This window comes from Callospermophilus lateralis, chromosome 8 (assembly GCF_048772815.1).
Source record: "Callospermophilus lateralis isolate mCalLat2 chromosome 8, mCalLat2.hap1, whole genome shotgun sequence".
Taxonomy (NCBI): domain Eukaryota; kingdom Metazoa; phylum Chordata; class Mammalia; order Rodentia; family Sciuridae; genus Callospermophilus; species Callospermophilus lateralis.
In genome coordinates, this window is record NC_135312.1 from 18,278,099 (window position 1) to 18,422,277 (window position 144,179).

At 41.1% G+C, this 144,179-nt stretch overlaps 1 protein-coding gene across 1 annotated transcript; it reads right to left on the reverse strand.

Annotated features, from left to right (window-relative positions):
• Window positions 1-44,607: 44,607 nt before the first annotated feature.
• Window positions 44,608-92,490, reverse strand: Dhx15 (DEAH-box helicase 15). Its single transcript, XM_076863868.2, has 14 exons — window positions 92,266-92,490; window positions 86,012-86,447; window positions 81,851-82,044; window positions 69,355-69,514; window positions 67,797-68,015; window positions 62,860-63,027; window positions 57,140-57,226; window positions 56,098-56,247; window positions 55,609-55,717; window positions 54,658-54,849; window positions 51,748-51,870; window positions 48,263-48,453; window positions 46,190-46,359; window positions 44,608-45,173 (listed from the first exon to the last, which is right to left on the reverse strand). The coding sequence occupies exons 1-14, from the start codon at window positions 92,334-92,336 to the stop codon at window positions 45,056-45,058; spliced, it is 2,388 nt and encodes a 795-aa protein (XP_076719983.1). The 5' UTR covers window positions 92,337-92,490; the 3' UTR covers window positions 44,608-45,055.
• Between the last annotated feature and the right edge of the window lie 51,689 nt (window positions 92,491-144,179).

The following is a 144,179-nucleotide window of genomic DNA, read 5'->3' on the forward strand; positions in this document are numbered from 1 at the left end:
GCCACACATTCACTTTGGCCCTTAGCTGGCCTGCAGTGCCTTATTTCAAATGTGCAAGATGTGCTCAGAAAGCAGCCAGGCGTGCAAGCTCTAGAACCACACACCTGCTCTTCCCCAGTTCCCCAAGTCTCCACACCTACATTGCCCTTGACCCCAGCCACTGTCCCCTCCTTGCCTGTTTAAAGGATCCCTCCACAGCCTCTTCTGTGAAAGGGAGGCTTCCCCGGTGACAAACTCCCCCCCTCTTTGGCAAATACGCTAAATAATAAATAAATAAATGCACACAGGCTTAGTTGCTTTCAATAAATCAGGTCGATTCTTATAAACCAAAAAAGGAGGGAAGATCTGGTCCCCCTTTTCCAGACACCCTGCTTTGTTTGAATAACTCCCTTTCAAGTGAAAAGGCTGTGACATCACCTAATGGCGATTTTTCCCTCCTTGATTCTTTTTTTTAAAACACATAATCCAAAAGAAAAGAAATATTTAAATATAATTATTAAATCAAAAATGTGAATGCTTTGAAGAGACCAAAAAGTCACACTGCCTGGGCGAGTCTGTCATTTTCGGCTGCCCTTTTATTTAATGCCATCTGTGGTACACATTTACCTCTTCGCTGGCAAAGTGCGATCATTGATTTCCTATGGTCTCTCTGGAAGGAAGTTCTGCTTCCTTGATGATGACTACAAAAGGGAGGTGACCCCGTTCTCATTCCAATGCAAACCCTGCACTTTTACATTTCCGCTCGGGCCACAGGAACGTGAAACCGGAGAGACACTCTGCCCTCTTCCTAGAGCCCGGCTTGCCGTAGCTACTGACATTTAATGTTTCCCTCCCCTTCCCACCACGATGCCGTGGAAGATCACAATATCAGGGCTACTCCACTAAAAGGCATTAGTTCATGATGGACGTAAATGTTAGGTACATGATTTGGTACAGAAGATACCTGTTACAACATGGCCGTGATAAGAAAGGGAAATTTCGGACTGAACTCAAACATAACTCACTCTATATATAGTGCAGGCCCAAAATGATATGGGTTGTTTTACGAAATGAAAGCTGGTGTATACCAAAAATTGATACGGATGTATGGATAGATATGATAGGGTTTTGATGCATCTGAATAATTATTTATAAAATGATTAATGTTATCTTAAAATTATATGTCTTCTCTACAGTGTTATTTCATTGACACTCATATACATTTGAAACGAAGCCCACGCTAATTCATGGTCATTCAGGGATGGAAGGTGGCAACCTGAAGACCCCATCAGTTTCTCCAGTTGGATCAACTATTCAAACCAAAAAGAATGGCAAGCTCAAACATCTAGTCCATGTCACCACGAGCATTTAAAGAGCTTTACATAGTTACGGTTGATAACTTCACCTCATTCACCAAAGAGAGTTCTATTTGGTTTCACAAAAGAAAGAAAAAATGGGCAAATGTGGACAAGCAACAGGGATCTCTACTATTTCACGAAGCTGGCAAATGTACAACACCATCGCAAATTTGCTAGAAACGTACATGTGGCCACACAACATCTGTATGTTGTCCTGGAGAATGAACAGAGTAGTGCAACTGGCCCCAGGCTTCCTGGTGGACCCCAGCTGTGCCCTAACTAGCACCAGGGCTTCATCTGTAAAACAGAAACAATAGTAAAAGTACCTTGTTATGAAGAGAAATGAGCCACTTATGTATAAAGAACTAGAACAGCATTAATAGACGGTAGCTACTGTCACAACTCTTCAATTCCCAAGTTTTAGGTTTGCAGAAATTTACAAAAAGTGAAGAATGTTTTCAAGTGGATATTATAAGGAAGCTAGGCTTTTTGAAGACCCCCCCCCAAAAAAAAAATCTGTCATTCCTAGTCTCTTTCACTTTTCTTTCTACCCAGGAGAAAAGTTAGAAAAAGCAGAATAATATAAGCTGGATTTATGGATGGGTTTCTAAAATAGATTTAGGGTAAATCTGTAGAGATGCAATTTGAAACTATTTTGCAAGTCAGGGTTGTAGTTCAGTTTAGTAGAATACATACTTAGCCCATGCCAGTCTCTGGGTTCAATTTCCAGGGAAAAAAAAAAAATACTATGCAATCACATACACACATCTTCAGGAAAATAAAATCAAAATGTTTAAAGTATACAGATTCCCAGTTTATGTTTTTTGAGCTTTGAGACACTGACTTTCTAACAACTTTGTCAATAGAAGGTATACTCAAGTCTTGACCCGTCTCTGCACTTTTTCATTTCCATTAGGGCCACAGGAATGGTAAAAAGAGAAACTCCACCTTCTTCCTAGCATTTGTCTTTTTGTAGCTACTAACATGGTTGCCACTTTAAGAATTATTGTATATGGAGAAAGGAAGAAAAAAAATTGAATTCCTTATGGTACTTGGGCTGGATGGTAAAGCAGCACTCCTCAGTGGGCAGCTTCCTGCTTTGGCTATTTTCCATGTTCATGGAAGTAGTGCCAAGCTAAAAATAAATAAATTCGTCAATTAATTAATTAATTAGAAAGCTTTCAGAACAAGCTTTCAACAACTTACCTACATCCATTAATGATTCTGCATTGAAACTTCTACCCTGCTTGAAAAGATGGAGTACAAATAATCACAGGTACTGGCGAACCCAAGTCCAGGGCTGAATTCAAAGCAGTCATGGCTCATTCTGAGAAGATACATAGAGGAGGCTCCTACAAGGATGCCATTTTATATTTCAAGCCTGGACAATATTGATGGGGTGGCAGACGCAGGAGATAGAAATAAGAAAAGTTAAAAAAGCACAGTCAAGTGTGGTCCTCGGGTCTTATTTTAACACACTTGGGGTAAGCTACCCAGGGAACCAAAAGCTGGCCAATCAGCTGTGCAAAGTAAGATGTCTGGTCCCACGAACACCCAAGCAGTCAGCGAATTAGTTCCATTTTTCACTTTCGATTGATGAATTCTGTATCATACAAGCCTGGCCTGCTTCGAACTGGACTTACACAGTGACGATGAAGAAGGTGACCTGGGTCCAAAATGCAAGTAGTAACGACCACTCCACAGTCAGCTTCACAGAAAGCTTAGGCAACTACAGGGGAGAATCCCAGGTTGAAAAGCACAACATGAAAAGATGAGGCTCCGTTTTGAAGCTTGCACTACTGCCATCCCTAGGCGTGAAACTGTAAATTAAAGAATGGTCTGTTGTCTGCTGCACGGAGCCAAATCAGAGACATTTCACACACACACTTTAATCCAGGGTTCTTTCTAATTGAAGAAATAAATTCCACCTAAGCAGATGCCGCCCCCACCCCCACACATACACTTGCTATGGTATGTTTTGCATATTGGCAAGTGGGTGAGAAAGCTCTGCAACATGGTCTGCTCAGATATAGGATGGAATTTCCCAGTTTTTAAATGGTAACAGATGTAGTTTCGGCTGTAATACACATTGGGCTCTCTCCAAAAAAACCGCACACCCCAAGCTTTAATAATAAAATGTCACAGAATAACTACAAACCTTACAGTCAGCAATGATTTGTGGCTGGTTGGTTTGTTTGCTTGTTTTTGTTTGCATGTTTTAGGGCTGAGTAAATGCCCCAATCCAGTTGTTTCCAGATTTCCAGGTCTATCTATCAAGAACTTCCATCTTCATTATTTTTTTTCCCTTGCTTGTTTATAAAGAGAGATGTCATAATCATGTTTCTTGTGAAAATGAAAGTAATCAAAATGCCTTGTGGTTCCAGGAAAAGAGCTTCTTAGGGAGGCCTGGCTGCTATTGATGTTGTAAAAAGGCTCCTTTTACATGGTATTAGATGTTGAGAGCACATCATATTGATCTAGAAATAAAAAGCTTGATTTTTTTTTTTTTAGTACAGTCAACTCTTACCTTCATAAGCACTTTATAACACTAGGAAGAAGGTTTTATTTTTAATTGAGGTAGAGTAAACAAATTACATTTGAAGAACATTGCTATTTTTAGGGAATGGAGGATTTGTAAGCTTTCTGGCAGCAATTCAGGTAGAATTATGAATAACTCTCACTCTTTCAAATTTGGCCCGGGGCCTCCCACAGCAGCTCTGCCCGAGTCCGAAATGGGATTTAAACTATGGCCTTTGTTTTCTCCTTTTTCTTCGCAGGAACAGTTAGGAGCAGTTTTCTCAGTCCTTTGCCCATGCTTGACGCCGAAACGCACCCTGGAGATCAGTAAGGGCCTCCTGCACACTCTGTACCTTCTTCATCCCTGAAAATGGTGATGGTGGCTGCCCTGGAAGCCGCAACGCCTGGTGAGACGCACTGCCCTGGCTGCATTTGCCAACAGACAGCAAAGCTTCGGTTGCATTTGATGGCACCTTCCCCTAATGATGTACGCCTCTCATTTGTTTCTGTACTTTATCTTAAAGTTCATACCGCACCACTGGAAGAAGAAATCAATACTTCAAATAATCTCCCTTTCCCCACCATACGATTCCGCTGCACTAAGAGTAGCAAGCTACCCAATACCAGCCTGTGAGCTAATCATCCTCCCATAGAGCAGAGCCAGCTGCCTTATCAGAAATTCTTTCGATTTTCTTAGCAACATGAGGCTCCCTTTCTAGAAGAAAGATGTTGCCTTTTGGGGAAATGCTTTCCCAAATCAAGTTAAACTAACTTTACCCGAAGAAACCGATAGTTGTTTTTTTTTTCCTCTTTTCAACCCCCCCCCCCATTGCTTCCGTCCTTCCTTTACCCCAAACCTGCCCCGCACCCCTCCCTTTCGCCCACCTCCTCTGGTTTCCAAGGAGTTTGCACGTGATTGCCTGTCTTGCGAAATCGGGCCGCGGCCCTTCGCTTGCAAATGCTCTTAAATGACTTGTTTCCTATCTCATTAAAGATGCTGCGAAACCTCCCATCGCTGTAAAACGGTATCACCGCGTGCCAGCTCACATCGGATCTCCCTTCTCTCTTCCTAGGGAGGAATACTAAGTGGCCGAGTTTCGCGGCCCCGAGGTGCAGGTCGAAGATACGCGCCTGGAAACTTATCCTAAAGCATCTGATTTCAGAACTGGGGGGCGCGGCGCTGCCGAGGAATCCCGAATGCAGGCCCGGCCAGTGCCGGGTGTGTGGTTCAAGCCTTTCGTACCGGCTCCGGTCCTCAGAGGCGAGCTGGCTTTGCTTTCTGACTCACAAACACACACACATGTATATGCACACGCGCGCGCACACACACACAAACACACACACACACACACACACACACGCACGCACACACACAAGCACGCGGACGCCCGCTCCTGGACAGCTGGAGTTTGCCAAGCTGGAGGGGTCGTTGGCTCTCAGCATCCCGAACAGGCGCGGGAAGGGTGGGGAGCCCCCGGGTTGGTCTGGAAAAGGAGCCCAGCGCCGGCTGTGGGCAGCCAGGGCGCTCCGCTGGCCCTATTCGTGCCTCTCCAGGGTCCCCAACTCCAGCGCCAGCCAGACCACCTCGGCAGCTCCGGCAAGTTTCCATTCGCAGCGGGGTTTCCCTCCCCTCTGCCGGCTGGCTCGCCGCGAACCCCCTCTTCACGCAGCAGGGCGGCCTTCCCTCCCCGCAGGGGCCCTACGCCAGGCCACCGACCGGCGCGATTCCCGGGGGCGGCTCAGACGCCCCCACGCGTGGCAGCGGCCCGGCGGTCTGGCCGGAGCTCGCGCCGCCTCTCGCCGCTGCTGCCGCGGCGGCGGGAGCCTCTCCAAGGCAGCCCTTATGTATTATTCACTCGGGTGGCCACGGCGCTTTCTGGAGAGCCCACGCCGGAGAGGCGAGGTCTTCACCTGGCAACTACTAGTTTGGCAATTTGTTTCTTGGAAACTTGGGGTGACACCGGGGCGGCGGAAAACATTTGTCGGTTGTTTTGCTTTGGGCTTTAGCTCTCTCTCCCCTTCTCTCTGCTTTCTCTCTGTGTGTGTTTCTCTATCGCTCTCGCTCTCTCCTCGCTCCCTCTCTCTCTTCTTATTTTTTATTTTTTTCCTTTGCCGCGAGCTCACAGGAGCGCGCTGCGCCCAGGGCCCGGGAGAGAGCGCGCCAGCGCCGGCAAGCGCGGCATGCAGCCTCGTGAGCGGCCCAGGCTGCCGGGCGGGCTCCGGAGAGAGGCGCCGCGGCGGCCGGGCGAGCCGGGCCCAGCCGGGCGCTTTTCCTCGACACCCCACCCCCCGCGGCGCGCGCTCCACCGGGCCGGGAATCCCCGGCGCCCCGGTCGGACCACCGAGTTGCTGCTGCCTTTCACCATTGCTCCTCCACCTAGCCTCTGGCCCCAACTTTCTCCAGCCCCGACACGCGCGCGCGCACACACACGCACACACGCACACACACACTCCTCCCCTCCTTCGACCCCAGCTCCACTTCCCCATGTAGTTTGGAGATGACAGATGCCTGTAGACTTTCACCAAACAAGCGGTGGGGGCAGCAGACGACAACATTTATTTAATTAAAAGGCATTTTTCCCCTAATTCTCGCTCTGGCTCCCAGAATAGCTTTTTCATCCCTAGACCCTGGGCACATGCCTGTCTCTCCAGGATACCAGTGGCCCGCTGACATCCATCTCCTCCCATGCCCCCCTCCGGCATCTACCCCCATCTTTCCCCAGGTCCCCCATGTCACACCGATACGCACACCTACAGGCCGGCGGCCGGGAGCGTCTAGGGCACGATGCAGCCGGACTGCATTGCACAGTCATCAAAGTTAAGTGTGTGTGTTTGTGGGGTGCTTGTGCGCGCTGGGGGAGGCGCGGGGTCAGGAGGAGTGGAGCCTCCACTCGCCTCCCCCCACCACCACCTCCGCGGGTCAGGGGACGCCTCTACTTGAGATTGCAGCCATTTTAGGGAAAGAGGTGGCTCGGGGCCCGGGGAGGGGGAAGTGGAGGGGGTAACAGCACGTCGCGGGGGGCTCGCGGCTCCGCAGCCCCTCGGCGCAACTGGAGGGCGGGCAGGCGCCGGGCGCACAGGGGCGCGGCGCCCGCGGCGACTTGGGGAAGGTTGCGCTCGAGTTCCCTGGTTTTTGCCTGGAGTTGTTCGGGGTAACGCGCCAGCTCCTGCCTCTTTCTCCGGTTCCCCCTGGGCTGGGAGGTGGTGGGGGGAGGTGTCGATGGCAGAATGGGCATGGGAGGGACGCGACAGACCCTGTACACTGGAGATCTGGTGCTGGGGGAAGGGGGGACACCTCCTCTCGCCGGTTGGCGCTGACCCAGACAGTGCGACCCACTTGGCCCCCCATCCTCCCCACCCCCTCCCGAGCCTCTGCCTCCCCGCCGAGCGCCAAGTGAGCGAGCGGCTGGGGGCACGGGGCGCGACGCCGCCCGGCACCGAGCCACCCCTTACCTGGTTGGAAGGGGTTTCCCAGGAGGAGCCGTAGTTGTAAAAGAAGGAAGAGAAGAAGGTGTCTTCCGACAGCCCGCAGCCCGCCATGCTCTGGATGCAAATAAAATGAGGAAAGAAAAAAAAGCACACACACACAAAAGCAACCAAAAATGTTCAAAATCAAATTAAACCAATAAGCCAAGAAGAAATTCTCTCGCAAATAAAGAAAAGGAGGGGGAAGGGAATGGCCAAGGGAACGGAAACTCTCGGCTGTGCTCCCTCTCCGGGTGAGGAGGGATGCTCGGGCTGCCGCCGCCGCCGCCGCCGCCGCCGCCGCCGCCGCCGCCGCTGCCGCCTTCTCAAGACGGTACCTAGAGAGGTTCGTCCTGACTTGGGCAGCCGCCGCCGCCGCCGCCGCCGCCTGTGCCGGCTGCGTGTGTGCGCGCGTGTGTGTGCGTGTGCGTGTGTGTGGTGTGTGCGCGCAGAGCGAGAGACCGCAGGGGAAGCAAGAGGGCGAGAGAATGAGCGAGCCGGGATGGAGGGCGCAGAGGCAGAGCCGGCGGGCGGGCGTGTGCGCGCGGGGGTGCGTGCGTATGTGTGTATGTGTGTGTGTGTGTGTGTGTGCGTGTGTGTATGTGTGTGCGCGCGCGCGCCCGTGTGGCTGAGTGTGCGTCTGTTTGGGGAGCTCACCGGAGAGCCGGGGCCGTCACGTGGGCTCCCTGACTCCGCCGGCTGCCGGGGACAGCCTGTACTACAGCCCCGGCCACTAAATCAGCCCGCGCCGCCAGACCTTTGCAGCCCCCGCGGCCAGCCCGAGCGCCTGGCGGTCCCCGCCCGGCTGTGCGCTCCCTGGGACGACAGGGGGCGCGGGTGAGGCTTCGGGCAGGTGGGTGGATGGAGAGGGGGCAGCCCTAAGCCCGGGAAGGGAAAAGAAGGATGTCCGGGAAGGCACCCAGGCCCCCGTTACGCCCTGCACTTCTTGGCAAGCCTTCCTCCATCCTGTTTGAAGGCTTTTTTTTTTTTTTTTTTTTTTTTTAAATTCCTAACATTGCTTTCCCGTGCACAGACCCTTTTTTTCCAGCCACGAGGAAATTATTCTCACACAGTTGCTCTGTCTCGATTTTCTTTCTTTCCCAGTCCCCCCGCCCCAACATACCACCCGGCGCGCTCACAAGCAGGCACACACACACCCGTGGCCGCCTCCTCTCATCCCAAATGCAAAACCACTTCCTTTTGCCGGTTGCTGTAGTTAGGCTAAGTCGATGCTATATCAAACTAGGCTAGGCTGAGAGGACTGGAAAGTGGATTTAGGGGACAATACTGCCCCAGCAGGAAGAAAGGATCCAGTTTGGCGTTCTGTTGATTTAACAGTTTAAAACGAAAAAGGATTTTGTAGCTTCTGTACTAAAACCCAGAACCCTTCAGTCAAAAATTTTTAAGGGAGATATTCTCTTAAGTCCATTATATGTTATAAAAATGTAAATAGACATATAATTTCCTTCTCGGCCCCCATGGTATCTCAGGACCAAACCTTTCTCTTAATAATTCAGTAGCTAAAAGTTGTTTTATTTTCTGGAAAAAAAAAAAAAAAAAAAGACATTCTTTACTTGCTTCCCCTGACTCTTTAGATGGATATTTATGGAAAGTAAAATTCATATAAAAACGGGCCTATCTGTGTAAGATGCTCTTCCAAGGACTTGTATCCTCGCAGGACAACTTGAAACAATCCTGAATGGCAGCTTGTGTTGTTTTCTTTCTGAATCTTTCCTTCAAACCAATTTTGTTTTTCCAGGAGTTCACACTTCCTCTTGTAAATTCCCCACTTGAGGTCGAAATCCTCTGTGAAATAAACATTTCCACAGCAACCCAGTGATGTCACAAGCATCGGCTGGTGATTTCAGGAGGGAAATAAAGGAAAAAGAAAGGATCCCTCCAGAAAGACGCTCCTTTTTTTTTTTTTTTTTTTTTTCCCCCTAGCAAACAGCATGGCTCCTGGGTTTCTGAGCAGAAACTCCGAAAACAGATTTCTGGCTAAATACCTGTTTTCTTTTTCTGAGATTGACTTGTTTTTCAATGACATGTCCAATGACCTTTTTTAAAAAATAGGTCACCATCCTGTTTTCCAGATCCAGTGAAAAATGGTGTTACAGATCAGTGGTCCCCAACCCCACCAGCCACTATAGGGAGGAAAGAGATTTTTTTTTTTTCCTAAAAAGTGCCATTGGAGAGAACATTGCAAGATGTCATTTAATGTATTAACTTCAGACCCAAATAATGCTCACTGACTTGACTTCAGAAATGATAGTTTTTAGAAAATATTAGACCCCTGGAAATTCTATTCAGTTATCAAAATTGGTGCTGATCTCAACCAACATTGAATAGGGGCTGCTCCTCCATGGTCCCTCCTGTTGTTTCCTGTGTCCTCTGGCTAGGAGGAAGAAGAGAAGCCTTCCTCCTGGTGCCCCCATTTCTATCTCCCTGCAGTTCCACCCCTATAAAACATTACATGTAAAGAGACTGGAAAATAGAAAATGAGGCCCAACGCCTGGGGTTTCTTGGGCTTCCTGTCTAGATGAAGTCCTTTAGATAATATTTCTACAGAGCACTATAGAAATTTTACTGTTTGCAAAGCGCTTCTCCTATGTGCATTACCCAAATGAGATGTTTCTGTCCCTGCATCCAATCATTTCTTCCCTGATTTCAGCCCAGGTCCCCTCTCCTCACTTCTGTCTCTGTTGATCCCTCTCCTATTTGTTGAATGAAAATATTTATTCATTTAAAAAAAAATCCTCGGGCTGGGGTTGTGGCTCAGCGGTAGAGCGCTCGCCTTGGCGTGTGAGGCCCTGGGTTTGATCCTCACGCACCACATAAAAATAAATAAATAAAGGTATTAAAAAAAAAAAAAAAACTGTGAGAAATAATTAAAAAAAAATCCTGGGAGAAGCCGGACTCTTCATCCCCATCCTATTGACAGGAAAGTAGGCTCATACTAAGTAACCTGGCCCTGGTCCCCCAGCTACAAAGTGGCAGGAATCGAACTCAAGCTACCTCTCCCATCCAGGTCAAAATGCCCCAACATTTCACCGTTCTTACATGACCAGGGGTTCCAAATGGACATACAAAATGGTCTACAAAAGGATCAGTGGTTCCAAACCTCAATGCCCCAAACTGATAAGTGCACTTCTGTCCTGGTCCCTGTTAGGCAACAACTATCACTTCTGTCTTGCACATGAAGAAATTGAGACTCAAAGAAAGACCTCCAACTCCCACTCCTACCTACAGCTTGTAAGAGGCAGAGCTGTTTCTTAAACCAAACACTTCTGGTTCAAGATTCTCTTTCCCTGGAAGTTAGTCTCTCCTATTGACAAACACAGGGAAGTGAGAACAGGCCCAGGGCCTGCAGAGGTACCCGGGAGGCAGTGGGAAAGGAACCGGCCTGGCGCATACCCAGGGGAACGTTTGTATAAATGAAGTCTGGCCTCTGGCCATCAGCATTTGGCTCCCCTCAAATCTCCAGCTCATTCTTTTTTAAAACAGGGAAGCCCCAAAGAAGGCTGCCTGGGCACATTTCTGAGAAAATGCCTTCTTCTCTGTCCTGCTAGATGCCCCCTCCCAGGGCAGTCTTGCCACTCCAAAAGAATTCTGCCTTTCTCAGGAGGTTGACTCACCTGGCATTAGCACAGCAACATGGAGGTTTGTTTGCTAGTTCCCAACAACATAAAAACCAGCCATCCTCCCCTGTACCCCCACTGGGGCCAGAACAGATGGAGACGGCCCCTTAGGGAGCACAGAGAGCCGTAAGCTCATTGAGAAAAGATCACTCCAGCCACCTTGCCAACTCCTTGCTGTGCGGTAGGCAGAAGTCTGAAGATGGAAACCCAACACAGAAAGCCTTTCATTTCCAAATCCTCTGTGGTTGGTTCTCCCAAGACAAACCAAACTTTCTTCTGCATGCATTCCTGTGTCACTTTGCCAAGTCACCATTTGTTGGGCTGAAATGCATGTTTTGTTGAATTGATAGTGTCCCATTAATGAGCAATCCATATTTATTCATAAACACTTCCCCCTCCCAAGGTATAAGTTTTGCATTAATCTCATATTAGAAATAACTGGTTAACAGTCCAGATGATGCTGGGGTGGATTCCTGTGTCTAAATGAGGTGCATTAACACTCTGGTACCACTAGGGTGTCATTCAGCGACTGGATGCCCGGCTCTGCAGACACAAGAGGCCAAATTCTTGTGCATGTGGATAAAAAATGATCATTTGGGCTAAAACTGCAGATGGGAAGCAGATGTAATGTACAGAGGAAGTAGATTTCATTCAATCTCCTTTCTTTATTAAAAGAAAGTCTGCTAATTTGTCTTAGTTTGGAAAAAATAAAACTCTGAAAACAAACACATGTGTTAACTCCAGGCAGAGTGAAAACCAACATTAGTCCTGCTTTCAAGAAAGTTCCAGTCTCAGCAAATATCGTCAGGTCTATCTGGTTTTTTAGTTGCCGATTTTTCTTTGTAATGGTTTAAATAGTGACATCCTCTCATCAAACTTATAATTATCCTGGGGAAAGAGTAAAATTAAGAAGTGGTGAGACAAGGTCAAGGAAAGAGGGAAGGGGGATTGTTGTGACCAAAGAGGGAGAGATCCAGGACAGGAAGAAGGTCATGGCAGTTACCATGGGGAGAAACGAAGGCAGAAGTGAACCTAGAAACCTAGAAGTGAACCTATGACCACAACAGCAAACACTTGTTGAACACTCATGATATGTGCTACAGCTCAGAGATGCTAAATAACTTGCCGTGGTCACTCAGCTACAAAATGGCAGGAATCAAATCCACTTGGTGACTCATGTCAGAGCTGGAGTTTAATCCCCTCTTCAAGGCCAACAGGGAGGACCTTAATCTAATTATGGTGTTTAGAGATGAGACTTTGGGGAAGTGATTAGGTATAGACAGAGTCACCATGGTTGAATACTGGGGTCTTTCTAAGTATGGAGAAAGAAACACACACACATACTTCCCATCTCTTGCCATGTGATGTCCTGGGCCACCTCGGAAGGTGTCCGACTTCTCAGCAGAAGGCTCTGCCAAGGGCTTTTGGTTCCCAACACACCCAGCCTGCAGCCGGCATGGGCAAAGTGGGCACCAGCAGCCAGAGAAAGTCCCCCCAGCAAGGAGAGGCAGCTGCAGATGCCAGGGCCTGGGGCCATGTACGTGGAAGGGCTGCAGGCATGTGGGCGGGGTAAGCACAGCATCTGTGGCCCAAGCCTTAACTCGTTTAACTTTGCACACACCTGCTGCAGTGGGGACTATTGCATTTCCGGTTTTCCCAGGAGAACACGGCGGGCGAGCATGCGGAGTGGCATCTGCTGTTTTTGCCCACCTAACATTGGTTCTCTCTTCCAAGAACAGCCCCCTGCACTTCCTTGGAGAAAGATCCCCTCTCCTGTCTCTGCACTCAGACCTAACTATCTCACTTCAGGAGGATGCAGGGACCCAAGGTGACCCTGCGAATCCTTGCCTCGGATTATCACTGGAGCCACAGAGAGACAGGATTGTTCCTTCTGTCAGGAAAGCAAAGCTGGAAGAATGTAAGCCAGGAGCTCTTCCAGGCCAAGTGACTCCCACAAGAATGGACCCGAGTGCTTGAGAATGAGGCCCGCCCAGAGGAAAGAGCCTGAGCGGAAACATCATAAATTGCTGTCATCACTTAAGAGCAGCTGGATCCAGCTTAACCTGAAGCTAAACACCTCCATAAACTCTCCATAAGCCAATTTGAGCCAATTTTTATTTGTAGAAATTAAGCAGCCTTCCCAAGATCACACATCTGAGTGTGCAGTAATATTCAAACCCACATAACCTTCGGGGTTATGTGGGCTTAAATATGTCCATAACCATGCCCATAATCACCCTGCTCTACAGTGCATCCACAGCCAGACACAGCTTAGAGCCACATCACACTTCTCATTGTGTGGCCCTCACCTGGAGCCCCTTTCTTCCCAGAAGTAGTTATCAGGGTACATCTCAGCTTTATTTCAATTGTTCATTTCATTCAGTCATTAAAAGGGTGGCCATGTCCTGACCCTGTGGAGAAAGGCTGGAGAGGAGGTGATAGAAAGTGTTTATTGTTATTGCTATTATTGTTGTTGTTGTTACCAACAATATCACTTATTTATTTATCATTATTTATTTATTTGTAACCAAGCATTGAACCCAGGGGCACTTAACCACTGAGCCATATCCCCAGCCCTGTGCCAAGCAGGTATATATATATATATATATATATATATATATATATATATATATATATATATATATATATTTTTTTTTTTTTTTTTTTTTTGAGACATGGTCTCACTAAGTTCCTGAGGCTGGCCTCCAATTTGCAATCCTCCTGTCTCAGTCTCCCGAGCCACTGGGATTACCAGTATATGCCATGGTGCCCAACTGTTTTGTTTTTGTTTTTGTTTTAAATAGGAAGTTAAGACCTTCAACTCTTGGCTATTTGCAGACCAGCTAGTGAGAAGATATTTGTGGACAGCTTCTGTATTTGTCAGGACTCTTGGCTACAAGTGACAAAAAACCCCAACTCCCTTGGCTAAAGCGAAAAAAAAATTAAGAGCTCTATTGGCTCACCCTAACCGAATAGTCCAGGAGTGGGACTATTTTCGGACAAAGCAAATCTATGCACGTCTCAAACCATGCCAGCAAGAAAATTTGTTGGTTTTGTTGCCTTGGAGTGGACTTCCTTCTCAATTCCACATGGAACCTCCCACAGCAGCTGCTCTCCCTGCCTTTGAATCAAGGGTCCTAACAGAGAGAGTGGACAGAGGAGAGCCTCCCCTTCCCCGCAGAAATGTCGAGATTCCAAATAATCGGCTCTGTTTGGGCTGTCTGCGCACCTTTACAGTAATCACAGCAGCCAGGAGCACGGGTTGGCCAACCTGGACTCACGCGCACATCCAGGCTCTAGAAGTGAGGTCAGCACCATCACCCAAATGAAATGAGACTTGAGAGGACGTGGGTCCCGGGGGAATCTATCTCCAGAAGAAAAATGGCTGCCTATCAGGCAGGCAAAGATGTCAGCAATCCTCATCACACCTACTGGGTGCTGCTCGGCCCTGTGGTTGACATTACAGAGGACAAAGGACCTCTTTCCTGTCCTCACGGAGCTCGGGCTGTGCAGTAATGGATGGAGTTGGCTGGTGTGTGTGCTGCAGGCTCTGATTTGCAGGGACAGAATTCACTTCAGATGCTTGAGCAGGGAGACTCCATCAGCCACATCGCCCCTGGGAAGGCCGAATGATGGGGTTTGGATGCCACAGATAGGAACCAACCTGCCAGAGGAAAAAGCTGTGTGACAGGAGGGACCAGACACCAGGAGCTCCGCCATCTTCCGTCCCTGGAGAAAAGGAAGCTTTGTCCCCTTGCCCACCAGGACTTTGGGTCTCCCTGAACCCAGCAGCCAGGACACTTGCTTACTTCTGCCTGTAAGTTTGGAGAAGGCGGATTCTCTGGGTGACACCTTGGTCACGTGACCTCACCTGTAAAGGAGTCTGGGAAATGTAGTTTTTAGCTGTCTGGCTGCACCGTACCCAAGGGTCCAGAGGGAGAGTGTTCCAGCTGACACCAAGTGAGCTCGGTGTCATCTCTGCCACACAGAAGACTGGAGTCAGGAGGAGAGGAGAAGGCGGAGGCGACACTCAGGATCCGGTCTTCCTGACTGACCCCCACGTTTGCTGAAAACTGGGAGGACCTGATGCCATCCACAGGACGTCCACAGAAGCCACCTCTGGACACACCTGGAAGACCAGGGGTGCACTTACAGAAGGACGACGGTGAGTGCGACTGTCCCCAGGAAGGTGTCAGGAGCAAGTCTGGGCTGTGCTGCAGGAACAGTCTGGACCCCACTGTCCCCGTGGACACCTGACCCAGGGTCTCTCCTTGAATGCTCCCGCTTCCCTTCCCCTTGGTCACCCAGACCGGGCCACCTTGCTCTCTTGCCCTGACCTTAGGCAGATGCCTCTTGCCCATCACCCACCCTTCCGCCCTCGGACAGAATGCGCGTCTCAGCGTGAATTTAACCCTGGTTTCCCCTCAGCGGCTTCCACTGCCCTTTGCATCAGAACCCAAAGCACAGAATTCCTCCAGTTGGGTTGCCCGCCCTCGGAGCTGGCGTGACTTCTGCTCGTCCCACGTGGCCTTGGAAGGAGCCACAGGTCCCTGAGGACCAGAATCCTACCCCACGCTCTCTAGCCTCATCTTCAGGAACTTTCTTCTCGGCTCCTTCTTCTCTCGGGTCTCCCGGCCCACACTTGGCTGAAACGCCTGGGGACATCCTTCCCATTCGGGGCCGCTCTGCCCTGCTAGTCCCTGTGCCTGCAGCACCGTTCCTGCCTGGCGAACACCTTCTCAAGATCTAGCCTGCAGTCACATTTTGTGAGGGACAGTCCTGTGTCAGAGCCGCAGAGGACATCCCTTGCATGTCCCTTCTCTTTGTCTTTACCACTCCCCGTGAGCTGGCCTTATTCTCTACCTGGGTTTTCCAAACCTACTCAGGACCATGTTCAATAAAAGTTGACTGAAAAAGACGGAATAAACTTTGAAAAGAAGAAGAGGAAGAAAGCAGTCGCCCTACACAGGAAGAAGCAATAAAGACAACGTGTTCTACCACCACCTTGAGACCTCAATTAATGTGCTTTTCTCCCTGCAAGTCCTTGCTTCAAACAAACAGAATCTGACAGACCGCATTAAATCATTTATCTTTCTAGTTCCCTGCCTTGGCTTCAACACTAGTGAAAAAGCCCTGATATCTCATAAGAAACTGGCAAAGCCAACCGAGAGGTCCGGGGCCTGGACTTGATCTAGTTAGGCAGCCCTTGTACACGCACATCCAGAAGAAAGGGTGCGTTTCAATGCTTTTGCCCAGGAGGAACTGAACAGCACATTAGCAGATCTGATCATCTTGGTTTCTCACGTACACCGTAAGCAGCCTGTGTGTGTGTGTGTGTGTGTGTGCACGCACCTGCGTACGTACCAACCATGTTATCCAGCTCCGTGCCTGGCCGCCCGTGAATCAGACTGCAAACAGGCTTGCTGAGGAGGAATACAGCCAGAAATGCAGAAAACTTATGCTAACTGTTGTGTTCCGGTTCCTCCTTATACATTTTAATGCCTTTTGATTTGGAGTGACCTACGTAGGGGCTTCCAACCCTGGGCAAGCGAGGACACAAAGCCTATTTCCACTCAGCCCTGTATAATTAAATACCTAGATGAAGTTTTCTCTGCTTCTGCTTTCCGAGCCAAACAACGCTTGTTTGCATTCCATCATCATATACAAACACCCCGGCTGGGAGAATTCACCCTTGCCGTTCTACCGCTAGACCCTTAAATCAGGGCGCCTGAGCCGCATTGGAGCGCAGCACAGAGGCCTCTGATTATGAAGACCGCAGTGTTTAGTTTTCCTTAAATAACAAACATCCTATTTACAGTCCACTATTTGGAAGAGGATAAAAATGGATATCGATGCTCCAGAGATAATCCATGTCAGGTCCACAGATTCCAACATCTCTTTTCTTCCAACCTTTGTCTCAGAACTGCAGAGTGGTTACTAGAGAGACTGGCGTGGATGCCCTTGCCGCTCAGTTCTGCTGGATCTGGAGAGGAGACCTCAGGGAGCTGGCAACAGAGAAGGAAGCCGACGGTGCAGGTCTAGGATGAGTTGGGGGCTCCGCCCAGCGGGACCCAGGAGACACGGAGGTGCAGAGGGGCTTCTCCAGCGGGGCTGGGTGCAATGGGGTGCCAGCCCTGGTGCAGATGCTGTCCTGGCAGAGCTGGGCTGGGGCCTGAGGTTCTGTTTTCTAGAAAACTCCCGGGTGACATGCTTCTGCTGTTCTGTGGCCCAGAGTTTGTTCGGAGAAGCTTCAGACCCCAGGCTTGCAGTCGGACAAGTCACCTACAAATGGCTTCCTGAGAAGCTGGGCATCTCTGGACGAATTACTTGAGTCTCTGTGCTCCTTGCCTGTGTAATAACAATCGTAGCACCTGTCGTGCAGGTTTGCCATGGAGATTGACTTGGGGGATGCAGGAGGGGCTTAGCGTAAGGTCCGAGAGCCTTTTGGTGAGGGTTGCTTATTGTTCCCAGGTTCGGATGCCTCTTGGACTGAAGCGCGGTCCATAGGGATGCAAGGGACCGAGCTCCTCCCCGGTCCCCGGGACGTGTGCCTGGCCTGGTTCACTATTTTATTATTTTTAATATTTGGACTTTGCTTGGTCTTATTTCCTCACTACACAAAGTAATCCACGTTTGTGAAAAGAAAGAAAGGGAGGGATGCACAGAGGAAGAATGAAATGAAATAAGGAAAGGCGTTTGGCCAGAGGGCTCCTGTGCCATTCGGGTGCACGCACTCCATCCTGCAGTCCTGTACCCACAAGCTCCCACCCTGCCCCCTCTTGCACTCATGTTTTCACTGGACACATGGCAATAACAGCCGCGGGGACAGTCACAACTGCTGCGGTGTCAGTAGCAAGGTGGCGCCAACACCCCTCCCCCACCATCAGTTCGCCAAGTCGTGAATTGCCCCGAACTCATCATCCTCGTTTTATAGATAAGGAAACTGAGGCACAGAAACCAGAACATGGGGAATGCGGGGTGGGAACCAGGTAGGTTTCTCGACATAACCAGGCGGGCAGGAAGCTCAGACCCCGAGCCATCTCCAGGTGCCGCGGGACAGCCTGGTGCTTTCCCACTACTCATCATGAATATCCTCCTCGCTCCTCGGTGTTTTGTCCTATTTCCGGTGTTTGCAGACCTGTTTTGTCTACCATCATCTCCGCTTTGCACACAAGGAAAGAGAGGCCTCAATGCTCAACGCGAGAGTCAGATCGAGTTAAGTCTCTCGACCTAAAACACCGGCTTAATGGGGACCCCAGGGAACGGCGATCAGAAGCATCTTTTACCTGCAACAGTGGAAAATACGTGAGGGATGGTGGAAGACGGAAATAACCAGAATCCCGGGCCAGAGCTGGGGGCTGATGCTGGCTCTGTCCTGTGTGGCCTTCCACAGTCACCTTGTGTGCAAAAGGGGCTGTGGCACTCACCTCATGGCAGGGCCGCAGTGAACAGGGAGTGAGCCCGTGAGGTCTCCTGCAATGGTTGCCATGACGCTCTGAGGGCTGTGGTTGGAATAGGGTTCAGGTGTGGCCTCCAAGGACAGGTGTTTTGGAGACTCCATCTTTGGAGTGGCAAGGTGAGAGGTGGCAGGACCTTTTAAGAGACAGGGCCCAGTGACATGTAATGAGGTCCCTGGGGGCGCTGCCCTGAAAAGGATTGGTACAGTTCTCCTGAGTGGACTCTTACAAAAGAGTGAACATGATCCCTGGATCACTGTCTTTCTATCTCACATGCGACCCCTCACTATCACAGATGCTCCCACAAACTGCGATGCCATCACCATGAGACCTCATCAGAATGGAGCAGAAACCAGTGCCATGCCCTTGAACTTCCAGAACTGTGAGCTAACTAAACCTCTTTTCTCTGTTAAGTAGCCAGCCTTGGGAATTTCATTATAGTAACTGCCTAATATATCATGTTGGATTGGCTTTTCTTTTGAAAAGGCAAATCCGGGGTATGAAGACATCAGCAGTAATCACTAGTAGAATAGAGAGATATGAATTCACACAAAACACTCCTGTGAGCCTGCTGGGCACCATCATAATATCATGACTATGACCCAGATACTCCTTTGCACACCATTTGCTAAGTTTCACCACTGGGGAACTTGAACTTCCAGAGTAAGTCTCTTCCATTTCTCATTTCATCTGTGTACTCTGATAAGCTGAGGGAACTAGAACCTATCTGTGACCACTTCTGATCTTTCTCAGCTCTCAGGTGGTGCTATTGTTGAGACAAATGCCTTAGGAGAAAAAATTCTTTCGGGTTCATCTCTACTCATGGGGATAAATAATAGTAACGAGGGCTCAGACCACGTGCCAGGCACCGGGCTAGGCACATCCGTCAAGGAACTTCACCCTCCAGCCTCCTGCTCTGTGTGCAGGTGAGGGGGCATGTTCTGAGTGGTCCCAGAGCCAGCCAAGGACCCGCGACCAGGTAATCAGCGGCTGCAGACCCCCCCTGCTCTACTTCCCCTGCTCAACTCCCACCTCCACTCAGATCAGTCTGCGTCACTTCCTCATGACATGCACCTAGGACAGTCACCAACTCTGCCTTCCTCTTCTCCTTCCTCTCCCCCAACCCTCCTGGGAGTGGAACCCAGGGCCTGGCACAGGCCAGGCAAGCGCTCTCCCATGAGCTTCATCCCCAGCCCTTTTTAGTTTTTCCCCTGAGACCGGGTCCCACGAAGTTGCCCAGGCTGCCCGTGGACTTGCGCCCCTCCTCCTCAGCCCCCACAGAGCTGGGGTCACAGGCGTGTGCCACCAGGCCCCTCTGCGCTCTTCTCCATCCCTCCAGTCACGGCTGCAATTGCCAGCCAACCACGGGAGAGCCTGGACCCACGTCCAAAGGCGGGGGTTAAGGGCAGAGGCTCAGAATTCGGGCATAAGGGCTTGGGAGCGAGCCCACCTCTTCTCGGAGTGACTTCAGGCCCCTCATTTTCCTGGTCAATAAAATGAGAATTAAACTCCTAACTACCTCGTAGGGCGGCAGTGATAATAAAGCTCATGTCACTAAAGGGCTTGGGAAAATGCTCTGCAAATAGCACTCTAGACATGTCTGGGCCACCTGATGGAGTCCCACAGAGATTTGGGGGGGCCTGAGCCAAGCCCGACACAGTCCTCCCACCCTTGTGGAGGTTGCTGTGTGGGGGACGGCCTTCATTCTCATTTACCGGCTGGCGGCTGTGTCGTGTGTCTGCGGTCACCCAGCTAGCTCAGAGCTGAGCAGGGGCCGGCCTGGACCCTGGGCTCATCTGCTCTTAGCTCTTCTGTCGGCCTCGGGGTCACGGTGGTGCCCATCCGTGGTCCAGGTGGGAGAGGGAGCAGGAGTCACAGCAGCGTGCGGAGTGCTGTAGTCTGGGTCTCCAGTGTGCCCACGTTAAAGACCTGGTCCCAGGCTTGGCACTATTGGGAGGCGGTGGACCTTCAAGAGGCGGGCCAGGTGGAAGGTCTTCAGGTCAGTGGGGGCCTGCCCTGTAAGTGGGCTGTGGGTCTCTGCTCTTCTCCTTTCCTGCTTGGTCTTCTGGACCTTGAGGAGAGCAGCTCTGCCCCGTCATTCACTGCCACCTTAATATGCCACCGCAAGCCCAAAGGGCAGGCCTCGCTGGCCATGGACTGGAACCTCCAAAACCGTGAGCCCAGACAGAGCTCTTGTCCCCCTAGCTGACCGTCCCGGGGGCTGGTTAGAGAGCCCGCTCACCCGGGGACCCATGTCTAAGGTAGGTGCGTCTCCACGCCCTCTCCTAAGCCCTGTGCCCAAAGAGCAGCCCTGGACCTGCCCCCCTGAGCAGGCTGCGCCAGCCAGAAACAGAAGGGCCCCCTGGGGCCCAGATCTCCCTGTCCTGGGCACTGGGGCATCCCACTGGGCCTCCGTCTCCCGCCCAGGATGGGGACTGGGACCTGCCACTCTCCAGGGTCCCGGCTGTCAGCTTGCTCGTCCTTTCCTTGGGGGCCTGGCGTCCTACCCTGAGCCTCAGGAGTTTCTGTGACAGTCCCATCAGGGGTTCTCCTGCATCTCCAGAGGAGGGACCCACCCGGCCAGGCCGCTCCCTCCCCTCCCCTTCCCTGACTTGGACCCGACCAGCCTGGCCTTTTTTTTTTTCCTCTTGAATTGAGGAGGCTTTGCCGACGTAAAGATCCTTTTAGCTTTTAGCATATTTAATAATTTATTATTTATCTGGTATTTTTGTAAATGTGTCCCTCTGATCGTGCCTTTGCGTCTCCGGTTTCCAATTTGCACCTACCTGACACAGTTGATTCTGCAGTCCCTGGGCTCTGAAGGCAGGGCTACCCCTTTCAACTCTTTGTGATAGTTCTAATGAACCTCCATGCTTCATTTACTCAAGGAGACGTCTCTCTCCCCCTTTTACATTTTCCTGCTCACAGGCATACAAATCATATGTGTCACTAATACAGTGTTGATTTTCCCTGGGTTGGTTCTTTTTTTAAACATGTTTGCCCTTCAGCCTGCTATTAACCAGTTTCTTCCTACTTTGAAAACCTCGCTCTTTTAAATTTCATCATTCAGTGTTTCCTCGGGGATTTTACCCTTTATTAAGAAGTCAAAACCAATTTTGGAGCAATCATAGATACCAAATAGTCTCATGAATCTTTTGTATCCTCTACAGCTCAGCAGATGAGTGGTCACACGGCAGGGGCATTGAAAGTACTTGTTGGTTAATCCAGTAGTCAACAAGTGGTTTTTAGGGAGACTGGCAAGTTGGTGTACTGGTTAAGCACAGGGGTGTGAAATCAGACCGCATAGGTTTGAATGTTGGTTTTATCTTACGTTAGCTGTGTGACCTCAAGCAAGTTACTCAAGTGCTCTGTGCTTCAGTTTCCACTGTAAAGAAGGAGAATCATGTGTACCATCTTCCAAAGCTTGGTATGAGGATTAAATATGTAAAACACAAAAGACAGTACCTGGAAGAGCAAGCTCTCAGTAAACACTCTTGTTATCACTGATCGCTTACCATTTGCAAGGCATTTAGACATTAGAGATGACCTTGAATCACAGACAAGATGAGGTGACTCATACTTCTCCTGAACCCTCAAAATGAAGAATGACACACGATTTTGTTCCTGGGTGTCCACACAAGCATTCGGATGTGTGGAAATGACCCATCCCTCAATCCCAGTATCATGTGGACACTTCTGAGTGACCTCAAGGCCACCATCTGCAAAATGGGGATGGAAGCCAAAGTCTCTGTCCCCAAAGTCCCTGTCACTTCATTGAAACAATTTCTTGCCTTTTTAGTCTAAGACAATTGCCCACGCACCTCCTGGGGACAGTAAGTAACAAGCCAGCCAGGGACAATCCAGTCTTCCCTGCTATTGTCTCAGGAGGCAGAGGCAGAAATGGCCACCAGGGGGCGAGCACGTTCACTCATTGCTCCCCCAGAACCAGACACTGACGGGCTCAGGGCACCGCCTGGGTCCAGCTCTGTGTCCACGTCCACATAGAAGCCCCCCCACCCCCCACCGTGCCCAGATGTTCTCTCCATATTCAACCTGAGAAATCAGAGGCTCCAGGGAATTAGTTATTTGCCCAGAATCCCTGACCAAACAGGAGAAACCCTTCATGGAAGCCAGACGTCTCTGGCTCTACCAGGCACCTCCAGGATGCCCGGGACGGACAGCACTCACCTGCGCCCTTGGGAAGGGAAGGTTTGCAGACACCAGAAATGGAAACGCTGACCAGTGCTGGGTCACTGCATCTTCTCCTCGTGTCCAGTGAGGCGTAAGTCCTGGGAGCCGCCTCTTAGAGAGGGATCCGGGGTCCTGCCAGTCTGGTCCTGCCAGAGCAGGGTTCTCCGCTCTCTGTGAAAGGCCAAGTACACATCGGTTTGTTAAGTTCCAAGACAGTCCTGCAGGAAAGGAACCGGTTTGCTTGACTCTGTTTCAGCAGTCAGCATTTCCTTGGCCAGTCGTTATAGACACGTGGGATCTAGGAATGGTCACTCTGAGAAACGCTGATTTTGGAAAGCAAGGAGCATAGTGAGTAGAGAAGTGGACTTTCCCACGGGAACAGTGTGTCAGAGTCAACACCTCAAGGACGGAGGCGAGTGTGCCCCAGCACGATGCTCGTGCAAAACCCGAGTTATGAAACAAAAACACTCAGAACCACAAAGAAACCCAAAGTATTGACGATACGCAGGACCATTTCAGCCCTGGGATGACCCCAGGAAGGAATCCAGGAGACACACTATCATGGCAGCCAAGATGTTTCCTCCACACCATTGAGAATAAAAGCTGTACTTTGTAAGTTCTGGATCTTAAAAGTAGGCTCAGAGTTAATCTTAGTATAGAGTGGAAGTGTATTCGCAAGTTTCCTGCGTTCACCAACACACACACACACACACACACACACACACAAACACACGAAAAAAAAAAAAAAAGAACACACAAAATCAGTTTTGCTACGTCTGCACCGAATGGCTTGGAAGACAGAGTGCACAGAGCAGAGAGTCAGACCCTGGCCGGTTCCCAAAGCTGCATCGTCCAGTTCGGTGAGAGGCCAGCAGAGACAAGTAAAGAGCCAGCTGCTGCTCCACAGCTGGGGCAGCTGGAGGGACTGGGCCCCCACAGCACAGCAGCCAGCAACTCGAGCTGACCACAGGCCTCAGAACGGCACGCAGTGAATCCATCCGGCAGCTCCTGGTGGGTTAAAGATGGTGGCACACCCTCACAGCCCTCCTCTCAGCAGGTGGAGACTGACTCTGTCCCCTGGAACCTGAGCTGGCCCTAGTGACTAGCTTGACCATGGAAATGAATAGCAAATGGCTTTGGGGGTATTTGAAGGTAGGTCACAAGAAGCACTGCTGCGTCTGTCATGGCTCTTGGAACCCACCACTCCCGTGACAGAGGCCAAGCAGCCCTGAGGAGAGGCCGTGGGGGGCTCAGGCTGAGCCCCAGGGGACAGCCAGCACCATCTTGTCAGTGAGCTGTCTTGGATGGGCCAGCCCCTGAGGAGCCACCTCAGCCACTGAGGATCACAAGCCATCGGCCCTCCCCTCCAATACCCAGGCGCTTACCTCATGAAATACGGGAAAATGATATTTTCAGCCACTGGAGATCATGGGTTAAACAGCAGACAGTGGGAACACTACTTTGTTGAGCAGCTACTCTGTGACAGGCACGCGTCTTTCACTGCCTAAATGTGACAATTAAGACTAAGCCCTGGACAAATTAAGAGACTTACCCAAATCCACACTGGACCCTGCTTTGTCTGTCTCCAGGATCTTTAATAGCCAGAAAAATCTTTAGGAAGAAAAAAAAACTACAAAATGTGTTAAAGATAAATTAGGTGGTAGAAAAGTAGAACAAAAGGTGAATTTGTGTGGGTGCAAAAGAATGCACCTCAAGTTCTGCCATGAAACAAAGTCAGTTGCAGGCCCTTGAGACTTCCTGTGGAAATATGCTCCTCCTCTGGCCTCAGTTCAGTCACTGCTGGGCTGACTAGGAAACAGGAGGCAGGAAGTGCCTTCACAGCACTGGCTTCTCCCCTTAACGAGCAAGGCCAGTGCGCCAGCTGGACCCCTGCTTATCTTTGCTGGCAGCACTCAGAGGCAGCACCTACTATGTGTCAGGTGTGGCTGCAGGTGGTCACCTGTCAGGGGGTCCAGTTCACCACATTTGCAAGGGCTTTCAGGTTTACAGAGTACGTTTACCCACAGGCTCTCAGTTCATCTTTGAGAGCAGATATGTTTCCTGGGGAGCAAACGGAGCCCAATTAATCAAAAAGTGACTAATATTCTCAAGCACCTATGTTTCCCTCAGGAGTCTACATGCTACCAAGAGCCTAGTGCAGTACTTGAGGCAGAACAGGCAAGTGTTGCTGGTGAGATGGGTGGGTGGGTGGTTGGGTGGATGGAGGGATGGGTGGGTGGGTGAGTGGGAGGATAGATGGAGAGGTGTATGAATGAGTAGAAAATGGGTGGATGGATGGGTGGGTGGGAAGATGGAGGGATGGAGAGGTGTATGAATGGGTAAAAGGCGGGTGGGTGGATGGGGAGGAGGGTGGGTATATGGATGTATGGTAGAAATTGGGTGGATGGATGGATGGATGGATAGATGGGTGGATGGATGGATGGATGAATGGATGGGTGAATGGATGGATGGATAGATGGGTGGATGGATGGATGGATGAATGGATGGATGGATGGATGGATGGATTGATGGATGATGGATGGATGAATGGATGGATGGATGGGTAGAAAGTGGGTAGATGGATGGCTGAATGGATGGATAGATGGGTGGGTGGATGGATGAATGGATAGGTGAATGGGTGGATGGATAGATGGGTTGATAGATGGATAGGTAGATGAATGTGTGGATGGATGGGAAGAAAGTGGGTAGATAGATGGATGAGTAGTTGGGTGAGTCAGTAGATGGATGGGTGAATGGGTGGGTAGGTGGATTGATGGACAGATTGATGGATGAAAGGATGGATGAATAGTTAAGTGGTTAAGAGGGATTAGTCCTCTGGAATCATTAGCCCTTGACTCTGTGTTTCTGGCCCAGGTACATCACCGTCTGGGCAGGGATTGTGTTAACTTACTTCCACAGGGCTGTTGGGGATTAAATGAGCCGGTGCAGGTAGCGAGTCTCTCACAGTGGCTGACATACTGTTGACTTCCATGAGTGAAGGTCGGGAAGAGGAAGAAGGGGAGGCGGATGCTGAAAAGAGTGAAGGGCCAGAGGTGGAGACCCCACAGGAAGGGAAGGGAGACCCCACAGGAAGGGAGACCCCACAGGAAGTCATCCAAACAGACACGCCTAAGGAAAGAGGTGCCTTTAAGATCTGGTCCTCGAGGGGCCCACAGCCTGTCACAGGAGAAATGAAAGACGACAGTCTAGCAGTCCTTAAGCTTCAAGTGTCAAGGGTCTGCGCAGACACCAGCAGAACAGAAACAGGGAGGTTTCAAGATGGAGCTAGTGGGAAGGAGGGGAGCAGGGCCTGGGTGGGGAAGTCAGAGGGAAGGAGGGACCAGCACGTAAGGGCACCTAGTGAGAAGGCCTGGCCCACAGAGGGTCAAAAGGAGGGAGAAGACAGAGATGGGCTGGACGGGCCTCAGAGGGGATGGACCCCATGTTCACTTGAACAAGGAGGTGCTGGGGCCTGAGGTGGCACAGGGACAGGACGGCAGGGGCCATGGAGTTCCTGAATGGTGCTGTGTGCAGAAGGGTTAGGGCTCATCCCCTGGTAACCGTGTTCCCAGCCTGGTCCTCCCTAAGGCCTCATTCACTCCTTGTCCCCGACTCGCCTGGCAGGTGCCATTCCCCCGTTTCCCAGGCGAGGAACCTCGCATGGCTGCCTGCCCTGGAGCAATACAAGCAGGTGACTGGCGGCCAAGCACCACCCGTCAGAGTGCGTTTTGGACACTTGTCCTGTTTCCTTGCTCACCAGCCCTGTTGAACGCCCCCCCGGTGCCAGGCGACACCATACTCAGCCCTCCCCTCCACGCCAACGCCTGGGGTCTCGCTTTCCCAGCCTCCCGGGCAGAGGCGCTCAGGCATGAGACCCAGAGTCCACTGCTCAGGGCGTCCACAGACTTTGACTCGGAGCAGAGTAACATGGAGTCCGTGCTGCCAAGAAGGCTGGCGTCTGAGGGCGGTGGTGGCCACAGCTGGCCTTCTGGCAAGGAGTTGGCATCTGTGCTGGCAACAGGGGCCTCTCTGCTGAAGCCAGGTTCCTGTTAGAGAAGTCCGCTTGTCTCTTGGTGGCAGTGTGTCTGTGGCCCCTTCCTCTTCAGCCGGACCCATGCCTTCGGGCGAGGCTCGTGGACTCTGAGCACCGTCCCCAGCACCTCAACAACTCCTCAGGCTCCCAACACGCCCTCCATAACCACCTCTTCAGCCCAGTGAGCCCACGTCCACTCCTGCCGTTCACCATGCAGAACACTGACCAAGACAAGTGCTTGGTCCCATCCAGGAGCAGTGAGACACAAATGTCACTTGTCCCTACTGGTGATTCCTGAGTCTACAGAAGTTCTGCCAATCAGCTGGACAGGGAGCATCTAAGGTCATTTTGAGAGAGACAGAGACAGAGACCTTAAGGAACTGGCTCACAAGATTTGGGAGTCTGGTACTCGAAACCTGTGGGGTAGACCAGCAGGCTGGAGATGCAGGGAGGAGCTACAGTTTAAGTCCAGAGGTGGTTGGTCTGCTGGCAGAATTCTATCTTCTTCCATGAAGACCAGTCTTTTTCTCTTGAAGTCTTCAACTGACTGAGTGAGGCCCACCCCACATTACAGAGGGCAATGTGCTTTACCCAGTCCACTGTGTGGAAAGGCTGGGCCTGTGTTGTAGAGCACTTGCTGAGCATGTGCAAGACCCTGGGCTTTATCTCTAGTAGAAAAACAAACAAACAAACAAACAGTTGAACATCTTTTCATATCTGTTGGCCATTTGTATGTCTTTTTGGAGAAGTGTCTGTTTAATTCACATTCCCATTTATTAATTGGGTTATTTGTGGGGGTTTGGGGGTGTTAAAGTTTTTTGAGTTCTTTACATGTTCTAGGTATCAATCCTCTGTCAGAAGAAAAGCTAGCAAAGATTTCTCTCCCTTTCTGTGGGTTCTATCTTCATATTCCTGATTGTTTCCTTTGCTATGGGAAGGCTTTTGATTTTGATACTACCCCATTTATTAATTTTTGGCATTATTTCCTGAATTTGGGGGACCTGTTGAGAAAGTCACTACCTGTACCTAAAAGCTGGAGTGTAGACCTTGTATTTTCTTCCAAGAGTTGCATGTTTTCTGATCTAATTCCAAGGTCTTTGATCCACTTTGAGTTGGCTTTTTGCAGAGTGAGAGCTGTTTCATTGTTCTACGTATGAATGACCAGTGTTCCCAGCACTGCTTGTTAAGAAGACCGTCTTTTCTCCAATGTATGTTTTTGGCTCCATTATCAAGGATCCTGGCTGTAGATGTGTAGGTCTGTCTTCTTTCTTCTGTACAATCGGTCTATGAGTCTGTTTTATGTCAGTACCATGCAGCTTTTGCTACAATAGCTCTGCAATATAGTTTGAAGTCAGGTACTATGATGCCTTCAGAATTGCTTTTTTTTTTTGGCGGGGGTGGGGGCGCTTGGAATCACTTTGGCTATTCTGGGTCTTTTAACTCTTCTAAATGAACTTTAGGACCAGGAATTTCACGTGGAAGGAAACATTAATTGAGGACATTCCACAGGGCAGGCAATGTTCTGAGGCACTGAGTTAACTCTCTGCTATGGTCTGAATGTGCTTGTCCCTACCCCCAAATTCTAATGTTGAGATTGTAACACCTAAGACGATGGTATTAGGAGGTGGGCCCTCAGGAGGTGATGAGGACTGAGGGTACAACTTTCATGCTTGGGATGAGTGCACTTATTAAAGAGGCCCCGAGACCTGGCCTCTCACTCTGTGAGGACACATTGAGAAGGCACCACCTGTGCACCAGAGAGCAGCCCTCACCAGACAGTGAGTCTGACAGGGCTGTGACCTGGACTTCCCAGCCTCCAGAACTGGGGGAAATAAACTTCTGTTCTTGGCTTGGCAACATGGCGCATGCCTGTAATCCCAGTTGCTCGGGAGGCTGAGGCAGGAAGATCATGAACTCAAAGCCAGCCTCAGCAACAGCAAGGCCCTAAGCAATTCAGTGAGACCCTGTCTCTAAATAAAATACAGAATAGGGCTGGAGGTGTGGCCCAGTGGTCAAATGCCCCTGAGTTCAATCCCCAGTACTCTACCCCTCCCCCCAAAACTTCTGTTCTTTATAAACCACTTAGCCTATGGCACATTATTATAGCAGCATGAAAGCACTAAGGCACAACACCCCCAGCCCCATGACAGCAGAGCTCCATGTTTCCCTGAGGAACCCCTCGTCCCATGAGTCCCATGGGGCTCCATGCCCCATCGTCCACCACCTCACTCCTGTCCAGGGTGAAGTGAGGACCCACCCTGGCAGCCAGTAGGGCTCCAGCTTCCCAGCCACGATTGGCTCAGCGGTGTGTGGCTGGCAGCTGTCTCCCAGGAAGAGCCGCGTCTCCCCTGAGACAACTGGCAATGAAGTTGGTGAGCTACCCTTGGTGCCAGGCTGCTTCTGGGGCCATCAACTCTTCAGGCCTGCCCTGGGGACACAGGAAGAGCCTCAGGCAGGGGCATAAACCTGGCAGGTGTCTTGCTAGAGCTTAGAAAGTATGGGTCCCAACCCGGCAATGGAAAGAGCTGGCTGTTCAGGGAGTGGGGTGCTTTCTTAAGCTCAGAGCCCAGGGGAACGTTTCAAGTCACATTTCAAAGACAAGGAGGGAATCCAAATGACCTCCTCGGCGCTCCCGGGTCAGCTGACCTTGGCTGGTGCGTTAAGATTGGGCTTCACCGCTCGGGGCCCAGGTGAGCCATTTGCTCAGCGCCACCATTCACCTCTGCCCTTGGCCCAGCACAGTGGCTCAAAACCTACAATTATGGTTTTAAAAAGCTGCTGGCCCTGGACCAGGCGCTCATTTGCAGTATTGGGTGGATGCTGATTTCTTGTTGGCAACATGCCGCACGCTTGAAGCACCCCGGGATTAAGCAGTGTCCCTGCTTCATTGAAAGATCAAGGAAGTATGTAAACAACAGGTAAGGTGAGACTGTCGTTTAGGAAGCCCCAAGGTCAGAGTCACGGCGAGCACCCTGCTTTCTTCAGAGTTCCTGCTTGGTGCCAAGAGAAGCGGGCACCGCGAGCGAGGCCCTGCCCTCACTTCCGTTGCATGTCAGGTGGTAAGCATTGCTGGCAAGAAAAGTATGGCCTATGGCGATGGGGTGTGTCCCCCTGGAAGCGGACTCCTCTGAGTGGGGGGCATCCGAGCAGGGACTCGGTGAAAGAGGCCCAGGGGCTTCAAGGGCAGAGGGTGCTTCTGGACAGGGACAAAGAAGACACGAGCATCCTGATTTGCAGTTTTTGCACAAAGCACACACAGGTTGCAGGAGCTCCCATTGCTGCCGTAGCCAGCAACACAAACAATGACCAAGACGACACGCATTCATTGTCACAGTTCTGGAAGATCCTGAATGGGCCTCAGAGGCTGAGCCCCGGTGTCAACAGACCCATATTCTTCCTCTTGTGCTCAAGGAAAAGGTCTGCCTCCCCTTCTCTGGCTTCTGCATTCCTTGGCGCTTGGTCCCTACCTCAGGTGACTCTAACCTCTGCTCTGGCCTCATGTCTCCTGCTCTGTGACACTCTTGCTCCCTCATATGAGGATGTTTTGATCACACTGGGGCCGCCGAATAATCCAGGACTGTATTTTCATTTTAAGATCCTTAATTAGTTACCCCTGCCAAGCCCCCTTTGGAATGGAAAACAATCTATCCAAAGGTTCTGTGGATTTGGACAGGATCAATGTTGGGGACAATGTTGGGCCCACCACATTGGTGTACAGCCAACATTTGATTAGTTATAAGGCTGGGACCCTTAGTCTTCATGGCCTGGCCTGGGTCAGGTGGCCAGAGAGGACCCAGGAGTAGGTGACTGGCAGGCAGAGAACGGGGAACACTAATAGAAAAGCAGCCACGAGCTGGGCAACCTTCATCCACCAGGTGGGCTCCCACAGGAAGGAAGGCCGCAGATGCATAAGACAGAGGAACAAGCTAGGTGACACCTTAAGGGAAAAGGGTGCCTGCTGGGATAGTGGCAGGTGTGTAAAAACGCCCTGCTCAGGCTGAGCTGCAAACTACTTATGAGTGAGATGACATGTGGCCTGGGATTGGCTTTAACTTTGCCTTTGGCTGGCTCCATGGTAATGCATTTGCCTAGCAAGTGTGAGGCCCTGGAAGCCATCCCCCAGCAACCCCCGCTCCAATAATAAAAACTTAACTAATACACCTAAAAAAGTGTGGGGGAAGGCTGTATGAGGTTGGCAAAATGTTAACTGTTGATGTGTTTGGAGAGGTACAGGGAGTTCACTGTGAAATAACTATCCTTTGGGGCATGTCTGAAAAATCTCCTCAAAAAATCTGAAGTCTTTTGAGAAGAACCAACTGAAGAAGGAAAGAAAACTTCACTATGCAAATGAACCATGTTCAAATTGATTAACAACCAGAGAAATGGAAATTAGAACAATAAGACACTAACTTGGCCAAAGTGAGAAGTGGACTGATACCATCTGCAGGCAGTGATACAGGTGATAGTGTGCACTGGGCCACCATCGGAAGAGCAATATGGCGCTCCATGCTTGCATAAGTCCTCTATGGTCTGGAGTATGACACAGAACATGTGCAAGAAAGTTCCCACTATAGCTTCACATTTGGCAGGGAGAGTTGGAGACAACCTGTGTGTCAATAGTTGAGTGGGTGGGTAAGAGGTGGTGGTAGTACTCACCAATAGTATGGAGTAGTCAGAAGCCATCATCTAGAAGCACCCTTAACAAGAATGGTCCTTAAGGATCAAGTGGAGGGCAAACAAAAGGAAAAAAATTAAGAGACAAAATGATACACACAATGTAAATACAAAACACAGCCCCAGAAAACAAAATATTCATCTGGAAGGACACACATAAACAAGAAAATTCACATGAAATGGAACAGTTATCTGAGAGCAGAGATCAGCAAATCATGGCTCTTGGGTCAAAACCACCCTTAGCCCATTTCTAAAAATAACAATTTATTGGAACACAGCCATGCCCATTCATTTATGTACCATCAGAGGAACTTTATTTGAACAAATGATGACAAAGTGTCATTTACTAAAGAGTGTGCATGATTAACTCAATTCTTTGAACCTGAAGTTACAAAAAAAAAAAAATAGGCTTTGTCTTCAATAACTAAGAGAGCACTGGAAATCACTTCTGTTTGAGCATCAGTTTTTACTAAAGCAAAAATTGGGTAATAAGGTTCAGATCAGGGACAACAGACCCGCAAGTGCCTTGTGAACTACAGCTTCTCAAATGTGAAGGGGTGACAGAAAGGTAGGAATTCAGAGGGGACATGTGTCCTACTTCCCTTCCCCATTCTGGGCAGAGATACTAATAAGGAGGTAGCCAGAGGGAAGGCAGAGAAGGGAAACTGCAGACCACCAGGACCCACAGTGGGAAGCGCGCTGGGAAAACCTGAGATGGTCCCAGAATAGCAAGGGGAGGAGGGAAAGTATTTTCCACAATAGTACGCGTGGCGTTGTGACCACTGTCCATCAGTCCTCTGAAGCGGGGGCAGCCTTTGCAGTAATGTCCCCTCATCCCATCCGATGAGGAGGGATGGAAACTGGCCATTTCCTGTAACAAGGTACAACTAAGGTAGCCCCATCAGCTGGGTGTGGAGTCTTCACAAGTACCCTATGAGGCTGGTACCAGTGTCATTGTCCTGCTTCGCAGATGACATTACCATGGTCTCAGTACTTAATGACCAACATCACACAACTGGGAAATGGCAGTCAGTAATATTCAGTCCCACTCACAGCCCTAAAAATGTAGGCATAATCGCCAATGAACCCATACAGAAGCTGACCCTCAATTGGGAAGGCTCTGGGCTGGCAGTGTGAAGCCAGGGCCAACTCCAGTATCCCATCATTTCACTTGGGCATCTTACCGAGGCCCATGTCACCATTCCCTAAAAAAGGCCCTTGGCTTCCCCAGCTCCTGAGGGCTGTCACCAACAATGAGAAGTGGGGATCAGGAGCAACGGGGAGGCAGAACTGGGTGGGTGCTCAGGTACTTAGGGCTGACGTTCCTCTTGGAAAGATGCTGGACTCACTTCCCTTGGAATGCTACTGATGCAACTGAGAAGGTGAAATTCAGAGTGGGCATGGTGTGGAAAGATGACAAAGAGATCTAGTTTGGAGGAAGAAAATAGGATCCTAAGCCTAGATACGCAAACTTGGGCAAGTCACTTCTCAAACATGGTCCAGTTGGGTTTGCATCATTGAAAACAGACATTCTTTCCAGCTCTGACCCATGGTGTATACTTCCCACAAACCACAATAACTTACTTGATTGTGGCTAGGGACTTTGCTATTTAACAGCTATTAGACTTAATACACTTAACCTATGATGGCAGATGCTCTCCCCATTTAACAGACAACAACACTTGAGAGGTTAAGTGACTTCCTCAATGCACCCAAATTGAATGCAAGTCTGACAGGGGATTTCAATCCCATGTTTCTCAACCCTGGATTCGCGTTAGAATCACACAGGCCTTATCCCAACACATGGGCCCTACACTTTTGATTTAATTGGTTTGATGTGAGGTGTTGAACTGAGAACCATTGTTTTAACAATATTATAAAGCAGTCCCCCAAATACTAGTGAATTGCTGATCCCCCTTTCTTTGTGTGTGCATAGAAATGCATAAAAGTTTCTTTTGATAAGAAGCTTTTTAGTTTGAATCCATCCCATGTATTGACTCTTGGTTTCAATTCTTGCGCTATAGGAAGTTGGGGCCTAATCCGACATGATGGGAGATTTGAGCCTACTTTTTCTTCTATTAGGCACAAGTTCTCTGTTTAATTCCTAGGTTCTTGATCCACTTTGAGTTTTGTGCATGGTGAGAGATAGGGGCTTAATTTCATTTTGTTACATGTAGGTTTCCAGTTTTCCCAGCACCATTTGTTGAAGAGGTTATCTTTTCTCCAATATATGTTTTTGGCATCCTTGTCTAATATGAGATAACTGTAATTATGTGAGTTTGTCCTGTGTCCTCTATTCTGTACCATTGGTCTACAGGTCTATTTTGGTGACAGTACCACGCTGTTTTTGTTACTATTGCTCTGTAGTACTGTTTAAGGTCTGGACTAGTAATGCCATCAGCTTCACTCTTCTTGTTAAGGTTTGCTTCGACTATTTTGGATCTCTTATTTTTCCAAATTAATTTCATGATTGCTTTTTCTATTTCTATGAGGAATGTCATTGGGATTTTGATTGGAATTGCATTGAATCTGTACAGTGAGGTGAATACAAGCCTACAGAATGGGAGCAAATCTTTACCACAAGCACATCAGATGGAGCACTAATCTCTAGGATACATAAAGCACTCAAAAATCTTAACACCAGAAAAACAAATAACCCAATTAATAAATAGGGCAAGGAACAGACACTTCTCAGAAGAGGCTATACAATTAAGCAACAAACATGAAAAAATGTTCAACATTTCTAGCAATTACAGAAATGCAAACCAGAGCTGATTTCCTCTCACTTCAGTCAGAATGGCAGCTATCAAGAATACGAACAACAATAAATGTTGGCAAGGAGGTGGGAGGAAAGGCACACTCATACATTGCTGGTGGGACTGCAAATTTGTGCAGCCAATATGGACAGCAATATGGAGATTCCTTGGAAAACTTGGAATGGAACCATCATTTGACCCAGCTATCCCCATCCTCAGTTTATACACAAAGGACTTAAAAACAGCATACTACAGGGACACAGCCACAATATTTATAGGAGTTCAATTCACAATACAGTGAATTGTACTGCTATAAATATCTATATATTTGAGGAATACAGCTATACATCTATATCTATATATCTGTGGAACCCAGATGCCCTTCAGTAGATGAATGGATAGGAAAACTTTGGTATTTACACACAATGGAACATTACTCAGCATTAAAAGAGAATAAAATAATGCCATTTGCAGGTAAATATGGATAGAGTTAGAGAATATAATGCTAAGTAAGTTAATCCCCCCAAACCAAAGGCTGAATGTTTTCTTTGATATGAGCATGCTGACTCATAATGGCAATGTGGGGAGGGGGGTGTGGGAGGAATAGAGGAACTTTTTAGATAGAGTGAAGAGGAGGGAGAGAAAGGGAGAGGGCATGGGGATAGGAATGATGGTGGAATAAGTTAGACATCATTACCCTAAGTACATGTATGGAGACATGAATGTGTGAAAATACTTTGTGTATAACCAGTGACTTGAAAAATTATGCTCTATATGTGCAATATGAAATGAATTGCATTCTGCCGTCATATACAATTTAGAATAATTTAATAAAAAAGAAATGCATAAAAGTGAATAAAGCTACATAATAAACCAAGATGGATTTATAATGTGTGGTAAATGATATTCTGAAGCAATTAAATGTCACAAACTCAGCAATTCATAGTAACTTGTAGTAAATGTAAATGAATATATTTGGCTTTGCAATTTTTTAAAAAACCTGAATTTGAAAGGTGTAGCACTCTGATAACTCACCTCACATTTGGTTTTTGAGGGCTTTCTCTTTTCAAGACAAGACATAACACAAATCAGAAAAATAAATCAAAGGGCTCTGGTAAAGTTGAGTCCAGCAAACACTGCCCACACAAGAGCTAGTTAACATCCAATAGCAAAGGACAGGTTCACCCGCCAGTTAGGGATTTATGTTGTTTAGCTCAGGGTGACATTTGTCTTTTTTGGATAATAGACTGAACCCAAGGACGCTTAACCACTGAGTCACATCTCCAGCCCTCCTTATTTTTTGAGACAGGGTCTCACTAAGTTGCTGAGGTTGGTCTTGAACTTGTGATCTTTCTGTCCCAGTCTCCGGAGTTGCTGGGATATCAGGAGTGCACCACCATGCCTGACTTCAGGATGACTTTTTGCAAGGTCAATAACAGCGAGAAAAGTGAAGAGACCTGAATGTTCCACTTTCAATCCAGAATAACCCTTAAACTGACCTACTAAACTTCAGCAAGTAGGTAGTCTTATCAAATATCTAGGTTTAAACTGAAACTAGCCTTGTGATGTTAAAGTACCAATCTGCAGCACCTTGCAGTGCTCTGGGTTGACATTAGGACTGACTGATCTCACTGTGCAAACAGGTCCAGCAGAGTCAGGGCCAGAAAAGGCGATCACAAGAGAGAGCAAACCTCCACTGCTGTTCATGTGGGGCTAGTGAAAGAGGTTGGCTCAAACGCATTGCTGGAGAATCTTCCACTAAGAATTCAGAAGACAGTTTTAAATACAATTCACAACTGTACTTTCACTATAAACCTCACTGACTACAAAACTGAATAGCACAAGACTGCATTAGACAAAGTGTTATATATTCAGTGAGGGTGGCTGTGCTAAGTCTTATGGTAAGTAAAAATCCCCATATCAGCATGACTTCTGCTTTTAAGAATTGGCCTAAAGTTTGACGCCTGGTTATGAGGTGAGATGCCACTGCATTCTCCAGATGAAGAGGAATGGTGTCTTAGCAGTTAAGTGGCTCAAAATCTCCACCGCTTTAAGGTTAAAGAGTCAGATGAAACTCAAAACTGCGTGGCTCTCCCCTGTCTATTCCACAATGGAGATGCAGTAAGAAACAGGTAGCTAGTTAACCCCCACAGGAGTGATCTACTTTCAAAGTCTAAACACTGGGTATTATCAGGCTTCAGGGGAAGGAAAAGAAATAAAGGTCTATCAACCCCACTTCATTATGCCAACTGAACTCAAGTGATACCTGCTAAAGGAGTGAAAACGAGCTGGCCCAGTGTGTCAATGTGTCAGGGAAAGCTTACTGAACGTTCATCTGCATACATCAGTAAGTATCTTTCCTACATCCATACAAATAGCTCATTAGATAACACGCATGATCTCGTTCCTTTCCTCTGGTGTAGAGATTATGAGTGGTCCACTTCTTTACAAATTCCAAAAACCACCAGAAAGTTTCCTGCAAAAAAAACATCCAGAGACAAAGGGAAGTAAATAAAACACCTTTCCTGAGCTTATGAGGAAAATAGGGAAAAGTCCTGGGATCAGGCGAAAGGAAGAATTGCAAATTCTAACAGGATGATGTGACTTAGTATGCTTTGACATACAGGGACAGGACATACAATGGGACTGAGGTTTTTACATGGACCTTCAAAGGGCAAGGCCCAAAGGGCACAGGGCAATATACTGGCAGTATGTTTGTGTATTATAGTGGGGGGAAGGTCGAATGGGGTAGACTAAGTGGAAATTAAGCAGATAGGCAAATGTTCCCAAGATCAAAAACCCAGTTCTTTTTTACTAGTCCCAGGCCTTGGTCCTGTCACATAACCTCAGTTTTTTGTTTCTCATTTGTCTTGCTAGGATATTATAAAGAAAGCATAAATAGCACATTTTATGTGCTCAACACAGTACCTGATTCATAACATCAAGTGTTCAAAGAAATGGTAGGGGTAAATCAAAACCAGAAATGTTTTATCCCAGAATTGAACGAACTTTTCCTTTAAAAGTCGGGATATGGTTATCAGTTACCTGCAAATCCCCCCTCCCCCATGGTGCTGGGGATTGAACCCAAGGCCTTGCATGCAAGGCAAACACTCTATCAACTGAGCTATACCCCCAGCCCAGTTACCTGCAAACTGAATGAAAAGGAAATAACCATAATCTTTAGTTAAAATAACAAGGATTTCATGGCATTATCAGAAGCGAATCAAATCTTTAGGAGGAAAAAAAAAAACTGTCAGAAATTAGCAAAGATTTAAAACATCCTCCATAGTTAATCAGTAAAATAACGGGGAAAAGACGTTCTTTTGTAACTACCATCAAGTTTCACATCCCATTATCTTAATGACACCACCATAGTTCAAAAAGTTTATTTAGGGAAAGCAGAAAAACAAAAACAAAAAATCCCATCAGAAATACACCACACACAGAAGAAAAGCCCTCACTTGGGATGAGGAGAAAAACAACAAGTAGAATGACCTTGAGCATAACAGAACTTGGCTATCTGGGCTTTGGTTTTCTTTGAAAATGAGGGTTTAAATCAATGACTCCTGAGGTCCCTTCCAACATTTTCTGATGACAGTTATTCCAATTGCAGAAGCAACTAACTACCCATTTGGACCTCCCAATCCACAGAAACAAAACACACAGTATTATTTTAAGAGCCAAGAAGTCAGATTCTTGTTTTGAATTTAAAAGTGCTACATGACTGCAAAGGTTAAAACTGTTCTCTTTCAAAAATCAAAAAGGTTGACTCATCAGAGGATAAAACCCATCACCACTGCAAACCAAAGTGGATTTTCACCCTAGTAGAAAATTTGAATTGACAAAGCATGCAAAAATTAGCTCAAATGGCTGCAACCTTCCTCTATGAGTATCCTGATAAATGCTCAGTGGTTTGAGTGTTTGTTGTTTATGCTGCAAGAAGCAATGAGGCTGGGCATGAATGTGATATGCTCAGAACGAAGAATCTTCACCCAACAGCAAAGTCTTCTCCTTTAAGTAGAAATAACAGCTAAAAATTTACAGAATTCTTAATCTAAATTGTTTAATAGTGTTGTTTAATAACAATTTGGGGGTTATATGGAGATAGGTCACCAACTGTCAATTAAGTGTGTGCAAGTTTCCAATTTTTTTTTACTATCACTGGATTTCCATACAACCGAATGCTGAATTTCTCCATGAACATATATGCTGTGAGAGACATTTTCCAAATAACTTTTGATGTAAAGTGGAACTTAAGGGGGGAAAAAATCACTTAAGAAATCAAATTTATATACTGTAACTACTGCATTCACACATTTGGGGATTCCAAACGCTTATCATAAACAGAAGCAATGCAATTAAACTGCCTTCACTCAAAATGGTGTCAGAAGGCAACTACCCTAGCCCTGATAAGGTATGACAACACTATTTCATAGCCTGTCGCTGTATTTCTTTTAACCCCTCAGCACCAGGTCGAAGATTTACTCAATGCCAAGGGCTTACCTATTGCAAATGAAGAGATCAGGTCGCAATGCCACAGTCAGACTTCTATTTTTCTTATCTCCTCTTTCTAACTAAGAGTAAAACTTTAAACATGCACTACAAAAATAAATCTAATAGACCTAGGAATTATATAGGAAACCCAACAACTATAGGAAACTTATAGATCACGACTAGAATTTTTATACTCTTTGGATATGATGACATAATATGAAAATGGGACTGGTGCAATTTATACTAACTAGATAATATTTTGGGGGAAAAAAGAACTTAATACTTGTGAAAAATTATTTTTGAATAAATTACTCTCTTGATCTCACACCTATAAAAAGCTATTATTTTTACTTTAGTACAAAGTACATAACAAGCTAATTATCTTATTTATACTATTTCAATATTACTTTTCTACATTTATTTTTTCATTAAAAAAAATTTTAGTTGCTGATAGACCTTTATTTTATTTATTTATATGTGGTTCTGAGAATTGAACCCAGTGCCTCACGCATGCCAGGCAAGTGCGCTGCCATAGAGGTCCAGCCCCAGCCTCTCTGCCTTTATTTAACTAGGAAAAAAGAGACTACAGAAGAAAAGCCTGTATGCAGAATTCAAAATCTTCTCTAGGCCTAAACATGCTCCTGGTCTGGCTGTGCCAAAACCCTCTCAGGAATTGGAAGGTCAAAACAAATACAGCCTCTCCTGCAACTGATTCTTAGAATTCAATGTTCCGGGTTCCCCTTAGAGACACATTTTGGTTATAGATTCATAATCAGATACTGACTTCAGCAGATTGCAGTATCTATATACATTGTCACCGATATACCACTTTCTGCTCACAAATACATGTGGATTATCTAGCAAGAGCTCTGACTCCTTTCCATACATCCTTTCTGGACATTCCCCTTCAAGCACCACCTCACATGAGGAAAAGGGAAGTGTTCAGGAGAAACCCTCTAGTTAGTATCACAACAGTATCAACACTTACACACAGGATCTCTTTCCAGATTAAAAATAAGAATCCTGCATTAAACCCTGAAGGTCACAATATAGGCCTTATCAACTATCTACTTAATACTATCTGTAAAAGGAGGAGAGCTGCTCATGTATTACTTCATTTAGTGAATACAACCACTTTAGTAACTATTATCATCAATCTTTCTTTTAAGAAATGAGCAAAAGGCTTAGCAAAGTCACTAATCCACTACACTGCTAGGTGAGGGCAGAGCTAGGATTGAGAAATCCCACCAGTCTACTTTCAAGGTGCATGCTCTAACCATCACAGTACACTCCACACCACACACTTCGACAATCCAGTTTCTAGGCTAATGGGTTAGATAAAGGTGGGCAGGAGTGTGTGTGTGTGTGTGCAGGAGATCTATGAGGTAAGAAGTCCTATCACCACCAGTAAAAAGGTGACCAGCACTATACAAAGCAAACACAAGAAAGCCACAGCAGTCATATTTTATAATAGATTTGTTAAAAAGTTATCACGTACTGGACCTGGTACTAGGGACATAGTGCAAGGCACTAACCCTTAAGGAACTCAACAGTCTGACAGAAGAAAACAGCCTTGAATACTCGAATACTTTATTCCAAGTACAGATAAAAAGACAATGATCACCATGGTGGCTCTAAGTCATTGGGAAAAGCAATTTGGTGTAAACAGCAGGAGAGAATGTATGACCACTTTGAAAATATTTCCAACCAAAATGAGCAAATTACTTTTGGATTGATTATGTTCCCTTCAATTAGCCGCATCACTCCTCCATTTAAAAAACACAATCAGCTGGGCATGGTGGAGCACACCTGTAATCCTAGTGGACTGGAGGCTGAGGCAAGAGAATCTTGAGTTCAAAGCCAGCCTCAGCAAAATTGAGGTGCTAAGCAACTCAGTGAGACCCTGTCTCTAAATAAAATACAAAACGGGGCTGGGGATGTGGCTCAGTGATCAGCATGCCCATGTTCAGTCCCCAGTACCCCCCCTAAAAAAAAAAAAAAAAAGAATGAGTATACTGAAATCCTGTAGAGCAAATGCTTACAAGCGCAGGTGCTGGCATACTGAAGAAGACGCATGCCTACTAAGGGCAATAAGACCCCAATGTGTCGAATTATTGCATGATGCTCATGTAGTGTTGTTTTTTTGTTTTTGTTTTTGAAGTGGCTTCAGTGTCTGTCTCCTCCTCTGGCAATCCACCCTTTATACTGAATCCACCCACTTAAAGGTCCTTCACAGCTCAAGCCTAACCTAAGCTCACAACCTCATCTGTCCTTACTCTTTTGACACAGGATATATGATGCTGTAGGCCAACTGCACCCGTGGCTACCTTTTCTACACACCCCGACACAAAAAGCACAAATCATTTAAGACAACACACACAAAAACCAGATAAACTGGACTTCATCAGTATTTAAAAGTTCTGCTCTTCAGAAGACACTCTTGGAAAAAAAAGACATGGCAACAGCCAGCAAAACATTTATTTCATGAAGGTGTAGAATCTAAAGTGCACTCTCTGAACAATAAAACAAACTAATAATTAAAAGGGCAAAAACTGTGACCAGTCACTTAACCTAAGACACATATGATTGCATTTATGACCTTCTGAAAAAGGAAAAACCATAAGAACAGAAAGTTCAGAAGTTGCCAAGCACTTTGGAGTAAGGGGAAATTATTAGCTACAAAAAGATGGGGGGAATTTCTGGGGTGATGAAAATTTTACTTGACTGTGGTTACACAGCAGAATTAAGCGGTCAAATTTTATCAAACTGTCCATCTAACAAGGTATAGCTTATACATGTTAATTGTACCCTAATAGAACAGAACTCTTTAAAAAAGCATCTTAAAGATGCTGCTAGAAATGCAGAGAATACTGTTGAAATCCTAGTAATTGCTCAAGGTCCAACCAAAACATTTTTCTTCTCCATAAAATTTTACCTCATTACTGAACCCAGAAATTGCAAATAGTGGCCCTAAATCCAGCTTTTCATTTTTTTTTTTTTTTAGTTTTAAATTTCTAGTAGGGAGACCCTACATATATATAAAATTTGGGTTTCTAGCTTCATTATATGAAATACCACTAGTGCTATGATGTGGCTACAATGGCTAGAGCCAGGAAAGTGCTGATCTGCCTCTGCCTGCCAGGCGTCCGCAACTTCCAGCAGCTCACACTTGACCAGTTAACTTAAAGGGCGGCTCATATTCATTCCCAGCAGCTCTGAGGATGTCAATTCTTAAGACTTGTTTAATCTTAACCAATCTTTCCTTTTTTTGATTTTTGACAGCTCTTTCCTTAATACTGCATTCGTCTCACACTTGGCTTTAAGTTAGTTCTTTTTGGACAGGTTTTAAACTCCACTAGACCATAACTAGAGAAGGCCTCTATCAATTTATCTTTATAGCTAGCCTCATACAAACGCCTCTGAGTTGGTGCTTAATAAAGTGAAACAACGGTCACTAATCAAATTATAAATCCTACAAAGGAATACCACTAAGAAGTAAAATAAAACTAAATAGTTTTTAAAAACAATTATTAAGTTATATTTATGACCTAAGTTCTCAGTTCCAATTTACAAGACATTAATTACAAATGAAGAAATATAACCATGAAACTCCCAGGTTTGAGCTAACCTTTGCAACGTAACTAATGAGAGCTGGCAAGCAAGTGCTGCCTTTATTAGGTTAAGAGCAAATGTCCTAAAAATGAGCAATTATCCAGAATCCAAGTTAGAGAATCATAGTAAGTAAAATACATCCATTGACACACCAACAGAAGTAGTTAAAAGGCTTTAATTTTTTAAATGTTGTTGTTTTTAGAGTTTAAAGATGCATTTAAACATTACCCAAGTTCTGTGAAGGACCATTCTCAGCCCTGAGCCACAAAGATTAAAACTCTCATGTAATAATTAGGTGCCTTAAATTCAAAGTAAGATTAATATGAGCCAAAAGTATGCTGTGGTTGCTTGGAAGGTTAATGTAATCTTAAGTTGCATTAACAGAAGTGATGGCAGGCGTGGTCTTCTGGGAAATATAAATTCAATTGAAGTCTGCTAGTTGAGACCATACCAATCTAGAGACAGCAATCCAGAGCCACCTGGCAGAGGTTAGCCAGCAATGTTCAGGATATCTAGAAACCATGTTAGAGGAAGAATGACAGGAAAAGGAAACGGGGAGGATGACAAATATCTTCAAATAGCTAAATGATCACCAAATAGCTTTATGTACAGAAAAAAATTAGAAATATTTTTAGCTCAGCCTTTCTAGTGAAACTACTAAGTAGCCTTAAGGTAATTAAATATATCTAAGCAAAGGGGAAATCATTAAAATTAAAATTATTCCCAAGTACTATAAACCTAGGAAGGACTCAGATGACTCTAGGAAGGAGTCAAATGCTGTATGAAAAGCTGAGGGTAGAATGCTATCCTATATAGGGTTTAAGTTAGGTTATACTTTATATTGTCTACCATCTTACAAGTTGTCTTTCTTTATAACTGTCTAATTTCCTTAACTTCTACAGGGCCAAGGGTTCTGTTTGCTGATGACAACTCTCCTTAGATCACATTCACAACAAAATGGAGCTCACCTGGGGCTATACCTCAGTGGCAAAGAACAAGCCTTGCATGTGAGGACCTGGGTTTGGTCCCCAACATGCATGCACATACACAAAAAAAGAAAGGAAAAAAGGCATTGTATAAGCTGAGAGCCAAGGAAGAAAACCTCTTAGCATAATCTTCAAAAAGGATTTCCAAATATCAGTGTTGACGTAATTTTAAAACTTATTTATTTTTTTGGTTCTATACCAAAGTTACTGACAGTGTAAATCTGTACAACGTAGAAAACTGTGACACCTTTGTTGTCTAGTTGCCAAGTCTGTAAGATTAAGGTTAAAGACCATAATTTTAGAAGTCATACCTCAGTCAACAATATGTAAGAAACTCCCAGGTTTGGTTGTATGTGGCCAGTTTAGCAAAACCAGAGGCTGTGGGGCAGATACCACAATGGGGAATGAAGTTCAGCTTGCACTGCTGTCTCCATGTGGTTATTTCCAATGCAGGCTCATAGCTTACAAAATGGACAATGCATTCATAATTCCTGGAAACTCATACCAGTATTTAAATGTAATCTAAAACATTATTCCATGGGAACAAAATAAGGCAGCTGCAGAAGAACGTAAATCACAGAAGCCACTACGCATTGTTTAGTAACAGTGACCCACAATAAAAAGTATCAGCCTGTAATTTGCCCAACTAAGCCCTTATATCACATACTAAAAACATTTGTAAGTATATTTAAATTTAACACATCCTATAAACTTTTTCTTGAAATTTTAAGAAAAGGGAGGAAAAAGGGGGAGTCCAGACATTAATGAGTACAGTATTTAGTCTTCAAGTGAAAACAACTGATTTATTATAGAATCTTTGATGGACCACATCAAACATCCCATTTTTGGTTCCAAAGGGGTATGAATCTGTCTACTGCCTGTTATAGGAAATGGAAGATCAAATTCTTATTTTAACACACTATACAAATGACTTTGTATATTGCATAAAACTTCCAATACTCAAAATTTAGTAAAACTGATCAAGATATACAATACAATATCATTTCCTCCTATCTAATACAAATAAACATGTTTCAGAGGATAGAGTACTTTAAAATGTTTATCTGTTATTAAAAAGATCTGGCAAAAATGCAGTAACAAGATAATAAATTATCAGCTTTATGAAATGAACTGTAAGAAAAAGAGGAACCTATCCTTTCATTATCTTTCTTAGGATCCAATTTCAAAAGATATTACATACTGTATCTCATTAGATCACATAACAATTAAACTAACATAGATCATAAACTGATTAAACTAACAAAGTGCTACCTACTCTATGCTCTTAAAAATATTGCTCTAACTACTTAGGGAGTACTCCTTGTGGAAAAAAGCTAAGTATGTAATAGTATAATTATAATAAAAAAGAAAAAGCCCCACATTTGGGAAGAGAAGCAGTTATACTTAAAGAGACTAGAATAAAGATACCAAAGGGCTTTGACCAAAATTAGTATAAATAGACTTTATTGAAGTCAGTGCCTCTGTACTGAGACAGAAGATTGTGTCTACATAAGCACAAGTTGTAACATTTCACAACTTCTAAAAGGAATGTCAACAATTACAACGATCATGCATACCATGGTCGATAATCACATTTTAGAAGCATTTTCAACCATTTCTAAAGAAATGCTTAAACATTGTTATATATAGAACTACTTTCAATAAACTGCAAAACATTGATCGACTTTTCCAGTATGAGCTACAGTGTCAACACAAAGGGGAGGCATAAATGTTTAATTTATGAAATCAGAATGGAATATTTACTGTAAAGAAAAATTAAAAAGCTTTCAAATAAAGGCCATTATTGAACCAACGTGAAGAGCACAACTTGAACTTTTGAGTTCATTCATCTTTTAAAGCTGTCCTCTGAATAACTTCAGTTCTAAGCATGGAATTCAGTACTGTGAATATTCCTTGGATTGAAGTTTGGCAATAATGCGGTCCAACTGTCTCTTTGCTTCACACTGCGGGAAATTGCTCATGTCATAATATTGAGGGGCAATTTTCACCAACCTGTCCAGAAGAGGAAAAATAACCAAATTAACATTTAACTCAAGTACCAGGGTTGCTTTATAAGCTAGCATTAATCATTAATAATACTAGTGAATAAAGGCAAATCTACCAATGCAAATCAATGACAAAAATACCTCTTTTAGAAATGCATTTAGTCAAATATAAAATTTCTGTGGAATTTATTCTGAACTTTAAAAAAGAACTTCATGATATATTCTTTTAAAAGTATTCTTTTTGTCCACATGAAGATGTTATATAAGGTTGTTGACTTGATCACTCCAGCTTACTAACTACATCAATCTGCTTATCCTAGATTATAATACAGGTTCTATAGAAGAAAACATCTTAGCATTCAAATCATTGCATCTTCTCATTTTCAATCTTTTAATAACTATAACTCTAAGCGAAAACAACTATGCATTTCAAATAAAATGGCAAAGTTCTATATAAATGTTAAAGTCATAAACATGTGTAAGAAAAAAATCTGCACAATAAGTAACATCACCCTAAGTGTTTCAGTCCCACCATGCTTGGTAGACATTTCTCATTATTAAGTTACAGAATGGGTCTGGCAAAAACAAATAGATGGAGGGGGAAAAAAAAAAAAAACCAGGGTTATTTTGCTTAAAATTAAAGTCCATTCTAATTACATTAAAAAAAAGCAAATATGCTAAGATACTAAGAGCAGGTTTTTTAAATACCTGCATAGCTCCTAAAATACCACCACATATTAAACAGTTAACTTCAATGGGACAAATAAAGACAGACAGACTTCTGGAACCAGAAAAGAGTATGGACTAGAGGTAAGCACAGCAGCAAAGTAATGGCTTCATAGAAACTCTTGATGATACTCATCCAAATCCTGTCCATATAATGCTTCCACTGTCCTACCACAACAAAGACAGAGATACTAGAGTACAGACTCCTAGTTGAGGAGAAAACCAAGTTCTCCAACAAGCAAAGAAAAGGCCATGACCCTTGCTGTTTTTGTTATATTAAACAAAAACCATGCTTACCATTCTGGCTTGATATCTGTACATGTCCGGATGTAATTCTTTGTTGTTAGAACAAACTCATTATAAAGCACCCATTCAGGCTTGTGGTCAAGAACAGTAGAGGGGTGCAACTGAACCACTTGGTTATCTTTCACAGTTAAGTAATGCCCTGTTCGTTCTAAATGTGCCACCTGAAATCAAAATCCAGTAAATTAATATAATGATCCTGAGAAACTAGTTACAAAAGTATAACTAGTTAGTGTAAAACTAACCATATAACAAAGAAAGGTGGGCTTCATGTTTTGCCTTTTATTTTATAGCTTTTCCTATTTATCACTTAAAAAAAAAAGCTAAAAATCAGCAAAACACAGGCCAAATTCAACTTACAACCTCTATTTATCTAAATACCTTCCAATGTTTAGAGCATAAAAAAAAAAAAAAATCAAAAGAAAACCATTTTGTGAAGCAAGACAATCACATGAAATTCAAATTTTGGCATTCATAAGTTTTATTAGAACACAGAAACACCCATTTGTCTTTGGTTACTGCTCCACTACCAAGGATTATGACAGGCTTTAAGGAGTCCACAGTCATACTTCTATCTGATCCTTCTTGCCTTAAGACTATCTAAAATGAGCTCTCTAGTACCATGTGCCAACCCTGAAGTAGATAAAAGGGAACAGTTACATCTAATTCTTCCCTATAATTCTTTTTGTAAAAAAATCAAATACCTTGACTAGTGACACCTAATATTTAATTAACAAAGAATCAAAAGACAATTGCCCTTTCCAATTCTAGAATTCTGTGCATAAAGACTGTGTGTGAATAATAGAAAATAAACTCAAGTTCATTCAATAAGTATTTATTAAGTACCCACTACGTGTTGGATATTACATGGAATGCTGCTTACAAGAAACTTTATAGAGAACTTGAATATAGCTTTATCAGACTTTTCAGATATTAACCGCAAACTTAAGAAATGTAAAAAACTAAGCTAGTGCATACAAGTTCATATTTAATAAATAATAATGGGCAAGCATCTGGAAAAAAGATTTTTCATGTTCAACTATAGTATTCACCCATTTCTTAATAAGCAAAAGATGTTTTGCCAACATGAGTATTCTTACTATTATTTTGATTCAAGTACAGATAGCCCACAGATCTCCTTTGATCTTTGACTCTAGAATTATGTTTAATTTCACTAAACGGAGCACAAGGAGCCTTAATGTTGGCAGTCTGTTTAACAGACAAAGTCAAAGACAAAGATAAAATGAACAATCAAGCAGGAGATAGAACAAACAACTAAAAATCAATCCCAACTTAAGTAATGGACTATTCATTTTCAATTTTATTATTGGAAGATTTTTTTTGAAATTGTCAAACATAATTTCTCCATATTTTATACCCCTTAAAATAAAATGCTCACAGTAATTAGCCAACACTTTAATTTCAGTTCTGATAGCCTTCCATATTGTACTCTTCAACTAAACTAAATGAAATCTTTTAAATTATTTTTCATCTTTATTGCTTATGCCAAAAGGCATTTTTCGCTTTGCAATGCCCAAGGGTCTTATAAGCAACAATCACTATAAACTATCAATAAAATCTACTCACTGGCAAATTTAAATTTGAGGGTGCTTAGTTTCTAGATAAAGTGAACTGTACTTCTGGATGCACCCAGATTAATTCTTTCCTTTTAGTACTTTTACATTTCCAATTAATATTAAGATCTAGGGAAACCTCAATACATTTACCAAAAGCTGAAACTCATTCACCCCCAGGACCCCCCAAAATTGCCACCAAGTACCCATTTGCTATAACAAAGACTCCTGGAGTAAAAAATGTAATTTTAAAGTTGCATCTAACATAACTCAACTACTAACTTTACCACTTAGGACATTAACTTCTTGTTAACTCATTAGAACAATTTCTAAACACTAATTCAAACAAACTGGATGCAACAACACTTTTAAGATTAACTCTTATTGGTGTTCTTTAGAAACTGACTTTGGCGCTTAGGTGGATTCAAGTGTTTAACAAATCAATTAATATTATGTAAGCATTTAATCATGAATTCTTTTGTAATCTACTTACCTGCATAAAATACCCAGTAACCAAAGCTTTTCTTATGTTAATATAATAGTCCCTGCTTGTAAAGTCAGTACTTCTACGAGGCAAATTAAATCTATCCATAATTCGAGATAGCTGCTGGCGTACATTGTCTGCGGACATCAGGGACCGGTAGTTAATGAAGTTGTCATAACACCACTGAACCGACTCATGATCTAAAAAGTTGAAGGAAAGGAAAAACAGGGGGACCATGAATCATCCACACAGGAATATTTTCTATTAACAAGCAAAACTACATAATCCAGAAGGAAATTTTACCCATATCATTTTCTTTAATCAACTTCCTAAAGACCTGTATGACCTGTCCCATGATTCAAAGTCAGAAACAATTTTAAGAGTTTTAGTCTAGTAGACGTCAAAATAATCACCTTTTTTGTGAACAGACTGATCTACCATTAACTAAACCTTGCTATTTTGAAAAGATGGTTTATTACACAGGGCTAGGTTGAAAAATTTGGTCATGTTATGCCTTGCTAATCTTCAAAGAAAACAGAGCCTTACATTAAGATAACTTAATACAACATAAAAGTTATAAAAATGCAGTGGTTAAGGAGTCTGAAGCAGCAGGATCCTAGGTCTGAGGCCAGCCTCAGCTACTTGAAAGTCTATCTCAAAACAAAACAGACTAGCTAGGGATGTAGTTCAGTGGTGGAGTACTCTAAGTTCAGGCCTCACTTAAAGTTAGAGGAGTATAAACTTCAAACAATTTTTCTAGGCTATTCTTTAATTATGCTGGACTTAAAGACCCCTAAACCTCAAGGGGTTAAAGTTGGATTACAAAACATGTGCCTCTCAGCAGTTTACACGCAAGGTCTAAAATACAAATGATAAAGTTTTCAAGAAGTCTGAAACTTCAACTCATGTTTAATAAGCAAGCACTTAAAGTAATTTCACATTATCAAAATTGTATTTCTCTACTGTGAATCCTTGGTAAATTTCCAACTAACCTACTTCTGCTCATCTAAAGAAAGAGTTCAAAGTAAAGTATCACTAAAAAAATTTTACAATGACATCTTTATGTCCTAAAATCAGTCATGGTAGAAAATTGCATCATTTACTTCACAGGTCCTTAGATAATAAAACTGAGAGGGGTCTTGGGAAATGGGTGGGAATAAAAGGCATAAAATGTTCATGTTCATCATTCTCCAATTACTGTGATATAAATTTTTTTCATGCTAGAATTCTACCCTTAATAATGCACAACTTTGTCTTTAATAGATTTTTAGAGAAAACCAACAGTAAATTCTTATCCAATACAAAATTCATTTCAGAAATAAGAGGGGAGGTAAAAGGGGAGGTAGGAAATAGATCTTTAATGAGTTGAAATATCCATTAATCCATCAAAAACTAAAATAAAAAGACAACTATTTGAAGTTATGCTTTAGAGGTATTTTTATTTGTAACTCCCTTTAAGGAGACAGTTATATCAAATATCAAGTCATTCTCTTTCCTTTGACTTATTAAGACAAGTACACAGATTTGGGTTAAATGCCATCCTCTGTTTTCACCTCCCTCCGGCAGTGGGAAGTATTCATTAGAAAATTACCCCATATGTAGTAACTCAATGCTATAGTTCTAATTCATTCGATACGGGCCTTCTGACTGCACCAGCCATCTTTAGATGTGTACAATTTATTTTGACAGAAAACCCCTTACTTAACAAGCCTTACTTAATTTCACCATCTTAAATATTAAATTTTTAATTTCAAATATTGTACGTATTCATAGCATATAAAAAGCACATACAATGTATATAAAGTAAGCTGTATAAACAGCTTCAGAATATTATCATTCCTTCATATTTCAATTCATCTTCAAAACATCACTATTAAATCCAAATATACTGCCATTCCTAGTTATCAAAAGGTTACATGAGAAAAATATTAATTTCCCAATTTTAAAATAGTCTTTAAAATGTGTTGAGAATAATAGGGTAGAAGGCCACATTGTTATTTCAAAAAATCTTTCAATTATCACTTAAAATAGTATCTTAATAATAACATCAATGGAGATTCTGAGAACCAAGATGGACCGAATCTGTTCCTTTTCTCAAGGGCAGGTTATATGTCCCCTGGTCAACCAGTATGTTGTTTGGCAAACAGGAATATGGGTTTCTTGAACTGACATATCCTGTTAGGGACAGTCTTTAACATCATGCATTAGCAATAAGTGGACAGGAGAGGGATAAAATAAATACACTGAAGTAAACCATGAGCTGGTCTCTACACTGGATTTCTCACCAAGTTTTCTTTGCCTCCCACATTTTCCAGTTTCTTAGATCTGGGAACTGAAGGGCTCCACCCTTTCTTTCCCTAATAGTCAGCAATGCTACTCAAATCATACCAGTGTATGTAAGTAGCAACTGTGCAGCAATTTAGGTGCTGTTGTGTTTCACATATTGCCCATCTACCACTTCTAGGCCACCTCTGCACTACTATCACCTATGGAGATATGCCAGTGTCAACAGGCTTAATTTTAGAAATATAAATGGCATTTTAATGAAATAATAAAAATCAGCCCAAATATAAAAGGTACAAAATTGGGAAGAAAACTTTATAAATGAGAAAAATTTTCTTTACAAGAGCCCATAAACTCACAAAGTGAATGATAATCTAACAATTTTATATAGGACTACCAGTTTTTGGTTGTATCATACATTAGGTTAGCTTTTGGATATGCAGGAACAAACCTTTTCAGATTCTGTTGCAGTTCATTTCTTATTTTTCTCCCTTAAGGTTCCCTCTCATTTAACTTTTATAAATGGTATGTTCCAACAAAAGCAGCTAGTGATAATTTGGTTATTTCATCAGTGTCTAGAGCAAAATTCACAAAACCGTCTTTCTACTTCCAGACACTTAGGTATAGTTTCCAACTTTTTACTATCATTAATTCTGAGATGAAAAACTTTAATCATAGTTATTTTCTGGGTTAAAAAGTATTAAGTTGTTAAGGTAAGAGGTAACACAAAATCTGCTTTTTGTAAAAATCACATAATTTATATTTCAAGCTCCTGTGTATGACTGTGTCACTGAATTGATCCCACAGAGGTAAGGAATATTTTTTCTTTAATTGTTGCCACCTTTACATTAATGTAAGAAAATGGCACCTTTTTCAACATACACAATTCTTTTTTTAAAAATAAAAGGAATAGAAATAAGAGAGAACAAAGTATACAATAATTGAAGAATTTCTGTAAGTCTTCCATTTTTATCACCTTTATTTTTCAGGATTTTTATAATTGGTGTCTACTACTTTGATTATAAACAAACAACTTTGAAAAAGATTGACAATTTCTATTTTAAATGCTAGTCAGGAGTTTTTCTAAAGTACCTCTGGGTTTCTAATGTAGAGTTGTCAGAGATAATAAATGGAAGTGAGATGAAGAAACATCTTATATGCTGGAAATGACATTTAGACAAAAGAGTGCCTTCAATCTAATTTTCACTTACTTTGTTTAAAAGCGTGGTAGACATTCAGCAGTGTCAGATGATCTCCATCTATGTGGGCAAATCTCATCTTGGCCTCATCTGCAGCTTTCTTGGCCTCCGTGGGGCGAACAAAACACTGTGGGACTAAACAAGGTTGGTATGGGCCCAACACAAACGCCCATATCGATGAGTCACGCATTCACAGATAGAGGAACAAGGCCTAGCTAGGTCAGTTCACAGAGCATAGGGCAGGGCAGGATGGCCTCCAACTGCATCTTGGACTGTTTACTACCTTGATTTGGTACATCAACACCTAACCACATCTGTAAGACAAGAGGGTTTCAAAGCTACAGAGTACCTGATTATTTTAACTAGATCTAAAAGTAGGCATCAAAACAGCTATTCTGAAGGCCATCAAGATACTAGAAAGCTCAACTTATTTCAAAAACCAGTGCTGATAGCTCTACCAATAACCAGAATTATGGTGACAATAGCCTTTTTAGTTCATTTCCTAAAAGGCCATCAACTGAACCCCTGAATGGCCGTGCAAGTTAGGAAACTACAGTTGCCCACTGCAGAATTAAAACAACTGTGCAACCAGTCTACTGCCATATTTCTATCAGAATTTGTTCCCTCATTCTCCGGCTATTACCAACTGGTGGGTATCACTATTAGCACTGGTGAGCAGAAGCATATGTAAACATAAAGAATATCAAGAAATCTTGAGTTTGATGATAGCAGTAGTGGTGGAAGGTTAAACCGCCTTAGAATTAAGAATATTAAAAAAGGCTGGGATATTCAGCTAGTGTTCCAGCATTTTAATAAAATGATTAGTAAACAAAGCCCAAAGTTATAAAAAAAAAAAAAAAGGCTTATTTGGATCAAAACCTCAAAATAAAAGGAAACTCCATTATTTAAAAAGTTGACAATTAGTCTGAAACAATCATTATTTTCAAGGGTCATCAAAATATATAACTACAGTATTTGTTTAGAGCCTCAATATTAATTCACATAAAACTTTTAAGTTGTTACAAAGTGTGCACTACATTTTTTGAAATACAACTTTCCTTAATTCACTTTAGCAATTCCATAGTCATAGAAGCAATATGAAAATTCTTAACAAGCTTGGGACTTTTTCAACACATTTTTAAAGCTCTTAAAACTTTATCAGTAAAAAAAAAATAAATTATCAGTTCAGATAAAAGATAATGGGAATAATCAACAACAAAATCAAATACAGTGTGAAAAATACTCTTTCCCATACAGTTTCCCCTTTAAAAAGATGCCAAAGTAGCCAATAAAGACAACGAAACATGATCACAGTAAATATTAAGTCTTGCTTAATAAGTGAAGCAAGGTAATCCATAAAGTACAGAAACGTCTCACAGCTGTGAATGTTAACGTAAACTAGCCACCAGAGTTAGATGGGAATGAATAAGCAGTGTCCCATAAGGCCTCTGATATGCACCTAAAAAGTTTTAAAAAATATTAAGTGGCAAACAAAGCTCAACAGAACTTTTTATTCCATGATTTCTTCCTCACTCCTTATTTTAACACTTTCCACAAATGGCCTGTTTAAAAACTGCTGCACATAAATTTTTATTCTCTAAAAGACAACCACCACTAAACCCTATGTTTTGCACAATTCCTATTACAAGTAAGATTGAGCTATAGTTGGAAGATTTTCAACCTCACCACAATGGCAAATATTAAAGAATATTCTAAACTCAAACAATGGTATTATACAGTATGTCTATATAACACAAATCATCTTCTAACTCTGGCCCCACACTTTCCCTACAAACTAAAATCTTGGGAGAAGTACAACCCTGAGAATCTAGCAAAACATGTAAGAAAGGCAGACAACAACCTACCACCACCTCCGCAAATGAGACTACAATTTAATTAAATGATTCGATACTGCCCTGCCCATCTGCTCTGAGTCTGATCAGTCATAACTCTGAAAGAAAACATTTTAGCTACTTCTTAAATAAAAAGTTCACACCATTAGAATATACCACGCATCTAAACTAAGCCATAATTTTATATTTAGAAAAATTTTCAATTTATCCTTTAATTCCATAGAAGATTTTTAAGTACTCGTGGCATTAAATAGTCAAGATCAATACACCACTCCACAATTAGAAGTTAGTTCTCTCCAGTACTGAAACTAGTAGCATACAATATTTAGATTATCAGTAAAAGCTTAATTTTCTATTTTTAGCTGTAAGAATAACCATTTGTTTGTTAACAATATTCCATCTCCTTTTTGGAAAATCTAAATTTCTAAATTACTAATCATCTGTGGATTACGTTTTACTACTACTAAAAATAACACAAATTCCTCAGCTTAATATTCCAAATTTTCAAAAATTAGCAAGTTTATTAGTATATTTCTTTTACCAACTGCTTTCCTGCCATTGTAAAAGAACATTAATATCTGATTATATTTTAAGCCTAAAACTACTTCTAATACTAAATTTGAAATTCAGGTTTGTTTGACTGTCACTGGAATACACATCTTACATGGAGAAAAGGTTCAATTTAAATATATCGCAGGCTCACTGAATAGTGCCACGTACTAGAACAAAGTTCTTCTTGTACTTTTCAATAATAAACCTCGAAGGTAGCACTGATGGACCTACCAAAGAATTCAGGTACAATTGCATTCAATCTTATTCTTACTGGAATTTTTATTTGCACTCGAGAGAGCCAATGTTTTACTATGTTTTACGCACAAAGACATACTTTACTTCTGTAAGTACTATGTCATTAGGATGCTATTTACAAGGTATTTAGGAAACAAAATGAATTCCTTAAAACCATCTATAAAATTCACTACCATACTAAATATTAAAAAACACAAACAAAAGTGAAGTCCACCCAAACTCTGAAGAGCTGGGCTATTTTTAGTTCCTTTCCCTCTATTACCTGACAACATAGCAGTAATAGATAGGACCTCATTAGAACAGTTGTAGTCACAACTTGCAATAACCATTTTAGCGAGCTGTGGATCTAGAGGAAACTCTGCCATCATGGATCCCAATTCAGTCAGATCTCCATCATCATTTAAAGCAGCCAGATAATTCAAAAGTTCTAAGGCTCTCATCAGAGTTTCAGGAGCTGGGAGGAGGAGGGAGAGAAGGCAATCTATTAGACAAGTTGCCTTAAGCAAGCAAAAATGTGACAAAATGCAAACTATTATTTGCAATCTCATTTTTCATTTTACAGTGGACCTTACTAGAAACTTGAAACTGTCAAATTCAATTATACAGACATAGTAAGTAAACAATGAATCACACAAAATTACAATTTTTTCCTGTAGTTAAAACTGTCTTTGTCTTAAATGTATGTTAATTTATTAATGCATTTATCAAACTATTTTTTCATAAGAAAAATTAGAAAAATGAAATTCTCACATTTTTAAGCCCAGACAAAAACTCAATTAATCTAAACTCCCAGAATAACTTTGAAGGGAGGAAAAAAAATGTGCTCATGTATGTCACACCCTTTTTTGGGGGAGGGTACCAGGGACTGAACTTAGGAGCACTTGACCACTGAACCATATCCCCAGCCCTATTTTGTATTTTATTTAGAGACAGGGTCTGAACTGAATTGCTTAGCACCTCACTTTTTCTAAGGCTGGCTTTGGACTCGTGATCCTCCTGACTCAGCCTCCCAATCCACTGGGATTATAGGCATGTGCCACTGTGCCCGGCTATATCACCCTTTTTGTTGTAATGTTACCATTTTAGACTTATCTTGATGCATGCTAGAAGAAAAGTTAAGTAAAATATTTGATACACATACTAAATAGTATGCCAAGAAACAAAAGATTTAATTTTGGTTAAAAGATCTAATAAAATGTATGATAAGCCATACCTGGTGGATCCATAAAATCAAAATGCACCAAATCATCAATACCAAGTTTCTTCAATTGTAACACAACTGATCCTAAATTAGAACGCAAAATCTCAGGATAGGTGTTATCCTAGCGAGGGGGGGGGGGGGAGGGAAAAAAAAAAAGTTTGTTAGGCTTAACCTTACTAGTCATCCCTACAGAGGCAAGAAATCCTATCTCTGTTCTCTGTCTCAATAGCTATTTGCTACAGCTCATCTGAAAAATACACGTAAACTAGACTAGAGAGAAATCAGATACTTTCCCAAACCATCTTTATAACGCTGGAACTGCTTAGTACTGTCCACCTTAACTCAAAACTGGGGGGTAGGTGTATTGGTAGATTACACCACAAATGTCATTCAAAACTAAGCAGCTTATAAAAAGTAAGGTACATTAAACAAGGCAACTTTTTTCTGGTAACACAATTTAACCTTCCAAATACACAGTAAGAACATGGCAATATGTCTTACCTGCATTTCTGTTTTATAAGCTTTTTCTGTGTAAAGCCTGAAGCATTTCCCAGGTCTGGTACGTCCAGCTCGACCAGCTCTTTGTTGAGCTGAAGCCTTACTAATAGCTGTCACCAAAAGAGATTCAACTCTGATTCGAGGATTGTATACCTATTAGAATGAACATAACAAAAGAACAATTCTCAGCTAAACATAAAACTGGAACCATTAGAAATAGCTAAAGACCACAGCTGATGCCAAAATAATAAATGACCACTGTAAATCAGCTATCCCAAAAAGGAACTTGCTATCTCATGGCCTTTCTTTCTAGCATTCTATTAGTCCAAAAGAGTTAAGCTAACAAGAAAAGATCCAATAACAGAGTTAGCTTACAAAACCTTCACTCCTCCTAATTTAACTTCCTTCCACCATGCTGGACAGTGGAGAATTTTTCCTAAAAAGAAACCTGCAGTTTCAACACCCAATGTTAAAAGTGGACATCACAAAAATTACTTTTAACTTGGTCCATATTGTTAAATATATGCTTTTAATATGTTTCCCATTGATAACATATCTATAAACGTAATCAACTTAATCAAAAAATATGTTGTCTGGGGGAAAAAAAAGTATTCGCATACCAGCATTGTCCAGCAAAAGTGTTCAGTGTCCATCACTGTTAACTAAAGGAGCAGCACAGAATCTATATTCAAACAGTGTGTTCAGCACATGGCAGGAAATCTAATGTTGGATGCGTGAGTCATCTGTAGGGATTGCACTTTATTATCAACCCCTCTCTCCTTAGGTAAGCAAACAAACCAAAATACCCAGTAAACAGACAGCCCAAAACCTTAAGAGGTGGGGGGCTACAATTAAACCAAAAAGTGCTACCTTAACTTCTGAAAGCCAACTAAATGCAAAAGGATCATACAGCAGAAAGAAAACTTAAAATGAAACAAAATAAAAAAGTAATTCTAAAAAGAAATTTTAAGTCATTAGATGAATGGGTGGTAAAAACTGTCACACCAATTTATAAAGTATCCAACTAAAGCACTAAAATACATACCTTCTGTTTTGCAAATCCAGGATCAATCACAAACACCACACCATCTATTGTCAATGATGTCTCTGCAATGTTAGTTGACACAACTACCTATTAAAAAGTACAGTATACAAATTTTTATTACACATCAATAAAGTTAACATGACATTTAAGATTAACCACTACCATGATTTCTGAACCAGTAAATAAATGGAAGTAAAGATTTATCTTCAGTAGTTAATGCTTTATAAGACAAACTAAAATTTAAAAATATAAATTTTAATTTAGCTCAATAGTAATTCCCCTTTCCAACAAAGCTATTCCTTCAGATTATCACTCAACTACACTACATTTGGATTATTCAAACAGAAGTACAACATCAAAAAAAAATACAGATAAGGTCATTAAGTAAATCTAAATTACAGAATGCCTTATTGCTACAACATACTTTAATTAATGACCAACTTCATAAAACATGCATTTCTTTGAATTTTTTTTAAACATTTATTTTTTATTTACAGTTGGACACAATATTTTATTTGTTTTTATGTAGTGCTAAGGATCAAGCTCAGGCTCGCATGTACTAGGCGAGCGCTCTACCACTGAGCCACAACCCCAGCCCTATTTCTTTGAATGTTTACAGACAATATTTATTTTACAAGGAAAATATTCATTTCATTTTTTAAAAAAATCAACATTTTAAACAAAACAGCACAAGAAAAAGCTACAATCCAGTATGAACTGACAGATCGGGCCGGGGCTATAGCTCACTGGTAGAGCGCTTGCCTAGAATGCATGAGGCACTGGGTTCAATCCTCAGCAACACATAAAAATAAACAAATAAAGGCATTCTCTTCATCTACAACTACAAAAAAATTAATTAAAAAAAAAGAACTGGCAGATCATCAGAAATGTAGATGTTTTGGAAAGTATATAGTCTCAAAGTGGTGACATGTAATGTGTTACACTGCATATAAAGCAACTGTTGGGAACCACACATTTGTTACATGGAATAATGTTTAAATCATTTTCATACTAATATGATAGCTTATTTTTGCATGTGAGACCCTTTGCAATTTAGGAAATTGGAGACAGTCCAAGGAACAAAGATACAATTTTCTTCCTTTTAAAACAACAGGAAATGTTACTCTTTTTTAGTATTTTTACCAGAACATCTGATTTTCAGGAACAGATTAATGGCATTCAGCTAGAGACACATGTATATGTAAGCAGTTGACACAGAAGATGAATCAGATAAAGTCTGCTCTTCTAGCTTTCAGTTTCTAAGAGAAGATTAGACATGGATAGAAAGTGTAAATGACACTGGAAGATGTGTTGTGAGATTATAAAGGGGTTATTTCCACAATGAAGACAAAGAAGGTTTTACCAAGAAAATGGCATTTAGGACAGTATTTGAAGGTAAGGTGAAAGCTGCTCACAAAAGAAGAAAAGGCACGAGCCATAAAAGGGTCTGCTCAGAAAAGAATATGTGCCTAAAACTGTCCCATGGGAATATCTAAGAAATGAAAGTACTTCTATTTATCCTTATTCTTTTATTTCTTTAAATTTTTAATTTTGCAAATCAAATGGTTTTAAAACTTCGCAGGATTAATTCCCAGGATTTCGTTACACTATTACTTGGAATTTAATACTAAGAGTCTCATTTTTTTATTGCATACTTGCAGTGGGAGATTTTTTTAAATACTGGCAAGAAACTTTGACATTTATCAACAGGTATTTCATATTACTGAAATGTCAAAAAGGCATCCTTTTTCATTAATTAAAAGGAATGGCAAAAGGCAAAGGTTTCTTAACTAGTTAAGATGATTCTGTGGTTATTACTGAAAGGCATTCTTAAGGATATTTACAGCATATTATCAGAACAGAAGTGAAACAAACTTTCAAGGTAAATAAGGTTGACAGTAGACTCCAGAATAATCCCCAACATTCTGGAATGTTAGGGTTGTGGATTTTTTTTTTTTTGGTCTGTCTGAATCTCAGTGAATCAGTTAATCAAGTCCTAAGCAGATTACAGGAGGCACAATCCAATTAGGAACTGGTCCGAAAAAAGTGATCCTGAATATCAAGATCTAGCAGAAATCTACATAACTGTCATAATAACTGTTATCTTTGCAATAAGTGCTCAAAGAGTCTTTAAAGTACTGTGCAAATCTCACTAACTATATTAGGTAAATAACTCCAAAAAGACTAAATACCACGGTAAAGGTTTGGCATCACTGCAAAAATATGCAGAGGACCCCTCCCCAACTGTCTTCTAATGGGACCCACTTTGATTTAGTTCAGTAATTACACTTTAACACAGTACAACTCAGAGCACTTGTGTTGTTCTACTTGAATACTGTTTGAACACAATAATGCATTTAGGTTAAGCTAGTTTGGATTTTTATTCTCTAGGGAACTCTGTGGAGTTGCCCAATTTAAAGACATTAATTTATCTGCTTGTATACCAAGCTATCTTCAGATTGTGGATCATTAAGTCTCCCTTTAAGACTATAGAACCATCTTCACATGGGCCATTTCCTTTTTTTATTGAGCAATCTACATTCTGAGCCATATTATTCAGCAAGCTATAGGAAAGTTACAAAAAATCAGCTATGTGTATAGATAAAATTAATGAAAACTAAGTATTTTAATCAAAGACTCATTGCTGGATTTAAATAACACCAATTCTACAGAACAATCATTATAAGTCTTGGGATGTCCAGAAGAAGAGATTTACCAATAAGTATAATTTTAAAATAGCCTCCTATAGTATTAATTTACTGAAATACTTGAACAAACTTTAAAAAGCATCAACAGGTAAGAAACACCCTCATACAAATACATTACCGTATTCTCAACCTTTCTCAATAGTTAAAAATTTCAACCTATTATACTATTAGTCCATGTTAGAATCTACTTAAGTGCTCAAATGCCCCCAAAACTTAACTTTCACATAGCCCATATTTAAAAATTCAGTACAAAAAAACTGTTGTTGGTTCTACACAATCAGGTTATAGAATTTATTCTGCATAAACAGAATGAGGAATAAAGAATAACAGTGCCTTATAAAAGGTACATAAATAGGGGCTCAGTTAGAATGCTTGCTTCTCATACAGTCTTCGCTTTGATCCACAGCACCACAAAACAAACAAAAAAACACCATAAAATAAAGGTATAATTACAAATATTTTGATGTTATTTAAAAAACTGTATTAAATATTCAATTTGTTCAAAAACTTGCAATAGTCTCATAACCTATTCTATGCTAGCTGTTATTTTATGTTTGTTAGGAAAAAGTAAACCATTTTACAAAATAGTTATATTTTGTTTTCTCAGCAAAAAGCAGAGCGTAAACCTCTAAATGTTCCTATATAATTTTAAATTAATTATGAACATCATGGTGACAGTAAACACTTCTAGTAACTGGCACAGTAACATTAACAACAGCAGAACTAAGCCTTAGCCCTTACTCCTTCACTCGCCTAAGGTGACTATTATAAAAGCTGCAGCATTTTAAACAAAAATAAGAAAACAACTGAATAGCAGTTCCTCCTGCTCTACCTCCTCCCTCTTTCCCATAATCCTCTAGCACCTTTGCCGCTCTAAATAGGTCTGTCAAGCCCTAAGCCTACTGGTCACCTCTTCATCTTGCCTGCTGGTCAGTGCCTAAACAGAGCATGGGGCATGTTTCAATTATCTCAGGGATGCAGTTACCCCCATCTCAGCCCGGGCAGTCATCTTGCCCAGTACTGAAAACATGTGGACTTGATGTTTAGATGCTCCTCCATGAGCTAGTCCTGCATGAAAATCTTTCATTTGTGCTTTAACAAGCTGGGGCTCAGAGTGTCTTTCCCATCAGAATGATGTTTTTCCTTACTCTCACTCCCCCTGGAATCACCTACGAAAGCTATGACAGTTTTGTTCTTAACCTCTAAGGTGAAGCTGACTCATGCTAAGAGACAGCATAATTTCTTTGCATTAGCTGATTGAGATAAAACACAAAACAAGGGGACTGGGGATGTGGCTCAAGCAGTACCGTGCTTGCCTGGCTTGCACGGGGCGCTGGGTTTGATCCTTAGCACCACATCCACCACATAAAAATAAAAGATGTGGTGTCCACCGAAAACTAAAAAATAAATATTAAAAAATTCTCTCTAAAAAACAAACACACACACACACAAAACAGGGCTGAGGATGTGGCTCAGTGACCAAGTGTCCCTGAGTTCAATCCCTGGCACATAACCCCTCCAAAAAAATTTATTATTTTCAGAGTCATTGAAAATATCAGGAAAAACAAAACAACAACAACAAAAAAACACCCTACGGGGGTGGGGGGAAATGGCAAAAATCTGGCTCTGTAAATGCTGAATAAGAAGAAAGAAAACAACAGATCCTGATTTTTTTCCCAGAAGCAGGGGTGGTGGGGGTGGGGAGGTGTACTGGGGATTGAACTCTGGGGCACTCAACCACTGAGTTACATCCCAGCCCTATTTTGTATTTTATTTAGAGACAGGGTCTGGGTTGCTTAGCACCTCTAAATTGCTGAGGCTGGCTCTGAACTCACAATCTTCCTGTCTCAGCCTCCCGAGCAGCTCAGATTACAGTTGTGCACCACAGCACCTGGCCCAGATTTTTGACTAACAAGTGAATTATGAATACAGTTTTAGACAAGACGTAACCCTTGACAATCATCTCCCAAAATGAATAAGACTAAAGATTTAAGAATTTTACGGGGGCCTGGGGTTGGGCCTCAGTGGTAGAGCACTTGCCTAGCAGGTGTGAGGCACTGGGTTCAATTCTCAGCACCACTTATAAATAAATAAATGTCCATCAATAACTAATAATTTTTTTTTTAAAAAAAGAGTTTTACCTAAACTCAACTGCAGTATTATATAACTTAATAAATGTCCAGGCCTAAAAGTTGACTTGACTGTTCTCAAACCATTTGATATAGTTTAATCTTCTTTTCAAATTTATCAGATCCTCCAAATCTCAAAAAAACTAAATAAAAACAGTTGCTGTTTCAAACTGGCACTCAGCTCTTTCAATTTCCCAACAAAGTATATGAGAGACAGGGTTGGAATAACTTTGTTCCCTTCCCTGTGCCAAGCACACATTCCTCCCAACAGGATCCAGACATAGTTCCTGCCTTCAAGGAACCCATATATTTATGCAGTGTGATATGTGTTACTGCTATGAAGAGTTCTGTGCAGTGTCAACACTCCACACCTGTATCTGAAAATTTGATTAAATCAGAAAAATAAGTTGGAAGCCAAAACACCACAGAATGAAGTGCTTAGTTTTACCAATCATTCACTGAATGGAATAAAGTACTTGGCCATCTTCCCCTTCCCTTAACCAATCTATCATTTGTTAAGGAGGAACTCCCTATGTGGGGAGAAAGAAGTATATTTTCTTCTGCTATGGTCAAAAGATACATACGGGGCTGGCACTGTGGATCAGTGGTAGAGCACTCCCCTAGCATGTGTGAGTCACTGAGTTCGATCCTCAGCAACCCATAAAAATAAAATAATAAAATAAAGATATTTTGCCCACCTATTACAAAAAAAAAAATTAAAAAGAAAAAATATATACACTCCATCCAAATACATTTTCTTCTATTTATTTTTGAAATGAAGATTATTTTGTTTGACCCAAATCACAATTACCCACAGCATAGCTTGATATCTCACAATTCTTTTTATATTAATGAAATATTATAAAGAATGTTTCTTTGTTACCTTTCTTCCAATGGCTCCATTCTGTTTTTTTGGTGGTGGAGGTTCAAAAATGCGTTGTTGCTGCTGGGGTGGAAGTGTAGAGTACAGTGGAATGATTTTAATGTCACCAACTTCAGGACCCAAATCATCAACCTCGCGCTTTATTCTTTTACAGGCTTCATCAATTTCCTACAAAATAAGTTTTGAGTCTAAAAACAAAAATACTGAACATTTCTATGCAGTTTATTTTAAGTATACGATGTGCCAGATACCCTATTTTCAATGTATTAACCGAAACTATTTTAGCAATTTCAGTGGGATTTCCAAAACCACCTCAAAAATGTTGATTTCTCTATTCAATTGAATATGTAGCTACCTTATTTGCATTCTACACCCCTTTTCTTGAAGAGTCAGATTTCCTAATTAATTCTGAACAAATTGTACTAAAATTGAAATTTCTCACCCAGGAATATTTAACTGCACTTGTGACCTTTTCAATTTTCACAATCTAAAAGAAATTGATGTGCTAGATATTTTAAATAAGCCAATTAGGCTTTAATGTCACGTATCACTAATGCAATTATATGCAAGATTTGCTTCATTGTGCCTAATGAGAACAAACACCTTTACAGTATCAACATAGATATTTAAGAACTAGGCTAACCCAAATATCGTAGGGCAGCTTCAAAATTTTCCCTATCACCTAAATCTATTCCAATTCACTTTTATTCAAATAAAAATGTAAAGGGAGGAGACATAATGAATAATACTGAGAAGAAGGGAGGAGTGGCCAGGGATGGTTAAAGGGTTTAACATATGGAGGGTAGAGTATACAGGGGGATAAATGTTACCTAACCCTTACTGAAACAATAATTCACCTTGGAAAAAAGAACATTAAGGTTAGTTAGAGTTAGGGTTATTATAATACTATAAAATAGTAGGTAGTCTAACCAATGAACAACCCAACCTGAGACTATCCTCATTAATTATCTGTTATTCATAAGACAGACTGATTCAAAGAGGGGTAATTTCAGGTGATTTTACAACAAACTAGAATTATTTTCCTTAAAATGACTTTAAATCCAAGTACAACTTTGCATTAAAGAATACAAAGTTCTTGGATATATTAAGAAAAACATTGTTTTCACCCACCTCAAACACATAACTTTATATATATCATTTAAGAAAACTGGTATCTGTCTCAAAAACTGTGACACCAGAAAAATCACTACAAAGAACCTGATATTAACAGTGTCCTCTAAGATCCCAAGCTTCCAGGAGAAAATGAAAATATAATGCTATTCATCAAAAGAACATTAACAAAGGAAACAAGTATTTACAAAGAAAATTGCTTCCGAATGCTGAATCTAGATGAGAATGCCCCCTGCTGGTATGCAAATACAAAATTAAGATCGCTACCAAATTAAATTTTTGAACACAAATACAAAAATCACACTTCCAATATTTAGAGTATCTGCAATTGTTAATTTTACCAAAAACACAACTGGAAAATAAATGTTCAAATGTCATATAACATCTTAAAAAATTAACAGCCTAAATCATATATTTGCTTTAAGACATCAGTATTTTAAATAATTACAAATTGGAACTAATGTGTTCAGCCATGTATGGAGCTAAAACAAAATGTTGACATCAGGGATATAAATAATCCTCTGAAGTGAAAGGAAAAAAATCCATATCACTTGTGTTTTTATATAAATAAGGTTCTAAACAGTCTTTAAAATTCCACAATACATTTTCCCTCAAGTTTAACCATTCTTAGTCAAAACTATCAGTTTAGAATGCCATTAAACTCTCCTACAATCATCAGAAAGACAGAAATGGCAGATTCTCTTCCCAATCAGTAGCCATCTGCTTGGTCGTGAAGAGTTTCTGACTTGAAGAAAAAGACTTGCAGCTTTACAAGTATGTTAGTTAATTAAATTGGAACTTACGAATTCATTAAATGCTGAAAAAGCATATTACTAAGAAAAATTATGTGCTGCTCAAGGAATGAAGGATCTGAGAATCTTCATATCTTCAAGCATCCACTTATAAATATTTGGTACGGCAATTACAATCTCCTACCTGATCCAGTAGTATATAACTTGCCTGAGGACTTCTATCTTGATAACACTTGGTCCAGATTGATTATTTATTATTTTGCAGTAGTGGAGATGGGGGGGGGGGGGACAATCTTCCACTGAGTGACATCCCCATACCTTTTTATTTTTGAGAAAGATTTTCTAAGTTGCCAAGGTTAGCCTCAGACTTGGCAAATCTCCTGCCTCAGCCTCCCAAGTCAATGGGATTTTTTTAGGCATAGTCCTAAAACACGAACAGCTTAAGTCCAAATTGTATGCACTGAAATAATAAAAACATTCTAGATTTCCAATTTTCACCAATTTAAACTGGATGCGTGCTCTCTCCCACATTAGCTCAGATGACTTCAGGAGCACCAATGTTTTTAGAAAGTGATTAAAATGGTAACGTCTTTAAAAAAAAATCTTTCAAATTTCACAAGATTACTAGATTTCAAGGAAGCTCTTCAAATTTATGAAGACAAGTATCAACTTCCCAGAATCTACCATTTAACCTACCAACTAAAAATACCAAAGTTTCACCCAAAAGGGAGAAACAGTAATGTTTTATTTATCTTTATATCATATCTACTAAACAAAATCAATAAAATCCACCTTCTTCCCAAAAGTCTCCAAATTCAAGACTAGGCATCTAAAGAGAACTTTACACAGCTATAGTTCACAACTACAGTATCACTTTATTTTGTGAAAGATATACTCCAGTACACATATGAAAACCATTGGGAATACTGCCTTTTTTTCCCCAGCTAGAGAAACCCTTTGAGGTCCTTACCATGAGGCTATCTGATACTTCTGATATGCTTGGTTATCTGCCCATAATGACTACTTTAGTCATTTAAGAAAATACACTATGCACTTTAAAAGAAGTGATTTAGAGACCATACGCAAGAGAACAAAATGAGTACCTCAAAAGTGAGTTACAACATGTCATTTATATGCCATCAAAAAAAATATTTAGTACTCCTGCTTACAAAATGTAAGGAAATTTCCTAATCAAAATGCATAGGAAGGATGACCAGTACACCAAGAAGGTAACTCTGGGAAACTGAATTTGCAACACACCTATTTTCCAAAAGGACAATTATATTTCTCTACAGGGAATGACTCTGCAACCTCCTAGGGGATATTTTGTAATGTCTGCAGACATCTGGTTTTCACAACCAAGGGAAGAAATAGTATTGCATCTGATGCGTAAAGCATTGATATTGATGTTCTATAATACATATGGAATCCACATCAAGAGACCGCGCTCTAAAGAAAGGAAATTAAGGCCAACAAATTATAAATCACAAATGATCAAGACAAACCAGAAGAAATCCAAAGATTAAAAAAAAATTACTCAACATTCATAGCTCTTAACAATGACACCTGCTCAAAAATTATCTACCAAATATCCCTGTAGAATGTGAACATAAATGAGAATTCACATTTACTGCAGAGATGTTGCTGCTTAGCAGACCTTTGGTATCTGAGACAAATGGCAGCAATTTCTCTTAACAATGTTTAGGCTGTCATTATCGTATCATAGGCATCATACTAAAGTGACCCTTAAACCAAAAGGACATAAAAATGGTCCCAGGAGTTTACAGAAGATGCAGATTCCTACATTTCATCCCCAAACTTCATCTGTTAGAGCAAGTTTGGAAAAGAGACAAGAATTTGCTTTGTTTTAAAAGAATTGTCTTCCAGAAGCGGGCAATCTACCACACCTGAGGAAAAAAAAGTTCCAGAAGAGAAGTCAGATCTTTTGGGGTGCCAAAACACATTAAGTTTTTCATTCATCTAAGATCTCAGTTGTCAGGTTCTTTTATCAGAGATAACCTTTTAAAAATGTAAAAGCAATTCTTAACCAGTGGGCAATGCAAATACAAAAACAGGATGTGGGTCAGTAAGTGCTAACTATTTAAACTTAGATACAATTAAAATTTAGTCTCTCCTCATACCAGCCACCTTGCAATGCTCAAAAGCCCTGTTTCTTGGTGGCGATCAGTGAAAAGTGCAAATATAGAATGGTTCCAGCAGTGCAAAAAGTTCTGTTGGACCTGCTCTAGAACCTGACACTAAGACATGAAGGAAAGTCAGCACCACCAGCATGCTTCTTAGAGGCAGGTTCTCAGGATTCACTAAGACCCACTGAATCAGAATCTCCAAGTTGTCTAAGTGATTTGCATGTACATTAAAGAGCACATACTAGAAAATTCTAGTGCATTGTAGAAAATTCACAAAACTCAACAAAACACTTTAAGAAATCCTTTACAAAAACATTTTCTAAAACTGCTTTATCCAAATAGTTTTTCCTGAACTTCTTTAGCCACTTGAGAACGTCAGAACACATGTCTAAAATCACCCTATTGGAAGAGTTTAGAACATATCAAAATGAGGTAAATTCTAAAGAAGACATGCTATCCTCCCAATTCTCAAAGAGTACATGGAAGATAAAAGAAAAAATAAGGTTTTTTGATGATTGATTGGCACTTAAGTCTACACACAAGCTAAATAACTGATGAAGACTGCCTGAAATCATAGCAGCTGTGATGCAAATTCATGTCCCAGTTTGCTGGCCTTTCCAAAGTGAAGATACAATTTGCTAAATCTTGGAATTCTAAAATCATTTAACACTCAGGATAATTAACCCTAACACAAAAGCATTAGTGGTTTAAAAAGTATTCCTAAGAGTAGAAAGAAAAACAGTTACAAATTTTATATATTAATTTTATATATAAAAACGGTTACAAATTTTATATATCAATATGAAGAAAAAATGTCACAATAAGAAAACTATGACTAATATATGACAAATTGTTTAAAGTTGCCATTTAACAGAAATGATAGGCCAAAGGCTAATAATAACGGTACCTCTTGACCAGTTAAAAAAAGTAGAAGATCTCCCTCCTCCTCTTCACACATATGTATCTGGATCACTGTTCGAATTGCTGCTTCAAGATAATCTCTCTCTGGTTCTGGAGTATAAAAGATCTCAACAGGATGCGTGCGGCCAGGAATAGTTAAGAGAGGACAGTTATCAAAGTAAATCTGGAATTTTCCCGCATCTAGAGTAGCACTCATAACTATAACCTAAAAGAAAACAGTAAATTACTTGAGTCACCTTTAAGCTCTTTCATGGCCTCAAAGAAAAAAACAGAAAAGTATTGATTTACTGTTCTATATACAGTTATAAAGAAAACGATAAAGATCCTTAAATAAACCACTTTAAAAATGAAATACAGAAAGACTGAGGTACAGTAAAAGCTTTTTATTCAAAGATATTTAGAAATATCTAGTTAAGTAAGTAAATTACAATTACCTTGAAACAATACCAAATGAAAGTTTGTGAAAGAACTAATGGAAAACCATGTTAATGTCATGATTATCGCTACATTTATTCAAACAAAACATGTTTCCACATGAAAAAAAAAAGAAAAGAAAAACTGCAATATTAACTAGTGGACCAGGTGTAAATTTTCTCACTTCTTCCAAATCATCTTTAATACACACATCCTTAAAAAAAAAAAAAATCCTAAAATAAGCAAGGATCTTCTATACTTGTTGTACAAAGGCAGAGCAAAAAAAAGTCTTTTCGGGTACAGAACTTCATGATTATGCAGTCACACCCCCCATACAAATCATATATCATATAAACTAATAAAATTTTACTGTAAGTCTCCCTCATACATCATTCCACTAGAATTCTTAATTCTTATTTTAAATGAGATTTCTCCACTGAAACCCTGACAGCTCATCCATAATTTTTAATAGTGATAGTACTTATACGGTGCTTGTACAGCACACATACTAACAAGGAATAATGAGATGATGAGTTTTAAGTTTCAAAGTATGGTACACGCACACAAGAAAGCAAAAAGGGGAACTTTCTAAACTGTGGGTTAAAAATGTAAAAAAAAAAAAATATATATATATATATATAAAAACTATTCAGACAGTTAATCAACCTTAATCAACATAATAACACTGGCCAAGGTACAAGTGGTAAAGAAGGGGTTAAAAAAATAAAACAAAAAAACAAGATTTCTGAGGAGCTGATCGTCCGGGATGTCTATGTTGGAAGACAGACATAAATCTGAGGGATAAAAACTGATCCTTTAAGGAGGTACCTGCACTTAATGATGAATAGAGTGACTAGTATGATCAACAAAACAAAACAAAATGTTAGAATATGAAGAATCAGATGGGTTAGAAATTAGAAAGATTTGGTTTTAAAATACATTACTAAAAAGTAGGAGAAATATAAGTGAAGTCTAAAATGGAGCCACATCAAAGTAAAAACATAGGCAGTACTTGGACACTACTTTTAGAAGTTATTTTTTAAAAGAGTTGATTAATGATCAGGATATTTCTCACTTTAATACATGCATACACACAAAATGAACTAAACAGGTAAAGAAAACTACTTCACCTTTAAGTCTGATCTCTGTCTTACAACTTCTTTTAAAACACCCATGAGAATATCTGTAGCCAGTGTTCTTTCATGAGCTTCATCAAGAATTATCACACCATAACGTTCCAGGAGGGGATCGTTCATGGCTTCACGTAGTAACATCCCATCAGTCATATACCTATATTCACAAAGAACATGTTGGTCAAGGTTCATTTAGGTCATTTTAAAAGAAAACTTGAAAACAGAGAGATGAAACAAAGACATTTGATAAATAAAAACTAAAGTTCTTCAACCAGGTACACTGATGCACACCTATAATCCCAGTGACTTGGGAGTCTGAGGCAGGAAGATCAAGTTTCTCAAGTTCAAAGCCAGTCTTGGCAATTTAGCAAGAACCTGTCTCAAAAAAACGAAAAAGGTGTAGCTTGGTGATACAGCGTCTCTAGATTCAACCCCCAGCATAGGTGGGGACAAGGGAGGACAGGACTTTCCCCCAAAAAATGTTATTTTTTCACGATTAATTACAAAATTAAGCTTCAAGAGAATGTCTTAAGAGCACACACCAAAGAAGCTATACATCATAAAATCTTCTCAAATACTGCAATGTACTGAAAAACACAAAATATTCCTGATTATGGACGGCAATGACCACACAGGTTTCATACAAATGCCAAATTGGACACTTAGATATAAATGAATTTCTTAAAAATAATCTTAGACGTAAATATTCATCATGCAAAATAAAACCAATAAATCATTTTCAGTTGCTTTAAGACATCACACCACTAAAATGTTACCACATGCAAATGCACATTTCAAAAAAGTAAAGCCCTAACAATTCTTAAAGCTCACAGGCTCAGGTTCTTGTTTGAAAGGGGCTCAGAGAATACGTCTACCATTTTCCCCCCTGAAAAAACACCTTAATGAAGCATAAAAAGAAATCATTCATAAAGGTTTTAGGACTGAGGGGCAGCAACAACACTGTGGAAATGCTGGTACGTAAATGGAATATAAAAGGCAAACAACATAAGAATGATTAATGAACCAAAGAGAGGGAAACCAGGATTAGGAATGGCTCAAAAGAAGGCAGTTAATATGGAATCTAAGCATCATAGGAAAAGCACCATGTAGATTAAGTATCAGCCATTCATTCCCAGTCCATTCCACTCTGCTAACACTCATACAAAACAATTATATCCTTGGTTTGGCCCATGGACAAAACACAATACGCCTTTAAATGCTGAATTCACCGTTCATTCAGTAAATAAAAGCCCATGATTTTATTTACAGATTTAAAAGCAGCAGAAATTATCTGAAATCATCATTTATGACTTCACCCTCTAGCTCTTTTTTCATGATTAGTCTAACCTAATCTTTCACAAACCAACTTGATATTTTTAGCTAATGCCATCTGCTGGAGCAGTAAGTTCAGCAAACTGGCAAGCAGTGTACAAGAGAAGTGAATCCCTCTCTTTACTTTACTAAAACTTAACTCTAAATTTAACCAATTTTTGGGCAAACAAGTCCATTTCGTCCCAATGGTATATTTCCTATCTTCTACTTTGGTGGTGTTATTTTTTAAAAACCAACAACCTGGACTAGGTAACGTATAACCTACAAGATTATTTTATTAAGATTGTGAAAGAAAAAACACTGCCAATTAAAATATGACTCAATGCCTTAAAGTCAGTCCAACACAGTGCATGAGTCAGCTACACTATGGCCTCTAGAGCCTTTGGAATTTCTTTGATCTATTTGAGGACATTTGGCAGTTTGTGCCTTTGGATGTACTACTGACACAAGGCCAGCAATCCTCTTGCACATTATCTCAATGGCAAAACATAATCCACTTGTGGGTAACTTCCTTAGTTTCAACAGAACTAATTTGTGGCTTTAAAGAATAAATGTTTGCATTCGAGCAAATACTATTTTGCCCAAATACTAGAAAATTTATATCCTATCACTGTTTCTCAACTTTCCAGATACTCAATAGCTAGCTATTCATTCAACATAGACTCCTAGGGTGACATTTTTGAAGGCATTTTAATTAGCTAATTCAGTACGTGTAGTCCCAATAACTAACAATACTCAAATGAAGTGATAACATATACAGCCAGATCAAGTGCAAGCATTCACAAGCAATGGGAACCATCAAACTGCCCCCAATTATAACGATCCCACATAAGATATGCATCAATTTGGACTTTAAAAATGGGGAAGGGGGAAAAAAATCACAAAACTAATAATACAACTTGAACTTGAAAATTTCTTTAAAAAACTCTTTAAAAAACCACTCTATTTTGATCTTTTTTCCTCTGCCCATTTCTCAAGCGTTAGGCAACCACAACATGGAGATACACAGAAGCATAGCCATTCTTCTGCATTTTTCCTAAGAGGAAATGAACATCACAAATCAGTTAATGGAACTATTATTTGCCATGCTTTAATCAACAACCATGTTTATTATAAGTACTAAATTAAATGGTCAACCACATTCAAACCCTGTCTGTCAGATTCCGGAGAAATTCCTAATGTTTCCTGATTAATCACCCAGTGATACAAACCATGAGATGCTGCAGTTAAATATCTCCTACATGACAAAATATGTGAAGTTTACTAACAAGTGAAGCTTATTGTCTGAAGAACAGATTTTACAAAAAATGCCAGTTCTAAGGTTGGAAGGTCAAGAGAGTCAAATGTGCTTCTTTTCCAATGAAAACACCTGAATAATAGCAGTTAACTTTTCCAGAGTCTCAAAACCAGTTAAATAGCTTATTAAAACTAGTTTATATGTTATATTGATTTCCAATCTTAGGTGTGCTATGATAGCACACTCCTACACTAGCACACTTGTCCTAAAAACTACTATAAAGGAACACACCTACATGTGTGTATATCAACAAAAAGGTACCTATAGAAAGATATGACCAAGTTCTAACCTCTGGTACCTATGAATGTGACCTTATTAAAAATCAGAAATTTTGCAGATGTAGGTAAGTTAAAATCTTCATATGAGATCGCAAACATTTATGGTGCTCTCTAAACCCAATCACACATATCCTTAATGAAAAGAAATGAGAGGGAAATTTGAGACACAAAGAGTAGCCAGGTGAAGATGGAGAAAGAGACTGGAGATACATAAGGCAAGGAATAACAAGGACTGCTTGTTGTCATCAGAAGCTAGGAAGGAATCATGAAATGAAAGGCTCTTCTCTCAGGATCTCCAGAAGGAACCAACTCTGTCAATGCAATGCTTCTGAATCCCTGGTCTCTAGAATTTAGAGAATAAATTTGTTAATTTAAGACTAAAGCAAGAAAAAAAAAAAAAGAGTACTTGATCATGTGCTATACTGCTAAATTTAAGAAACCCTTTGCTTGAGAGAGAGAGGAGAGAAGAGAGAGAGAGAGAGAGAGAGAGAGAGAGAGAGAGATATCAATCTGACACATAGCAGATAAAAGACATAACAAGGAAGATACTGGTGGTCCTAAAAGCCACAGACCATTTCCCTTTACCTAAGTCAAGTTTTACTACCTTTCTTACTAGTAATAAATATTTACCCAGGCTAAAAGATGAGTCATAATTCTAAAGTTTTAATAATGGATAAGTAAACAAAAATGGTACAAGACAACCAAACTTGAAATGATCTATTCACTTAAAGACATAAAAATTATCTGCAACTTATTAGAAACAGAAAACTTGTGCCTCACCCGATTTACTTAATCAAAAATTTTGAAGGTGAGGCATAGCAATCTGTGTTTTAACAGAACTGTTAAATTCTATACACTAGACTGTCTTAAACTCTTGCTAAAGTTTAAGGCAGTCTAAATTAATAAAGTTAAACAAGAGGCATATTAAACAAATAGATGCCTAATGTAGCATCAGATCCCCTTGAATTAACTCATAATTCAGATAATCATGCACTGTTTAATTACTGAAATAAACCCAAAACTCAAAGTGCTGATAGCACCATCCTAGCTTAACAGTATTCCAATCACTACATGCAGAAAGAGTAACTACAAGCTAACCAATTCTGATCCAGCCAGATGACATCACCAATTCTGAACAAAGCATAGTAATGCATTACATCCTTCACATATATTATTTATAATTTTGTACTCATGTATTTTTAAATTTTTGAAACATCCCATTCCTTTGGCTTAAGGAAAAATCATAAACTAAGAAAAACATTCATATTTTTCTAAATGAAAATCAAACAAGGGCTGGGGATATAGCTCAGTTGGTAGAGTGCTTGCCTAGCATGCACAAGACCCTGGGCTCAACCCCCAGCACCACAAAAAAAAAAAAAAAAAAAAAAAAAACACCAAACAAGTTATTTAAAAATTTAATAATAAACAGTATATATAAATTATTCCTCACTTTAGTGTCAATGATAAATGTTGCGACTATGAGTGGAAAAACATTAACTACACAGGGAAGTAAGCCCCAATAGCTCAATGTTATGTTAGGTTATTTGGTATAGGTGGCAAAAGGAGTAGTAAGAGAAATTACCCTAAACCTTATGAATTCCTTCCCAACCAAATCCAGATTGGGCAAAGATGCTTAAAATAAAAACACAAAAGTAGAATATAAGAATTAAATAACTTAAAACAAGCTTGGGCAGGTTATGTTGTAAAGCCTGGGATATCATATAAAGCCGTAAGTTCAGTACTTGATCAAAATCAAAAAGTTTTTTCATTACCTGTAAGAAATAAATGACAACCTGGTCAAAAATTGCAATTTATATCCAAAATGCTATTTTGTTAAGAGCTTCTACAAATCAGTAAGAACCAACCACAGAAAGATAAGTAAAGAAACCAAACAAATACCAATTTTTATCAATTGTATGATACTGTATGTTTTGTCAATTTTCTCTGAAATTTGATATGCATTTCAAAATACCACCTTATAAACTGCTGCCAACCAGATAGCAATCCTTCTCAACAAATGAAAAAAGCATCAGTCTCAGATCCCCAAAAATATACAAATGGCTAATACATACCTATAAGATGCTCAATTTCATACAAAAGAAATGCAAATTAAAACTATAAGGAGACTACATTTTTCACTTACAAGATTGACTAAAGATAAATTTTACTAAGCTATATCAGGAAAGGCAAAGAAACAGACACTCATCTGCTCATTCCTTACTGGTGGGAGTAGATAAAATCTTCATGAAGGGCAATCTGGCAAAAGCTGATAAAATTCAAGCAAAACCTTTTTGATCCAACCAATTTCACTGAGGGAGTTCATTTCACATATGCCAATGTGTAAAAACTGTGCATACAAAGTTGTAAGAGGGTGCTGAGGACACCAACTGTTTCTAATAGCAAAAATTGCAAAATATTAATCAATCAGATTAGTCAAACTAGAAGACAATAAAAAATGCCAGGCAACCATTAATAAAAGAGTGAAACAACTTGATATTACTGTTCTAGAAGAATCGCACAGCACAAAAACAAAAAATCTGTTCTGAAAATCCTAGTTAGTGCTATTCCCATAGTGTCAAGAGTTTGGTTGCTTTTCAAGTATAGACTCTATTCTGGTATAACTAACTATGCAGATAACTCAAAATTGTATCTAAAGATCTAAAACATGCATCCACATCGCCCAAAGAAATTCTTGGATGACTTCAAAGGTTGGCCATTTTCTTACTGATTTGTAGGAGCTCTTAACAAAATCAGCACTTTGAATACTAAATGCAATTTTTGACCAGTTTCTCATTTGTTTCTTGGCCATATTGTTTCGGATAATGAAACTTGCATTTCGATCAACTACTGAACTTACCACTTTTATGACAAATTACAAATTATTACATTTGACATGAAATGATAGCCTCTAAGCACAGAAAAGAGAAATTCTACATATGAACCTTAAGTATTGCATACTTTAGAAAAAATGAAAAAGATGAGCCTCTCACACACACACACAAACTATCAAATGTGCAAGACAATTCTTAAAGATTGGAAGGGGTCTAGAATTCTAAAATTTCAAAACTGAATTCTCTCTCTCCTATTCCAGAAAAGCCACACTTATGTATTTTTTTAAGTATTCCGAGTTAAAATCCACCTTAAGAACCACATTTTTTTTTTCTTTTTTGAGACAGGATCTCACTAGGTTGCTGAGGGCCTTGCTGAAGGAACTAGATATTTTTTTAAGCAAAATGGAATTCTAAACAAAGGGCCTCAACAAAATGATGTTGACCCAATATTAATAAACTGATGTATAAATAAGTTTTATATTAAAATAAACATTTAAGGTATATATAAATTTCCTATCTGCCACTGAGTTTTTAGATTAACACACTACATTATAGTTAATTTGAATATGTATCATAAGACAGAATGGTTACAGTCAGGCCCTACGGCCCCAATTTAGGATGGTTAGACTTTATAATAACAGGCTTACTGGAATGTAAATTAATGATATAAAAGATAAACTTTGATCCATGTGAACATAGCAGTTTATGAAAAGACATTTTGTTTTTAAAATATTAAAATCTCCTGATTAATAGCCTAACCAAGGTATAGGCATTCAGACAAGGCACATTTATTTTATGTGTATGTGTATACATATCACAACCAATTAAAAAAAAATCAAACCACTTCTTTGGAAATAATATGTCAATGAAGACTCAATGTATTTAACACCATATTTCTGGTGAAAAATAAATATTCTCATCATAATGATTTAAATCATAATTCACACCACTGTTTTCCATAATCAACATAAGGACACCATAGTAACTACTAGTTCAAAGTGACTCAGCATTTCAATAGGACCCATACATTCCTATGGATGTTTTACATAGGCTCAAGTTCAATTTGACATATTCTCAGCAACAATATTACACTGTAGGAGCAACACCAATCACCATAACCACAAAAGCAACATAATACTGATTACAGTAAAAACTACTGTATGTAAATGGTCACAAGAAAGATGTAGTATTTTGAACACCTTGGAATCTCTTGTTTTACTGTTCTAAATACAATAAACTAGACAAAAAGAATATATCAAATATCCTTTGTAATATGTGTGGATTCATTCTTAGCTAATATGTTTAAGACACCAGAACTTAAACCTCTGTTATGGCCAACAGCTAAAATATATTTAGTTATGTTTCAGAGCCAGACACCAAATCAAGCAAAAAAAAAAAAAAAAGAGCATAAGAAATCAATGATAAAAAGTAAAGCGACTAAAATTTTCCCAAAATTCATTTCCAACTCTTCAAACTTTCACAAGTGTTGAAGGAAATGCCTTCACCTTCTCCACAGCACTTACAGAAAGCTGAGATGAATGTATCAATTCTGTTCAATATTTTCTAAGATGTCACACTGTGCAAAGAAAGCCTTCTAAAATTAATCCCTTACAAGTGTATAAGTTTATACACAAAATTTGAATGTAATAAGGAGTAGAAAATCAAGTTAACATCTGATGCATTAACAAAAGCCAAAAAATTTTTACTTCTAGGGTAATAACTTTCTTGTTTCTGTTTAAGAACTGCTTAAAGTGGTAACCAACCACTTTGATTTTTTACTCCAATAACATAATTGCTACACTTGAATGAGAACAATGTTGAACGTCTACCATATAACAGATGTTCAATAAATTAGTTTGTAACTTGTCTTTAAATTACCACACCTGTTTTCACTTCTGACCTCCAGCCTTAGAATATATGGCTTCATTCATTCCACAATGTCAAGTTTGAATTCAATTAACCCTTCTCAATTACAATTCAACTACTGTATTAAAAGGAACTTCATTAAACTGCTTTTATAAGTTCCTTTCTTGTTTTTATTAGCTAATTAATAAGAACCAATAATTTCTCAAGCTGGAAATCTCCACTACCAGCAGCAATGCTGGGTGAAACACTGCTAACTTGAGTATCAGAAAATTATTCTTAAGGGTTACATACAAATTAACATGAATCTCAGAACAACCCCATAAGGTAGTTATAATTTCCATCTTCTGAAAAAGCAGTAAGTACAGGAAGGTTAATTAACAGTCAAAATCATACTGCTAAGTGGCAGAGCTAGGACACAACTTAGGTACTGTGACCCCAGAGGCAGTGTTCTGGGATCTACTTTCAGTTCTCGTATCAAATCATCTATTTTTATATGAGGGTGCCTGTTGAACAACCACTCTGAAATTCTGTAGTAGTCCTTAAACAGAACTGCTTCAGAGTATTGTTTCCTGGGGCACAAAAAGAATCTGACAGGGACATGAAAGAATCTGCTATGGCCATGCCTTACAATGACAGTGCCCACCTTAAAGGTTAATGCACCCTCCAGCTCCTTACTGTAGTAGTGTTTTTATTAAGCTCGTATTTGTTAAAATACTCTGGTATTCTCTTTCATCTTCTTGCCTACAGAGATTCTTTTATTTTATTTAGATTAAAAACAAATTCTACATGTTTATGATCCAAATTGTATGGAAACACATTCTTTGGCTGGTCTGTTCAAAACTTATCTCACTCAAGCTTTCCAAGGGACAGTTTATCACACCCTGAAATCCCAGACTGTTCATCTCTCTAGTCATTCAATTACATTTCAACCAATCTTCTTGTCTTTACCTTTTCTTGCCTTTTTAGCAATTTGCCCTGAAGTTACACACCAGATAAACATCTCAAGGTGGTACACAGTCTTACAGAGCTAACACACATGTTCTCTAAAAGCTGCTCTGGTTCATAAACTTTATCTCAGATGGGGTCCTTGGTGTTGTAAAATTCCAAATTTCAAATGAATCTGACACCCCAAATGGAAAAACTTAGGGAGGGAAAGGCAAATTATATATACTATACCCCATTCTTCACAAAAGAAATTTTAACAAAGTCAGAGAAAATGTCTTTTCATGAATCATCTATCCATTTGTCATGACTATGCTTAAGTCATCCAAATTCTACAACATAGTGACAAAATTTCAAACTCCTGTTATGACTTTAACTTCCTCAGATTAAAAATGAATAAAGGTTCTATTTGTTGTGTGCATGGCAAGTACACACAGATACAGACACAAACCCCATTCCCTGTGTTTATGGTTTAATGAAGCAAGAAAGACCAAAAAGGCTATCTTCAATCATCTATCTATACATGGTACACAAACTAGTCCTTTAGCATCTTAAAATTGATCTGATATGAAAAGGCGGACTTAGACAAATCAGTTGGATATTTAAAGAATATACAGTAGGTGTAGGACTGTCGGACCTTCTCAAGTAAAGGTCATAATTTTTTCCATTCAGAAAACAAAGTTTAAAAAAAAAAAAAAAAAAAAAACACCACTGTTCCATCTGCTTGGAACGCACTCACCCTGCACCCCAATCCCTGTTCTGGCTGGTACTACTTTTGTTTTAGGCCTTGATTTAAATACACACTTCTCTTTTCCAAATTGAATCGAATCCTCAAAGCATACTTCCATGTATTCTATTTTGGACTCTATCTCAATTGGAAATTTTATATTTATACTTGATTTGCTTTATGGGGACAAGAACCAGATTTCTTTTTTGTTACTATACCTAGCACTGCTCAACCTACACAAAGTACTCAATTAAATGACTGAATGACTAAGCATTACATGGTACATAAGTGGATTGCCTTGATATCAAAACACCTCAGTAATTTTGCAGCTTTGGAATAAAACAAAAGGCATATCCCCTAAAATAACAATGAAACTGGCTACCAAATTAACAATCAAATATTGTGTTTCTTCACAGGCACAAATTATCAAGCCACTGCCTTCCCTAAAAATTAATCGGCTCATTGGTAGAGCAATGCCTGGCATGCCCAAGGCTCTGGGGTTCAATCTCCAGCACCACAAAAGAACAAACAAAAAGCTCATCTGCCTCAAAAAAAGTGATGAATTTCTTAAATCATGTACAACTGCAAATGCTGGGGATATAGCTCAGTAGGTAAGGTGCTTCCCTTGCATACACAAGGCACTGGGTTCAATCCCCAGCACCATAAATAAATAAATCCTGTAGAGCTACAGTAGTTGGAACTACAAAATGCTTCTTAAAATCCACTGCAGAAGTGCTAGATGCCATCGATACCTTCTCCGTTCCATGAGAATAAATTAAGATTTTTTACTGACCAGTCACAAACATGGCATGGTATCATTGTGTTTTACTATCTGATCTTCTCTTCTTTAGAGCCATCTCAATTGGGCTGCCCCACCCCCCAAATTTCTAACTAAGACAGCAACAGGAAAATAAATATGTTGCATAAGTTTAAGAAGTAAAGGATGGGAACAAGCAAATACCTAACAGAACACAAAAACCATTTAGCAACTTGTCCACTGGGACTGAGTAGCTACTAACGACTTCAAAACCAGAGCATGCACTAACTTATATGAGATCTGATCCTCTGAAAACAGCACAATATTAGACTCATCATCTATCCATATGTATCTCAAACCATGAAGAAACTACCTTGGACTCTGTGTACAATTAAAAAATACACCAATGTGGCTATTCTCAAAAAAACTCTTAAATTCTGAGTCCTTCAAGCAAAATCTTCAGAGAATATTTTGATGAATGCATTCTTCCTACCCGATTAACTATATAACTGATTTCAGTCAGTTACAACTTTAGATGTTTATAACATGTTGGTTCTTAATGGGTTGATATGTGACTATGAAATACACCAAGGGAATCATAAACCACTGTTCTTAATGAAGTATTCTTATCAGTCAAAACTGCCATTAGTCCTCTTCATATTAAGTAAGAATTACACTGGAAATTTTAACGTTTCCTTTTAAAGCAATTTAAAATAATATATACCCTTTTACTAATATAATGTCACTTAAAAACAACACTGGTTACTCCCTACCTTAAGGAGGAACATTAATAAATTTACCCTGTCTGGAATAAATTTTCTTGAAGAGGTTTAGTTATAGATAACCTTTGGGAACTGCTCCACAAGAAAACATCACAATGTTAAACATACATTTTACTTATGTATATTTATATTGTCACTCCCTACTAAAAACTTAAAATCTTGCACAAGCCGTACTCCTTACTAGACAGACACACAAACACATACACACCTCTAATACTGGTAACTTTCTCACATTTGATTTCTAAATTCCAATCTTAACTGTAACTTGCCCAAATATGATACAGCGAATCAAATGTCAGAAAGGTATGCCTACTAAAGACAAGTAAAATTTTACTCTATTTTCTTCAAGTCCTAGACATTATCTGTACTTTATAGTAGTATCAAATGAGCTATGATTTCACATAATTATTGTCAATTACAATGTAATTACAAACAACCAATAAATAATGTGATCACTAAAATTTATTTAGTTAATATGGATACAGATAGATCCATCAACAAAGACTCATGTCATTGACCACGTAACATTTTGTTCCAACATGCCTTTTTTTAAAACTTTGGGAAATTGCATTGTGACACAGGTTATTTGTTATGTTTACAGTACTGGGGATTGAACTCAGGGCCTTGTACATGCTAGACAAGTACTCTACTCCTGAGCTAGATCCCCTAGCCCTGTGAGAAATAGCATTCAAATGACACAGAAGTTAGTATGAAAACTTCCTCCAGAATTTATCCAGACCTTAAGCACTATTTCATGGATGTACTCCACAGTACAGGCCAATACCATGACCATGACAGCCTTGAACTTGCAATCTCAGCCTCCAGAGTAGCTGGGATTACAGGCATTTGCCACTGTGCCCATCAAGAAATAAGCTTTTTAAATAACTTAAATGTCATACAAATGCAGATAAACAAAAGCAATAAGGGAAAAAAAAAGAGATTTTTAAAGAAATGACTATCCGGAAATATATACCACTTGTGCAGAATGCAACTATATAAAATGAAGAAAACATTTTTGTCAAGTTAAAACATTCAAAAAGACCAGTATGACCACATGTACCACAGCTATAAAGAGGAACCAACACACACCTTCAGGTGCCCCGAGTACATTACATAACAAGATTTGGCCTTTTAGTTCATTATGTATGCATATCAAGATCTGCAAAATTAACATTAAAAGTCCCTTGCCCACAATTAAATCATATCCCATCTTACTCACACATCATTCTTTCTAACAGTAGCTGTCCTTCTACAAAGATAAATCCATTTTTTTTTCTTTTTGGCAAGGCTGGGGATTGAACTTGGGCCCTCATGCAAGCACTCTACCATTGCTACATCCCCAGACCACTAAGATATATCTTACTTTTCTATCATATTTAAATGGTATTTCAGAGCATGTCTACTAAAACGACACATTTTATAGTAACATTTTCACTTAAGATACAACCTCAAGCAACTAAAACCTGATCTGCCAACTTCAATTTCTACTCTAAAGCAACATATATTATAACCAAGAAAAAGAATCCACATTAAAATGTCACCTGGCAAGTCAAAGGTGGCCCACTTCGAACTATTCAAATTTTAAATTTTTATAACTTGAGCGTCCACTTGCAAAATTCTTAAAAAGTGGCAGAAAAGCTACAATTAGAAAAAGCATCCATTTTTAAGATACAGTACTTACTTAAGGATGGTTTTTGCGCTACTGCAGTCTTCAAATCGAATGGAATAACCAACTTCCTGGCCCAACATCACATCCATCTCATCAGCAACTCTCTGAGCCACACTCATTGCAGCCACTCTCCTGGGTTGGGTACAGGCAACTCCTCTCTTGGGTCCCGGTAATGATCGCATATACTCCACACACCACTGTGGAATCTATCAAATAATTTCACATTTAAATTAATTCTATTCTGCTGCATACCAACTATGTTTAATATAAGGCACTTTTATCTCATTCCAATAATTTAAAATAAAATTAGGCAAGTGACAGAGAATTACTTATAACAAAAACTTAACATATCATATTATAACTCCTTAAACATATATAATTTAGATAGAAAAATATCCAAAAAGAGGTCATGTGTAACAAGGATGTGATGTGATTACATTCTGTGCACTGGGTCCACATAAGCTTTGCTTGGTATGCTCCCAGTGTTTAAGTAGTCCCATCATTAACTATCTGTCTACCCAATGAAAAAAAAAATCCTACTTGAAACAAATTCTACTTAATAACAAAAATGTTAGTTTCCAATAAGTACAGCATCAAAATTCATACAATGAGTTACAATATGCAGATACAAGTAGAAAATATTCCCTTGTTGCACAAGTATCTTTTATTTCAATTCAAATTCTGTAAGCCAGCAGAAGCCAAATCCTAGCACTTACTAGTACTCCAATCCATCTTTCAGGAATGTTATGCACAGTGGCAACACTTTAGGTACCATCTTTAAAGTAATTACCAGTCTCAAATTCAATATGGCCTACAGTGATAGCACTTTGCTGAGTAAAGTCAATCAAGGGGAAAGGGGAAAGAGAAAACCTCAACCACAAGATGGTTGTCAGGATGATAGCATATTTCCTTCCTAATTATCCACACACTCATAGATTCTCTCATTTTATGGTTCTTCTCAAGTGCCTTAACTGAAAAAGAACCATGGGAAAAAAGCAAATGACCATAGCATAAAACTGGAATCTACTGCTACAAGGACATGATTTGTCTTCACCAAAGCTTCCAAAAACCTATCAGGTGCTAATGCTATAGAAAAAACAAGGGGTTTTTGGGGACACTATGTATACAATGACATCTGATAAATAGTATTGATTATTGCATTATTATTATATTTTAGTTAGGTTACTTTTTAATTTGGAAATAACTTGTAACTGGAGAAACAAATGAAAGATGATTATGTTGCTTCTCTGAGAACATAATAATATTTTTACATGGTTTTAAATGAACAAAATACTTCACTAAAATAGGAGAGTCTTCCTGGTATTGCAAACCAACAGACCCACGTTAAGTGGTCTTCTTATGAGGTTTTAATTATCTACCCTCATTTTACCAATCCTCAAAAGTACTGACTTACAGATTAAAAATACTTAAAATTAATTCGTAATTCTTAAGGCAAGATTATTCACATTTTTAAAAATTTCACTCCAGTGAAATTGATAATTTAAAAATATATAGTTTTGGTTAATTTAGCAGTTCTCTTTTAGAACCCCTTATACTGTTAAAATAAATGAGGATACCAAACAATTAATACATTTATTATATTTGGAAGTTAAAACTGAAAAGTAGCTAAATTGTTTACTAATTACTAGTAACAACCTATCTTCTATTTTTAAAATGTGTATTTTTCAAATAAAATAATACTTGGCTAGTAGAGCACATTTTATTATTTTTACGTATCTCTCACGTCTAGCTTATTGGAAGAAACCTCAATTCTGTCTCTACATTCAGTATGTTGCAATATTTTGTTTTGTATGAAAAATACTAAGAAATTCTTGGACCCTGGAAAGGGTTTCAGAGATTTTTAAGGGTTCCCAAAACAGCTTATGATAAGGCATCTACTCAAACTTTCTAAGGAAATATAATTTGGAAGGGATGCATATCCTGAAAGATGTGGGCGACTGGTCTGCTCACAGTAGGCATCTGCTCTGCTCTTCCTTCCTCCACTTGAGGCTATTTTCCCAAAACCTAATCCTTGTTCCTTGGGGCTTTCCAGTTTTATATACTGTCCTGAGTAGCCTTTTCTATTCTCTTAAATTCCAACATTGCCTGCAACAGAACGAAGTCAATCCTAACTCTAGCTTCTACCCCCTAACCTGGTAGTCACATCTCCTTCTGAATAATTAATATTTTATTGTTATCTCAAATTCATCAAGTTCAAAGCAAAACCATTTCTCACCTTCCTTCAAGTTCTTTTAATTCTTCCCATGTCCCCTATTCAGTGACAGTAAAAAACAGACTCCATTCTTTGTTCCTCATTCCCACTAACCTTGCACACAAAGTCAATACTTTTGTTAGGATCTCCTATATGGTCTTTCATGACTGAACATTTTAATGAAAATTTGTGTCACTCCTTTCCAATTAAAAACTCTGATGGCTTCCTTACCTATGGCGAGAGGTAGTAAGGCTCAACCTAGGGCTCCAGTCTCACCTACCCCACCAGCCCTTCACACACCCTGCACACTAGTCAAAGTGTGCAGTGTTCCCTTCTCTAAACTTGTACCCTCACTCATGTTTTTCCTCTGACTGAACTAGCTTCAATTTCTCAAATATAGGAATAGTATGTGCACACCAAGCACAATGCAAAATGTCTTTTCTATGGCTCTTTAAAAAGTTAAAGTCATTATTTCAAATTAGGTTTGATTTCATTTTCTGATAGGCAGGGATAACCAAAACAACGGCTAAGTACTCTTTATTAGGTTTGTGTCCAAGTTTGGTAACAGTATACTAAAAAGCATTTGGATGAAATTTACTGATTAAACTTTCTAGTTTCCCTTTCACATCCCCAAAATTCCCTGCAGTCTTCAATATTCACATAAAGTAACCCCTGAAAGCATATGTAATCCAAATCATCACAAACCTCTTATGCCTTGAATCGATTAAATTATCCGCATTAACTACTAATAAAAACTCCTCTGAACCACATCAGACCACAGAACAGCAGTATGAAATAAATATAACTGGTTATTGAAAAGGGACAAAATTGTTAATGCTGAACTTACCTAAATCCAGAAACTATTTAACCCAGAGCAGCCCACTAAACCAGAGTTCTCTCATTAATCTAAGCCGCATTCTGGTCCTCCATAAAATGTGATTACTTTCCCTGCAGAGTCGTATATAAACTTAAAATGATACAATACATGTAAAGTACACAATGCCTGATTAATTAACAGGTGTGTTAATATTCTACAAACCAGTAAAACAGTTGATATAATTATTTAAAATACTCTGACAATGCTCCATTTTGTCCTATTGTATTAGATGTGAAACATCTATAAAAATATATAGTATGTAGCATTTAATTAGTATAGTGATATAATTAATTAGTATTACATTATTCCCAATGTATCTGAATGCACATTGAAATATTTGCAAATTTGAAAACATGGGACTTAATGAAATAGATTAGCATAATTAAGAGTTATAGACTTGCACGTTTCTAAAACTTTTAAAAATTTTGTTTAATTAAAAAAAAAAAGGCTACAGTTTCTTTTCCTAACATCAGCACTAAGTTTTCCTTCAGTTGAAAATAGTACTCACTAAAGTTCAGTCTTCAATAAAAGCTTTTCTATTTCGGTTGCTGTAGTAGCTTTCGAAAAGCCTCCATGAAATACTCAAATTGACTTGCAGTCCATATAACTTAAAAGAAGATAGTTAACCTCACTCAGGGGAAAACACACACACACACACACAATTAAAAATTACCCCAGGTTCATTTTTTTCACCTATTAGATCTGTAAAAACTCCAATCCAGTGATACTCCCAAACATGCTCTCACACTTGCTTATGGAAAGGTAAACTGACAGGTTACTTATGAAGGGAAGGCAATTTGGCTACATGTATTTTAACTGCAAATGATATCCTGGCCCAAGTTTCCATTTCTACAAACATACCTGCCCATGTGAAGCCTACATATCTATTAACAGAAGCCCAGTAAATAATGACTCATCCATGTTTGAAAAATATCCTAGATGTCTTATTACAAACATACCAACAACAGTATTTAGGTCTGGCATGAGGTAGGGATGACTACATATGCCTTCTACTTTGTGAAAGAATAGGTAATATTCAGTTCCAAACAACTATAATAAAAATAAAAAAGAAAAAGTAACTCACCTGTGTTGTCTTACCAGACCCAGTCTCGCCAACCAGCACAAATGACTGATGTCTAACCAGGATATCTGTAAACCTATCCTTGTATTCCCAAACAGGGAGCTGAAGTCGTTTCTTTAGAATATCATAGTATCGAGGTGTATGGGGTAAATTGGTGAATGGATTAATGCACTGTGGAAGTGATGTGTGTCCTGCATGTCCAGTGTGTGTTGAATGAGCAGAATGTGTTGAATGTGTTGAATGAGCCGAGTGGGTTGAATGAGCTGAATGGGAAGCTTTCAAAGGTGGTAATCCAGCACTGATAAGCATAGCATTGGTTGAAGCTCGCAATTCCTTCTCCTTTTCCTTTTCCCTCTCCCGCTCTCGATCTCCTCTATCACGTTCTCGGTCCCGATCTTTAGACCGATCTTCACGATCCCGGTCTCGATCTCGTTCTTTCCTAAGAACGAAAATTTTAGAATTCAGATTCTAAATTTTAAGCATAATGTTCGAGGCAACATTACAGTCATAAGAGCACAAATGTTCACTAAACTAATGAAAAAATTAATGTAAAATTTCAATGAATTACATAACTATTAGAAATAACAATCAAGAATTTCCCACACTCCACCATAAACTTTTTCCTTCCTTGATTGATGCCTCAAATTATCTTACTACAAACTTCAACATCCTAAGAAATAAATCTGTAAAAAAAAAAAAATCCTATTTCCACAACAGAAGTCAGAGACTGCAGCTGGAATGGGGAAGACAGACATAAATTGGGCAAGATAGCCCCACAATCTTTCCTAGATTCTCCTTCAAGCTGCACTTTGCTTTATGTTCTAATGCTAAATGAAAGGAACACAGTACAATGTTACACACAGTATCACAAGTAATACAAATATGAATTAGAAGATTATCTGCAAGTTTGCTTTCTTAATTATACTTTCCAGTACTTCCTCAATTTTATTCAGTAAGTGTATACTGCTTTACAAGAAAAATGAAAATTTTAAAACACTTGTATTCTTTTGCTTTCAGTGTCTACTCTTGCATTTAGCCTTTGGGGATAGTAAAACACTGGAAGTACAAGGTAAATCCGCATATACTGGCCAACCATAAATGAAATATAGCCGAATTAAAACTAGCTTCATCATTTTACTGCTGTTTTAAAAATGCTAAAATTATGCAGGCAGCCTCTTTATTAAACTTAGGCCAGTTTTAAGTAGTCAATTATGATATCTACTTCTAGTTACTAGATTGTCCCAATACAATGATAACCTTAATTAATCTAGGTGAGGAAACCTGACAAGCAGCAAGACAAAAAGGGCTGTATCTGGTGGCCTCTGAGGGCCTGGTGACAGAAATAAAATAATCTTTGCTTGCTCATTTTACTAATCCACTTTATTTCAGACAAACTCCTATAGCAAAGAAGGAGTTTGTAGCAAAGAAACTTGCCACAAGGTGTTGGAACCCAGATTAAAAATAATGAGGACCAACAGGAAGCTAAATGTGTCATTGCTCCTTATTCACAATACACAAATGAGTACAAGTTTCCTGTGCTGTAAGTATCAGTAGCAGAGAAAGAGCAGTCATTCTCCATAATGGTACATCAATGGGGCAATAGTAAATTCTTGACAGACCACAGCTAAAATACTAAACCCAGCACTGAGTCAGAATGGTCCATTTACAGAAATGGTAAGCTGACCAATCAAATCGGATCTTTTCCTTCTTAAAATATGCCATTCTATTCCATTAAAAAAAAAAAAAAGACTTAAGAGGGAAAATCCTTGTTTTAAACAGGTGATTTTTTTCCTTCTTCCATTTCAATGTCCACATGCTACAGAATTATAGGGCATACAAGCTAGAAAGTTTTACTCAAAACCAAAAGAAAATCTGAAAAATGACTAACCATAAAATGAAGTCTCACAATTCAAAATTTTAGAGTCCTGACCTATCTTTGAAATATGCTATCAACTATCTACTTTCTTTCTCTCCTTCTACCTTATCATAGTGCTCAACAAATTTAATAAGCATTCATATTAGCCCAAAATGGGTATGGGGAATACTTTACAATTGGGCAAGCAGAAATATGCTCACCAAGTGAGAAGCACTATAGTCACAAATAATTCAGAGTAGCCATCTGAAAGATAATGGTACACAAAACTAGAGTGAACCCTTTAAGAACATCTGGTCTAAATGAAAAGGATTGTTTCTAATACTCATACCGTCATGGGGGAGAAAAGAAGGACCGAGAAAAGAAAATGTTTAATAAATTCCTCTTGTACTTCTCACATAATATCAGATATTTAAGATATGGACCAAAAATTCAATGGTTACAAAACTGGGGGGAAGAGGGATTATGGAAGAAGTAAACTATGTATTACATACTCTTGTAGTCCTGTGCCAACAAAGAATGGTTTTCAGAGATCAACTTCATCCATAGCTTCATCCATAGCTTCATTAAAAAAAAAAAAAAAAAAAACCTCTACAACACAGGAAGCAAATATCAAATACATTCTGAAGACACAAAGATTAGGAGCTGACCAAGAAATGCAGGCAATAATAGTATAGAAAGAAAAGGGATATAACCATAGGTAAGGCATAAGCCTCAATTTATTAATTTGCATAGTGAAAAGTATTAGTAAGATTAAAGTAAGAAAGTAACAGAGAAGACTCTATAGGGTCATGGAAAAAAGGAAACAGGCAGATGTAGAAAACAATTCAATCACCTAGAAATACTGCCTTATGGTTCAAGCTATCTATCTTCAATAGGATAGGGAGGATAAAAATTAAGTCTGTTAAGTGGGAACTTAAACCCTCTGCTTCATAAATATGTATAGGCTTGTACTTATGCATATTTTCTTTTTTAAATATGTATTTTTGTCAAGCACAAAAATTGTATGATTCTATACAATTTTTCAGCTCAATTCTGGCTCAGCACTTAAGGTAGCTATATAACAGTATTTCTTTTCTCATCTCAAAACACAGCTATTAATGCCTTGTGAGGTATTGAAAAGATTAAATGAATTAACACAAGAAAGTGTTGTCTAACTCTGAAAATGCCCAGTAAATGTTGGTTATTATTATTTTTTTTTTTTTTTAAAGTTAGAATTACCATGTTAAAGCCAGGCATGGAGGGACATGTCTGTAATCCCAGCGACTCAGGAGACTAAGCCAGTTCACAAGTTCAAAGCCAGCCTCAGCAACTTAGCAAAACCCTAACTCAAAATAAAAAATAAAAAGGGCTGGGGAAGTGTCCCAGTGGTTAAGCAGCCCTGGGTTCAATCCCTGGTATGGTGGGGGTGGGGTGGGGATTTAAAATTCACAAGGGATAATAGATATTAAAATGCTGCAAATGAAGATGTAAGCTGGTCATCAAAATCAGGATATTTTGAACACACACTGCTTTTCTGGCAATCTTATTTCCACAAGCTTCCAATCCCATGAGTGTCCAAATATGTATACATAAGGATGTTCATGATACTTTTAATCTATAAAATGACAACTGGGAAACCACCTAAACAGCAAGGAACAGGATACTGGGTAAGTTATGATATACCTTTACACGTGGAGTACTACACAGCCAATGAAAAGGATAGTTAGTGACATCTGAGCAAAACTAAGAACACAATAGAGATTCTACTGATATTCGTGTTATACTTCATAGTCATGAGTAAAAATGCCAAGACTGTCCAAAATTGTTCATCACAAAATGTTTTTCGTAGATTTCCAGGAATTTGCCTTTTCTGTTTTGTTTCTGCAACTTTCTTCACCTATCAAATAGGACTGTCATAAAAATGTGTTTATACATGTAAAAAGTCTGGGAAGTGTCACATGTACATTATGTGCTCTATTTGTATTATATCAATGCATATAATAATAAACAACCAATGTATTGATCAGGAAATATCGAAAAGCCAACATCTAGTGTGTTTTTCACACTTCATAGAGGTTTGTTTTGTTGTTAGTAACATTATATTGAAGACTCTATAGGGTCATGGAAAAAAGGAAAGAGGCAGAATACGTAAGAGACCTATAACTTCTCCACCTGCTCCCAAACAAAAAAATGCCAGGAGTAAATAAACCCTTATATAGTATAAGAGCAAGAACATGGATGAAATCTCCCACTAAATAAATTACCCTCCCTTCTTAGTACTAGAGAAATGGGACAATCATGTTTAACAAAAGAGTTCACAAAAGTGATATGCCTGTGCTCTCAAACAAATATGCCTCCTAACTATCAGCACTAAAACACGACCACAACAACAACAAAAAAACACTACAGGTTTGTTGGTCATTCAACAAGTTACTTAAAATATCAAATGGGGGAAATTTGATATTTCACACCTTGAGCCATAATGAACTTCAGAAGTCCACTGCTAAAGAAAACTAGCCCTGTGAGAAATAGCACTCAAATGACACAGAAGTTAGTTCGAAAACTTCCTCCAGAATTTATCCAGGCCTTAAGCACTATTTCATGGATGAACTCCACAATACAGGCAAATCTCAAATATTATGGGGAATCAGAGACCCAAAAAATCCACTTAGGATATCTGTTTTGGAGCATTCACCTAAGTGTATCATGAGACTATTAATCCCAAGGAAAGCCATTTTAAATGGTGCATATACACAATAAACCTGATGAGTCAATTCTCCAGTATACTTTGATCCAACCTGACCTCTTACTGGAGATATTAGCTGCATCTTAGCCAACGACAAGCAATTTTATTTTTACTTGAAAGGAAATCAAGAACCAAGTGTTCCCTGCTTTACCAACCTATTATAAATGTCACTAAAACAAGCTGTAATGATTCTAAGTACAGTATCAGACTGTGTGTCAGAGAGTGGAAATTCAAAAAGCAGCATTCCAGATCCCACTATAAAACTGTTAACTTGCACAATCCATTTAACTCCACCCCGTCTGCTTTCTCATTTCTTGAGTCTCCATTTCTCATTTCTTGAATGGAGTTGATTATACTCTTTTGAAAGTTGTTTCCAACTCTAAGGGTCTGTGACAGAATTTAAACGTGCTCATGTTTTTTGAGGGAGCAGTCTAAGATGCTGTGTTATGTTATTGTATGATTACTATACCTAACATCACAATTTCTAAAAAACCTACAAAAATAAAAACACAGGATAAATATTTCTGTATTCAACAATTAAATATATGTAAGGTATCAAAAAGTACATCCCATTCTGGTTTATACTCCACCTTGACAGTAAAGATTACTTGGAAAACTGATGAAATTATGCAAGGTATTTGGACATTCGAACTTTTGTTTGAGGTTTTTGTCTAATTACCCAGAGAATTCTGCTCTTCAAGAGTGAAAACACACACTGACTGGACCAGAAAATGACTGTGATACAATTACTCAAGTTAACTGCTAAATTCCTCGGCACCTTTAGGGAAAGGCTAAGAAAAAGGAATCCGGAACACTACGAATCTTGTATTTCTCAACTTCCACATGGCAATATTTTGCCATGAGCATGAAAACCACTTCTCGAATAAGGTCTCCGTATTTCAAAAGCTCCTTCAAATAAAAACTTAGGGGGGAAAAGTATGCCTGCCAACTCCTAGCCCTAGCACCGTCTTCACCAAAGCAGGAAATAAAGGAGATGGCGGGAGAGTGGGCGGCCGACGGAAGTTTGCCTGCCGTTCTAGTGTTTGAATGGACGGAGGGACGCACTCTCCCGCCACGCTGCGCCCCTGGGCGCCGGAACCCGGCCCCCGGCCCACTAGGCAGCCTCCCGGTGCCTTCCTCCCGCAGGCCTCCGCTCCCCCTGCCCCCGGACTCGGCGCTCAACTCCCGCCACCCCCGCCGCAGCCCACACGAGAACCCACGCGCTCCCCGCCCTCGCGGCCCCGCACAGTCCCCTTCCCAGGCCCTCGGCCCGGAACCCGGTGCCCTTGGGCGCGAACGCTCGCCGCGCCCTCCCCCACCCTCGCCAGGCCTCAGTCGGGAACCGAGGCCACGAGGTCCGCGCTCCGCTCCTGCTCCGCTCCGTCCAAAGTGGCTCTGGCAGGCTGGGCCTGGCGGAGGCGGCGCCCTGGTGGCCGCCACAGGCCTCTCCACCTCCCGACCGGGCCCCGCCAACATCCCCGGCGCCCTTGCCGGGCCGAACCGGCGCCGCTCCACCCGGACCGCCGCTGAACGGAGCCCCAAAGAAAACAAAGGCTCGGGCTCCGCGACCTGCTCGGCCACGCCAGTCGTGGCCCGCTCCCCGCCCGGACCCCAACAAAGCTCGAGCCGCTGCCTCGCGCCCCCGGCCTGGCTTACCCATCGGTCCCCGCACGCTTCTTGCCGGAGGGGTAATCCTCCCCCAGGTCCAACCGGTGCCGCTTGGACATCTTCGCACTCTTCGAGCGAGCGGTTAAGAAGGAAGAAAGGAGAAAAAAGCTGGCGGCTGTATCGGCACAGTGGAGGACAGCGACTTAACTCTTGGGGACCCCCACCCCTCCCGCTACAACAGCCCACACCGTGCGGCCGGAACCAGGAGCTAAAATGGCGGCGACGACGAGGGCTGGGCCTGCGCGCGCGCTTCCGCAGCGTGCGTGCTGAGCGTGCGTGCGTGCTGCGCGCGCACGCTACCCAGAGGCGGGAACTGCGGTCCCGCCAGCCACGGGATTGGTCATAACACGCTCCTCTCCTCCCGCCCTGTTCCTCCTCCCCGAGCTTTGAGCCAGTCGGAGCCGCTGCTAGGGCGGGGATGCGCCTGGTGGCCTTGACACTGCATTTCAACCTCTCATTTGGGAAGTTGAAAAAGTACAGTCCTAGTTAGGAAGGCTTACCCATCTGTATCACCTAGATTTAGGAAAATCTGAGATCCAAGGAGGCTGAGAAACTGATGACGATCATACAGCCAATAAGTGGCAAAGGCAAAATTGGAACACAACTATTTAATAACTCCAGAACTTGCAGGCTTGCGCCAGACATTAATTGCAATGAGAAAACTGAGGTGAAAAGAGCGTTAAGACTTGCCATAATTCACTTTGTCTTGTTTTAACCTAGTACAGACATGTATGCAAGCTGCAGAAAGATGTTTTTACTAGAAAATTATCTATAGGGTCACTATTCGCTTTATTTTACTCTTTTTTTTCCTGTGTGTCTTTTATGCACTTTCACACCGTTAGCCCTACCTCCGTCCTCATTCTGTACAGCAACCCTGCAAGGTATTTCATAGACAAGGACGTTAACGCTAAGGAAGATCAATAAATCACACAGCCATTATGGCTGCCCCTAAAGAGAGCAAATTGGTGGGGCAGGATGACCCTTAAGACATGGGGGAAGAATCTGTCTGCTTTGCTCATTGCATTCACTCTCAAAGAAGAGAAAAAGGTCTATGGACTAACCCAAGCAGGGTTAACCCTTATAATTTTTTTTTTAACTTTTAATTTTTTGCTGTGCCAGGGATCAAAACTAGGGCTTTGTGCATGCTGGGTGAACACTGTTATCAATTGAGCTGCATCCCCAGCCACAGTCTCTGTCTTTCACAGGAGCCTGTTTGATTGCTCCCCTGAAGACTGTTACTCTGGTTCTCAGCAGATTCTCAGAACTGAACTAGCTAAGATAAATACAACTGAAACTGATAAGAGGACTTTTATTTTTACACCAAATCCACCTACCAAAATTGGCACAAAGAAAAGTGAATATCCTTTTTTTTTTTTAACTTATAAAATATTCAGTACAGCTTTCCACCCTACATCTACATTGACTACATGTATTGTCTTTTGTCAGAGATCATGATGAATAATTACTGGATTGTAATCCTGAAAAAGTTACCAGCTGATTTTCTGCCCTGTTTTTACCAATGAGAGGAACCTGCAATCTCCTTGGTAATACCATGTTCACATAGCCAATTAGTGTCAAAAACAGAATCAATATCCAGATTTCATACTAACTAGTCTAGTCCCAGGTTCCAGGTTCTGTTTGGGAGCTGCTATAAAGTGCTCTAAAAGTGTGGAGAAACAGAAGAATAACGAAGAATTCTACATGCAGATATTCCCCAACATAAGAGAATCAACCTCTCAATAATGTACAAGGAGACTTGGTAAAAGGGGGACAGAAATCAAGAATGAGATTTTTCCCTTGGACATTGGGCCTGTCTAAAGAAAACTATCTTAACCAATTGTGTTGTGACCTGAATGATTGAAGAAAGGATAGTGGCCTTTCTGAAATCCAGAATTTAAAAGCTACAGAGGTCCAGAGTCTACCAGGATATTCACACTCCTTGGGAGAAGGGGCGGAGTCCCAGGACTAAATAAACCATACTGGATTTTAGGTATAATTATCCTTAGAGTAGAGAAGAGCCTCCCACCATGCTCTGCCCCAGCTTGCTGGAAAATTTCCAGAGTATATTCTATTTCCTGTACTCCTGCTATCTACTAGACAACCCTCTGATCTATTATTTGAACTTAGTCACCTGATAGAAATGTTCTGTGCTGCTTATGAGCTCCAGGTTTCAAGCCAGAGGTGTCTCCTAACCTAAATTAATGAACCAGACACCCTTCCTTGCATATTTGATCCTCTTTTCATAGTTAGGTACTGTGAGTTTTATTCACTTACAAGTGAGGAAACTGATGCACAGATAGGCTAAGTATTGCAACCAAACAGACAGCTCTGGGATTCAGCCCAGTAGTATGTGTGATTAACTGCTGTGCTGAGCTGCTGCCTGCTAAGTAGATATTCTCATTCTACATTTTTCTCCTAAGGTATGGTTATTGAAGATGAATTCTCCCAGTCTGATATCGTCAATGTGAATTGACAGTATTGTCCAAGTGGATAATTAATATTGAGAGTTCTCAGTAGATGAGTCAATATTTGGGGGATTAGAACCCAGTCTGACTTCAGAACCCACACATTTAACCACTACACTGAATTGCCATTGCCCGTCCCTTAATTTCTTCACTTATTTGTTGATGCAACAAATACTTTTTAAGCTCCAATGTTTAGGCACTTAACACTGAGTTAAGTGCTGAGAAAAAAGAACAATATAGCCACAGTTCCTGCCTTCATGAAACTTGTTGGAGGGAGAGAGAGATAGACAGTAATTAGCTAGTCTCTTTGTTGGTAGAGCTATGGCCATCTATAGAGGACAGGCACCATGAGCAAGTATAGCAGGTGGCCTTGATTTAGACTGAGAATGAGGGAAGGCTTTTTGAGAAAAGAGACATTGAAGGAGGGTGGGGAGGGAGGGAGGGAGGGAGGAAGGAAGGAAGGAAGGAAGGAAGGAAGGAAGGAAAGAAATTGCTAGGCCAAGAGGGAAACAACATTCCAAGCAGAGGCCTGAAATTTCAAAAAGTCATGTGCAACCCATGGAGAGAATGCCCTGTGTGTCATGAGTTGAGGAAAATGTGGTCCTCCAGATGCAAGGAAGAGCTATGTCCTGCAGAGCCCAGGGAGCCCTGCTGAAGATGTAAGACACGATCCCTGAACAATTGGAAGACAGCAAAATGATTTAAGTGGGAAGACAATATGATCACTCACAAAGACTTGCCAGGATCAACCCACCAATCTCCCTCTCTTGAGTTATCTTTAGTTACAAAATGCTAACAAATTTGAAATAATTTTCAGTGCTATTTTTAATCACCATATCCTTTCTACTATTTAAGAGATAGAAATAGTTACAAAATATAGTGGGCGCTCTGACTTGCAGTGAAATCCCACTTGAGAATGAGACACGGCTCAGCAACCCACAGTGCCGCCCACAGACAGCCCCCAGCTGTCAGCTGTGTTCAGAAAACCTCTTGGCTAAAGAGAACTGCTATGCCAAGGGCAGTCAGAACACATGACAGAGGTGTGAAGACTTGGCCCCACTCCCAAACTCCAGTCAGTTGTGTGTTGGAGAATCTGAGCTCCCTGGGGAATCAGCTGTGTCCTTTCTTATGGTGGCATCTGTGGCCCACAATGGCAATTTGGCCATTAACCTTCCAGAGCTACCTCAGACCCCATAAGTTAAAAGACAAGAGTCCCCAAGAAGACTGAAGATACCCTCACATCAGAGCATCCACAAATTCTGGGGCCCACAAACTAGCAGTACTTCTATAAAGTTTACAAAGTCAGGGTTTCCCCCAATTCCATCATATTTGATAATTTGCTAGAATGACTTGTGGAACCAAGAAAAGGCACTGTAGTTATTATAAAGGATACAAATCAGAGCCTCGGGGTCTCCTTGACATTAGGACATGTGACCCTCCCACACATCTGTGTTCTCACAAACCATGAAGCTCCACTGAGTTTCAGTGTCTGGAATTTTAACTGGAGTTTCATTATAATGGCTGTGATTGTCTGAATCACTTATCCCAAGACTGAACTCAATTTCTAACCCCCTTCCCCTCCTTAAAGGTCAGGAGGTTGGGCTGATATGTGGCTCAAAGCTTCAACCCTTTAAAATCATGTGGTTGGTCTTTCTGGCATGACTAGCTCCCCATCCCTGGTTAGAGTCAATCAGACGGGGCCCAAGGGCCCACCATAAATAATGAAGGTATCAGCTCAGGAAATTCCACAAGTTAAGAAGTTACTGCCCAGGTACTGGGGATGGTATTTTGTTGGTTTTCTTTTTTGTGTGTGGGAAGGGCACCAGGGATTGAACTCAGGGGCACTTGACCCCGAAACCACATCCCCAGCCCTGTTTTGTATTTTTTATTTAGAGACAGGGTCACACTGAATTGCTTAGGAACTCACCATTGCTGAGGCTGGCTTTGAATTCACAATCCTCTTGCCTCAGCCTCCTGAGCTACTGGAATTACAGACTGAGAATGAGGGAAGGCTTTTTGAGAAAAGAGACATGGGATTACAGGCATGGACCACCACACCTGGCAATCTTTTGCTACTATTATGTTTAAGTTGCTTTTTTGGTGGTGGTGGTTGTTTTTTGGGGTTTGTTTTTTGGTACCAGTGATTGAACCCAGGGCCATGCTTAACAACTGAGTCACATCCCCAGCCCTTTTTACTTTTATTTTTATTTTGAGACAGGGTCTAGCTAAGTTGCTGAGGCTAGCTCTGAACTTGGGATCTTCCAGTCACCACGCTTGGCTACTATTACATGTAAGTCCTGACACTGTGCCTCAGTTTTCTCTGCCTTCCTTGCTCCTCAGAAGGGCTTCTCATTTTCACACTTAGCTCTGATTTGCAGAGTAATCACTCTAAGACTTTCATTGTCTCTCTCAATTCTACTTAGCAATAGCATCAAACTCCAGTCCCTTTATAGTTACTCCTTTCCCTGTACTTGAGAACACTGCACCCACTTTTGCTGTATACCCTGTGGTTTTCCCAGCACAGGATCTGTTCCCTGCTTGCTTATGTTACCTGTGTTGCACCTGACACCACTGATTCATTGCTGGACAAAACAGGTGACCAACTCCAAAATCCAACCAATATCTGCTTTCTTGGACCTTTCCTGGCATCAAATATTTCACGTTTGTTTCCATGAAAAGTAGGCCCTGAGTCAAAGGTGAGTGTTTAAGAAGTTTACTAAGGGCTGGGGATGTGGCTCAAGTGGTAGCGCGCTCATCTGGCATGTGTGCGGCCCAGATTCGATCCTTAGCACCACATACAAACAAAGATGTTGTGTCCGCCAAAAGCCAAAAAAATAAATATTAAAATTCTCAAAAAAAAAAAAAAGTTTATTAATGAGTATAGTTGGGATCAACATCAGTGCAAAGGTAGGGAAGAAAGCAGGATCAGAGAGGGATAAATTGGCAGTGATACTGTTGTGTAAAAACACCATCCCCAGCCGGTCACGATGGCACACGACTGTAATCCCAGTGGCTCAGGAGGCTGAGGCAGGAGGAATTCCAAGTTCAAAGCCATCCTCAGCAAAGGCGAGGCGCTAAGCAACAAGTGAGACCCTGTCTCTAAATACAAAATAGGGCTGGGATGTGGCTCAGTGGTCGAGGGCCCCTGAGTTAAATCCCCAGTACCCTACCCCCCAAATAAAAACAGTAACAGAAGATTAATTGGGAACTTCCAAAAAAAGTTAGATCACCACTTAGTGTGAGGGGAACTCTGAATAAATCCTCTAGCTTCACTTGCTTTTAGTTGACTTTAAAAATCACTAATTTAGGAGGTCCTGCAGCTGAGCAAGACTGTATTATTGCTGTAGACAACACATCTGACACACGCATTATGAGGATACCAGCTGCTTAGGTTACTCTTCAGGGATTGGAAGCTGCTTTTGTTATAACTACTAACTCTTTGTTTGGGCCTGGGGGTAATCTCTTTGACATCAGGGGGCCAGAAACTCTCCCCTCAGACTAATACTGCCATTATCTGAATCTGTGTCCCATGAGAGGGTCACAAAGATTGATTACACATGCACAGGCCACTGAATATGTCAATTCCTATGGCCTTTCCCCATGCCTCGTATCAACCTGCTTCTTTTTCTGATAAATATTCCCGAATCCTATCCTTAGGGAGGCATATTTGTGGATATTTGTGACTCCCACCTCCTCATATATGAAGAATCCCTTGCAAAACTTGAAGTTGTCACATCAGTGATTGGCCTTCTGCACAAAGGGAAAAGTGGTTCAGCTTTGGGAACACTCTGGTGATCAGGAAGCAAGACAGACCTTTAGCCCATGGCTTGCTGGCCTTTGCTGGTACAGAGAGGCCAAGCGGCTGCCAGGGACACCTGAGAGCAATCTGGAGAGTCAAGATTTTTCAGGTATTTTAACCCAATGTTCCCCATCCCGTATGTTAGAGTCCCACTCTTTCTCAGTTGGTCAGTGTGACCCAAAGGCATTTGGGTTCATTTAACAGTTTTAAGTAATGTGAGTTCTCTTTAAGCCAATTTGAATGGAATTAATTAGGAATTTTATCAACATATAACATGCATACAAAGATAAAACACATAACTCAATGACACAAAGATCTTATAACTTTAATTTTATAATATTAGTCATGAGACAAAGTGATATAATAATAAAAAAAAATTATAGCTACGCATGGTGGCGCATGCCGGTAATCCCAGCATCTTCGGAGGCTGAGGCACAAGAATCACAAGTTCAAAGTCAGTCTCAGCAAATTAATGAGACCCCAAGCAAATTAGCAAGAACCTGTCTCAAAATAAAACATAAAAAGGGGTTGGGGATGTGGCTCAGTGGTTAAACCCCCACCCCCACCGCCCACCCCACCCCTGACAGCTACAAACCCTGTACCAAAAAAATAAATAAATGAAAATAAAGAAAAGAAAGAGAAAGAAAAAACTGACCAGTTTATAAAAAGTCAGTTAATTCCAAATTATATTTATGGCAAAATGGAACAAGTTAAGGTCACCTGTCCAATATGAAGATTTTTATTTGTAGTCTTATGAAAGTTGTAGACCAAATTTTTCAGGCAAAGCATCTGTCATAGCAGTTTGATTTCCAAAAAGCCTCTTTTACCTTCCCCTTTTCCTTTTCTCAGTTTCAAAAGAGATTAGGAGTTAACTCTTAGATGTAAGCATTCCAGCTAGGAGATAACAAACCTCCAAGCAACCTTGAATAGCATATTTATCTTAACATAAGAAGAAAAAAACCAGCAGGATGAAAAGAAACTAGAGAGCTTAAAAGTCATTACATGCTAACCCTATAATTACAGCTTAAGATTTATCTTAATGATTTTCACAAGAAATGTTTTAAATTAAGAATGTCAATCAAATGAAAATATTAAATTCAGCCTGCAGAACCCAATGTGAGTTCATTGGAAGAAGATCACAGATGTTACCATAAGTTCAATTATGTTCAAAAGTGCAGGAGAAACTGCCAATAAAAAAAGAGGGGAGAGCAGATTGGCCTTAGGAACTTTCCACCAAAGTTACTCTTGAGGATTCTGGGGACAGTTTACATTGCTGGGTTTGACCTCAGTTATGCCCAATGCCATCTCCAGGAGCCATCTTCAGTCCATTTCTCTCCTGATTTCCAAATATAGTGCTTTGAAGTAGTACTACAGAAAAATATAATCTTTGTCCTTTTCATGGATCTGAAAGTTGCCCAATTTTGGGAAACTCAACCCAACGGTCTGCTATGAGAAATGAATTAACATTTCCTATTCCTTCAGAATTTAGATATAATTGGCAAAAAGTATATAATTATGCCATTTATGCCACAGCTAGAATCAGATCTCAGAAGTCCAAAGAGAACCTCTGTGAGCAGAGATCCTTAAACCTTACCCAAAATGGGACCATCACAGTGAAAGTCAAACCAGAACTCCCTTTTGGAAGTCAAACATTGGAGTCCTGAAATAGGGCCCTTGCAATGAAGGCTAACGGAAGGGAAAGAGAAATGGCATTGGTCACTTTTATCACAGTTACTCATGTGATTAATGTCTTTTGGACCCAGGAACCATCTGCCTATTGCAAAAGTGAAATTATGCTCCAAAGGTAGGTGGTTCCAAGATGGGAAAATTCCTGGGGATGCTGAGAATGCCCCAATCCTTCTTATTAAAATGAGTGCACCTTCCTTGCAAGATGATGTGAAAGTCTCCTTCCAAAATAACATTCACTGAAAATCCCACCAAGATACCTCCCCTCGCCCCCTTCTGATAGCTAGACAACAATTAGGGTCAAATCATTATATTCCAGGGCATCATAGGGCTGATAATATTGAAATGCAATCCTACCCCAAAGAATCAGTAGGACCTAGCCAGCGAGGATCAGAAGGAGCAAAAGAGAACAAGCAGGGGACTGAGTTCTGAAAGTTATGGGCTGGGTGAGAGATGGAACATAAAGTTAGTGCAGAATTCATCAATTTGGGATCACTCTCCCAGGCTATGGGATTCAGGTGAGAACCCCAGATGGAAGTGTGACCACACTTGGAAGGTCATCAGGAAGCATTGTAAATCAACAGCCCACAGCACAGCAAGTTAAGTAGTTAAGTAAAAATGCTGGTATACTTGACCATGTAAGAGGGAACAGAACAGCTCAAATAAGGTGGCATGCTAGAATGAAGATACTTACGTAAAGCTGGACAACCCGACAGATGAATTTCTTTCATAGGAAAGTTCAGAGGATAGACCACTTACCAAATCAATAAGGAATTCTCTGGTGCCAGAGAGGCATCAGCATTACCCAGAAATTCAGTGGTGGCTTTTCCTATAATTCAGGTTAAAGGTAGAAGAGGCCACTTCAGAACTGGGCTTATTAACAAAAGTAGGGATGACAGGTCCTTGTATCACAGAGGTCACATGTGACATTTAAACTTCAGAAGCCAGATGAATGCTTCAAAGGAAGAGCCGTAGTCAAGGGGATTTGACTCACAGAGGTTTGGGGAGAGGGTGAATAGAACCAGGCTATAGTCCTCCATCTAAACAGCAGAGATAATCAAAGCATAGATGATCAAAATGTTGAGGGCAGATGCCCTGATAAAAAGTCACTATCACTTGCCTCGTTTCTGGACTGGAGCAAGGTTTTGGGCATGGACTACACTGACAGAGGGAGCAACCAAACTCCAGGAGAAGGGACTCTGCAGCACTATGACAGGTGTGGATAGAGAGACTTTCAAATGGTCATCCTAACAAGTTGCTAGGGGCTAGGTGTAGGCTAGGTGGTAAGAGACTGCTTTAATCTTAAGGAAGTCCCCTCACTTTCATGGGTTTTACCTCCAAGAAACCCACCAACTTTTCACAATGGAAAACTAATAAAGATGCCATCATGACTCTCAGAGACAAGGGAAGACTAATCATTGTGAAATATACCCAGAATATCCTTCACAGTGAAGGCCTACTTTCCATGGAAAAGAATGCCAGAAATTTTAAAAAATTTTTATTTTAGTTATACATGGCAGTAGAATTTTGACACATTATAGATGGAGTATAATGTCCCATTTTTGTGGTTGTACATGATGTGGAGTTACACTGGTGGTGTATTCACATGAAAACATAGGAAAGTTATGTCCAATTCATTCCACTGTCTTTCCTATTCCCATCCCTCCCCCTTCCCGTCATTCCCCTTTGTCTAATCCAGTGAATTTCTATTCTTCCCTCCCAACTGCTTAATATGAGTTATCAACCACATATCAGAGAGAACATTTGGCTTTTGTTTTTTGGGGGGGCAGGGATTGGCTTATTTCACTTAGCATAGTCTCCAGTTCCAACCATGTACTGACAAATGCCATAATTTCATTCTTCTTTATGGCTTAGTAATATAACATTGTGTATATGTACCACATTTTCTTTATTCATTCATCTGTTGAGGGGTACTTAGGTTGGTTCTATAGCTTAACTATTGTGAATTGAGCTGCCCTAAACATTGATGTGGCCATGTCACTGTAATATGATGATTTTAAGTCCTTTGGGTATATGCCCAGGAGTGGGGTAATTGGTCAAGTGGTGGATCCATTCCAAGTTTTCTGAGGAATCTCTATTCTGCTTTCCAAAGTGGCTGCACCAATTTGCATTGATGTGGTGCATCACTATAGTATGTTGATTTTAAGTCCTTTGGGTATAAACTCGAGAATGGGATAACTGGGGTCAAATGGTGGTTCCATTCCAAGTTTTCTAAAGGAATCTCCATACTGCTTTCCAGAGTGGTTGCACCAATTTGCAGTCCCAGCAGCAATGTATGAGTGTACCTTTTTCCACACATCCTCGCCAACACTTATTGTTAATTGAATTCTTGATATTGTTACTTGTATTTTTGATGGTGGAATGAGAAGGACTTTATTACCCTAAGTACATGTATGAAGACACAAATGGTGTGACTCTACTTTGTCACACCATAATTGCCACGAGACTGGAGTGAAATGAAATGTCAGTATAGTTTTAATTTGCATTTCTGTAATTGCTAGAGATGTTAAACATTTCCAGAAACTTATTCTGCCTTGTTTTTCTTATCTCACTTAAAGAAGTATAAATTGATATATAAATAAATAAAATTTTGTGAAGGTCACAACTACTCAGGGGCATAGCTCATTAAAAGATAAAGATTTAATCATAAGAATAAAAAAAAATTTCCCTCCCTATTTCTTACTAGCACACCAATATGGTTCCAGAATAGTAACTGGATTACAGCTAAAGAACCTGCAAGATGCAGATTCTGAGAAAGAATTCTTAGGGAAGCCCAGCTTCCACAGGGGAGACTACACAAGGACAGTAACGGAATTTGTCTCCAGCTACAGGGAATATTAAACGTGGCCCATCTCTTAGCTAGATTAATATAAAACTTCACTTTAAATGCAATTTCTTTCAGTTCATATTTACCAATATATCATGCTAAAAGGCAAGCGGAAATATCAGCTGAAAAGACAAGCAAGCCTTAGAAACAGGCTCAGATATGAAACAGATTTTGGAATTATCAAATGAGGAATTTAAAATAACTTTGATTAATATGTTAAGGGCTGTAATTTTAAAATAGACAACATGCAAGAGCATATGGATAATATAAAAAGAAAGATGGAAACTCTAAGAAAGGATCAAAAGACAAACTAGAGCCAGGTGCCATGGCTCACGCCTGTGATCCCAGCAACTTCGAAGGCTGAGGCAGGAGGATTACAAGTTCTGGGCCAGTCTCAGCAACTCAGGGATACCCTCAACAACTTTGTGAGTCCCTGCATCAAAATTTAAAAAGGGCTGGGGATGGCCTGGGGTTATGCTCAATGGTAGAGCACTTGCCTAGGACAGGTGAGGCCATGGGTTCCATCCTCCGCACCACATTGAAAAAAAAAGTAAAGAATAAAGAACAACAAATAAATAAAGGTTAAATTCTTTAAAAGGGGGGCGCTGGGAATATATCTCAGTGGTAAAACCCCCCTGGGTTTGATATCCAGTACCAAAAAAAAGAAAAAAGGCTAGAAATCATAAACACTGTAACATAAATAAATATTGTCTTTATCATCTTTGATAGGATCATTTGTGCACTAGATATGGCCAAGAAAAGAATCGGTAATATTGAAGATAACTCAACAGAAAGTTTCCAAACAGATATGCAAAAAGAAACAAGTCAAAAACCCAAAACAGAACATTAAGAACAGTGGGTAAAATTTTAAAAGTATAACATAAATATAATTGGAAAATCAGAAAAAAAGATAGAATGGAAGAGAATAAAATATTTGAAGTAATTATGGCTGAGAATTTTGTAAAATTAATGAGAAACATACATCCAGGAAATTCAGAGAACACCAAGTAGGATAAATACCCAAACACATAGAACTAGATGTGTTAACTCAAACTGCAACAAAGCAAGGACCAAGAAAAATGTATTGAACAAAGTCAAAGGAAAAAATGCCTTACTTAGAAAACAAAGGTAAGAATCACTGTGGAAACCAAGCAAGCAAGAAGAGAAGGAAATAAAGTCCTCAAAGAAAAAACTCATCAACCTCCAATTTCAGGTAGAGCAAAATTACCTTTTAAAAGTGAAACAAAGGGGCTGGGGATATGGCTCAAGCGGTAGCCAGCTCGCCTGGCATGTGTGCTGCCCGGTTCGATCCTCAGCACCACATACAAACAAAGATGTTGTGTCTGCCAAAAAAACTAGAAAATAAATATTAAAAAATTCTCTCTCTCTAAAAAAAAAAAGTGAAATAAAGACTTTCTTAGTGAAGAAAAACAGGGAATTCATTGTCAACAGAATTTCATGCAAGAAATATTTTTTAAAAAATTCTTCAAGAGAAAGAAATGGTGAGTTGTAGCTCAGCAGTAGGATATGTTTAGCATGTGTGAGGACCTGGGTTCAAACCCAACACAAAGAAAGAAAGAGAGAGGGGGAGGGAGGAAGATGGAGAGGGAGGGAAGAAGAGAGGGAGGGAGGGAGGAGGGGGTGAAGGAAGGGCAGGAAGGGATGGGGGAGGGAGGGGAGAGGAAGAAGAAATGATATAAGTGAGAAACTCAGATCTACATAAAGAGGGAGTGAATTGGAGAGGGAGTGAATGAAGGTAATTATTTTCTTAATTTTCATTGATCTAAAAGGTAACAGCTTGTTTGAAGTAATTGGCCCATACAGACTAATGAAATGAAGGACACCAATGTCACAGGGATGGGGGACAGGAATTGGGGATATTTTGTGAAAAGTTTCCCATACTACTCACAAAGCAATATAATGTTATTTGAGAGTTGGTTTAGATTAATCAAAAATGTATATTGAAAACTCTAGGAGTTGGTTAGGTTGGGGAAGAGAGTGGAACAGAACGCATCAGAAATTGGTTTCAGACCCCATAGCGCTGGCTGAATCTATCTGATGTAACCCTTTAGGAACTCTGGAGTCCACTGAAGGCTTGCAACTTCCAGGGGAAGTCTAGAATATAAGGTGCAGTTAAACTCAGTCACTTTCAGCTCTTAGCACCATAACAGCTGCCCATCCCCACACCACAGGGCAAGCCGCAGTGCTGGTTCTTGGAGCAGTTTACAAATAGCTGGGTGGGAAGGACTGCGGGGGTGGATAGGGAGGGGCTGGGGTTATGGCTCAGCTATAGAGCACATGCCTAGCATGTGTGAGACCCTCAGTTCTATCCTCAGCACTATGTATAAATTAAATAAAGGTATTGTGTCCTCCTACAATTAAAATATATATTTAAATAAATAAATAGCTAGGGATGACCCAGAGTGGGCAAAAAGGACAACGTCCTCCAAGTATCAGGGATCTGTGTTTTGATCACTGATCACTGCTTCTGATCACAGGGGCAGCCATTGTTGTACCCACCCCCATCTGTTGTAAGTCCCTGCAGCTAAAGTTACCTCTGAGAATTGAAAGGGCTAGCCTCCCCCCCACACCTCTCCTCCTCCTCCTCCTCCTACTCCTCCTCCTCCTCCTCCTGCTCCTCCTCCTTTTCTTCTTGTCCTTCTCCATCTCCTTCTTCTTCTTCTTACCCCCTTCTCGTCCTCCTCCTCCTCTTCCTCCTTCTTCTTTACTTTTCCCTCATTTTTGAAGCCAGAGAGAGAAAAAAAAAAAAAGAACATTAAAAACAACATTTATAGAGAAAATTAGAAAATGCACATTCCCAGAGAAAATCCCTAAGGTCTTGAGAAGACTTACACCTCAGGGTGATCATCAGCACAGACAGAATCAACTTTTAAAAATAAATGCACAAAAACAAGTTAGGAAACCAGTAAACCCTGGGAAGGGGGAGAATCTGATTTCCTGAATTACCATATTATGAGATTAAAATGTCCACTTTTCATTTAAAAAAAAATCACAAGGCATATAAACAAACAGAAAAATATGCCCCCCTCCCCCCCAAAATTAACGACACTGTCTCTGAGAAAGCCCTGATGGCAAATCTACTAAAGAAAGATGATGAAACATCTGTCTTAAAGATGCTCAAAGAAGTAAAGGGAGACACAGAGAAAGCCAGGGGAAAATGTACGAACAAAATGGAAGCATCAATAGAAATAGGAAACCTAAGAAGAAACCCAAACAGAAACTCTGGAGCTGAAGAGTACAGCAACTCACTTGAGGGATTCAAAGGCAGATTAGACTAGCAGAAAAAGGAATTAGCAAACTTTAAGGACAATAGAAATTCTGAAGTCTGAAAGAACAAAAGAAGAGAGAAAAAAAGAAACCACTGGGACCCTGCTATAGGTGGATCTGGAATGTCCCCTGGAGTTAAAGGTTGGTCCTCAGCTTGGCTCTGTTGAGGGGTGGTAAGTCTTTGAAGAGTGTAATAGTTAATTTGAATTGTCAACGTGATTAGATTAAGAGATGCCAACGATTCAGAGGCTTCTGGGTGTGTCAGTGAGGGTGTGTCTAGGAGTGATTGGTATGTGTGACAGCCAGCTGAAGTGGAGACCCTCCCTCAGCATGGGCAGGGCCATCCAATAGGATGATGGCTTTGATATAATAAAAGTTGGAAGAACAAGGAAACAGCAGCAGATGCAAGATTGATTCTTCTTGAATGGGTTCTTGATTGCTGCAGTGATTATCTGAGGATATCAGACCATTAAGCAATGGTCACTCTTCCAAAGTGGACTCTGCCAGTGATTCTCCAGGGAGTTTCCAGAAGCCTTCAGTCTTCGACTAGGTTAGCACCGCTGATTCCTCTTGTTCTGGGGCTTCAGCCTCTTGGGCTGTGCAGCTACTGGTTCTTCTAGCTCTCCAGCCTGCAGATGGCCACTGAGGACTGTCCAGCTTCTGGTCACATAAACCACCCTAATAATCCCCTTTTTATAATTATACTTCTTATTGATTCTGCTCCTCTAGAGAACCCTGACTAACACAAAGGGGATTGTAGGACCAGTCTCTTCTTTCTCTTTCACTCCCCAGCCAGAAAGTGAACAGATTTTCCGTGCCCTGTGCTTCTACCATGATGTGCCACTACACACCCCAAACAACAGGGTAAATAGATTATGAACCAGAACCTCCAAAACTGAGTCAAAATAAAACTTTTCTCTTTATAAGTTAATGATCTCAGGTATTTGTTAAAGTGATGGAAAGTTAACTAACACAAACACTGTCAGGCAAAGCAATACACTCACTCTGGGGATTCCAAAAGGAGAAGAGGGACAGATACAGGAAAGAGGCGATATTTCAAGAAATAATATCTGCACACTTCCCAATCTGTACTTTATGAAAATTAAGAAATTTTATTCATCAAAACAATATAAACAAAGTAAAAAGGCAGCCCATAGAATGGGAAGAAACATTTTCAAATCACATACATGATAGGGAATTGATATCCAGAATGTTTAGAGAAATCCTAAAACTCGATGACAAAATATCAAGCAGCCTGATACAAAAATGGGTAAAGGACTTGAGTAGACATTTCCCTAAAGAAAATAGACAGGTGGCAAATAAACACATGAAAAGATGGTCAGTGTCAGCAATCATTAGAGAAATGCAATTCAAAACTACAATGAGATACCACTTCACAATCCTTATGAGAGTGATTATTTTAAAAGAAGAAAATACAAGTGTGGGCAAAAATGTAGATAGATTGGAAACATTGATTTCCTGAAGGAATGTAAAATGGTGTGGCCAATATGGAAAACAGCATTAAAAGTCTTTTAAAAAATTGAAAATAGATAAACCATGTGATCCTGAAATTCTGCTTCTGGGTTCACATTTAGAAGAATTGGAAGAAGAAGCTCAGATAGAAATTTGGACACCATTGTTCAGAACAGCAGTCTAAAACTGAAAATAACCCACACCTCAGGTTGGGGCTGTAGCTCAGTGGCAAAGTGCTCATCAGCATGAGTAAGGGACTGGGTTTAATCCTCAGCACCACATAAAAATTGACAAATAAAATAAAGGCATTCTGTCCATCTATAACTACAAAACAAAAATTAAAAAAAAAAAAACAAAACAAATCCACATGTCTATTAATGCATGGTCAGTGTCAGCAATCATTAGAGAAATGGAATTGGATGAATGGATAAATGAAACACAAATATATACATAAATAAAATATTATTTAGCTTTAAAAAAGGAAGGACATGTGCTATAACGTGGATAAGTCTTAAAAACATTATGCCGAGTACAGCAAAACAGTTACAAAAGGACAAATATTGGATGAATCCAATTTTTGAACTACCTGGAGTGGTCAAATTCATAGATACAGAAAGTAGAAAATGGTGGATGCCAGGGGCTGTGGAGGAAGGGAGACGAGGACATTGTTTTTTAATGGGACAGAGTTTCAGTTTGGGAAAAGAGAGACCAGGAGATGGGTGGTGGTGATGGCTGCAAGTACTCTGGATGTACTTGATGCTTTGAGCCATTTACTTAAGTGGTTGACATGATAGATCCTATTATTTATAAATTTTACCACAATTAAAAATACTTGAGAGAAAAAAGGTTAAAGTGATTGCCTCCTTTAAAGCCCTAAAACAGGAATAGGTGTTGGTTCTCTTCATACCTCCACTTACTTTGCCATTCTGGCCTCTGCAAAGTCCAGATTCTGGAGAGTGGCCATGGACTACCACAAACATAGCCAAACAGCACCCTCAGTGACTGCTTTTCTGCCCGGGCGTGAGCGTTGCTAGAGCACATTAGTGTGGATGCTGGTCTGTGAGGTGGGGCCAATTATGTGGCAGACCCGCTCTTCCTTCCAAAAATAGAACAGGAAACAACTCACCACATTCCTTTGGAATATGCAACACTGTCCATATCTAGCCTGGCTGAGAGCTAGGTTAACTTCACTGTCCTCTGTCATAACAGGGTCTGACCAGATATGGACCAGCTGGATGTCCCACAGGGTATCGTGCTAGGCCAGTCCATTAGCACCCCATTAATTCAAGAGTAGGAGAAGGGGCTAGGAGGTTGAAGGCCTTAGTAAGTCACATGGCGCTCTTGGGGGAGATACCCCTTAAAATATTCAGGAGTCTACCACACAGGTGACTTTTTAGAGTCCAGTGATCTGGGGCATGCTGAGAGATCCCTTAAAAAGTAAGGGAAATGACCGCATCTTGTAACTCCCGTCACAAGAATGGCAGCCCGGCGACTGCTGAGTAGGCTTCTTCAGGTTCTGAAGGTCATGTGTTCTCAGAAGCAGCGCTCCAGCTCACATACCTCAGGACACAGTGGGATGGCATTTTTTTATTGGGATCTTTAGCAAAGAAGGACTCTGCATCAAGTCTGGGCTTAGGGCCAAGCAGCTGCCCTTTTGGAGCACACAACCCGTCAGATCCTATGGTATCCGGGGTATGGTGGAAAAGAGTGATATGCAGATTTTATGGGAAGCCCAAATGGGAGAATCTCAGTGTAGATCTTGGATCAAAGCCATACCAACTGCAGAAGAGAATTAGTCACCTCTCAAAAAGTAGCTCTGAGAGTTGCCCTAATAGAGGCCAGTATCTCACCATGGAACATCAAAGGACACTGTTACGGTTTGCAGGTGAGGTGTCCCCCCAAAGCTCCTGAGTATTTCAGAGGTATTAGACGGTGAGAGTTGTAACCTAATCAGTCCATCCTGGTTTGAATGGACTGACTGGGCAGTAACTATAGGCAAGTGGGGTGTGACTGGAGGAGGTGGGTCACTGGGGATGTGCCCTGGCAGGGTTCATCAGCCTCTTCTCTCTCTGCTTCCTGGATGCCATGCATGGGCCAGCTTTCCCCCTCTGGGCCCTTCCCCCGTGCTGTGCTGCCTCATCTTGGGCCCAGAGCAATGGAGTCAGCTGTCTATGGACTGAGACCTCTAAAATCGTGAACCAAAATAAACTTTTCCTCCTCTAAGTTCTTCTTGTCAGGGATTTTGGTCACAGCAAGGGAAAGCAATCACAATACCAGAACTATCCTTCACAAGGCACATGCAGAGCCACAAGTTGGGATGGTCCTAGATGGAAGAGGTTCCTCTGGGATGAGCATCAATGAAACCAGAGGGCATAAGCAAGCTGCTTGAGCAGGCAGCATGCAGGCAGCTTGGGTCATCCACCACTGTTACCCAGCACCTCTCCCTCAGCTCCAGTGGCGAATCTGTGAATCTGTTCATGAAAGCTCAGTGTTCAATTTTTGGTGTTCTTATAAGCCTTTTGATATCACACTGGTCGCTTGAAATGAACCACACTGGAAATATACCATGGGAATAGCTAATACTACAAAAAGGGATTTCCCCCTTTTATTCAGAAAATGTCTGCCACCAACTCACCGCTCAGCTCGTTCTGTAATTATATTGGGTGGTGGTCTACCTGATCAGCTCATGTAGGAGGGAAAGGTCCGAGTTTGGCTCACAAATGGCACAACTAGGTGTGACGGTGCAAGGTAGAAATGGACAGTGGATGGACAACATCCTCAACTGGGATAGTCTTGAAAGATTGACGTAAGGGGAAATCTCCCAAGGGGCAGAATTTCAGGCAGTATACCTGGTCAACCACTTGGTGTGCAAAGAGAGTGGCCTGAAATTAGAATACACAGGGGCTCATGGACACTACGATATATCCTTGCTGGGTTGTGGAAGGAAAGTGCCTTTGGCAGATTGGAAGATAAGAGTCCTGTGATAAAGCTACATGGATGGGCATCTGACAATAGGCACTTCTTTGTTTCACAAGTTCATGCCTATCAGAACGCATCCCTTAAGTAATATAGAAGGTACTAAAAATCTACGTATCATCCAATTAATATCAGCCAGGCTCTGTCATCAGTAGAAGTTCCCACACCTATCAATAAAGGGCTCACTTAACATTAAAGCAGATGCAGAAACAGGTACACAAACATGGGATCCACTGTTTAAACCACACACTGCAATACCAAGAGGCCAATGGCCTGATAGAAGCACCAGCTCAGACACAACATACGAAGGTGGTATGCTACTCTTCAGAATGCAGTGTACGTTCTAATTGAGTGATCTTTACACAGCTATTTCCACAGTAGTTAGACTACATCGGTTTGAGAATCAAAAGGTGAGATCAGGAACAACCCTATTTTTTTCACTCCCAGTGATCCATTTTGGGAAATTGTGCTTCCTATTATTGAAACTCTGGATTTTCAACACTTAAGAGTATTAGTTTCTAAAAGGAAATAATTCCACCATGGCCACCCACTGGGCTTTTTAAACTCTTTATACCAAGGGGACAGAGCAAGAAGAGTAATCAGCATCCTGGCAGAAGTAATTGGTTCTGATCACAAGAAGAAGGTGAGTGGGGGGAAAATGAAAATTTTATTACCCACCCCCAGGTGACTTATTTGAGTACTTCTTGTTATTCCATTGTCTAATTTTAATAGCAAATTGTGTAGCAAGTACACTCTGAGAAAGATGTAGCAAAGAGGCACCCGGACTCCTAAGAGCTGATGATCTTGGTCACACTTCAGGTAAGCCACAAGGACCAGAAGAGATGCTAGCCAAGAGAGGGAGTAAAAAAGATGGTGGATAGAGGAGGGAGAGGATGAGTGTTAGTTGCAGCCCTGAAACCTCCTGGTGGTATCTGCAGAAGATCTCACCAACTTTCATTTTCTAAGCTTTATTCCAGGACAAAAGGTACTCCAGAATTCCGGAAGGACTTTTCCCAGGACTTTATATAATGAAGTGGCTCTAAGCAGTGCCAAGGGGTAGACTGTAATAGATCATGAAATGTGCCACCAGATCCTCTTACAGGAACAAAGGCCTTATTTTTCTGTTTTCTGCAAATGGTGCTACAGTGTATAGTCCTAGGTTGTCAGTCCCTTTGGGAATTTCTTTAGCTAAGGATAGACTCTCTCTCCAGGGTAATCTCTGTCTAACTATTAATCATCATGCGAGTATAGATTCTGGCCCTTCCTTTTGTAATCTGGGCCAAATTGGAAGGACTATCCCAGCTTCAGCATTTTCCTTGGGAATCTACTTAGGCCTTTTTGGTAACTGCATTGGGCAAAACTCTACCCTCTGTCCAATTCTGCTTTCTTTCCTTCTCCTTTGCTAGAAAGTGGAACGGAAATTGATCCCAGGAGCATGTGGTAATAATCTAGAGATTAGCATACCAATCTCAGCTCTGACACTGCTTCACAAAAACCCAACTTATAATACTAGGGTTAGTTTGTTTTCAATTTGAACAACCTCCAAACAAATTCCATATGAATTTTCAGAGAGTTTTACTCAGCTTTTTTGCCACTGTGACCAAAAGACCTGACAAGAGCAATTAGAAGAGGAAAATTTTATTTTGGGGCTCAGTTTCATAGATCTCAGTCCATAGATGACTCCACTGCTCTGTGCCTGAGGTGAAGCAGAACCTCAGGTGGGAGAGAGAATGGTGGAGGAAAGCAGTTCAGAACATGGTACCAAAGAGAGACAGGGCTCTCCTCACCATGGACAAAGTATAAACCACAAAGGCATGTCTCCAATGACACACCTCCTCCAGCCACACCATACCTGTCTTCAGTCAACACCCAGCTAAACCCTATCAGAGGATTTCACCTCTAAACTTTCTTGAACTGTCTCACACATGAGCTTTTGGGGGACACATCATATCTAAACCATAACATAGGCTATAGCAATGAACAATATAGATGTGATTTCTCTTTTTATGGCACCTATATACTAGCAAATAATGAGCAAGTGAATAAATAAATTAAATGATTGCTGGGAGCCATTAGCCAAGTAGGTATGACAATTTCCTTGCCAGTGTACCCCCATGTTGCTTAGTGGAAGGACTCCTGGAAGGTGACCTTGCTCAAGGACCAGGGCGGATCCGTGTTTAGGGCGTTCCCGGTTTAGGATAATCTGGGTTTAGGACGTTCCCGGTTTAGGAAGATTATTCCTGCTGGGAATAGGGCGTATCCTGCTGCCTGAGTTCCTCTTGAGTTCTCACGGGATTCAGACAGTATTTTTGGGAGACAGAAGCCCAGTGGAGATGTGGATTTGGGCAGAGAATGTGGATTTCCCCAGAACGTGTTTGTAGACGGCCGGTGCGAGTTCGGGAATAAAGAATTGCTGTTTGAATCTACAAGCTGTGAGTGGCTCGTGATTTGTGCCCAGCCAGACTGCGGCAAATGATGACTTTAGATGTTGAGAAGTGGCATGAAAATATAACACAGGGAAGTCTGGTACTGCCTCAAGGTTCTGGAGAAGTGAGGAGCTACACTTTAACAAGGTTAGGATCTTCTTAGTGGATGACTTTTGGACTAAGATAATAGTAAATCAGTTTTTATTTTTTTTTTAAGTCAGGGATTGAAGGCACTTAACTATTGACCCACATCCTCAGCCCTTTTGTGTATTTTATTTAGAGACAGGGTCTCACTGAATTGTTTAGAGCCTTGCTCAGTTGCTGAGGCTGGCTTTGAACTAGTGATCCTCCTGCCTCAGCCTCCTGAGCCACTGGGATTACAGGTGTGCACCCTGGCGCCTGACAGAAATAAGCTTTTTAAAGAACTGGGGAATACACCAGACAGACAAAAGGGCGATTATAGGAGAAAAACAAGTATGAGCGTGTAAAAAAGAAAACAAGGAACCGAGATGAGGTCCTGTAGGTAGATGGGGCTAGATTGTACAGGGCTCATGGGTCATTGAAAGGAGTTAGAATAGGTTCTGATTTCAACAGGCATCCATTGGAGGATTTTACATAAAGAAACAATTTGTGGGGGGCTGGGGTTGTGGCTCAGTGGTAGTGTGCTTGCCTCGCATGTGTGAGGCACTGGGTTTGATCCTCTGATCCTCAGCACCATATACAAATAAATAAAATAAACGTCCATCAACAACTGAGAGAGAGAGAGAGAGAGAGAGAGAGAGAGAAACAATATTTTTTATTTTACTTGATAAGTCACTTCAATTGCTGTTGGAGAATCAATGATGGGAGCTGTGGTGTTCAGGTGATAGAGGCAGGAAAGAGTCAAATCAAGAAAGCGACTTAACCCACCAGTTCTGGCTTTGAAATTGAAGGAAGAGGGCCATGAGTGAAAGGATGAGTGTGTCCTCTAGGAATTGGGAACAACCCTTAGCTGATGGCCAACCGGGAAACCACCCTACAAACCCAAGAAACCAAATTCTGTTTATAATCCGAACGAACAAGGACACAGACTTTTCTCTGGAGTCTCCAGAAAGGAACATGACTCTGCGAATACCTTGATTTTAGCTTGGTGAGTCCCGCGTGAAACTTAAGAACCATAAGATAATGAAGTTCTTATTATTTTAAAAGTGCGAAATATACAGCCATTTGTCACAGCAAGTTCACAAACCTAATACAGGAACGAGATGGGGTAGACCACTGGATAAGGAATCATGGAGGCCAATGGTGATCTTTATATGAGCTGTTTCCAAACAGCTGTAGGAACGAGGATCCAAACTACCTGGTCACGTTGAGTGAATGAGAAATGAAATGCATGCAGATAATTCTTTCCATTAGACAGAGATAGGACACAGAGGAACAGGCGGAGGCATGATTTCTGATATCCTGCCAGGCCTCAAAGAAAGAGTTGAAGCTGGTGAACAATAATTTGAGTTGCCTCAGCAAGAAGGGCTGAGTATTAACCTGCAGTGCAATCAGGCCCCCCGTGGGGTGCCAGCAGCTTTACCACCGATGTTTGAGGGATCTGGGGCCAAGAGTGCACCTCCCTGTAAGGACACCCTGGCACAACTGTAATGGCTGCAGTCCAGGCTCCCAGGAGCAGGGACTTCAAGGGGCCACATTTCGCTGGCCATGAGAACACCTCGCCAGTGGGTGAGTACTGGCCTGAGGACAGCTCCAGGAGAGCTCTGGGCCACCCAGGTCTCAGGGCAGGAGCCCTGGATGCCTGGACTAAGAGAGGTCTGCACTGGGCTCTGGTAATTTGTCCCAGTTTCTCCTCTTCTCATGATGATAGAGCAGCAGGAAGCTCAGAGCAGCCTTGTTCCATACAGGTGCTTAGTTATTTTAGAGGTTCCTAAGGAGAACGGAAAACTGTTAAGGAAAACTGAAGGGAACAGAAAGTGAGGGAAGCGGACCATTAAACGGGTAAGACTTGAGGACAGGGACCGTGTTCTGTCCAAGTCTGAAGCCTCAGCACAGTGCCTGCAACTTCTGAGGTGTATGAGGATGGCTTCTTTTCCATCTCGGCTTTATACACTTTGCAGACCCATCGTCCCCTTGGGGAAGTGCCAGAGAGGAAGCTCTCTGCACTGATGCAGTGATGGGCTGAACTCCGCTGGCCGGAGCTTCTCCATTGAGCGGGGTGGATGAGTCGTGGTGCGACCTGCCCCTTTGGTTCTTGTTCTTGCGGCTCCTCGTGCATTCTTTTTCAACACTTTCTCTTCTCAGGATATACTGGCCAAAGCAGAGCACCTACCCTCTTGGCACATCTGACAATTTTATATTCCTCCTTTACAGTATGATGGACAAATAAAAATTGGACACATTTAAAGTGTAAAAGGTGATGTTTGAAGATACTATTTCATTGTGCGGTCATTAACAGAATCAAGCTAATGAACATATGATTCACCTCACATCGTTATCTTTTTGCGTATGTGGCAAGAACACTTGAGATCTCCTGTCGGAGAATATACATTATTATCAACTATTGTCACTATATTGCACATTAAGTCACCAGAACATATTCCTCTTATAACTGAAAGTTGTACCCTTTGACCAACAGCTCCTCATTTCTTCCACCCACAACCCCTCAGCCCCTGGCAACAACCATTCTGCAGTCTGCTTTTATGAGTTTGAATTTTTGAAATTCTGCCTATAGTAAAACCATGTGATATTTTTTTCTGGTCCTGGCTTGTTTCCTTTAGGATTATGTCCTCTAGTTTCATCCTCCATATCACAAATTACAGACTCTTCTTATTGTTTAAGGCTGAATATTATTCCATTGTGTGTATTTATACTTCTATACCACATTTTCATCCATTTATATGTCAATAAATGCTTAGGTTTTTTCCCCTATATCTTGGCTATTGTAATAATGCTGCAATGAACATAGGAGTGCAGACATCTCTTTGAGGTAGTGGTTTTGATCTCCTTAGTATCTATACCCAGAAGAGGGATTGATGGATGATGTAGCTCTGTTTTTAACTTTTTGAGGGGCGTCCATACCCTTTTCTGTAACAGCTGAACTCATTTACCTTCCCACCAACAGTGTGCAAGGTTCGCTTTGCCCCAAACCCTCACCATCTTGTTTGTTAATACCCATCCTAACAGGGGAGGCTACACCTCTATGGGACTTGATTGGCATTTCCCTGATGACTAGTGATGTTCAATATCTTTCATATATCTGGCGGGCATTTATGTGGGGGGAAAAAAAGGTCTTTTTTAATCTTTGGCACACTTTTTTTCTTTCCACATTTTTTATTGGTGTTTTGTAGTTGTACACAATAATAGGATTTGTTGTTATATATTCACGCAGGCACAAAATATAACAATATAATTGGGCCAGTATCACTCCCCGGCACTGCCCCCGCCCTCCCCTGCTCCCTTTCCTCTACTGACTTTCCTTTAATTTTCATGAGATTCTCCACCCCCTTTTCCTTTTCCTCTCTAGCTTCCCCCATGTGAGAGAAAACATGCGACCTTTGACCTTCTGAGTTTGGATTATTTCGCTTAACATTATGGTCTCTAGTTCCATCTACTTTCCTATAAATGACATAATTTCATTTTTCTTTATGGCTAAATACAATTCCTTTGTGTCTATACCACATTTTCTTTGTTCCTTCATCCACTGATGGACATCTAGGCTGGTTCCTTGTCCACTTTTAATTGGGTTGTTTTTGTTTGTTTTTGCTATTGAGTTATATGTATTCCTTATCTATTTTTATACTAACCCCTTAGCCGATATGTAGTTTGCGAACATTTTCTCCTATTCTGTGGATTGCTTTTTACTTCGTTGATTATTTCCTTTGCAGAAACTTCTATTTGTAAATGGTTGTTTATTTTTCTTTTCTGTGCCTGCGCTTTGGTGTCTTATCAAAAGTCACTACCAAGGTAAATGTCATGGCTTTTTTCTCCTATGCTTTTTTTTCTAGGAGTTTTAATGGTTTCAGGTCTTGAGTTTAAGTCTTTAATCCACTTTTACTATTTTTTTTTTTTTTGGATGTTATAGAACAAAGGTCCATTTTATTCTTTTGAGTGTGGACATCCAATTTTTCCAATACCATTTATTGAAGAGAATATCTTTTCCCCATTGTGTTTTTTCTTTTGTCAAAAACTAGTTGACGATAGAAGTTTGGGTTTATTTCTGGGATCTCTATCCTGTTTGATTTGTCTCTACATCTGCTTTTATGCTGGTTTTGATTGCCACAGCTTTGTACTATAATTTGAAATCAAGAAGTATGAGGCCCATAGCTCTGTTCTGGCTTGAGATGATCAATTCAGAGTTCTCGTGGTTCCTTATGAATTTTAGGATTTTTTCTTCTATTTCTGTAAATCGGAATTTTGATAGGGATTGCACTGAGTAGGTTGCTGAACATTTTAGCAATATGATTCTTCCAGTCTACGAATGTGCGATTTCTTCCCATTCATTTATGTCATCTTCAATTTCTTTCATCAGTGCTTTATAGTTTTCAGGATATGAGTTTTTTCCTTCCCTGGGCTAAATTTATTCCTAATTATTTTATTCTTTTTGTTGTCATTGTAAATAATATTATTTTCTTGATTTCTTTTCCAGTTTTTGACTTTTTTTTTTTTTTTTTTTTGATCCAGGGATTGAACCCAGGGCCTTGTGCCTGGTGGGCAGTGCTTTACACAGAGCTCTATGCCTAACCCCCTTGATTTCTTTTTGGATAATTCATTGTTAGTTTTGATTGAAACTCTATTAATTTTTGTATTTTGCTTCTGTATCCTGTAACTTTAATGAATTTGTTTATTACTTTTGTCTTAAAAGCCTATCTTGCACATAAAGAACTCAAAAATCTTAACACCAAAAAAACAAACAATCCTTAATCAATAACTGGTCTGAGGAACGGAACAGACACTTCTCAGAAGAAGAAATACAATCAATCAACAAATATATGAGAAAATGTTCAACATCTCTAGTAATTAGAGAACTGCCAATCAAAACTAAATTCATCTCACTCCATTCAGAATGACAGTTTTCAAGAATACAGACAACAGTAAGTGTTGGCGAGGGTGTGGGGGGGAAAGGCACACTCATACATTGTTGGTGGGGGGCTGCAAATTGGTGCAATCAACCTGGAAAGCAGTATAGAGATTCCTTAGAAAACTTGGAATGGAACCACCATTTGACCCAGCTATTCCACACTTCCTCTATATGCTAAAGACTTAAAAACAGCATACTCTAGTAACACAGCCACTTCAATGTTTATAGCAGCACAATTCACTATTACTAAACTGTGGAAGCAACCTAAATGCCCTTCAATAGATGAATGGATAAAAAAACTGTGGTACATATATACAATGGAATATTATTCAGCCTTAAAAGAGAAGAAAATTACAACTTTTGCAGGTAAATGAATGGAGTTGGAGAATATCATGCTAAGCAAAATAAGCCAATCTCAAAAAAAACAGGGGCCAAATGTTTTCTCTGATAAGTGGATGCTAATGCATATGGAGGGTGTGTGTGGGATAAGTGGAGGAACTTTGGATGGGGCAAAGGGAAGGGAGGAGAGGGCAAAGGGATAGGAAAGATGGTAGAATGGGACGGACATCATAATCTAGGTACATGTATGATTGCATGAATGGTGTGACTCTACTTTATGCACAATCAGAGAAGTGAAAAATTCTGCTCCATTTGTGTACAGTGAATCAAAGAACATTCTACTGTCAAGAACTAAAAAAAAAAAAAAAAGATAAAAAAGCCTATCTTGTCTGATACAATTATTATACCATTTCTTTTTTCTTTTAGTTTATATTTGCATAGAAAATCATTTCATTTCCTTTTACAATTTTAATGTATATTTTTCCTTAAAGTTCAAGTGACTCTCTTATACATAGCACATATTTTGGTACTTTTATTTATTTTTTTTCATCTATGAAGCCACTCTGTGTTTTTTGATTGGGGAATTTAATCCATTTACATTTCAAGTAATTATTGATAATAGGGGCTTCTTATTGCCATTTTATTAATTGTTGTCTTTCTGTTTTGTAACTCCTCATTCCTGCCTCCTCCTTGCTGATTTCCTTTGTGATCTGTAAATTTTCTGTAGGGGCAGCTTTGATTGCTTTCTCTTTCTCTCTTGTGCATCTATTACAGGTTTCTACTTTCTTGTTACCATGAAGCATGCATTAAGATCTTATCATTATAAAAGTATATTTTAAACTGATAACAATTCAACTCCAATCACGTGCAAAACCTCTACGTGTTTGTTCCTTTACACACATTTTATGTTTTTGGTGTCATAATTTACTTTTTTAAAAAAAATACTTCTTGTCCATTAGGAAGTCAGTATAACTCTCATCATTTTTAATACTCTTTCTCTTTTAACTATTATGCTAGAGTTACAAGGGATCTACACACCCCAATTATAGTACTAGAGCCTTCTAATTTGACTGTATACTTCCTTGGACCAGTGAGTTGCACCCTTTCATGTGCCTTCATATTACTAATCATCCTTCCATCTCGTCTGGGAAGGCTCCCTTTAGCATTTCTTGTAGAACAGGTTTGGTTGTGATGAACTCCCTCAGCTTTTATTTGTCTGAGAAATTCTTAATCTCGTTTTCATTTCTGAAGGATGTCTTTGATAGGTAAATATTCTTGGTTGGCAGTTCTTCCCTTCAGCCCTTTGAAGGTATCCATCCGCTCCTCCCTGGCCTGCAAGTTTTCTACTGAAAAATCCACTGACCATCTTAAAGGGAAAGGGAGTTCCCACGTATGTGACTGGTCTCTCTTTTTCTTGCCACTTTTGAAATTCTCTTTGTCTTTAGCTCTTTGTCAGTTTGATCATACTGTGTCTAGACGAAGTCCTCTTTAGGTTGACTCTTGTTTGGAAGACTTTTGAACGTTGTTTACCTGGATTATCATATCTCTTTCCAAACTAGGGAAGCTTTCAGTTATTTCTTTAAGTTTTCTGCTCCCCATTTTCTTTCCCTTCTAGAATTCCCATATTTAGTTCGCTTGACGTTGTCCTGCCAATCCTGCAGGTTTTCCTTTATTCCTTTTCTTCCTTCCTCCCCACCCCTCTTTCTTTCTTTCCCTTCTAACTGGAAAATTTCAAATGACCAGTCTTTGAATTCATAAATTCTTTTTTTTTGTTTTGACACCAGGGATTGAATCCAGGGGCACTTAACCACTGAGTCACATCCTCAGCCCATTGTAATTTTTTATTTAGAGATAGGGTCTCATTTAGTTACTTAGGTCCTTACTAAGTTGCTGAGGCTGGCTTTAAACTTGTGATCCTCCTGCTTCAGCCTCCTGAGCTACTGGGATAACAGGTGTGTGCCACGGCACCCAGCTAGATTCTTTTACTTGATAAAGTCCACTGTTGACATTGACTTTTTTTTTTTTTAATTTTATTCATTGCATTCCTCAATTCCAGAATTTCTGTTTGGTTGATCTGAGTTCTAGCTCTTTGAGGCACTTTCTGTTTTTGTTTCATGTATTGTTTTCCTTATTTTGTTGAATTGTGTTAATTGTTTTTTCTTTTCTTTTTGTGGTCCTAGAGATTGAACCCAGAGCCTCAGGCGATATAGTCAAGTGCTCTACCAGTGAGTTAAACCATTGGCCCTCATTATGGTTTCAATGTGACGTGTTCCTCAAAATCTCACATGTGAGACAGTGTGAGAAGGATAGGAGGAGAAATGACTGGATTGTGAGAGTCTTAACCCAATCAGCCATTAATCCCCTGGTAGGGATTAACTGAGTGGTAAGTGATATGGTAGGATGTGGCTGGAGGAGGTGGGAATTGGGGCCGTGACTTTGGAGTATATATTTGTATTTAGCAAGTGCAGTCTCTCTCTGTTTTCTGATCATCATGTGAGCTGGTTCCCTCTGCCACACTCTTACACCATGATGTCCCACTTCACTTCAAGCCCCGAGGAATGGAGCCTGCAATCTCTAGATTGAGACCTCTGAAACCGTGAGCCCTTAAATTAACTTTTTCTCCTCTACAATTGTTCTGGTCAGATCTTTTAGTTACAGTGGCGGAAAAAGCTGACTAAAACAGCTCTCTATTTTGTAACTTGCTGAGCTTTCTTAAACCGATTATTGTGAATTGTCAGGCACTACATAGTTCTCCATTTCTTTAGACCAGTTACTAGAAAATTGTTGTTTCCTTTAGTGGTATCATATTTTCTTGATTTTTCATGTTTCTTGAAGTCTTGCATTACTGTTTTTTCATTCGAAGAAGTAGTTATCTGTTCCAGTTTTTACTGGCTAAATTTAGAGAGAAATACCTTCACCACTCAGCCTACATAAGAAGTCTTAGGTTTCCTCAGATTTTTTTCTGTGAATATGTCTGGTGTATACCTCTTGCTGTCTCTTTTTTGGGGGTGGGATTCTGAGATTGTTTGCCTTCCTTTGATCCTGCAAATCCAGGTTGGATGCTAAAAGCTTCTCTTTGCTGAGTTCTGAGACCCGGTTGATGTAAGTCCCTGTCTGTTTTCCCTTCTCCCAGCCTCTCCCTTGTACTCAGTTATGCCAATCACTTAGTATTCCCGGTGATGCAAGAAAGAAGTGAACCTCTGGAGCAGCATCCTGTGTGCATGGGGGACTCAGACACCCGCTCATTATACATTCATTTCCTTGATAGAAGAAATTGCATGATGAAGGGGGTCTCTCTTGGCAATGAGCTGCGCTGCTTTGGGGGAAGGATGATAATAACAAAGTAAAATTCTTCTTCTTGCTCTCTTCAATGCATCTATTCTCAAATTTGTTGCTCCAACTATGTGCTGGAACTTCTCCACTGGACTCCTAGCCTCCCACATAGGTGCTCTCATTTGTGGGTTGTGTCAAAATCAATCCTTCCACATGGAGAAGAAGATGGTAGAAAAATCCTATTCTGTCATCTCACAGACATCACTTTGAGTCCTAGTAAATTTTACTGGATGCCAAATACTTTGAATTTTGTCTTATCCAATACTGGATTTTTTGTTTCATTCCTTTAAATGTTTTGGGACTTTGCTTTTGGACACAGTTAAGTTACTTGGGATAAATTTGACTCTTTCAAACTTGCCTTTATGATTTGTTACTTGGGTCAACTGCCTTTAGTCTAGGACTAGTTTTGGGGATTGCTCCAGATGGTCCATTATGGTGGTCTTTTCCTCATGTAATGGCTAATTTGAATTGTCAGTGTGATTGGATTAAGAGGCTTATGGGTGCATCAATGAGGTTGTGTCTAGGAATGATTGACATGTGAAATGGAGACTCTCCCTCAGCATGGAAGCACCATCCAATAGGATAATGGCTTATATGGAATAAAAGTTGGATGAAGAAGGAAGAAGCAGCAGATGCAAGCTTGATTCTTCTTGAACCTGTTCTTGATTGCTGTTATGATCTTCTCAGGATATACGACTCTTGCTTCTCCACTCTTCCAGATCAAACTCTGCGAATGAGTCTCCAGAAGCCTTCAGTCTCGTACTAGGGTAGCACCGCTGATCCCTCTTGTTCTGGGGCTTCAGCCTCTTGGGCTGTGCAGCTACTGGTTCTTCCAGCTCTGTAGCCTGCAGAGGGCCATTGTGGACTATCCAGCTTCTGGTTACATAAGCCAACCTGATAGATCCCCTTTTTATAATTATACTTCCTGTTGATTCTGTTCCTCTAGAGAACCATGACTAATACTCCTCACCTCATGTGGTTTTTCATTCTGAATGGACTGAATGCTTGTGTCTTCCCTCAAATTCACATGTTGCAACACTTTCAATGTAATGACATTCAAAGGCAGGGCCTCTGGGAGGTGCTCAGGGTTACATTAAATCATGAGGGTGAGGCACTCTTGATGGGATTCATGCCCTTACAAAAACAGGAGTGCACACAGTCCTCCCCAGTCCTTCAAGCAACAAAGAAGACCAGGTGAGGATGTAACCAGGAAGAAGGGGCCTTCACCAAGATCCCGATGGTGCAGATACCCTAATGTGAGACTTCCTGCCTCCAGAATTGAGAGGAATAAGTGTAGTTTAAGCCACCAAGTCCACGGTACTTTGTTAGAGCCTTTTGAAAAGACCACGCATACATTTACTAACTGGTTCTGAGTTGGGCTCTCAGGGGGAGCCCCCTGCACCCTCAAAGCCCTCCATGTGGCTCTGAGCTGCTTCACTGTCCCCCGCTCTGCACCCTGTGCTGTCAAGTTAGAATCACGCTGGGGGCTTCCGGCATGAGCTGCAGCTCAGAAATGTTGTCCTCGCAGTGAGCTGTGGAAATGTTAGCTTGGCCATCACATTGATGGTTTTCCTTCTTGACGCTGCCTATTGTCAAGTGCCTGAAAACAGTTATTTTGTTTTTGTATCTAGTACTATACTTGTTTTAGGAGGAGGTTAAATCTGGGCTTTATGACTTCACCATAGCCAGAAGCAGAAGACTCAGTATAATGAAATCCATACTATAGACTGGACTACAATGGCTATACTGTTGATTCTTAGGGTACCCTCCAAAAGCTTGGCAGGGGGAGTCTTCCCTCACTTATTTTATTATTTTAAAATTTCTTGGCCATTTAAGTGCATTTCTCTTATATGAATTGTCTAACTAGCTTATCAAATTCCCCTAAAAAGTTCCCATAAAATTTGGATTAGGATTGAATTAAATTACATACTGACATAAGATTTGATGGAGATCCTCTCGTTTTCACATTCCTTGTCCTTGAATCAGAAAAGTTAATATCAAAAATAAAACTTCTCTCCTGTGGAGGAAAGGGAGGCACAACACAGCACACTAGAAGACCCACCGATGACAGGCCAGGTCAATTCAAAGCTGACAAGAAGCTGGATGGTTTGGGAACTCCAAAGGTGACAACATCCAACAGATCAGAGAGATGAAGTGATCTCTGAGATTAAACAAGATAAAGAGTACACAGCTTTCTGATACATAACTAAGAAAAAGGAGATACACACATATACATATGCTATGTATGTACATATATGTGTAAAAATCTGTTTCACTTTGTATTTGAAAATTGAGTTAATTGACTACAAAGTCATTTTTAAAAAACATTTTATTAATTGTTGATGAGATTTTTAATTTAATTTTTTTATTTTTATGTGGTGCTGAGAATCAAACCCAGTGCCTCACACATGCTAGGCAAGCACTCTACCACTGACGCACAACCCCAGCCCTACCAAATCTTTTTGTTGTTGTTGTTGCTTTTTGTGTTGCTGGGGACTGAATCCAGGGCCTTGCACGTGCTAATCAAGTGCTCCAGCGCCAAACCATATGCCCAGCTCCTAAAACAATTTTAAATGACTTCCTGTGGGAGATATAGCAGAGAAAGAAACTGGGTCTTTCTGAATATATCTTGTTTATAGATTTCACCACCTATTTATCTATCCATCTATATGTATGCCTCTATGTTCATAGAGAGAAACATAATTATATGACTATCTTAACTTCTTAAAAATAAACCCTAAAAATTTGTAAAATAAAATCAAATCATTCTGACTGGAATCAAGTTGGTGGCACAGCCACATAGTTACAGCCTATTTAAAGTGACTTGAAAGCACTGTCATTGGATAGCCCATCCCTAGTGGGTTATGGCCTACGGCAAAAAGAACTGCAAAAAATATCTTAAGTCACCTCACAGAAATCTCATGAATTAGAAGAGGCATGAAGACAGTTCTTCCAGGACTATTATGTATACAGAGTGGCCTACAGTAAATGAAGCATTCCGTTGGGATTGTTAATGACTGCAGTTGTTCAGTGCACAGAATTGCAATCAACGAGTTAAGTAGAAATCCTGTAGTTGATTTGGAACTGTTAGTAGAAACTCATGACATATGTAATCTTATAAATAAACACCATTTTCTACTCTGTTCACAGAAAAAGTTCAGACACAGTGACTAAGCCAGTAAAACCAAGTGCACAGATGTGGTTCCACATTCCGTTTTCCCCAGGAGATGGCATTTGGTCCCACGTTCTATTTTCCCTCGGGATTGCAACTCCAGAGGTCTAGGGAAGGAAATGCACCTGCCCTAAACTTCGGGTTCAGTCTCAAAGATTCCAGGGTGTGTCCACAGACTCAAGAGTTAATTTAATGGGTTCCCACAGGTCCATGAAATATAAGCATAGTGATTATAATAGATTGAAAACACACCTAACATGCTTCTACCCACTGGATCATAACGAAACAAACCATAGAGGCCACCTTTGGAGGATTCTGGGAGACCAGTTCATTGGAAATCAACCCTTTACCTTGTTTCCCTGCATGGACTCCAGTTGTAGACATCAGGTGGTTGAAGAGGACACCATGCCTTTGTAGAAGAAACTTCTAAAGATGCTCCAATTAACCATGAGGAGGAATGATGGGATCAAAACAGTACCACCATGCATGTCCTTGTGCACCAATTTCTATGTTGAATACTTGCCAGAAAAATTGAGCCTTACTCTTCATCAAACCTCTAGAAGGAATCACCAATATATACGTGGGAACTACAGGGGATAGAAGAATACATTAAATGACACCAGAGGGGTGCAGTTATCAAAATTCAGTCTAGGGAAATGCTACTAGGAAAACAACCTATCTTCTTTAGCAAAATGCCAGAAAACATGTGAAAGAATCTAGAATCTATGACTTGAAAAAGATTTAGAGACCTTGTAAACCAATTTCAACTTATTAGATCATGAGTCTAGCAAATGAATTAATAATGAGATAATTAGGGAATTAGAACAATGATTAGACATTACTTATATCAAGAAATTGTTAATTTTAAAGTTGTGATAAATAGGTTTTTGGAAGAAATAACTACAGACATTTTTACAGATTTTAAAAATACAAATTATCCCCCTAAGTTAACAACTATAGCATAATTCTACCTATTATCCCAATAAGGTCTCTTTTTGAAGAGTAGAGTCAGATAAAATTATTTAAAAATCCACATGGAAATATAAATGCTTGAATAGCAAAGAAAAGTATGTAGGAGATAAATAATGAGAGCCTCGCCTTCAAGTGAAAGGTGCTGTAATCAAAATCACTGTAATATAATCCACATGGTATTGGTATAAGAGCAGACAAACCATTGGAACAGAAGAGTGAATCCAAAAATAGATCTCAGTATATATCATAATTTAATATGTGACAAAGGTAGTATTTCAATTCTGTGGGAAAGAATGGTTTACTTAATAAATAGTGCCGGCATAACCAGCTATTCATCTAGAACAAAATGAGCTTGTATCTCAATTTCACAACAAATCAAAAAATGAGTTCCATATAGATTAAAAACTTAAGTGTAAACAATAAGTCTTAGAAAAACACTTTGCAAAACTAGGAGATAGAGAACATCTTTAACTAAAGCCAGAAACCCAGGATGCATAAAAGATAGATATATTTGATTGTATAACAATTTAAAACTTTAAAACGGCAAAATGTACCAAAACAAAGTCAGGTAAAAAAAATATGTGCAATTCAGATAACACATAAAGGGTAAATATTTCTTATATACAACCAATTCTTACAAATTGATAAGCAAAAGATAAAAAAAATTTCAATTTTTTAAAGGGGCAAAAGGTATAAAACGTATTTCGCAGAATGGCAAATCCAAGTGGCTAATAAAGATATTAAAGTCAACCAAACTCTCCAGCAGCTAGGGAATTGCAAATTGAAATAATGAGATATTACTCTACACCAAGCAGACTGGAAAAAATTAAAAAGAATGCTATTATCTATTGCAATCTCATGCATTGCTTGTGAAAAGGTGGACTGTTGTTGTGTTTTGAGAAGAAATAGTCTAGCAGCATCTATTAAAGAATCCACATAGCCTTTGACCCAATGCAGCCTGGGATTGCAGCCAGTGGGAATGCAAGAACAATTACAGAGGGCTGTATGTAAACTTTAAAACCAAGTTAATAAACATTCATGAGGAGGGTTGAATAAACTGTGTGTCTGCATCATAAAACTCTATGCAGCTACTATCAAGAAGGAATTAGAGCTACTCCACGTGAACAAAAACCATCTCCATAGGGTGTTGAATGAGAAAGGCAAGATGCAGAGAATTGTGTGCATTATGGTTTCCAGTAATGAAATGGAATTTATGTCTCTGTGTGTGTGTGTGTGTTTGTGTAAATGTCTACATTTGTACACGCACTTCTGTTTATAACGAACGTGGGGTGAAACCATGAAATGCTCTACATGGAGTTGGTAATGGGGCTATGTCAAATTGGAGAAAGGGAGGCTTTGGGGAGATACTGAAAGGAGAAAGGGGAAGAAAAACTTGATCTCAATTAGCATAATGATATTCTATTGGTGTGTATATATATATGTATAATGTATGCACATTTTATGTATAATGTGTCTGTATACATATAATTTTATATGAGGAATATTAGGAGAATACATTGGCACTGAATCTGTATCTACATATTTGTAAGGATATGCATGATATGTTCCTAAATTCTAAAAAGCTAGTTGGACATGGTGGCCCACCCTGTCATTTAAGCAACGGGAGAGGCTGAGACAGGAGGATAGCAAGTTCAAGGCCGGCCTCCACAAATTAGTAAGACCCTGTCTCAAATGCAAAAAAAAAAAAAAGGGGGGGGGCTTGGGATATAGCTCAATGGAAAAGTGCACCTGGGTCCAATTGCGACTACCCCTAAAATAAATAAATAAATTTTAAAAAGCTAGTAACCTGTATGATGTGGTTTTATTTTTGTCAAAGTGAAGTGCATACAAACACACCCCAGTGTCTGTGGTCTGCCTAAATGCTTGGCATTGTGAATGAGCCACAGAAAAGATGGGATGGGCTCAGTGCCAGGTTGTTGACATTTGTTACCTTGGAGGTGGCAGAGCTGGGGATGAAAGGACAATGGACTTTCTCTTTGACATCATTGTACTGTTTTGATGGTTCAACAAGTCATAATAGCTTTGTAATTTGAGAGAGGAAAAAAAAAAAAACCCAAAAAATATATACAGAGAGACGTCCATCTAAGGACATGATGTCTTTCCTTACGCAGGGAGGTCTCTTCTTTTCCCTTCAATGAGTTTCTGTGTCTTTCCAGCCTGCTAAGGATTCTGTGGTTTCTGAATCAGCAATGGGCATCCGAGGCTAAGCACATCTCTTGGGGGCATTCATTGTGACAATCATTGGCTTTTTTCTCCTTTCATCAATGAACATCATTTTTCTCTTCCTTATCTACAGTCCCCCCATGTGGCTATTTTATCCAGTTTCCTGGCTTTAGACATGATGCGTGTCCCAACAACCTCCAAATAGAGACCTCCGGCCCAGTCCTCTCCTCTCAACTGCAGCCCCTGGACACTGCCCGTTGACAGCTCCACATGAACATCTAGTTGACATCTCAAGCCCAGCATGATCCCAAATGGGATTTTTGATACCTTCCCTCTCTTCCAAATGCCACCAAAACTACATGACCTTGGGATAAACCTCATTAGGGATCTGTAGGGGTCCTGTCTCAGGTGGTCGGGCCAGAAAACACAGGTCACCTGTGACTTTTCTCTTTCTCTCTTATCCTCTAACCAATGCATCAGGAAATTCTGATCCTTTTGTCTCCAAAATATATTCAGAATTGGCCATTTTTATCACTTGCCCTGCTTCTCTCCTGCTCGGAATGGCCATCTGGTTGCTGGCTACCCTGGGTCTGTTGCCTCCCACCTGTGGTCCATTCCGCAGACACCCATAGTCCAGCCCTTGAGCATGGATACCTTGATAAGATCACAACTTTGCTCAACCCTGCACATCCCTCTCCACACAAGCCCCTGTGATTGTCCCCATGTCATTTAGAATAAACCTCAAGGCCCACGCCGGGTCTGCCTAATCTGACTCTCTGTGGCCTCTCAACCTTGTCTCCTTCCACTCTCCCAATTTACTCTCCACGGCCATTCTGGACACTCTGAAGTCCCTCAAATGCCTGATGTGCTCTCCCGCCCTGGTGCCATCAAGCCCATAGTCCCTTTGGTTTAGAGCGCCCTCCCCCAGGACCCTGCTTGCTTTAGCTTTCTTCTCTCCTCATTCAATATCGACCCTCTTCCCCTGCGTCTCCTTGCCCTGATCCGCTGGCCCATTTTCCTACTGCACCCATCCTTTCCCGACGTACTGACATGTTTATTTATCAAATTCATCTTTTACTGTGTATCTCATCTCCCCAGAATCTAAGTTCCAGGAGGGCAAAAATCCAGCTTGGTTCACTGATGCGATAAATGCCTAAAGCAGTGGCTAGACCATAAAAGATGCTTAACAAATACTTGTTGAATAAAAGAACAATTCGGGGCATTGCATTAGCTGGGAGCCTGGTCCTGCTCCATGTTTTAACCCAGGGTATTCTCCAGGACTTTTTCCCTCCTAAATATAATCCCTGCTGCCTTCTCTCTTTCAGAAATCGTTCCAATATCTGGCTCAGTGAGGGAGCTTTTCTATCATTTCCCCCACATGGTCATGAATTCTTTCTTTTTAAAAGTAATTCTTTGGTGATTCCATTGACTTTGACCAGGAAAGAAAGACAGATGCATCTCACTTGCCCATAGCTGTTCAATCTTTATTGTTATTATTTTTATTTTAGTTGTAGATGGACAGGATACCTTTATTTTGTGTATTTGTTTTTATGCGGTGCTGAGGATGGAACCCAGGGCCTCACACATGCAAGGCAAGCGCTCTACCACTGAGCCACATCCCCAGGCCTTGTCATTCAATCTTGTCCTCACAGAATTGAGAATTTGTTAGTGAGTCAAGTCTCTCCAAATCTGAGTGCATCTGATGAATTTGAGTTCTGAGACTTTGGGTCTTGGTGACCCTCCCTGTAAAAGGCAGTCTTGTGAAGCCTGACTTGGCCACCTTTCTCTAATAGCTCCACTCCAGCCTTTAAGTGTACCAGTGCCCACATTAACCAAGCGATGATGAAGTATGTTTTCAATTCAGAGAGGAAATGAATTGCATAAATTCTGGATAATAAAGATGAGGTTCTAATGCCTGACACTACAATTCCTTCCTACTGATCGACTCAATCTTAAAATCAAAGATATCCACCCACATCCTGGGGGAATTCATTGAAAATCTTATGCAGCTGAAAAAATCTCTATTCTCCTTTCACCATGGCTCTAGTAGTCAATTAAGAGCTTTTCAAAGTGTGACATTATGCATCTTTATGTGTGTCTTCAAAGTCACTAAAGACCAGATTTTGACCATTGACTTCTGTGCTGAATATGCACGCCCCACGAGAAGAAATTTGGTTAATTTGGGACTTTGGGAATGTGTTAAACTATTTTTATCTAATTTTCTCCCAGCCTAGCATTTCTGAATGACAGAAAAATGCTTTTTTATTCTCTCCTTTAAAAGCATCATATTCTCAGTGTTTTTGGTCTTTTAACGTGGCCGTGTTGGACTTGAGGGGGGACCTGGTCACCGTTAGCCCACGTGTTTAAGGCCAGACGTGAATTAATACAGATCACAAAATCGCACAGCAGTGACTACAACTGTTATTTTTAAGAAAGTGACTTGCATTTTGACGAGTACTGTGAAGCAATGCTGAGAAGTGCTCTGGAGCCCTCAGATGACTCAGCTCCCCACCTGCACTCAGAGGCCCGGAGGACTGGTTTTTCCAGATCTTTCTGTTTAGCCAATAGACAGACCCATGTCCTACTCCGGCAGCTAACAGTCCTGTCCTCTTCCTTAGCCTTCTGCAAGCTTCTCCAAAGAACTCCAGCTGCAAACCATTGGTCTGAATCACTGAGGAGTCTATTTTCTTGGGAAGACCTAGGGTCTAGAAGACTCTGGTCTTATTTTGAAGTTTATGTCATTGTTCTAGCTCCTTGGTAGTAAATAAGTTCTTCCATGCGTCCTTGTGTTTCTCTAAAACTGTTACTTTTTTTTTTTTTCATTTTGCTGCAAACAAATTTTCCCTTAATCAAAATCAGTGGACATGGAAAATCATTGCTCATCATCCTCTGTATTATTCTTGGGGACAATATTCAAATTCTCTCTTTGATCTGTTCTATTTTAACTTTTACTTGTGAAAAATGGAAAGCTACTTTCATTTCTCATCATTTTTGGATGCTATTCAGAAATTCTATATGACTGTTGAAATGTGGTGGCCAAAACGGGACCCCATTTACTGGGTCTTTGTAGAGATGGTAGCTTTTGAAAGATTGAAAACAATCAGAGAAATTAAACAGGAAGCGACAAATTTAACTGTAAAGTTTTTGGACTTCTGTACCAAATTAATAAAGCTAGCTTGGAAAGTATTTGCATCGAATACAACAGTTTAAAATTCATTTATATATATTTATATGTAGTGTATGTCTGATTCTCTCACATGTATGAAAACTGGCTTATATATAACATCTGATCTTAATGAATACTTCTGTAGAAAGAAGATAAGTCATTTTTAATTAAAACAATCATTTGTAGTAACATCAAGACTCCAGTCAATACATGAATAGATAATACTCTTTTCAGTCCACACCCACTTTTCTTCAAAACCGAGTTGACATGTCATATCTTGGAAACTCCCAACAAACCTGTAGGAAAGTAAGCTCTTTTCAAACTCTCTGATCTTTTATTCCATAGATTATTCTACTGTCCCTGCCCCTTGTATAGCAGTCACTAAACTATACTGAACTTTTTTTTTTTAGTACCAGGGATTGAACTCAGTGCATTCAACCATTAAGCCACATCCCCAGCCCTATTTTTTTTTTTTGTATTTTTAAAAAGTATTTATTTAGTTATAGATAAACACACAGTATCTTTATTTATTTTTATGTGGTGCTGAGGGTTGAACCCAGTGCCTCACACATACGAGGCAAGTACTTTACCACTGAGCTACAGCCTCAGCCCTTTTTTTTTTTTTTTTTTTGTATTTTATTAAGAAACAGAGTCTCACTGAATTGCTTAGTGCCATGCCATTGTTGAAGCTGGCTTTGAACTTGCCATCCTCCTGCCTCAGCCTCCTGAGCCACTGGGATTACGGGTGTGCACCACCCCATCAGGCTCTATTGAACCTGTTCCATCTATATTCTGTATCAGAAATGGTCCTCACATAAGAAGGTGTCAGAACAAGGACTGTGTGTTCACTTCACTCTTCCTTCATTCTCTAACATTGTGCCTGGTACATTAACAGGTGCTTTAAAGTTGCTCATAGAACGGGTTATTATTAAAACAAATAGTAATTATAGAATTATAGAAAAGATCTCCCTCCTCAAGCTCTCAAAGATATGCCACATAATGCAATATGATTTTGCTCAAAGAGAGTTTAATACATCAATAGATATGTGTCCCTTTGTTCTAGCAGTTGAAAAGATGTGAACATTATTAAGAATATATTAAAAGATAAATCTCTCTTGAAATTAATTTGCAAAATCAAGGTAATGCCAGTCAGAATGGAAGGTTTTAAAAAAAAAACTTGATGAAATTATTCTGGACTTCATCTTGAAAAACAAACATGGCAGAAGAACCATTAAAAGGTCTTTGGGCAAAAAGGAATAATGAGGGGAAATGCTTTTATCAAATATTTAAATTTTCATTACATTATAGTAATTAACATGCTACAGACTGGTATGGAGACAGGAAAATTCTGTTAGATCAACAGAATGGTAAATTCAGAAATGAATATGAACGTTATTTCAGGATAGAGCTGGCTTCTTAAATAGTGGTGAAAGATTTTTCCCCGTACTTTTTCATACTTCATCAATAAATTATATTATGAAAAATGGAAAGTCATTTGACAGAGGACACTTGGATCTTTACATCACTTCTTTCAACCAAATGAAATTCAACGGTTCAGACTCTCAAAGAAGTACTACAAAAACAGAAACATGAAACTAGAAGAAAACATGGGTTAATTTCTTTTAAAAAAAAGTTTGAGTGGGGAAGGCCATAAATATGACATAAATATGACATGAAATGTCATAAATATGACATGAAATTGAGAACTCACTAATTATAAGGCTAATTCTTTGAATATTTTTAAGAACCCTGAAAGTTGCAAGCAAAAAAAAAAAGTCCCACCCAAACAAATAATCCTCTGTAGATAAAATCAAAATAAACAAGAAACACAGCGAAAAACATTTGCCATCCCTGGTGCCCAAAGGACTGATCTCTAATATGCAAAGATTTCCTGGCATTCCACATGGAAAAGACCAATAGACACATTGGAAAGATAAGCAAAGGATATAAACACAAAATTCAAAGGAGTGCTAATAAATCTATTAAAAGATAATAAGAACATCAGGATATAGCAGTGAATGACCTACTTAATTAGCATTAAAAAAAATTAATAACATACAATATTGGCCACGGAGAGGGGAAATAGAAAGTCTCTAAACTGTTGATGGAAGGTTTAAAAAAAATAGATAGATTATTTGGAAGGGCAATTTGGCAACATGAATAAAAATTCAGCTGGGGACGTAGCTCAGTAGTGGAGCCCTGGCTTCTTGGACTTCAGAGCAAGTCTGAGTGTGAAATCACTTTCCTCTTCTCTGTCACTCAGTGTCTTTTGTGTTCCAAGGTCACTCCTCTGAATGCTGACCAGAGATATCTGTTCCTGGCCTTTCCTTAAGCAGAGGAAGTTAAGAAGCAACTTGTGGCGGGGTGTGGTGGTGCACACCTGTAACCCCAGCGGTTCCTGAGGCTGAGGCAGGAGGATCTTGAGTTCCAAGCCAGCCTCAGCAAAGGCGAGGCACTAAGCAACTCAGTGAGATCCTGTCTCTCAATAAAATACAAAATAGGGCTGGGGATTTGGCTCAGTGGTCGAGTGTCCCTCAGTTCAATCCCCAGGACCAAAAAAAAAAAAAAAAAAAAAAAAGCAACTTCTGGTCAGCTGAGTGCCTTCAACGGGCAGCATCCCTGGCAACACACCAGGGCACTGCACCACATGCCGAGGGGAATCTCCCCATCCTTGCAGTTTGTAGACCCCCCTGCCCCCAGTGTCTCAAGCTGATAGTCCTTTCTGTCACTCCCTTTCTGCTCTGACCTTATTTCTCATTCTCCTACTTGGAGCCTCTCCGTACCCGTCAGGCTTGATGGACACATAATCCTTCTTCCCCCTGTGTATTTGGCTTCCCCTGGGGGCTCCCCATGCCCTTTCTCACGGCAGTTTTCAAAAGAATCTGCAAATTCTTGACCCTCCTTTGTTCCAGAGGTAGACCCCAAGTCTACCCATAGTCTTAAACGCTGGGGACCACGGGACACAGAGTGTCCTGGGTACTGCTTTGGTTTCTTTAGGCTTCCAGCTAGGCTGGTCTGGACTCAGCAGGTCCTGAATCCTGGGTGCTGGATTAGCCCCCCATATCCGTCAGTCCCCTTGCCCTTCCTTACCCCGCTGCTGTCAGCCTGCCTCCTAATCCCCCCAAGGTTCTCTTATACTTTTTCTAAACTAATATTTTTCATCCAAAATTCCCTTACCTCCAACTCTTGAACTGGCTGTTACGTAGCTTGTGAGTTGGTTGGCTTCCCAAGGACAGCGCCCGCGTGGTCAGGGAAGAAGTACTGGCTTGGGGTGTGAATGTGAACAGCCCCGTCCCAGAGCTGGTTGTTAAGGCTTTCCAGCACACCACTGCCCACCTCTTGCCTCCCACAACCTCTGTCTACATTTAATTCACAAGTCACCATTTCCACTTACCATGGAGTCACAGAACATTTGCATTTGGGAATGTAAAATGGCTTAGAGCCGATGGCGTCACCTCTCGGAGCCTTGTCTCCTGTCTGTAGAGTGGTGATAACAGCATCTCCCTGGCAGGTGGTGGTGGGATGAGACGAGGTCACCCCAGCAAAGACTGCGTACTTGTTGTTCTCATCCTCCTCTTCATCCACCCAGCCTTGAGTTACCCACTTGTCAACTGACACGTTTTGGTGCTGCTGTTCTTTGAATCGCTGACACTAGTGATTCTTAAGTGAAGTGTTTTAAGCTGGAGAAATGGTTTTGATTGAGGGGAAGCTCCCCAAAACCAGTCCTCGCACTTATATCTGTAATGAAGTGTGAAACCGAGGGCTCTCTGCAGTGCTAGGCCCCGAGAAGTTCCAGAGTGTTCCAGATGTGAGTTCTTGGGTTCCTATCCACATTGGCTTCCTGAACTTGGACAAAGCTATTCTTCTGGGAGCCCCCGCCCGGCACTGACCTCTATTAGACTTTGCCTTCATTTCCCAGGGCCAGCTTTCCCAGTGCTGTGATCACTGTACATCAAGGTCACTTATGAAGAGTCTGGGCAAGTCACATTCATGTCCCTTATGTCCTCTACCCAGAGTCCGAAGCCACGCCATGCCATCTCAGCATTCTCTGACCTGCAGTGGGGCTGTCAACGTGTTTTGTCACATGGAATTCACATCTGATTCTTCCTGCAAGACTGATTTTGCTTTCTGTGCTCATGTTACTGTATTTGATGAGATTTTCCTTTGCTTTATAAAATGCATTATTTTAATGGCTAACAAGGATCTCAAGAAATGGATAATGCAGGGCTGGGGATGTGGCTCAAGCAGTAGCGCGCTCACCTGACATGCGTGAGGCCCGGGTTTGATCCTCAGCACCACATACAAACAAAGATGTTGTGTCCGCCAAAAACTAAAAAATAAATATCAAAAAATTCTCTCTCTCTCTCAAAAAAAAAAAAAAAAAAAAAAAAAAAGAAATGTATAATGTAGAAATATTTTGCATAAAGTTAAAAACAAAGTTTATTTGTTTGACTTTGGGAGGTGTCAAGGTCATGGTTTTTGCTGCGCTGAAGTTCCTATGGAACTTTTATTTCCAAGTTAGGCTTACACGCCGTTAAATTTACGTATTTTAGTGTAGAGTTCTATGAGTGTTGACAAACACCCATGCTGTGTAACCACCACCATAATCAATATATGGAACATTTTCATTCCTTCCAAATTCCCTAAATCCCCAGGTCCCCTTGGAGCTGACCTCCCTCCTTTTAGCCCAAGCCCCGGCAACCATTCATGTCTTCTGTCCCTGGAGAATCGCCTTTGCCAGGAAGTCCCGTTCATGGGAATCATACAATATGCAGCCTTTTGAGTCTGGCTTCTTGATTTAGCCAGTGTACTTGAGACACGTCTCTGTATGTCATGCATGTGTCATTAACACAATCACACGCCACATAAGGACATTTCAGATGGCAACAGGCTGCATATATGATAGTCCCACGAGATTACGACAGAATTGAAAAATTCCTGTCATCTAGTGACGTCCTTGTCATCAGTCATAGTGCACACATCACTCATGTCTGTGATCACGCTGGTGAAAAGAAACCTACTGCTCTGCCGGTCACACGAAGCAGGGCACCTAGAATCATGCACAGCAGAGAAACCTTGGTAATGATACCCCACAGCTGTGTTTCTGGTTACGTGTTCACTACACTTTCCTTGTATTGTTATTTTAGGGTGTGTTCCTCCTTCTTAGAAACGCCTTTTGTAAAAGGGTCTACCACACTGTGCTGGCCGCAGCCTCATCGATGTGTCTCTAGATTGCCTCAAGAGGCCACGTGGGGCGCTCCCCCATTCCGTCTAGATTGGTGTAAGCATGTGCTGTGGTGTTCTCACAACAGCAAAAATTGCCTAGCATCTTGTTTATCAGAACATCCCCGTCCAAAAGTGATGCACGACGGTAGCTTGCTCTTTTTTATTGCCAAACAGTATTCTACTGGATGAAAGTGCTGCAGTTTATCCATCCACCAGTGGCAAGACATTGGGATCATTTCTAGTTTTTTGGTAATCATGAAAAAAATCATTATAAACATCTGAAGAGAGACATTTATACAAACAAAGGTTTTTATTTCCCTTGGGTAAATCCTGGGGACCGTTTTCTTGGCTTCCTCTACTCCTGAGGCTCCCTCATTATCCTCAGAAGACCAGCCTGGGGACCTGAGCACGGCTTTTCCAGCACACATTTTGTGCTGTGTGAAGTTCTGGAGTCAGGGAGCAGTTACATTTTTTCAGGTCGCTGCACCAGCGACCTCCCCTCTATGGAGAAGTGAGCCGAGAGATGGGAGAGATGGACGTGCGATAGACGGAGGGAGGAGAAGTGAGGAAAAAGAAGGCGGCCGAGCGCAAGCCAGGGCTTGTGTCAGGTGCTGTAATTAAGGGCTTCTTCTTAATTAGCAGCCCAGCTGCCTATAAAATTGAATTGTGCTTCTCTGCTTATGAACTGGAATCGTGACTCACTGAGTTATGATTTGCTTCAACCCACTCTTGCCATTTGCGTGTGTGAGCTGATGCCTTGCAGCTGATATCTGGACGAAAGTGAGATGATGAGGAGGTCTCTGGTCAGCAGGGACTTCTATTAATAATTCTATCTGAAAAACAATCATAGCTAGCGCTTCCTGAGCTACTGTGTACAAGATCCCGTAGGAAGGACTTTACATATGCTAACTCATTTAATCCTCACGACAGGCTCCATGCAAGCTGTAATTTTCTCCACTTTACAGATTTACAGAATCAGAGGCACAGAGAGGTTAAGAATAGTCAGCAAGTAGCAAAGCTGGGATATGAACACGAACCATCTGGCTGGAGAGAGCCTAAATCCTTAACCGTGGACTGTCCTGCCCCTAATGTGCTGGTTATCATGAGCCAGACCTCTGGCATTTCTTCTCCAGCCTGCCACATGGCTTCTTTTTATCCCTATTTTACAGATGAGAGAATTGAGACTCAGAGAAATTCAGTAACTAGGTCAAGATCCCCCAACGGGTGGGTGGCGCGGTGGGGAATGGAATCCAAGTCAGTCCACATGCTCCCGACCACCTCTCCCTGCCTCTAACAAAATCGCTTGGTTTGCCGTGGACTTGACCTAAGTGGAGAGACTGTCAAAGACATGAAATGAAGATGAATTTGTCCGAGTCTCTGTTAACCTTGCTGCCCGGGCTGAGCAGGTGCACAGAGGATTTCTGCCGGGAGCTGGTTCCACGCAGCCTGCTGGCCCCAGAGAGGCACTCTACAGGGACCTGGAGGTGTATTGTAAAAACATTCTGATTTTTACCACGCCTTTCCTCAAACAATAAACTCCCCTAGGAAAGTTGGGAAAGAACAAAAATAAATACTTGTTAAGGATAGATTTACAATAGATGTCCTTTTGCATTCATTTGACTCAAATTTCTTTAATAGGCTGCTTATTCTGGGCACTTGCTTGCTCTAATTAGTTTTTTCATCATGTGATGGTTGTTCTCTGGAGAGAGTGGGGGGGAGAGAGAGAGAGAGAGGGAGAGAGAGAGAGAGAGAGCCTGAATGCCTGAGCTGCAGCCATGGCTGTAAAACCACCTAAGAAGCCCATCACTGCCTGACCAGCTCTCAGGCGGTGGGGGTGAAGGCCAGCTCTCCTTATCAATCTGACCTTCCAGGCAAATGCCTGGATGTAGAAGATGCTTGGTTTTTAGTATTTGCTTCATCATTACCGAGCACCTTTGTGTCTCCACCACTCTTGAACATTTGCTATCTCCAGTCCCCACCACAGATTTTTATGTACATGTCAATCTCTCTGCTGAAAGATGGGCTCCTAAATATAGGGAAATATGTCACTCGGAATGAATTGGAAACTGGATCTGGTTTTCCATCATCCAGGAGCCCCTAGTTTAAAAGGAGAAACTGACATAGACAAATAACAGGAAGACATGGTACACTCCGATGGCACCATAATGACTACCACAGTAACAGTTCACATCTAAAGAAAAGGGATGGTGGTCCGGGCACCACGCCAAATCCTGCACATGTTTATATGCTTTTAAAATCCTCAGTGAAACTGGTGCTGTATCAGTTATCTATTATCATAATAATGCTGGGTAACAACCATAAAACCTTAGTGGCATACGACGTTTATTTTTGCCCACGAGTCGTCGCACTGGCTTGGCCATTCTGCTTCCAGAGCAGCTGGCTGTTGGCTGAGGCTCCTGGGCTCTCTCATGCATCTGGGTGGCTGCGGGCTGGCAGGTCTAGGGAGGTCTCAGATGGGACAATTTGCCTGAGTTTTATGGGATCTCTTCTCTAGCAGGTTAGCTCCCCTTCTCCTGGAACTGGGAGGATTCCAAGGAGCACATGGAAGTATGCACAAAATCCTAGACGCTGAGACTTGAGAATGGCATAGTGTCATTCCAGCTGTATGTGCATTTGGCCAAAGCAAATTTACAAGGATAACCCGGATTCGGGGAGTGGGGAAAGAGAATGATGGAAGGAGCTGTGATATTACATTGTAAAGGGCAAGGTTACCAGAAGAATAAAGAATTGCAGTCCTTTTTTCTCCTTGTCATGAGGTCTATTCTCATCCCCATTTTACGGTTGAGGAAACTGAGGCATAAAGAGATACCTAAGCTGACCCAGAAAGTAATGGCCATGTAGACAAAGGAGCTACCGTTATCATCGTAAAGGGGGACACTGATGCTTCTGTAAAAGATGTGAAGTTTTCTTTGGCATGGAGATGAACTTGACCCAGGCACTCTAGCAGAGGCTGTGATGCCTTGCCCACGTCATACCAGGGCCTCCCGAGTTTACGGTCAGCTGTAGTGGACAGCTCTTGTGTGCTGAGAGCTCCTCACCTCAAAAAACCCTCTGCTCTCCCGCTGAGGCTTCCTGGGGCCCTGAAGTTGGGCTGGGGCAACCTGCCAGCACCAGACCAAATACCCCCAGGGGCAATCCTCCACTAAGGTGCTCCAGGCTCTCATGAATCAATGCCCCGCACCCCCGGGCCACGGTGGAACACTTCTGTGGCACAGTTTGCAGAGTTCCTCTCAAGTTCACGGTGGGGCTTAATCCCCAGCTTGATCTGGTAGGAAGGAACCTGCTCTAACATTTCACTCTCTTCCTTTCAAGAAAGCCACTTACCAAGCCCTTGACTCGGGGTCTGCTTTTGTAGGAGGTCAAACTAAGACACCTTGACGGAGGGATAAAATGTTGACAAAGAGAGAGGAGGCGAAATGTTCCTGGGAGAGGACATTTTGGACACTTTTGAACATTGTTTTTAAATTTTCTTTGGACACATAGTACTATATTTGTATAATAATGATTTATATTAAGTTCACATAATTTATTTTCAGATCAATTCCTAGAAATAAGGTTAGTAGGCTACAGGGCTTAAACATTTCATTGGCTTTTGGCCACAGTAATATAAATTTTAACATTTAGGGTTTGTGTAGCACAGATATTTATCTTTGAATCTGAGGAAAATTTTTTTTTTTTATCTTTTTGCAGCTCTAGGGATTGGACCCAGGGTTGCTCTATCAGTGAGCTACGCCCCCAGCTTTCTTTCTATCTTTTCTTCTTCTTCTTTTTTTTTTCTTCAGTTTTTTTATTTTGACAAAGTCTCAAAAAGTTGCTGAGACTGGCCTCAAACATGTGATTCTCCTTCCTCAGCCTCCTCCTGAATCATTTGGATTATAGGTATGTGCCACCACACCCAGCTACTGAAAAACTTTTATAAAGAAAAGAGACTTATTTAGCTCATGATTTTGCACTGAAATTCCATGATTGTGTGGGTCCATTGTTTCTGGAGCCGGTCCCTTTGGCTAGGTAAGAAGATGGCAGAGGTAGTCACGGGAGGAGAGAGAGATCACATGGTATGACAGGAAGCCAGAGATCGGAAGGGATCGCAACAATCCGTGCTGGAGGGAGCTATCTGAGGTCTCATGAGAACCTCACTAATTCTTCCAAAGGCAGCATCTCCATGACAATGACACCTTCATTAGGCCCTTCCTCTTGAAGGTCCCAGCATCTCTCACATCACCCACTGAGGACCCAGTTCCTAACACACCAAGCTGTGGGGGACAAACTCATACAAACCACAGCGGTGGACGACTGTGCACTCAGCAGTCCACATACACCTAAAATGAAGTAACATTAAGCACCCTTAATCTGAAAGTCCATGTACCATGAACTCCTCACCAGCCAGACTTCCATAGAAACCATCATCCATCCCAAATTCTCCACTTGTCTCTTTTTCCTCATCTCTTCTGACCTTTTCCACTTGGGCTCCAACCCAACCACCATCTCCTGGTGACCTTTTCCTCAGGCCATTTGCCCTCCCTGGGTCGCCTCCAACCTGAGTGCTGGTCTTCGCTGGTCAGGAGCACTCATGGGAATCTGCGCTCCGTGAAAGACGCCCTCTTTCAGGAAGCCCACAGACGAGACACGGTGTTGGTGGAGTCGGGTGGGAGTTAAGAGCACCACCACAGGGTTCAGGCAATCGGGGGCCTTGGGAGAGGGGATTAAAAAAAGAGTGAAACTTGAGAAGAAACTGGACAAGATTCTCTGCTCCCCCAAATATCACTTCACAGCTTTCAACTCTGTGCTTTGTTCTTGTGGCCTCTGAAGGCTTTTTGGTCTTCAATAATTCTCTATTAAAATGCAAATACCTACTGGGAGTTGTTAAGCCTTATCAACTAATAGTTGATTGTGGAATGAGCCTGCGATCCTCCTTTAATGGGGCACAGAATGGCAGAGGGAAAGGCCAAAAACGGTGGAAGGAAAAATAGATTCGGGAGGAAGGAGGGAAGATATTTATGGAAGGGGTCATTTTTTTGGTCTTTCTTCTATTTTGATCAGTGAACTTTGCTTGCCATTACCCGCGGCTTGCTCTTCTGCCTTCTCAAGAGCACCAATTTTAAAATGGTCGGTTTGTTTCTCTCTGACCTGAGTGTACACTGAATTAAAGAGGGAGCATCTCTGCTTTGCCTAAATTAGGAGAGGTAAAAGTGATCTAAGAAAAAAAAGCAGTAAAAATCCCTCCCTGGTCTAATTTTGCAGCACTTGATAGCATTGGTGCCAAGGTATACATGTGGCCTTGGTGCCTCAGAGGGTCACAGCAAAGCCTGGACATGACCAGGTGTTCTTCCTGAGTGGTAGGAAGCAAGCCTCATTCCTGCTAGTGGGTTTTCCTTCCTGTCCCATCAGGAAGGACCACAAGAGAGCGTGATGCCCCTTGCCACTCTATCCTAGCTTCTGGAATACTGCAGAAAAGGTCACCTGAGCGCCACAGGAAATGGGGGTATCCACTGGCCAAGCCCCAGCCTCCCGCTGTGGCACCTTCTCCATCCCCTGTGTCTTCTCTCTCCTGTGAGCACCTTCATCAGGAGCCAAGGCCATGTCATCACTCCAGCCGGCGTCCACAGAGCTTTCAGGGAAAAAACGTGTCCATAAATCCCAGATGGCAAGGCAGAAGCCGGATCATTCCAAAGCAGTAATATAAAGTAAGTGCAGCCTTCGTCACCCCCACCCGCGTCCCTTCTTCCCAGCCTGTTTCCCCTTTCAAGAGTGATATTCAAGCTACTGGGTGACCAGTGAAGTACCAGCTCTAGCGCATCAGAAAAGGCTTACTTAGAAACAAGGTCCTGGGGCCACCTGGGGTGTGGTGTTCCTCAGTTCCTGGGGCAGCACTCCGGGGGACAAGGGGCTGGGTTGGCAAAGGTGCCCACGGTGGGCTCAGACGTATTCGGATATTTCAACAACCTCACCACCACTCTTGTCAGGTCTTGTGGTCACAATGATGAAGAAGCTGTCTAAAAGGATGCACTTAGATCTACATCTGTGTCTGTAGAGAGATAGATAGATGTTCAGACATCGCAACTGTCCCCTGGTGGGGTGTAAAATCACAACACATAAAGTGCAGGGATAGGGATGTGGCTCGGTGGTACCTAGCGTGCAGGAATCCCTGGGTTCGATCCTTAGCACGACACACACAAAACACAACAACAAAACAAAAATCAAAACTTGAACTTTTATTTATATATACAAATGTATTTACATACATCCAAGAAAAGGCTCCCTCTGACATGGAGGTATCAACTTTCTATTCTTCTATATTTTGTTTAGCTTTTTCTCACCACTAAAGAAAAACATGCTTTCCCTTTCCGCGCCATCGCCCACCCCTCATCACCTCAAAATCCACTTCTGCTGCACCCTCCAGGAAGGAAAGAGCTTTGTCATTTGCTTTAGGGGAGGTGGGACGGTGGGCACACGAGGTGATGCCGAGGGTTCACTTTTACTACCTCAGGCCCCACTCACACCAGAGTAGGGGTGGACTTTGAGGGTAATCATGGACCTGCTGCTGGGCTGGAGGAGGAGACGAGGAAATGCGTTATTTTCAGTTTGTTTAAAAAAAAAAAAAAAAAAACCTAATGGAAATTATAGATTAACAGAGTACTCTTGTGTGCAACTAGAGAAATTCAACTTGAGCCAGCTTAGAGAGAGAGAAAAAAAGTGGAGTTAATTGGCTCATGAAATCAATCCACAGGAAGAACTGAAGTGTGCTGAGCCTCAGGGACCGCTGGAGCCAGGGCCTTCAATGTCACCAGGACATGCTCTCCTTCCCTGTCCCTCACCTGTGCTCTTTTCAGAGTGTCGGCTTTGTGCTCTAGACTAGTGGTCCTCAAGGAGGGATGGAGAGAAATCCCACCCCCCAGGAACATTGGAAATATCTGGAGACATCTTGGTTATCGCAACGAGGGGAAGACATGCTGGCCTCTAGTGACAGAGGCCAAGGGTGCTGCTAACCTCCTGCCGCGCAGAGAGCAGCCTCCCCAAACAATTCTTAGACCTCAAGTGTCAGCAGGAGACGAGAAGCCCTGTTCTAAGGCTGTGTCTGAATCAGTTTTGTGCTGCTGTGACAGAATAGCAGTCTGGGTAATTGATAGAAACTGGGAAAGTTCTAGAAACTGGGAAGTCCAAGATCAAGGGTCTGCATCCCATGAGGGCCACCGCAGAAGGGAGAGGGGTGGGGGGATGGAAGTCATCCTTTTATAAGGAACTCACTTTTGTAATCATGACATCAATGTCATCTGTATGGGCACAGCCCCATGACCTAATCCCCTCATGAAGGTCCCACCTCCCAATACCATCATTTTGAGGCTAAAGTTTTGGACACAGGAACTTTGAGGAACACATTCAAAGGAAGCAACCAGCTTCCTCCAGGTAGCTGGACGCGCGGCTGCTGGCAGCTCCCCTATCCAACAGCTGTGGCTGCTCTGTGGGGC

Coding starts and splice junctions, on each gene's coding strand:
- Dhx15 (XM_076863868.2), bottom strand. CDS start 92,336: ATGTCCAAGCGGCACCGGTTGGACCTGGGGGAGGATTACCCCTCCGGC. Junction 86,448..92,265: donor AAGCGTGCGGGGACCGATGG/GTAAGCCAGGCC, acceptor TTTCGTTCTTAG/GAAAGAACGAGATCGAGACC. Junction 46,360..48,262: donor TTACTGGGTATTTTATGCAG/GTAAGTAGATTA, acceptor TTTTGATTTCAG/GTGGCACATTTAGAACGAAC.